The sequence below is a fragment of the Salarias fasciatus genome (assembly GCF_902148845.1).
Source record: "Salarias fasciatus chromosome 23 unlocalized genomic scaffold, fSalaFa1.1 super_scaffold_20, whole genome shotgun sequence".
Taxonomy (NCBI): Eukaryota; Metazoa; Chordata; class Actinopteri; order Blenniiformes; family Blenniidae; genus Salarias; species Salarias fasciatus.
In genome coordinates this window covers 8,089,546-8,233,724 of record NW_021941230.1, presented here as the reverse complement: position 1 = coordinate 8,233,724, position 144,179 = coordinate 8,089,546, and the positions used below count along the sequence as shown (strand labels likewise).

The 144,179-nt window shown below is 46.4% G+C and overlaps 3 protein-coding genes across 5 annotated transcripts; 1 reads left to right on the top strand and 2 right to left on the bottom strand.

Annotated features, from left to right (window-relative positions):
• Positions 1-42,248: 42,248 nt before the first annotated feature.
• Positions 42,249-46,562, bottom strand: LOC115384206 (retinol dehydrogenase 7-like). 2 transcript variants are annotated; one of them, XM_030086511.1, is made up of 5 exons: positions 46,500-46,562; positions 44,412-44,732; positions 43,536-43,794; positions 43,294-43,457; positions 42,249-43,163 (listed from the first exon to the last, which is right to left on the bottom strand). In XM_030086511.1, the coding sequence occupies exons 2-5, from the start codon at positions 44,722-44,724 to the stop codon at positions 42,940-42,942; spliced, it is 960 nt and encodes a 319-aa protein (XP_029942371.1). In that variant the 5' UTR covers positions 44,725-44,732; positions 46,500-46,562; the 3' UTR covers positions 42,249-42,939. The 2 variants fall into 2 exon arrangements, with proteins under 2 accessions (XP_029942371.1, XP_029942373.1); XM_030086513.1 differs by having other exon boundaries at positions 44,412-44,735; positions 46,500-46,515.
• Positions 46,563-56,298: 9,736 nt separating this feature from the next.
• On the top strand, positions 56,299-68,696 carry LOC115383914 (bile salt export pump-like). 2 transcript variants are annotated; one of them, XM_030086118.1, is made up of 29 exons: positions 56,299-56,377; positions 56,456-56,474; positions 56,600-56,629; positions 57,166-57,217; positions 57,304-57,608; positions 57,767-57,854; positions 58,412-58,545; positions 58,636-58,807; positions 58,888-59,012; positions 59,152-59,326; positions 59,426-59,539; positions 59,656-59,766; positions 59,842-59,967; positions 60,957-61,160; positions 61,250-61,420; positions 61,509-61,710; positions 61,785-61,854; positions 62,065-62,118; positions 62,152-62,185; positions 62,274-62,444; positions 62,615-62,719; positions 62,868-63,029; positions 63,879-64,082; positions 64,315-64,556; positions 65,506-65,662; positions 65,738-65,935; positions 66,694-66,900; positions 68,043-68,189; positions 68,496-68,696. In XM_030086118.1, the coding sequence occupies exons 1-29, from the start codon at positions 56,299-56,301 to the stop codon at positions 68,694-68,696; spliced, it is 4,059 nt and encodes a 1,352-aa protein (XP_029941978.1). The 2 variants fall into 2 exon arrangements, with proteins under 2 accessions (XP_029941978.1, XP_029941977.1); XM_030086117.1 differs by having other exon boundaries at positions 62,065-62,185.
• Positions 68,697-84,962: 16,266 nt separating this feature from the next.
• Positions 84,963-86,021, bottom strand: LOC115383966 (beta-1,3-galactosyltransferase 1-like). Its single transcript, XM_030086199.1, has one exon. The coding sequence runs from the start codon at positions 85,947-85,949 to the stop codon at positions 84,963-84,965; it is 987 nt and encodes a 328-aa protein (XP_029942059.1). The 5' UTR covers positions 85,950-86,021.
• Between the last annotated feature and the right edge of the window lie 58,158 nt (positions 86,022-144,179).

Here is a 144,179-nt window from a genome sequence, read left to right as displayed (position 1 = left end):
AATAAATTATATTTAAAATGTTAAGTAGTGCTGTCAGTTTTTGTCGCATTATTTCGTGATTAATTCATGGAGAGTTGTCAACAATGTTTTAAATTGCGATTGCAGAATTCGCATTAGGGTTAGCAATTGGCTAAACTAGAAGAAAGAAGAGAGAAAACTCATTTTTCATTGTTTTTCCTCTCTGTTCAGTCCAGCTGAATTATGAGGATTAGATTCTTCATCTGAAGATTCAAATGTAACAGGAATCCTCCTGTGGCATCGACGTTCTGGACTGTCCAGCGCTGAAAGGTTAAATGGGACTGGAGTTCCCTTGAGCAACTCGGCTTTAACGTGTTGGATGGTTGAAATTCCTCATTACTGAGTGTTTTCTGATGTGAAACTGCTCCATTTAAGTTAAAACATTCAGATAAAGTGATTTTTGTGCATTACATTGATTTTGTGTGTTGATTTCAATTTCACAAAGGATGTGATTCATCACGATTAAGTGTTCAGATCTGCGATTAATCAGTTAAACTTTTTTGATCGATTGACAACACTAATTTTAAAATTACCGTTAAATACAATTAAACTAGATCCAACTGATAAGAAGTAAAGTTTTCCTGAACCCTGAAGTCATTTAACAAAAAAAATATAATGAATAAATGGACAAATTGAACTTTTCAAAGTGAAATGTCAAATACCATCGAATTGAATCAACGATGAAATAATTACTTCATTATTAAAACTTAAAAAAATTTGATACAAATAGTCAAGAAAGGTAAAAATTGAAAAAAAAATCAAAATTTATGTTTTCAAATTTAATGTTACATTTAATCAATGGATTGAAAATAATGAATATTGATGAATGTTAATTCATATTTGAAGATATAATTAGAAATTATTAAAACGTAAATCCAGAAAATGATAGAATGAAAATGTTATAATTTGATTTTGAGTCGACGGCTGAGTCGACGACGGTTTATGTGAACGTCCTGCTCGTCCTCTGAACCCCTGGTCCTCCTGGTCTGGGTGGTGCTGCTGGGCGGTGTCCCCGAGGCTCCGCCCCGCCGGTGGGGTGGGTCCCCAGCTCCCGGGGTCCAGGTGGGGTCTGGGCGGAGCGCCCCGGCCCCGCCCGGTCCTGCCTTCGCCTCCCTGTGATCTCCTGGGTTCACGGAGCCACGTCTGACCCGCCGCCGTCAACTTTCCCAGCGGCCGGGAGCAGGTGTTCCCGCCGCCGCTGATCACTGTGATTACAGACCCAAAGCGGCCGCCCCTCCTCTTTAGGCATGTAAAGGCACACGGCCCGACCTTTGACCTCCGCCCATAAACACATGCTGCTCCAGATCAGACACGAAGCGTGCAGACAGCCAGAGTCAGACAAACTCGATTGTGTCGGCCGACAAGTTCACGCAGACTTATTTCATTAGCCCGGCCGCCATGTGTGCCGGGACCGCCGCCGCAAAACAGAAAGGCAGGAAGCGGCCGCCGCAATTGGGTTAGAGCCCAGTCCTGGTGGTTTCCCCCTCCGTCGCAGCACGAAGGCTGTGAAGGACGGCGAAGGCGCCAACTAAACCGTCGCCGCCATGAATGGCGGCCTTGTCTCCGCCGGAGGTTCTCACAGGGGAATGTCCGTCGGCTCTAACGCGGTTATCGCCTTCACGAGCTCTGCTGTCTGGGTGGAGATCAGCTGCTTCCCTCCACCCTCCTCCATCAGGATCTCCACCCGGACACCGGTTCAACTCATCCAGATCCCAGCCGTCTCTCCTCCGGTGTCCCTCAGGGTTCTGTCCTCGGCCCCATTCTCTTTGTCGTCTTCATATTTTTTTTTTTAGATAAAATCAGTTTCATCATGTGACCTTGAGCGTCCTGAAAGGTCGCGATGAGTAAAGCGTGGCGCCGTTGGCAGTTCTTCCAGCGCGGCGGCTTGTTTTTCGGCTCGTATCATCAGGTGCGTGGCGCTCCCGGGGTCACGCTCGCTGTCTTTCTTTCGTGCGCGGCTCTTCGTTAAGGTGTGCAGCAGGACACGCTCGAGACGCTCTCTCTGTGGGAGAGCGGCGGCCTCATTAAAAAAAAAAAAAAAAAAAAAAAAAAAAGTCTCCCCGGATCTGATCATCAGCTCTAATTAAAGCGGCGTTTTGTGGCGCGATGGGTCGAGCCTCATCAGGAGGCTTTCCGAACGCGAGTCTCCCTGAAAAGAGCTGTGACAGATCGCTGGCTGAGCGTCAGGCGGCACTTAGTTCTGCCCCATTGTGTCAGGTAAGAGGCTGTAATGAGAGCGGAGCGAGACGGGGGAGACGGCGCGGATCTCACACCGAGGCGCGCACGTCCTGCGTTTGTTTGTCGTCGGGAGACGAAGCGGCGAGGCCGTCGGGATCATGGCTGCTCGCTCGGCTCAGGCATTTAAAATGACATGAGGTTGAAAATCGCCTGAAAGTACAAATGAATAGTGATCAATTCCCATCACAACCATCTCACAGTAAGATCCGATGGCAGCTTGAAAAAAATGACACAAGTGATTGAAAAACAGGAATTGAAATAATAAAAAGACCTACAAAGGAATGGAATGAACAAAATTGACTAAAATGAAGGAAAAAAAATGCTAATGTGACAAAAGATAAATGTTTGAAGTGTACTACAGCTTCATTAAAATAAGATTATATCAGGAAAAAGAAGTGTGAAACACTGAAAAAAATTTGAAAAATGACCTAAATCCATGTGAAACATCTTGAAAGAGATGAGAATGACTTCAAAAAGTCTTTAAATGGTTAAACATCAACTTTAAGCTATTAGAAACATCCTAAATCAATGAAGAAACCGTTAAACATCTACAAGAAGATTCAAGTTTTTTTTTTTTCAATTTTTGAAATACCAAAGAATTTAAACACAAACAAGCAAAATTTAACCTGAGTCATCCAGAAAAATTCACGTGTATTGAAAAATGTGATCTGAAATACATAAAGCGTCTTAACATACACTGGAGTAGCTTTGAAATTTTAACTTTAAAGAGATGATTAATAAATAAAATTCAGGGAAAACCACTAAAAACAGACTGAAGGTGTCAGAGTTGTTATAATCGCTGTGGAGAAGTCAAGATGGCGGCGGATCTGCAGTCAGACTGCGTGAGCTCTGCGGAGCGCCGTTCGGTAGGTTGCGGGTTGTAGAACCCCAGACACGTGAACTTGGCGATAATGAGGCGGCGGCGGCGGCGGCGGCGGCGCTCGGTCTTCAGAAGACGCAGCAGACAGAGGAGTCAACAGCCACGTTAACCCCGGGATGTTCGCACCTTTGATGGAGCGGCGAGCGCCGGCCTCCCCCGCGCCGCGGATCCAACATCATTATCCGGGGAGAGAGACAGTATGTTTCGGCCCTCGCCGGCGGTAATGAGCCCTCGCCGATCATCCCTCACGCCGTAATTAGTGCCGGGGCCCGCCACTCGGGTCCCCCGCTCGCCGCTAATGGAGTGAACAAGGCAGAAAACGAGCGCCATTAAAAGGCCGGAACGTGAATCCAGGCCCGCCACGTGAAACTCTCGAAACATAATCGTCTTCATCATTCAGCCGCACGAGTCCGCCGGCCTCCCCGGGACCGCCGACGGATGGATCGGCACGGCGGCGGCGGCGGCGCTTTAAACGTTAGCTTTAGCGTCCGACGGCTCTTGAAGCGTTTAGTTTAGTGTTTAGTGCCTAAAATGGAAAACGTTGAGTTTTCAGATGCAGTAATCAATGTAAGAATGTAAGAATAAATATATTGGTCGACTAGTTGAGGTTGGTTCTGTTCTCGCCGCCAATCTGCAGGAGGCAATGAAGCCACATTCATCCTGTTTCATCCCACACCTGTAGAAAGGTCAAAGGTCAAAGCCTTGGCGCCCAGATGTTGGAATCGGCGAGGTGCCTGATTGGCCCGTGAGCGCGGGCCAGATGAGATGAGCCGGAGGGGGCGGGGCGTGCGACGCCCCACAAGGTCGGGGATGGTCAGAGGCGTGCGGGGTGACGGGGGCGGGGTCAAGGTCTGAGCTGAGGATGATGATGAAGATGACGAAGAGGAGGAGGGGGCCGTCGTCCATATCTCCTTGTTCTGTCTGATTCCACCGCGGAGCCTCGCCGCCGCCCCGATTACAGATCAATTAGAGGAACAGAGAACAATTAGCCAGCTGGCTTTCATGAAACAAAGCAATTAATGCAACACTAATAAGTCAGATTTTGAGCAATTCAACATCAGCCGCTAATCATTCGCTAATTACTCTGATGACTCTTTAGTGCGCCGCATAACGAGCGATTAATCGGACAGATTTGGATCTTCAGCAAACTCCTGTGAGCTGCTGCTGCTGCTGCTGCTGCAGCTGCTGGGACGTCAACATCTGGACCACATGTCGCCCCGACACCACTTCTGATGTCGCTCCGGATCGCGGATCGAGCCGGCAGGAAACTAGAAGTAGCATAAAAACTTGTTTAAAGATTCAGAGAAGGGCGCTAAATGACAGACGGGTGAAGAGGAAGCGGCAGTTTGGCTCTCAGCTCTGAGGAATGTAAAACAGTGGATCCTGGTTGTTGTCAGTCGAATTACCGTCACTGGAAATGAGCTCCGGGGGTCAGCCTGGGGGTCATGTTGAAATTCAGATGAGTCCTCCACCCTGCAGCCCTCCTCCGCCTCTCCGCCCTACCCTCCATCCCCCCAACAGCAACAGTAACAGTCATGTCTGAAACATGAAAACATGAAGGAGCGAGAAGAATTATTTAAAAAAGCGTTTGGAAAGAGACGAAAATGAAGCATCCAAAATAATAAAATCACACTGAAGCAATTTGGAGACTGAAACTTTTAGCTACACTAAAAAAAAAAAAAAAACCTTTGAATGGGAAATATTTTTAAAAAATTCACCATGACTCAATGCACCATCTGGTGGTGAGAAATTGTATTGCACGGCTAAACAGAATGAGAAAATTTGGCGCAAACTTTTGCGTTACGTGTTTTACTTGTTGCATGATTGAAGCATATTTTAAATCTAAAATCTAAGCGGTTCTCGGTGACTTCATGGGAAATGTATTTATACTTTTTTTTTTAAAAATTCCAGTTCACCTTCAGAGTCTATCGCTGGAAAGGGACACGTTTTAACTTGTGTTTTGTTAAAAACAGTACTTCTCAGGCTTAATGTAGGAGGATAGATTTGAATGATAAAACACCAAAATCACTCATAAATAAATGAATAATTGTGGGTTTTTTTCTGAACTGACATGTAGAAACACAGATGGGACCATCGGGGGAATCTGCAGGGGGAGCGGCGGCTGAGCTGGAGCTCGGGTGGAGCAGCGCCGCTCAAACCAGGTGAAGGCCCATTAAAAGGCAGCTGTTCCCCCCCTCAATTACAGCCCCGCGCTCGGGGTAAGTGGCGTCCTGGCCGGCGAAGGTCAGGGCAGCTGGGAGGGTTAATCACAGAGCGGGACGGCCTGTTTATGGCCCTGTGTGTGTGTGTGTGTGTATATGTGTGTGTGTGTGTGTGTGCTGCAGAAACTCTCAGTTTTCACCCTACCCGCAGCAGTTCCCATCAGACCCGGTGAAACAAGAGCAGTTTAGACACAGCCAGACTCACTGAAGCCACTTTATTTCACCTTTTATTGTCATTTAGTGAGGTTTTCTGAGAATCTTCCTGCCTTTTCTTTCGAGAATCGTTCTTCCAGCTTTGTGTTTTTCTCTGTCTGCGGTGGTGTTTGTTCAGTTCAGTGAAGACAGGAGCGGTCTGGCCGCAGGAGGGGTCCTCACGTTGCGGCTGTGACAGAATTCAAATGTTGGAGCTGATGCTGGGACTGCGGTCGTCACCCAGAGGATCCCTTCAGGGATCAATAATCATTCCTAAGTCACTGACACAGATACATACATGTATATATGTATTTATGCAGCAGATAGACAAAAGGTCTCTGCTATGTGTGTGTGCATGTGAGTGAGGGTGTGCACGCTGCCCCGTGGGGCCACAACTGGAGCGCACACGGCGGCGGCGGCGTTGTCTTCCCACTGGCGGCCCTCTCTCTCCTGGCGTTCAGGGAGTAATTGCATTAAGAAGGTGACGCCGTTTGTTCTGCTCGCTGAGCCCACCTGGGCCGAAGACACAGGGCCCCACACACACACACACACACACACACACACACACACACACACACACACACACACACACACACACACACACACACACACGCGCACACACACACACACACACACACACACACACACACACACACACACACACACACACACACACACACACACACACACACTCCCAGCTCTCCTTGCCTCTTCACTGAGTTCTTCTGTGTGTTCATCAGCAGTCGGTTCTCCCTGTCTGCAGTCCTGGGGGACCCTCTTTGGGAAGTGGGTCAACAGCTCGATAGCAGCCAGAGTAAACACACACACACACACACACACACACACACACACACACATACACACACACACACACTCAGAACCCCTCCGGCCACAATCAGCAACAATGCCAATTACACACAGGCTCATTAGCAGCTCCTTCAAACCCTCAGTGTTTCTGCTAAATTAACCCAAGTTAAGATATTCCAGAGTGAGCAGATAAACTGTGAGCTGCTGTCTGTGTCGACAGGCCCGTGGAGGACAGGACGATGTGTGTATGTGTGGAGCCAGCAGGGGGCGCCGCAGCCTGCTGACTGAAGGGTGGAGGCCAGAGATTCACTCTGAAAGTGAAAATTAAAAAAAAAAAAAAAAAATCAAACCCAGCCACCTTTTCCCAGTGAAAACAAGCTGTTGCGTTGAAAAGAGAGTAAAATGCTGCAGCGGAGGATCAGATCAGTGGATCAGTCACCGAGGAGCTGAATCTCTGGGACAGCCGCATTCCTGAAAACACTCTTTGCCCTCACATCTCTGATATTTCCATTCGCTTGTGTCCCAGACCATCAAACGTGGTGTGATGCTTGGTGTGAGCCTGTGGCGCCCTCTGGCGGCTGAAGCCCGCAAGCTCTGCTCCAAAATCCAGTTTTAACTTGGATTGATAATAATCCTGTTTGACCAAAAACACCTTTCATAATAACAATAATATATATTTTGCATGACAATTTCTTTTACATTTTCTCAAAGAGCATCCCTAAACGCTTTATGAGAGAAATGGAGGAAGATTCAGATGTTCCAGAGACCAAAGTGGAGCCGTTCCTGAGTCGGAAAGATCTGGAAAAGACTATTCATGCTTTTATCAGCTGAAGGCTGCTGTAACGCCCTCTATGTTGGCCTCAGCCAGTCTTCAGTCTTCACGTCTCCAGCTTGTGCAGACCGCCGCTGCTGATGTTCAACAGGCGCATCCAGATGTGAACACGTTACTCCTGTGCTCCTGTACTTATTTTTGCCTGTTGTGATTTATTTATTTATGTAATTTTCTAGAGGGCTTTGTAGCATGACATCACCTTCCACAGCCCAAACCTAAAAGTTCTTTTAGAGCAATAAAAATTCTACACTTTAAATTAACTATTTGAAAACTATCATCGACACAATTCAGTTCAACTTCAAATTTATTCTTCCAACAGAAAAAACCCCCCACAAAACAACGGTAATCTAAAGAGTTTGAGCTTTGTTCTAAGCAAAGAGCTGTATTTTGATTAGTCATTGTAAAGGAAACAATCAGAAGAGGCTCATTGGTTCGTCATAATTTAATCAATACCAGTGCTATTTTAAAGTCTTTCAATTTGTTGAAAGCAAGAAGCCAAACGCTGATTTATTCCACTGAAAATACACCGGAAGTCCACACATTTACCTCGTCATCCGAGACATTTTACTTTGAAGACGCTAACAGGAAATGTCACACTGATTTTAACTTTCTAACTTTACTTGTTGTAGTTTCCACTTGTGGCCAATAGAGGGCGACCGTCCACTCATCCAGAACACAGCGGCGGTCAGGACGGTGAATGGAGGAGATTTTAGCTAATTGTTTCTTTGTTGAATTATTTAAAGTCAATACTAAATCTTTGACGAGGCATCCGCGTGAAGAAAAGAGTAAGTTTAATCCAGGAAGTTTGATTGTAATCTATTTCTTTCAAATGGTGGTGGTAGTCCCTACTTTTGACCAAAGTTTTAAATACACTCAATAAACATTCAGCAGACATTCAGACTATAACTGGAACTGGAACTGTAATTAAAATGAAAATGAAAACATTTTAATTATGTGTTTTATTTACTTTACTTCCCCAAATGTTTTTTTTTTTTTTTTTTTTTTTTTTTTTTTTTTTACGAGTTTTATGAACCGCCCCCCTCCAGACAGACAGTGGACTGCTCCATCGCCTGTCCTATAGCTCCGCCCCAGTGTTGCCAACTTAGCGACTTTGTCGCTATATGTAGCGACTTTTCAGACCCCTCTAGCGACTTTTTTTTAAAAAAGCGACTAGCGACAAATTTAGTGACTTTCCCTGGTGCTCTGGAGACGTGACAGGACTTCTCGTTGCTGTCCTCAATGAGCAGCGGGTGCTGCCGTGAGCCCCTCCCCCGTCCCAAAGCACTCACAAGCGGTCAGTCTCACGCGCTCAGTGCTGTGGTCAGAGCAGAGAGGAGACCCACGCCACTCCGCCTCCACACTTCAAATTAATCGAGTGTGCGCAAATCCGCCGCTGCTCCCGTCTTGGGTCACAGAGCGGGATGGACATGTTAAATGTTTCTTCACTGTCACACTTTTGTCAGTTCATTTGTAGTTCTAAACATATTTAGGGTGTTTTTAGCTCACTTTTTGCTTCTCCCACGACGTCATTCCTCTCTCCTACAGCGTCCATTACATTAGGTGCGTTTGACATGAGAAAGCCAGAGGCAGACCTTTAAGACTTTTGAGCCGCCCCACCCAGATTTGGCCCAGCGTCACCGATACGTAGGACCTACGTAGGGCATCGAAAACTCGCGAGACCCAAACGAGATCGGTCACAGAGGTAGCCGCGGTGAGTTGCTCTCCAGCAGCTCACGCGGCTACCTGGCCCACCTCTCTGTTTCATACAGGCAGGGGATTGGACCCGAGCCCACTCGTCATCAGTTTGATGACAACACGCTTTATTTGCATAAATAAACATCCAGTCCCGGCTCCAGCCCAGTGTGTGTGTGTGTGTGTGTGTGTGTGTGGTGTGTGTGTGTGGGGGGGGGGGGGGGGGGGGGGGGGGGGGGGGGCGCATTGGTGGCAAAAAAGTAACGAGCAACACAAAAACAGCATCCACAGATCAGAGGCCTGTTCTACCATGTCCAACAACTTATGATCATTAACCACATTGCTAAAAAGCACAAATAGTAAAAAACAAATGATAAAATAAGCAGCTCTCACCTTCAGCAGAGCTGCAGTCTCCTCTTTTTTTTGAATTTTGAATAGCACAACACTTCATATTGATTTGACCCAACCAGCCGAGTTCGCTGTTGTTTTTTAAGGACATAATAGACTGAAAACTTAATTTTTTTTAATGAAATCGAAAGTTACGTAGGTAACTACGGTTCTATGAATCCCGGATGACCGCCAGAGGCGGTGCATAAAGCACTGAATGATCATCCTTTCGCATACGCAGGTCGAGAATTAATGACAACAAAGTCACACGTGACCTCCCGGTGGCTGACGTGAGTCTATATAGCCACGTCACACCGGAAGCTCAGTCCCTTCCACTTCTCGCAAGCAGAAGATTCCGAGGGACCGAACGCTCTGGCGGTCATCCGGGATTCATAGAACCGTAGTTACCTACGTAACTTTCGTTCTATTTCATCCCTACTGACCGCCAGAGGTGGTGCATAAAGCACTGGATGACATATACCAGCGAAGTCACGAGGAATCGCCGAACAACAATGACCACCAACCCCACTCACCTCACAGCGTTGATGAGTGCTGTCGGAGAATCCCGTCAAGGGGGTGGGATGTTGCCACATTGACCCTGTAGAACCGTGCGAACGTTGACGCTGATGTCCATGAAGCCGCTTCACAAATAACGTCCAAAGGAACGCCGGTCATCGCGGCCCAGGAGGTGGTCAGACCCCTGGTCGAATGGCACCGCACCCCGTCCGGTGGTGAACGACCCTGGGAGAGATATGCCTGTTTGATAGTATCCACCACCCAGTGGGCCAGTCGCTGTTTTGACAGGGCCTGGCCCATGCGAGGCCCGGCGTGGCAGACAAACAGGCGTTCAGACTGACGGACACCCGTCGTAGCCCGTATGTACACTTCAAGTGCCCGAACTGGACACAGCGGTTCGTTTGAAGTCGGAGACCCGAAACGCGCCAGTCGGAGGGGGCGCGTAACCGTTGTAGAACCAAGCACTTTGGGGATGAAAGAGGCGTCAGGCCAGAGTGTCACCCCAGAGCCATCGGCATTCCACCTGCAGCCCGCTTCGTCAACCGACAGCGCCTGCAGTTCCCCCACTCGCCTACCCGAGGCCATCGCTAAGAGGAACGCAGTTTTCAGCGACAGCCATTTCAACCCTGCCTGATCCAGGGGCTCGAATGGAGGGGCCCGCAGGGACTCGAGCACCAAAGACAGGTCCCACGTCGGCACCCTTCGTTGACTGAGGGGGCGGAGACGACGCGCACCCTTTCAAAAAGATGAGACCGTCCTGTCACTGCCCACAGAACGGCCATCAAAACCCTGGTGCCAGCAGGAAATCGCAGCCGTATACACCTTAAGTGTAGATGGCGAGCGACCCAGGTTGAACAGCTCCTGCAAGAAGTCCAATATGGACGGTACCGGGCATTGAACCGCAGTCAGACCTCTTTCCTGACACCACCTGTCGAAGAACCTCCACCTGCTGGCGTACAGCTGTCGTGTGGAAGGAGCCCGGGCATTGGCGATGGTGTGGCCTATGTCCCCACTGAACTCGGAGAACGAGACCCCCGGCCCTCCAGCAGCCACACCCATAGCTGGAGGCGGTCTGGACTGGGGTGCAGGATCCTCCCCCCGAACTGGGACAGAAGATCCCTCCTGGATGGCAGGCGCCTCGGCGAGCTGCAGCAGAGTCTGCGCAGCAGAGGAAACCAGGTCCTCGCCGGCCAAAAAGGGGCTATCAGGATCAGTTGATGCCCCTCTCGAGAGACCCTGAGTATTGTAGGAAATATCAGGGGAAAAGGTGGGAAGGCGTATAGCAGCGTTTGGGGCCAGTCGTGCGCCAGCGCATCCAGGCCCAGAGAACCCGCGTCGTCCGTTATACTGAACCAGCGGGGACAGTGGGTGGACTCCCTGGACGCGAACAGGTCCACCTCCGCCCTGCCGAAGGTCTGCCAGACCTGGTCCACGACCTCTGGGTGAAGGCGCCACTCCCCTGGTAGCGGTGACTGCCGGGACAGGAAATCCGCTGATGTGTTCAACACTCCTGGAATGTGCAGTGCTCTCAGGCTGGCCAGATGTGGAGCCGCCCAAGTCAGGATTTGAGTGGCCAGCCTTGTCAAAGCCACGGACCGAGTGCCCCCCTGGTGGTTGATGTGAAAAACCACGCTGGTGTTGTCGGTCCTGACCAGCACATGTCGGCCTCGTAGATGCGGGAGAAACTGCTGCAGCGCCAAAAGCACAGCCCTCAATTCGAGGACATTGATGTGCTGCCCTTGTTGCCATGGCAACCATGTCCCCTGCACCATGCGCCCCTGCCATGTTGCTCCCCAACCCCGGAGAGATGCATCCGTATGAACGATCTCCCGACGGCTCGGTAGGGAACCCATAGGAACCCCTTGTGTGATGAAGCGCCTCTCCCGCCACTGCGAGAGAGACGTCAGGCACTGAGTCGACACGCGTAGGCGCCTGCGCCTGTGGCTGTGTCGCTCGGGGCTCAGGTGTAGACTGTTCAGCCACATCTGAAGTGGACGAAGAGATAGAAGACCCAGGGGAACCACCGCAGACGCCGCCACCAACTTGCCGAGAAGGCGGAGGTAGAGAACATACGGCGGGGCTCTGCCGCGCCGGAAGTGTGGGAGCATGTCCAAAATGTCCTGAACCCGCCGAGGTGAGGGGCATGCCATCATGGTCCGAGAATTCAGGACCATCCCCAGAAAAGTGGTCACCTGTGTGGGGAGCAGGTTGCTCTTGGCCGTGTTGACATGCAAGCCGAGAGCGGCAGTGTGCTCGAGCACCGCCTGCGTGTCCCGAACGGCGTCCTCGCGAGACGGGGCACAGATCAGCCAATCGTCCAGGTAGGGCAAGATCGTCAAGCCCCGAGTCTGCAGGGGGGACAGAGCTGCAGCCACGCACCTGGAAAACACCCGAGGAGACAGGGAAAGCCCGAACGGGAGGACCCTGAACTGATAGTGCCTAACTTGAAATGCAAACCGAAGGAACCGCCAGTGTGACGGCGCAACAGGGACATGAAAGTAAGCGTCCCCCAAATCGATCACTGTGAACCAGTCCCCCGGCGATATTGTGTGGAGAACCTGAGGGATGCGCAGCATCTTGAATGGAATAACTTTTAAAAAGTCGTTGAGACCCCGAAGATCCAGAACGGGGCGCCAGTCGCCTGTCTTCTTCGGTACGAGGAAATACCTTGAATAAAATCCCCCCGGGTCCCGCAGGGGATCGACAGGAACCACAGCACCTTTGGCCAGCAAGGTGTGAATTTCCTCGGACAGTGCTCGTGCCCTGGCCCGGTCGTGGATTACAGTCATTATGACCTGGCCATGCACGGGAGGCCGGCGGCGGAACTGAATGCGATAACCCCGGGACAGTGTGGCCAGCACCCAAGCATCTGGAGCGTGGGTAGCCCAGTGTCTGAGTTGACCCGGGGTAAAAAAACCGACCGCCGGCCGTGGAGTCTCATCTGCGTGCCCCCTGCCCTCTGGAGGGCTTGGGGGGGCGCTGGTGTGGCTGCCCCATCCGTGATGAGTGGGGGGGCAGAGATCCAGGCTGTGGCCTCCGGTCCGGAACCGTTCTGTAATCTTGGCGGCGAGTTTCCGGAAGAGGGTGCGATGGCCCAGCAGAGTACCTCCGTGAAGATGATGAGGCAGACCCTGGACCCACCCGAGGGGGGGGACGTCTCTGGAGACCCACCAATTGCTGCCGAGTACGGTTTGCCTGCGCGGTGCGCTCCAGGGCCTCCAGTGCCGCGGACCCAAATAACTCCCCAGGCACCACCGGCACGCTCCGCAGCGTCCCCCTACTGGACTCTGAAAGTGGTGACTGTGCCAACCAAACCTGGCGTCGAGTCTGCACGAGCGTAGACATCAGGCGACCAAGCTCCCTTGACATTAGGGCGAAAGCTTGTAGGGACACGTCCATTAGGCCCTGCGTAGATGGATCGACAGAAACCTCCTCCAATGTCGACGACAGACCCAGCAGGAGGTGGGAGAGGGAGTTACCAATGCGGCCCATGCGCGCACCGGTGTCATAGGCTTTACAGAGTAGATCATCCGTGATCCTACACTGCGGTCGCGGGCACCTGGCGTTCGTTCGTAGCGTCTCCTCCGGATGCACAATGAGGGACGCGATGGCCGATTCCACAGCCGGCATGCGTCCCAGGCCAAACTTATCGGCATCCTGCATCGCTGCTAAGGCCCGCCCATCCGTGGTGGGCCTGGAAAATGCCTTGTTATCCGTCCAACACGCATGCAGCTCCTTAACGTATTCCTCTGATGGCGGGACCGCAAAGGACTCAGCTGCCGTCTGGCGTCGGAAGAACGCGCTGGAGCGGACTTGGTTTGACGTGGGGACATCCAACTGCAGGCGGGTGAGAGCCGTCCGAAATGCCACGGCCACAGACACATCTCCAGTGCCCCGGGAGCCCGCAGAGGTGTGGGACCCGGACTCAGAAACTCGGGAGCTCAGCTCATCGAAATCACTCCTAAATTGAGTGTCCGACGCCGCCACCGAGATCACGTCCTCGTGCGATGCCAGATCATGGTCCTGCTGAACCGTCGCATGGCGTCCTGTGTCGGCCTGAAGGTCCTGGAGCATCGCCTTCATCTGCGCCAATTCCGATGAAAGGTTTTCCACTCTACCAGACAACCCGTCCCCGGGGTCCTCCTTCCTGCGCCTCTTCCTCGGACGCGCTAGTGCCTCTGAAGAAGAGTGCGTCCGCGTCCGTGACTGTCCAGCAGGCAACACCATAGACGTGGGATCCCCCTCCGGGCGACCCTCAAACTCAGCTAACCGTGCAACCTTCACGGCATGTGGCATAATGAAGCAACTCGGGCAGTCTGTGCCCTGGAGGGCCTCCCGTAGGTGGTCCACACCCAGGCAGGGGGGACACAAATCATGGCCATCCTCAGGTTGGAGTGCTGCCAAGCAGAGTCTGCAACACAGCTGCTCCAACATGGCGTCAAAAAGAAAAACCTTCAGCTGTCCTACCCACTAAGAAACTCAGTGTTCAGAAAAGCAACTACAGAGTCAGGTCGAGCAGAGAACGCCACTAGTGACTCCTGAATGTCCGAGCGCGGGGTCACAAACCGGGTCGAGCAGAGAACGCCACGTGCGATTTGCAACAGGCTCACAATGAGGGAAAACAATCCTGCAGTTGGTTTTCCTTCTTGTTTTTTTTTTTTTTTTGTGTTTTTAATTCAATTATTATTATCAACTTCCTTCCTTCAACAACTGAAGACAGTATATGAATCACAATCAGACAGAAAACACGAGCTGACAGACAGCCGTCTTCAATAACAACGGGGCGAAGTAACGCCTCCTAATCAACAAATTAACAATTAAGCCGCACAGGCAATAATCAGAGCAGCGCGCACCACACTGTGGGCTGTTACAACAGAAAACAACCGTCTAAAAGACACGGTGATAAACGATACCCGGTTTACGGGAACGAAGAAAAAGAGGAGATGGAGCGCTGCTTGTGCAGCCCTTAGAAGGCGAGCAAGCTCGCAGCTCTGACTTACCCAGTCGCAGGGCTATCAGTCACAAACAGCACATCAATCGTAAGTGGAGTCAAATGCTCACCACCAGACCCAACCAACCTGCGCGCGAGAAGGTTTAAAGGGACTGAGCTTCCGGTGTGACGTGGCTATATAGACTCACGTCAGCCACCGGGAGGTCACGTGTGACTTTGTTGTCATTAATTCTCGACCTGCGTATGCGAAAGGATGATCATTCAGTGCTTTATGCACCGCCTCTGGCGGTCAGTAGGGATGAAATAGAAGCTATATTTTGACTGAGGGGGCGAGGCAGTCTGCCCCCCCTTGACGCCTGGTCTGCACTTGCAGCAGCACGAACGCGTCACATGACAGAAGTCGAAACGTAACTTAAAATTATTTTGGTTTTTTTACATTTTATTTATTTCAGTTAAACCTACACTAAGGAACTTTTCAACCTTAATAAAACATTTCAATATCTTTTGTGATGATACTTCGACTTACAACTAGTTGAATGACCCCTCTGTCACAGGCTGAGGGCGTCAGTATTGCTTTCACTTGGACTGAGCAGCTGTGAGGAGGGTGGTAGGAACCCTGCACACTAACAAGCTCCAAATGTGCGAACTGCTTTACGGCATGCGTCACATCACGATATAACATTGTTTAGCCACCGTTAGATTCATATAGATTCATTACCTCGTCGCTATCCGTCCTTCACACAGCCACTGGAAACAAATGTAGGCGAGTTTAGTCCGACAGCATGCCACCGGGAGCAGCAATTTACAACACCACGTGCTAGGCCTCATGGGAACTGTAGTATTCGGTCAGACAAAACACTACCGCTTTTGTCCACTGGCGCCGCCAAAATCAACGAAAACTGAAAGTTCCTTAGTGTTGCTAAAAAAAAAAAAAAAAAAAAAAAAAAAATTCAGTTAAATTTTTTTTTTTTTTTTTTTTTTTTTTTTTTCCCTTGTCCTGTTCGGCAGCTGGGGCGTGCAATATTGTATGATTGTAGCCTTTTACTATCCGAACAGATTTTAATGTTAGCAGCAGGACGAGACTGAGTCTCCTCCTGCTGCTGCCTTTATTTAAAGCTGGCATCCGGCATGGCTGCCGGACAGGACCGGGACGGAAATGCTCAGAGAGCAGGAACAGAAAGAGAGAAAGATAAAGAGAGGGAGAACGGAAGGGGGGGGGGCACAACCTATGTACAAAGTCACAATACAAAACAGTGTTGTCGACGCACCACACACAACCTAGAACAATCCCAAACCCCCAATCTAAACAACACCAAAACAGAGCCGACAACCAACACAGAAAATTACAGAACCATACATACATTTTTTTTTTTTTTTTTTTTCCGAACCATATTAGTGAACAGACCAGGCCACAAAAATAAAAGGAGGTGTAGGGGAGGAAGGAAATGCAAGGACACCACAAACCCTTTCTTTTTTTTTTTTTTTTTTTTGAATATAGCTAGTCGTAACTAGTAGTAAACTCGGGGCGTGCATCAAGAGAGGTCTACTACAGATCACCATGAGTCTAACCACCACAAGAAGACAAGGTAACCCAGTATGTGAAGAGTGATTAAAGATCAACGTGATCATGTAAATATGATGGTGACAGTGATGGTGATAGTGATCATGCATATATGACCTCTGACCTCTGAGAAGGCCAGAAGCAGGCCAGAGAGGCCCTCAGAGCCCAGACAGCCGGCGGACATCACAGAGCCCGGATCCAAGCCGCCCCCCCAGGCAGACGCCCACGCTCCAGTCCAGAAACGGGGCAGAGGAAAGCCCCGGCCGGGGACCCCGGCAGTCCCGGGGCCTGGGCCCCGCGGAGCCACGACCGGCAGGAGCCGGTCCACCCCGGGCGCCGGACTCCCGGGGCGGGCAGGGCCGAGAGCCCAAGGCCCAAGAGCCCAGGAGCCAACCCCCCACACAGGCGGAGGGCCATGACCCACCCGGGAGAACCAGCCCACACGGGCGGCTACCCACCCCAGGCCAGTACACCCCCAGCGCTCCGGCCACGCACCCCGAGATCCAGGGCATCACCACCCCCCCCCCCCCCCCCCCCCCCCCCCCCCCCCCCACGACCCCCACCCGGAAGCCACCTCCCCGTCCACCGCCCGGCCCACCCCTCCCACCCCCTGTCCTCTCCCGCCTCACTCCCCCCCGCCCCAACCCAACACTCATACCCACTCACTCATACTGACACACACACATGCACACACGCACACACACAACCACTCATCCCTAAACCAAACGCACACACACACACTCACATTCCAACACACTCACACACTCTCACGCACACGCTAACAAGCACGCACACATACACACACACACACACACACACACACACACACACACACACACACACACACACACACACACACACACACACGCACATACACACACATACACACACACACACACACACACACACACACATACACACACATACACATACACACACACATACACACATACACACACACACACACACACACACACACACACACACACACACACACACACGCACACACACACACACACACACACAGTTCATCCTACCCCAAACACACTCACATTCCCGCGTCATCCAACTGTCACATCCTGTGGGAGACACCCCCGGAAGGCAAGGGAACACCGAACCCCACATCCAGGACCCCCCGCCACCCACAACTGCCGCCCCCACCCCCCCACCCCACCGCCGCAGACAGGTATGCACCCCCCAGATATTCAGTTAACTGAATATGAATTAACACAATGTGACACACGGAAGAAATTATGAATTCTTTTGTTTTTAATAAGAAAAATAAATTACCCTCTGACAGCCAGTGGGGGGCAAGGAGGCACAGGCGGGGGGGCATTGCCCCCCTAATTGACACCCCGGACACCCCCCACTGTGGGAGTCATGAGAAACACGAACATGGAGAACATAGCTTTGTCCGAGTTGGAGGCAGACTTATAACTCCGCCCCACGGCTGCGCCGTCTGCTTCGTCTAGCTCCGTCTACCTCTGGCTTTGCCATCGGGAACGCACCTAATTACATTAGGTGCGTTCATTAGGTGGAGTGGCGTTATTTCTCTGAGTGACACCAGAAAACGAACTTGGAATCAGGTTTGAGAGACGTTTCTTGGCCCCTGAGAGGGAAGCCTCCAGTAGAACCTGCACTCCGGCACAGCACCAAACCTGGGTCATCCAGCCAGTCAGGAACACTCACTCTGGTTTTCTACCAGCTGGGAACGTTCCAAACTTCAAGCAGTACTTTGTGAAATCATCTGGTTTCTGTGAGCAAAGTCAATGTGAGCATCCAAAACCAACAATGAAAAAAACCTTCAGTTTCACAGGATTCTGACATCAACCTCATCATTCTTCACATAGATCTTTGTTCCAGAACTACTTGCGAGCATTTTGTGTGTCTGCAGGTGGAGTTAAACTTTGGGGAAATAAAAAAAGTGTTTACTCCTGTTTTTAAGCCTGGCTGACTGAAAGACAGTTGACTCTGTCTCCATCCTGTGGCAGAGTTGTGTCACTGCACTTATTGACCCTCATCCAGATTTTTTTTCTTCTCTTTTGAAGGAATTATGAACGGAAACACTTCAGTCCACATTTCCAGATGTATTGTATCCAGATGGAGGAGTGGAGACAGAAGACAGTCCAGAGACTCTTTTCACTCTTTCACTCTCTCAGCTTGGACTTTCTCAGGGAGCAGCTGATCACAACATCCGCTTCAACTAATTTCCAGTACATTTCCAGCTGCAACTTGAGAAAGTAGAAGTTGACAGACGTGGTGTGAAAAGAGTCTTTTACCAGAGACGAGCTGCAGCTCTGAAGAGGGGGATAGTATTTATTTGTTCATAAATGTATCCAGCATAACCCCCTCCTCCGCCTGGGAGAGGCTGGACAGGAACTGCTCCGCCCACCCGTGGATTTTTCCAACCCTCCTTTCCGTCAGACAGGTGAAACATGGCCACTCTGGCCCCGCCCCCGCCCTAAGCAGCCCTTTGACCTTCCTTTGCTCGGTTTCTCCACTTTTCAGACAGAAGCTGGGTTTAACCCTCTCGGTGATGGTGACATCCAACTTGTGTCTCAGTCGTCCATAACCCAAATTGTCCACCTTTTGAAAGAGTTCGCACAGACGGTCAGTCTCAGCTTTTGCCCGTTGATTTGAAAATACCGTCATCCCTTGGACGTCTTCTGGGCAGTCTTCTTAATCCTCCAGAGGATCAGGTCGCAGCACAAGCTAATCAGCAGCAGGCCGATCATCATGAATCCGAAAATGTAAACATCCACAATGACCTTGATGGACAGGGGTCCCGGGCGTCTGACACCCCTCCACGTCTCCCGGGCGTCCATCACATACCCAGCATGCCGAGTCCCATCCGGACAGGCAGGATCCCCCGCTCCTGTGCTCTTCGTTGAAAAAAAAAAACGTATCAATCAATCAATCAATCAATCAATCAATCAATCAATCAATCAATCAATCAATCAATTTATTTTTGTATAGCCCAGTATCACAACAACAGTTGCCTCAGAGGGCTTCAAGATGTTACATTTGTCGGTAAAAGTAAAAACAGTGAATAAGCATAATGGTAATATGTCAATATTTACAGTAACGAGACAGAACGAAGCAACCACCGCCTTCGACCCTCACATCCGGCAAGAAAAAACTCCAAAAACCCAGTGGGAAAAGAAGAAATCTTGGGGAGAACCACAGTATGGAGGGATCCCTCTCCCAGGGACGGACAGCTTTGGCAACAGCTAGCATGAGACAATAAGAAGTAAAGCCTAGGACTATGTTGAGGACAGTCCGTTGGACGGTCCAGCACAAGAACCACGGATCCCAGCAGTAGAACCGAAGCCAGTCCACGGGCAGGACCGACAGGGGTGTCCTCCCGGTCCGGACGGAGCTTGTTCATAGGCCTTCGTAATAGTGGAGTCAGCAACTGAAACTGGAGAAGACTCCCCCTCGAAGGGGGGGACAACAGGTGAAAAGCAATGAACGGACTAAAGGGAATAACATTCAGACATTAGAGGAGGACAGGGCTCAGTGCACCGTACTTCCCACAGCATTCTAGCTCCTGGGGCAGCTTTGTGGATACTTAACTGTTTAAACTAGTATTTAGTTAGTATAGTTTAGTTTAGTTTAATTTAGTTTGGTTTAGTTTAATTTTGTTTAGTGTAATTTGGTTTGGTTTGGTTTGGTTTAGTTTAATTTAATTTAATTTAATTTAATTTAATTTAATTTAGTTTAGTTTAGTTTAGTTTAGTTTAGTTTAGTTTAGTTTAGTTTGGTTTGGTTTACTTTAGTTTGGTTTGGTTTAGTTTAGTTTAGTTTAGTTTAGTTTAGTTTAGTTTAGTTTAGTTTGGTTTACTTTAGTTTGGTTTGGTTTGTTTTACTTTAGTTTAGTTTAGTTTAGTTTAGTTTAGTTTAGAATCCCTAGCTGACCTGATCATAGGCTGCATCGAAGAGAAACGTCTTGAGCCTAACCTTAAATGTGGAGACTGTGTCTGCCTCTTTGACACCACTTGGAAGCTGGTTCCATAAAAATGGTGCCTGATAGCTAAAGGCTCTTCCACCTAGTGTCCATTTAGAGACTCTAGGAGTCACCAGTAACCCTGCATTTTGAGAGCGAAGTGCTCTGATTGGTTGATAAGGCGTTAAAGCATCTTGGAGATAGGTTGGAGCCATCCCATTTAGGATTTTGTAAGTGAGGAGAAGGATTTTAAATCTAACTCTAAACTCGACTGGAAGCCAGTGAAGAGATTTTAGAACGGGAGTAATGTGTTCACGTCTTCTAGTTCCAGTTAATAATCTGGCGGCTGCATTTTGAACCAACTGAAAGTTTTTTAATACACTTTTTGGGCAGGCTGCGAGAAGGGAGTTGCAGTAGTCCAATCTCGCAGAAACAAATGCATGGATGAGTTTTTCTGCATCGCTTCTAGGTAAAATGTTTCTTATTTTAGCTATGTTGCGCAAGTGGAAATATGCTGTTTTACAAGCCAGGTTGATGTGTGCTTTAAATGAGATATCCTGATCAAATAAGACCCCGAGGTTCCTCACAGTAGAGGAGGAGGATACACTGACGTTATCTAAGGTAATAATCTGTTTGGATAGACACTCTCTCAGTTTATGGGGGCCTAGTATAATGACCTCTGTTTTGCCAGGATTCAGACGGAGATAGTTCGTAGTCATCCAGGTTTTAATTTCTCTGATACAGTCACTGAGTCTGTCTATTTGATTAGTTTGATCAGGTTTCATAGATAAATACAGTTGTGTGTCATCTGCATAGCAATGAAAATTGATATCGTGACTTCTAATTATGTTCCCTAAAGGAAGCATATATAACAGAAATAAAATTGGCCCGAGCACGGACCCTTGAGGAACCCCATAACTGACCTGGGAGCACGGTGAGGACTGTTGGTTAACGTGAACAAATTGGTACCTATTAGATAAATAGGATTTGAACCAGCAGAAGGCTTTTCCTCTGATGCCAACCTCACATTCTAACCTCTGCAGGAGAATATTGTGGTCGATTGTATCAAAAGCTGCACTGAGGTCTAGGAGAACCAGGATTGAGACTAGACCTGCGTCAGCCGCCAATAGCAAGTCATTAGTGACTTTAACTAACGCAGTCTCAGTGCTGTGATAAGCTCTATATCCTGACTGAAATTTCTCAAATAAACTATTGTCCTGTAGGTGGCGGTAAAGCTGTTTAACCACAACTTTTTCCAGGACTTTTGAAATAAAAGGCAGATTTGATATCGGTCTGTAGTTAGCTAGAATATCAGGATCGAGATTAGGTTTTTTCAGCAGTGGTTTGATTACTGCGAATTTAAATGACTGTGGCACATAGCCATTTTCTAGAGAGGTATTTATTATAGTTATGATCGTATTTAAGATAACTGGAAGGATATCTTTGAAAAGCTTAGTTGGAATTGGATCTAGGAGACAGGTTGAGGTTTTAGAAGACATTACAATTGAAGTAATCTCAGCCCCATTTACTAATGAGAAACTATCTAGTATTTCAGGTATTTCAGGTGGAGGCAGTGGCTGGATTCCCTGAGCTTGATCTGAGGAAAGCGCTTCACTGATTTTACCTCTAATGGTTATGATTTTATCATTAAAGAATTTAAGAAAGTCATGGCAGTTTAAAGATTCTGGGATTACTGGTTCCACTACAGTATGACTGGTTGTCAGTCTGGCTACAGTGTTGAATAGAAACCGAGGGTTATTTTTGTTTATTTCTATTAAACGAGAGTAATATAATGTCTTGGCTTTAAAGAGAATTTGTTTATAGCTTAGCAAGCTACATTTCCAGGCCTTCAGAGATTGTTCTGATTTAGATTTACGCCACAGTCTTTCTAATTGCCGAGTTTTTTGTTTGAGAACACGGGTTTCAGAATTAAACCATGGAGCAACGCGCCTGGGTCGATTGGTTTTCAGCTGCAACGGGGCCACTACGTCAAGGGCAGATTTTAGTGAGTGCATAGCACTGTCAACAAACTGATCACTATTATCACCACTGGCCAATAAGCTCATTTCTGTGAGTTCACAAGATAATGCAGCAAATGCAGGCTGGATCAATTCTTTGTACCGAGCCACAGATTTTTCAGATAATGTCCGTTTCAGCTGAATTTTATCTTTTTGAGCACAGTAGTCTTCAATCAAAACCTGAAAAGTAATTAAAAAATGGTCTGAGAGAATAGGGTTCTGAGGGAGAACATTTAGGTCACTGACTTCTATCCCATATGTTAAGACCAGATCCAGGGTGTGCTTGTGACTATGAGTGGATTCATCAACATTTTGAGTGAAACCGATACTATCTAATACTGCAATAAACGCATTACTCAAACTATCACCAGAATCATCCACATGGATGTTAAAGTCACCTATTATAAGGATCTTGTTATGAGTCAATACTATATTGCTTAAAAACTCTGAGAACTCAGTTAAAAAGTCAGAGTAAGGACCAGGAGGTCGATACACAATAATTAATAGCACAGCTTTTTGATTCTTCCAATTTGGACAAGTAAGCGTTAGTATTAAGCTTTCAAAAGAGTTGAATTTAACATTAGTTTTGGGTTTAAGAAGAAGACTGGAGTGGGAAATCACTGCCACACCTCCACCTCGACCTGTTGATCTAGCTGTTTGGAAATTAACATAGGTTGGAGGGGTACATTCATTGAGCCTCACATAATCATCTTGCTGGAGCCAAGTTTCTGTTAGAGCAAGGAGATCAATGTTATTGTCACCGATAAGGTCATTAACTAACAGAGATTTAGTGGAGATTGCTCTAATGTTTAGTAGACCACATTTTATGTATTTCCTACTGGAAAAGTTATTCTGTCTTGTACAGATGTTAAGCTTTTTACCCATTGACTTTTTTTTAATGCTTTGAGCACTTTGGACAGACTCAGTCTCTGTTAGCCTAGGTAAACCTCCATGCTTGACTTGTAAAAATCCGGGAGCAGGATTAGTGACGGGATCAACAAGATCAACAGAGGAGTGTTCTACACGACTGCTCTGCGCCCGGGGCTCATAGCTGGATTGTCAATTTAGAGTTCGAAGCCGATCAGCCATATTGTGAGCTAAAAGGGCTGCACCATCCAAAGTTGGGTGGATGCCGTCCCTGCGGATGAGCCCAGGCTTTCCCCAGAAGGTGTACCAGTTGTTTAGAAAAATAACTCCGTTTTCCTCACTCCATCTAGACAACCAGCGATTGAATGATGAAAGTCGGCTATACATTTCATCATTGACCAAATTGGGCAGGGGACCAGAGAATATTACGGCATCAGACATCGACTTAGCCAATTCACACACCGAGGCTACTTGTAATTTGAGCACCTCTGATTGTCTCCGCCGGGCATCATTACTGCCTGCGTGAATCACGACTCGACGGAATCTCCTACCTTCCTGTTTTAAAAGCCTAAGGTTCCCCTCGATGTCCCCCACTCTGGCCCCCGGGTAACACCTAACCTTCACCGCTGGCAGCTTCACGTCTCTAACTATAGAGCTGCCAATCACCAGCGTGTCCAGTTCAGCCGGCGTGTCGTCGCTGAGGGGAGAGAACCTATTGCAGACGTGAAGCGGTTCTTGGAGTGCTACGTGGCGGTGCTTAGCACTAGCCTTCCTCCGGACTGTCACAAACCGGTCCTGGTCTTGTCCCGGCTGCTCGGGACACGCTGCGGGGCTAGGCTTGCTAACACTCCTCTCACTGCGGGAACGGGCTGCGAGCCCTGCCGCTACCTCGCTATAGCTAGCGCTGCCCTGCCCCTCACATCTGCGCAGCCGCTCCTCTAACTCGGTTACCCTGGCCTCCAGCGCTGTCAATACACTGCACTTTACGCAAATACCCCTATCGTCAAGGGAGGCAGGGTTCTGACTCAACATACGGCACACTGAGCAGGAAAGAAAAGAAGACAGAGGGGAGGACGCCATAGCGGTCCCGGCGGACCAAGCTAGTTAGCACGCTAAGCTAGTTAGCACGCCGGTGGCGCTAACGGCGGAGAAGAAATGTAATTCACGAGAGATCGCTTGGTCAATCGGGGGCGAAGTAACCCCGGGGGCGTAAATAACCCCGATTTTTGATTGCTTCGTGAATTAACAGTAATAGCAAGAGAGAGACAGCAAGCACTTCAGTCGCTCGCAGGCTTCAGCAAGCTTCACCAACACGGAAAACACTCACCGGAGTGACGTCAGACGCTCAGGCTGCGCAGAATCCAGAAACAGAGAGAGGTTCTCCCTCTCGTAGAGAGACCAGCCGATCAATTCCGTGGTTGATATTTGGTTTGTCCAAAAAACCAAGTCAAGTGATTCCTCCAGTCAAACAGACGAGACAAGAGTGTAGCAGGAACTTTCCCTCTGAGGTAACTCACCGCCACACAACAGCACTGACTTTATTCACACATTTATCACTATTTCTTCAATGAAACTGAATTTATCCAACTGGACGTCTTGAGTAGAAACCACCTGCTCCAGGACTTGAACCCAAGTCCACTGCACCGGGAGCGGTGCTGCTCCTCACCGAGCTAACCAGCATGGAGGCCTGGGTCTGGACCATCTGGCCTTTGTGGCTGGGGTTAGAGCTGTGATCCTTATCTAGAACATCTAGCTCTAGATCTACGTCTATTTTCTGGATCTATTATTCATATATCTATAGAAATAGAAGAGTAGATCTTAAAATCCCAGATTTTACCTAGAGCTTTGTAAATAGACGGTGGTGCGACACAAGAGGGCGCCAGTACCACAGGACATCGCTCACAAGCATCAAAGCAACGCAACAACAAAGTATTAATTGGAAGTAAGGCAGAAATTAAGAAAGGACTGTACTGAAAGAAAAAATAAGAGTGGTCAAAGTCAAGTTGAAAGGTCCACTATAAGTTTCTAGAGTACTTTGTCAAAAGATAATTGATTTCTGTTCAACCTTAAAGTGATGCATTGTTGTTTCATTGTAAAGGGTTTCGTGCATTTTGCTTAAGATCATAACTGCATGTGAAGTGTGCATAACTTACTTAAAGGTCAATTTATTTTGTTTAAGAGTAATATTTGTCACAGCTAAAGTATACAATGACAGTAATACAAAAGTAATACTCCAAGACATAATGATGCACTCATTTTTCGGAGAATACTGAAGTTTAAGCACAACTCACAAGATGACTGACAAAGACAATGAAAAGCTCGATGTTGAGCCATTTACTGAAGTTGAAGAAGTTGGTCCTGAGCAAGCTGTAGAAGCACAAACTGTCCGTAAAAGTGAAAGAGTAAGAACGTTGACTGAAAAGGGTAAAGAACTTCAAGAAGAGAAACTTAAAGGACTCCAGCACAGATACGCTGTTGTTTTTGAAAAATGGAGATATGAAGCAAGATTGAGCAAAGTAATGTTAAGAAAAGAAGCTTCAGAAAGTGAACTAAACGAACTGATCAACAATGTAAATGACACCTGCAATGATGTGCAAACAGTTTATGATCAGATACGTCAAATACAAAGTCCTGAAGCAGACATAAGGCGCAAAGCAGACGCGTGTGCATCATTATCTGCATTTATTGTCAAAAGAGCTGCAAAACAGCTGAAGGGCGACAAAGTTGATGAAGAACCATGGCCAGATGTTGGGTCATGTTTAGGATCTGAAGGCTCCAAGTCAAGGTCTAAATCACGTCGGTCTGGTAGCAGTAGTTCACACCAGTCATGCTTGCAAACAATCAAAAGAGTGGAAGCAGAAGCTGAAGCAGCTGCATCTCAAGAAATTCTCGCAGTAATGGAGGAGCAAGAAAAAGAAACAGTTGAACTACAAAAACTACAGGTAGAGAACTTAACAAGGCAGCAAGCAATAGAAGAGCAGCGCAGGAAAATTGAACGCTTGGAGGAAGTCAAAAAGTTGAATGCTGCCAAAGCTCGAGTTAAGGTTTATGATGAGGCTGAAAATATTTCTGAAAGACAAAGTTCATTGCACGGCATTAAACCAGCGAGTGACTTCCAAACAATCCCAATCATACCACTTACTACCTTTCAAATTCCAAATTCAACTCCGGCATTCGTTTCAGAAGCTCCTGCATCCATGCACCAAGCTCAAAATCCTGGAGTACAATCGAAGACCACCACAAACCAAACCCTCAAAGCTTCAAGTCCACCATTCATTCCACAAGCTGTACCAGTTCCCGTGGCTCATCCACAGCCAAATTCTGATCTTGTTGGTATTCTGGCAGAAGCAATCAGTGCTAATCGTCTTCCTACTCCAGAACCTGCAGTGTTCATTGGAGATCCTTTAAAGTTCAAAGACTGGCAGTTATCTTTTGAAACCTTGATTGAAAGAAAAAACATTCCAAAAAATGAAAGACTTTACTATCTCAGGAAGTACCTCGGAGGATCTGCAAAAAGAGCAGTTGAAGGATTTCTCCTCATTGGCACAGATGAAGCATATGATTCAGCTTGGAAATTATTGGAGAAGCGGTTTGGAGATCTATTCACAATAGGAAAATGCTTCAGAGACAAGCTTCACAGTTGGCCTAAAATAAGCTCTAAAGATGGAAATGAGTTGAGAGAGTTCGCTGATTTCCTTGGGAGTTGCAACGCTGCAATACCACTCATAAGATCCTTAGAAGTTCTTAATGACTGTATGGAAATTCAGAAACTTTTGTTGAAACTTCCAGATTGGTTAACCACAAGATGGAACCGCACTGCTATGAAGATGCGACAAACAAATAATGGAGAGTATCCATCATTTCACACATTTGTGGAATTTGTGTCTACTGAAGCTGATTTAGCTTGCGATCCTATAGCATCAATGCAAGCACTCAAAGGTTTGGAAGCAAGTAAACCCAAACACACACGCAGCCAAGTCATTCAGGCAAAAACGCTCACTACAAACTCAAGTCACTCAACAACTTCAGGTCATACAAGTACGGTGACCTGTCTCTTCTGTAAAAGAAATGGTCACATACTCGACAAATGTTTCAAGTTCACAGAAAAGACACTCCAAGATCGCATCAAGTTTGTACAGACAGAAAAGCTGTGTTTTGGATGTTTAAAAACTGGACATCATTCAAAGAAGTGTGACAAAAGGAGTACATGCGAAAAATGTCAAAAAGGACATCCAACATGTCTACACAATGACAAGTTCATAGAGCGTAAGAAGGCAACATCTACAAAGAATGAGGACAACTCTCAAGACAAGGACAAAGCAGACAATAAAGAAGACAAACCAGAAGCTGCAATATCTAACAGAGTCACTCAAGAGACTTCAAGCACAATGACATCCTCTATAATACCCGTTTGGGTCTCGTCTACAAACCACCCAGACAAAGAAGTCTTGGTGTATGCGCTCCTCGACTCACAGAGCAATACATCCTTCATCTTGGATGAAGTAGCCCAGGATCTCAACACAGATAAAAGTAAAGCCAGTTTGAGACTATCCACTATGTCTGCGAAGTCAACCATTATACCATGTGAGAAGCTGGTAAACCTTCAAGTCAGAGGATATAAGCATGAAAAAAGAATCACATTACCACCCGTCTTTACAAGAGAGTTTATTCCAGTTAACAGATCACATATTCCAACATCCGAGACCGCCTTGAAATGGCCCCATCTTGAAAGGCTGGCAGATAAGTTACCTCCACTGCTCAAATGTGAAGTTGGTCTGCTTATCGGCTATAACTGTCAACAAGCCCTTCTACCAAGAGAAGTACTCACAGGCAAAGAGAACCAACCTTTCGCACAGCTAACTGATCTGGGCTGGAGCATAGTTGGTTGCTCATATCAAGTTCAAAATGACAATGATGCTATTGGCACAAGTCACAGAATCATTGTTTGTGAAGTAAGTCCTGTCTTACAACCACAGGTTGAACTCAAACAAGAAGTGCACTTTGTGTGTAGAACTCAAGTGAAAGAAGTCAGTCCAGTCGATGTGATAAAAGCTTTGGAATCTGATTTTTCTGATCATGCAACAGACGACAATCCAGTCTCTCAGGAGGACATTTTGTTCATGTCAAAGGTGACCACAGGCATAAAACAAAAAGAAGATGGTCACTTCGAGCTCCCACTACCATTCAAGACAGACAATCCAAAGCTTCCAAACAACAAACAATATGCTCAGCACAGATTGTCTTCATTAGAGCGTCGATTGAGAAAAGATGAAAAATATTACAAAGATTATGTCAAGTTTATGGATGACATCATAACCCGCGGAGATGCAGAAAAGGTCCCAGAAGAAGAAGTGGACAACGAAGCAGCATGGTACATCCCACACCATGGGGTTTACCACCCCCACAAACCTGAAAAGATCCGTGTGGTTTTTGATTGTTCGGCCCGCTTCCAAAACACATCTCTCAACGACCACCTTCTGACCGGGCCAGATCTTACCAATGCGCTGGTCGGAGTGTTATGCCGATTCAGGAAGGGTCCCATTGCCTTTATGTGTGATGTGGAGAGAATGTTCCACCAATTCCATGTGGTCAAAGAACATCAAGACTACCTAAGATTTCTCTGGTGGGATAAATGCGACCTCGACTCCAAGCCCTCAGTGTACAGGATGAAGGTGCACCTTTTCGGAGCAGCTTCATCTCCAGGGTGTTGCAACTTTGGACTTAAACATCTCGCATCGCAAGGCAAAAACAAGTTCAGCAAAGAGACTGTGAAATTCATTCAAAGAAGCTTCTATGTTGATGATGGACTCGCTAGTGTGAACTCAACAGTGGAAGCTATACAGTTAGTTGAAGAATCAAGAGCACTTTGCAGAACAGGCAACCTACATTTACATAAATTTGTGTCAAACAATAAAGAGGTGCTTGCAGCAATTCCACAAGAAGAACAGGCGTCAGCCAAAGATCAAGATATGGCTCTTGGAGAAGTTCACATCGAACGTGCACTCGGTGTGCAATGGTGTGTCGAGGCTGACGAATTCCAGTTTAGAGTACAAGTGAAAGCAAACCCATTAACAAGAAGAGGGGTGCTTTCGACAGTCGCTTCAGTTTATGACCCCCTTGGGTTCGTTGCTCCGTTCATACTGATTGAAAAGCAAATACTACAAACGTTGTGCAAAGACAAAGTGAACTGGGATGATGATCTTCCTGACCATGTTCTACCACGGTGGGAAGCTTGGTTGAGAGATCTGCCCAAATTGGCAGCTCTAAAGATCCCTCGAAGCTACTCACAAGACCATGATGTCACACAATATGAGTTGCATAACTTCTCAGATGCAAGCCTCGAAGGGTATGGTGCATGTGCATACCTCAGAACAATAAGCAAGGAAGGACAGATCACCTGTTCTCTTGTCATGGGTAAAGCAAGAGTCACGCCCACTAAACAGATGACCATCCCAAGGCTCGAACTGTCATCAGCTGTGACTTCAGTTCGAAATGCAGATCAGATCAAACGAGAACTTGAAATCGAGAATCTCAAAGAATTCTATTGGACAGATTCCCAAGTCGTACTGGCGTACATAAACAATGATGCAAAAAGATTCCACACATTTGTCGCCAATCGAATCCAACGGATAAGACAAAGCACCAGTCCTGAACAGTGGCAGCACGTCAGCTCAGCAAACAACCCGGCTGATCATGCTTCAAGAGGTTTAAGTGCAAGTCAACTAAAGGAGTCAAACTGGTTAAAGGGCCCTGATTTCCTTTGGAAACAAGATCTTCCAGTGAAAGAGGAAACGGTGGGAGAAATCGAAGAAACAGATCCTGAACTTCGTAAAAGTCATACACACACCATTCATTCAAAGGAATCAAATCCACTACTGGAACGTTTGAAGAAGTTTTCAGATTGGTCAAGAGCAATAAAGGCAATCGCCAGACTCAAAAGATTCATCAAGGAGTATAAGGGTGTCCTACAAAGAACAAACAAAGAGACAGATCTTGAAGAGAGAAAGGATGCAGAAGTTTTCATCTTCCAGCTTGTGCAAAGAGAAGCTTTCTCTGAGGAAATAAAGAAAATCAGATCTGGAAAGGAAAATATCTTACACAAGCACGACAGACTGAGACAGCTAAATGCTTTCCTGGACAAGTCAGATGTTCTCAGGGTGGGAGGAAGATTATCTCAATCAGCCCTGCATCATGATGTTAAACACCCTGCAATTCTCCCAAAAGAATCACACGTATCAGCCTTACTTGTGAAACATCATCACGAACGTGTACATCATCAAGGAAGAGGCATGACTATGAATCAATTGCGTGCAAGTGGAATTTGGATCTTAGGATGTGGAAATGTTGTTTCTTCACACATCTACCGTTGTGTAAAGTGTAGAAGATACAGAAAGACAACAAACGTCCAACAGATGGCAGATCTGCCTGAAGTGAGAACAGAAACATCTCCTCCTTTTACATATTGTGGCGTCGATTGTTTCGGTCCATTTATTGTAAGGGAAGGAAGAAAGGAAGTCAAAAGATATGGGTTATTGTTTACGTGCCTATGTTCACGAGCTGTACACATTGAAACACTCGACGACTTATCGACAGATGCTTTCATGAACGCCCTTCGAACTCTGATAGCCATAAGAGGTCCTGTCCGACAATTAAGGTGCGACCAAGGTACTAACTTCATGGGTGCCAAGAGAGAGTTTTTGGAGTTAATGAAAGATATGGATCAAGAACCACAAAGAGCTATCGGCTGTGAGTTTGTGATGAACGTTCCATCAGCTAGCCACATGGGAGGCATTTGGGAACGCCAAATTCGAACAGTGCGAAGCATACTAACGGCAATGCTGGACAAATCTTCCCATAGACTTGACACAACTAGTCTCAGAACATTTCTTTATGAGACCATGGCAATCATCAATAGTCGACCCTTAAGTGTTGAACATCTAAATGATCCCACGGGTCCAGAACCACTAACTCCTAACCATATATTGACAATGAAATCTTCAGTTATTCTACCGCCCCCTGGACAATTTTGCAAGGATGATTTGTATTTGAATAAAAGATGGAGAAAAGTCCAGTTGCTAGCAAATGAATTTTGGGAAAGATGGCGGCGAGAATATTTGTTAAATCTCCAACAGCGACAGAAATGGCAAAAGGTTTCAAAAAACCTGCAAGTGAATGACATCGTGATACTACAGGATGACAACATTCCCAGATGTAAATGGAAGCTCGCCAGAGTGACAGAGACTCTTAAAAGTCAAGATGGCAAAGTTCGAAAGGTGAAGTTGAAGACAAGTGAAACCACCTTTGACAAAGGAAAACCATTGACGAGATTAATACACTTAGAACGACCTATTCACAAAGTCGTGACTTTACTTGAGACTGACACAGAAAACAAACTCGGACTCAAACTTGACACTTCTTAGAAAATCACATTGAGAGACAATTGGTGATTTTGGTGGGAGTGTAAGTGTCATCTAAATGATGTAAACATGAAGAAGTTTATATAGTTGCAAGTTAAATGAAATTCGTATTTTTGTACAAATGAAGAAATGTCTTTTGTTTAAAGTTCATTATTGTTAATGTAAAGATGAGTTTATTTGATATTGTGGGTTTTTTTTTGTTCCTTTCTTAAATGTTTCATTGTGATACCGCATGTTATCGCGAGGTTTGGCTCAGAGTGTGAGAGGCTGCGAGAGCTGTGTGTGTTCAGATGCGCAGAGAGCTGACTGAGCCACGTTTGTAGCAGCTGTACCAAGTAGCTAGCGACATAAGGTATTTGTCATGATGTAATGTAATGTAAGACACGATTAATGCTGTAAATATCTTGTTCTGATATGATACTGTGATTGTTTAGACTGCACGAAGCCGCAGATGTAACCGTTTCAGACCTCCAAGATGGCAGGCGGCCACGAGGTAGCATTCTTTTCAACATTTGTAAATCAATGGTGATTGTTTAAGGTGCCTGAAACTACTGTTTTTATGCTTTGTAGTTTTCACGGCGTTGCTAAGCCACAATAAAGCGCCCGTTTGAAAGAAGCCGTGCCTGTGATGTCGTCTTGGAGCCACAGTTCCTGTGTTTGTGTGACAGAGAGGTAGCTCAGTGGGAAGAACTGCTGTCAGTGACATTGAGGTCAAGGGTTCAAACCCTGACTCTGCATTTAGAGTGTGCGTCAGAAAATTATGTGTTGTGTCTAAAGAAGTGAGTATAAAGTTGAGTCTGAGGTGTGAGGCTGAGCGGCCGGACAGCTCCCATGGTAAACCAGTCAGTGAGCCATGTTGGTGGACATAAGTTCAATTCCTGGTTGGGGAAAAAGGAGCCTTGACATCAGCTCACTCCATCATCCACTATGTGATGATTAATTCCAGGCGATTCAGCTGACAGGAGGGGTAGGTCCCCTTTAGACGGTTAAGTCAGGGCCAACTGCGCTCCACCTTGAGGGGACAGATAAATAAGTCAAGGCGGAGTTACAACAGGCTTAGCCCAAAAATCATCCAGGTGTGTGTGGTGGAGCAGGTGGTGTCAGGGGGCAGGAAGAGACAAGTAGGGAGGTTAGGAGCGGTCTGGCTGGTTTTATTGAAAAATATCACAAAAAATGACATAAAATTTCAATATATAAGTCTTTATTTCACTTGATGAACCTTTGAAGGCCACTCTGTGTTTCACACACTCTGCCTGGGACTCAAACCCAGGTCTCCCACTTGAAAGGCGGTGCTCTACCACACTGAGCCAAACAGCCACACTCTCCCCACTCCTCAGGTTACATTCATACTTAGAATTGTTAGAAACTATTAGAAAAAAAAAAAACAATCAAGCTGCAACGGCTGAGAGACGTGGAGTGAAAAGAGTCTCTGGACCGTCGTCTTCTGTCTTCGCTGCTCCGCCTCTTCCACCTGCTGCTCTGGAGGAAACAAAGGAAACTATTAGTACATTTCTCTCATCAGGATGTTCTGGAAAAGGGTCAATCAATGCAGTGACACAATCCTGCCACCAGATGGAGACAGAGTCAACTGTCTTTCAGTCCCAGGAATAAAAACTGGATTAAAACACTTTAAAATGATCAAATCAGGAGGATTCATGTTGAAGTTTTCAAAAAGAGGAAACATTTTCACAGACAACAATCTTTAACATGAGATCTTTCCTCTTTGCAAGAGCATCTTTATTCTTTATGTTTATTCTTCACCTTCAATCATTTTCTTCTCCTGGTTGACCTCAACACTGTTTGGTGGATTTTCCACTAAATTCAGACTTGATATTAAACTAGTTTCAGGCTGGATTTGACACTGGATTCGGGTTGGATTTTAAAATCGTATCATTCTGGATATTAGATGGGTTTTAACCTGGAATCTAAACTAGTTTCAAGCTGGATTTTAGACTAGTTTCATGTTGGATTTCACACTAGATCAGACTTGGTTTCTCATTAGATTTCCACTCCTAACAGTGTGTAAAGATTCACCTCCAGGTCTCAGAATGAGACTCTTACTTACTTTGTCAGCTCAGCACAGATGAACAGTACAAGGTTTTCCATCAGGGGATGTTTGAGTTCCTGCAATGAAAAAAAAAAAGAAGAGAAATAAATACTACAGATTCAGTTATCTTTACCAATAATTACTGTCCAGTACAACAGTTTGAAACATTCACTTTCTTCAGTCCAGCTCCAGACTTGGTTTTTGTTGGATTTACACTCTAACAGTGTGGAAAGATTCACCCCCAGGTCTCTGATTTTGACTCTGAATGACTTCCGAGTCATCATTAATGATCACCTGGAGCAGAGAAATCACTTTAATCAATTATTTGTTTTATTTTTAATGATCACAGGTTTTTTTGTTCAGCGATATAATTTTGACAGAAGATGCAGTGTCCACTGTCTTTCATTCTGAGAGGATTAAAAACTGATTGAAAAGCACTTTAAAAAGGTCAAATGTGGAGCATTGGTGTTGTAATTTATATGTCAGTATTTTTTCACTGGTGTTTTACTCTTCATACAATTCAAAAAGCAGAGGGGTTGCAATCCTCCTGCATCGTTCTCTGCCATTCACTCTTGATAAAACAATATCAGACGAAGAAGGACGCTACATACTTCTGTCTGGCTATCTTTACGGAGAACATTTAACTTTTGGTAATATATATGCTCCAACGGTATATGAAGCTTCTTTTATACCTCAACTCATTTCAGACCTGGCAGCATTTCCCTCCTCATTTCTGCTTCTGGGAGGAGACTTTAACTGTACATTAAACCCGAGTGTGGATGCGTCTCCCCCTCGACCTATTTTCTCCAGGAAAAGTGCAAAAATAGGCGAATTTATCAAAGACTCAGATTTATATGATGTGTGGAGGGTTTTACACCCCTCAGATAAAGATTACACATTTTTCTCAATTCCACATCAAGTCTTTTCCCAGATTAGACTATTTCTTATCTTCAAGGACTGTTTTGAGTAGGGTATTAAGTTGTACAATTGGTACTAAGTTTCTCTCTGATCACTGTCCCATCAGTATAACTATTCCCCCCCCCCCCACTATAAAGACCCAGCTTGCAGATACTGGAGACTTGACCCTACCCTGCTAAGTAACAATTCCTTCATTGATTATATTAAACTAGAATGGCAGCAATTTATTTCTATTAATAAAACCCCAGATATCAGCCCCTCCACACTGTGGGAAGCTGGAAAGGCATATATACGTGGGGTTATTGTATCTTATACATTAGCGCAGAGGAAAGAATCCCTTAAAAAACAGCTGGATTTAGAGAAGACAATTGATGATCTGCAAGCTCAACTTCAAAGAAGTCATAGCAGCCATTTGGAAAAACAGTTAGATGCAGCGCGCTCTGCCTTAAATCAGCTCTTAACCAGGAAGGCAGAAATACAGCTTTTCTATGCCAAACATAGACTATTTGAATCGGGTAATAAACCAGGCTGGTTACTGGCTCGCCTTGCTCGTGGCAAAACTGAACCCAACTCTTATAGATAGAAATGGCATAAGGCATTTTAAATTATCTGATATAAATAAAGTATAGAAGTTGTTTTATCAAGATCTCTATAGCTCTGAATGCACACCTTCCTCAAATAATAGAACAAAATTTCTTAACGATATAAAATTGCCATCTCTATCAGATGAACAGAAAGCAGATCTATGTAAACCAATTAGTAAAGAGGAAGTCTCACATGTTATACGCACTCTTAAGGGAGGTAAAGCTCCAGGACCAGATGGTTTTGGCCCTGAATTTTATAAAACTTTTATTCAGGAACTAGTTGGCCCCCTTACAGAAATGTATCTAGATTCTTTTGCAAAGGGTTGTCTCCCCCCTTCATTAAGGACTGCTAATATTTCAGTTATCTTGAAGAAAGACAAGCCTGCGGACATGTGTGGATCTTACAGACCCATCAGCCTGATCTCTGTTGACAGTAAACTGCTGTCAAAACTGTTAGCTATGCGCCTGGAGAAATTACTCCCCATACTTATAAATTCAGATCAAACTGGCTTTGTTTATGGACGCTATTCATCTACCAATGTAAGGAGGCTTTTGAACATTATAAAATTTACCTCACAATACAAAGAGAAGGCACTGGCTGTTTCATTGGACGCAGAGAAGGCTTTTGACAGGGTTGAGTGGGGCTATTTATTCAATGTTTTAGCGATACTTGGTTTAGGGGGGAGCTTTCTTGATTGAATTAAAACTATATATTACTCACCTGCAGCTGTTGTTATAACCAATGGGCAGCGCTCTGAACCTTTCTCATATCACGAGGTTACATACTTATGTAAAGGGAATAACAATAGGAGAAAAGGAACATAAAACTGCCCTATATGCAGATGATTTTCTCTTGTTCTTATCCTCCCCTCAGCAATCAATTTCTGTAATCATGGATATTCTTAATGAATTCAGTACTTTTTCTGGCTATAAAATAAATTTTTCTAAATCTGAGGCAATGCCACTGGGAGCCCTAAATGTTCCAGACTCTCAGGAGAAGTTTCCATTCAGATGGTCGAGTTCTGGCTTTACTTATCTAGGAATAAAGATGTCCTCAGACCTTACAGATCTGCAAAAATTAAACTTTACTCCAATCTGCTCATCAGTTAAACGAGATTTGGAACGATGGCAGAGCCTGCCCCTGTCTCTGTTTGGCCGAATTAGCCTCATCAAGATGAATGATGTACTTCCGCGGCTCTTATACCCGCTGCAAATGCTTCCTTTATATTTAACAAAGAAAATTATCACAGAATTAGAGATGGATTTTTCCAAGTTTATCTGGCAAGGTAAAAAACCAAAGCAGAGGCTTAAGACACTACAATTACCCGCTGGCATGGGTGGTCTTTCTATGCCTAATATACTATTTTATAATTGGGCATGTCATGCACGCTACCACTGGCTTTGGTTACAAGCATATGTTAAGAAAGAGACCTGCATTGACTCATGGGCTTGTCACCCTCATTCTCTATGGAGCTTGGTTACATGTGAGGCAAAAAAGATTAATCCAGAAGTGAAACATAATGTCATTATTTAAAATAGCATAAGGATTTGGCATGACATAGCTAAATATCTCGGACAGAGAAATGTGAAGTCCCTTCTTTCCCCTATAACCCAAAATCCTGACTTTCCTGCAGGTGTTGGTTCATCCATATTCCTCTTTTGGAGGGACAAGGGAATTCACTTAATTAACGATTTACTGAAAGACAACACTCTACTGTCCTTACAGCAACTGCGGAATACATTTAATATCCCTAAAGCTCACTTTTTTGGGTATTTACAGATTAGACATTTTGTATTTTCACAGATCACCTCTTCCCCTGTCGATGCCTCTCACAGTGAGGTGGAGAGATTCTTTCTGAAGTGTAAAAACAGAAAACAGTTTATATCATCATTTTATGCAATCCTTGGTTCTTCTGCTATCTGCCAGATTCTAGATATTTCTAATAAATGGGGAAAAGACTTGAATAATCGATATACTGAGGATGACTGGCAAATATCTGTATGCCTGGTTAGATCTGTAACCACTTGCAATCGACTGAGAGAAACTCAGTACAAGATTCTTCACAGATTACATGTTACTCCTGTTATTCTAAATAAGATCGATCACTCTGTTTCACCTTTATGCACAAGGTGCAATCTGGAGAGGGGGACATATTTCCACTATTTTTGGGAATGTAAATTAGTTTCTAAATTTTGGTCTCTTATCTCAAAAGAAATCAGTGAGATATTTAAAAACGAGATCAAGAAAGACCCTGGTGTTTTCCTCCTAGGCCTCCCATCCAGAGAATTACACCTTTCTACAACACACTATAAGCTATTACAAAAACTCCTCATTGCTCGTAAGTGCATACTGCAGAATTGGGTCAAGGTATTTCCACCTAGTATCACTTTTTGGTACAGGGAAATATTTAATATCCTTCCTCACGAGAGGTTACAAGCTGCCGTAAAAGGCAAAGACCAACTATTTTTAACCATTTGGTCACCTTTCCTAAACTATATCCCTCCAGATCTGAGAGACCTGTTACTGAGGGGTGGACAATTTTCTGAATGGAGGAGAGCCTCACCCTGTAACACTCAAACTCAGGGATAATGAGTTTGCTGGCTTCTGACGATTGGTTGTTCTTTACTTTCTTTTTTTTAAAATATATTTTGTGGACTGGAGACAAAGTAGAACTTTTTTTTTTGTTAATTTGATTTAACTTTTTTTTTCTTCTCTTCTTTTTTTCTCCTTTGCTTCTTTCTTTCTTGTAAAGGAAAAAAAAGGATAAGAGGCTGTCTATTGGGATTATGAGGGTGTGGGGTTGTTTTGTGTGATTATCTTGTGTTTGTGTATAAAAATAATAAAATGTCTGGGAAAGACTCCTAAAAAAAAAAAAAAAAAAAAAGAAAGAGAAAAAGTATTTTTTCACTGATTAACTGCAGAATGTTTTTCTCTCAGGTTCCAAAGGAGCGGGCAGGGTTGAGAGAGAGAGAGAGAGAGAGAGAGAGAGAGAGAGAGAGAGAGAGAAAGAGGGAGAGAGGGAGGTAATTTTTACCTCCAGAAGGCATACTTCCATATCTCAATGAACAGCGCCTCCTGTTTTGTCGCCCTCTTGTGGACAGATGTAGGAATTACAACAATAGTCCAGATTTCCTCCAGTTTGATGAACAGTCTTTTGGTTCACTGAGAAAAATAAACAATGAACATTCTCACAGTGACGGAAAAACAATTCAGACATTTTAATAGTGCATATACATAAAATAGTAATAATCCCACCTCCCATATCTGTCTCAGAATGATCACTGCCTCAACAACTACAACTAAACTTTTCTATATAACTAACAGATATAAATGTATACTTGTTCGATTATATTTGTTAATTATACGTGTCTTAAATTTGCATTTAAATTATATCTAATTATACATAATTTAATTGTACTTAATATTTAATAATGTCGGTCAGTTAATCAGTTATTTAATTACACTCATCCTAAATTTATATTCAAATTATATTTAACTTTTCTATGTAAGGTTGGGCTTTGTAATTTTTTACATTTCTTTTCTACACTGTGCTGCTTTAACTCTGCAATTTCCACCTGTGGGACAAATAAAGGACTTTCAGTTCAATAAACTGGTCATGTGTATTTTGTGCATTTTATAGTCTTGGAGCAGAAACACATTCAGTTGTGAAGCAAGTCCACACATTTGACATAGAAAATAAACGCAGGCCATTTGTGAAAAAAACAAAAAACAAAAAAACGTATTAATACACCTGCTGACAAGATTAAATGTTCTTAAGACTTCAAAATAACATTTTGTCCTTTACAGAGAAATAATTCTGCAACAATATGGAGACAGAGTCGACTGTCTCTCATTATGAGAGGATTAAAATAAGAAAAAAAAAAACTATTTAAGAAGGTCACACACACCTGCAGACATTCACACGTCTTCTTTTGAAATGGACTCAAAGTGAAGCTGCTGGTGTTTAAACGTTTAAACTTGGTGTTTCGAAATGTTTGTGGACACTGGGAGGCTGTGGCTGGTTGGGTGGAGTTAGCAGCGCTGCTCGGAGCGTTTTGCTACATAAACAGTCTCAAATCATCTGTCAGCACTTCTGAGAGCGTCTGATAACATCCTGGACATGTTAGTGCTGCTCCCCACTGCTCTCTGCTTCATTTCCAGCCTGTTTGGTCTGAACTGTTCATCAAACTCCGACAACTCACCCACCCAGTCCCGGCTCCAGCCCAGTGTAGAGGCTACAGGGGGGGGGGGGGGGGCAGCGGCGGCGGAAAAGTAACGGAGCAACACAAAGACAGAATCCACAGATCAGAGGCCTGTTCTACTGTGTCCAACAACATATGATCATTAATCACATTGGTAAAAAGCACAAATAGTAATAAAACAAATGATAAAATAACCAGCCCTCACCTTTAGTAGAGCTGGAGTCTCCACTTTTTTTTTTTTTTTTTTTAATTTTGAATAGCGCAACACTTCATATTGATTTGACCAAGCCAGTGGAGTTTGCTGTTGTTTTTTAAGCACAAAATAGACTGAAAACTTTATTAATTTTTTGGACTGAGGGGGCGAGGCAGTCTGCCCCCCTTGATGCCTGGTTGCACTTGCAGCAGCAGGCACGCTTCACATGACAGAAGCCAAAACGTAACTTAAAATTATTTTGTTTTTTTAAAATTGTATTCATTTCAGTTCACTGAATATGAATTAACACAATGTGACACACAAAAGAAATTATGAATTCTTTTGTTTTTAATAAGAAAAACAAAATTACCCCTCTGACAGCCAGGGGGGGCAAGGAGGCACAGGCGGGGGGGCATTGCCACCCCGGACGACGGGCCTGTAAACACCCCCCACAGTGGAGTCATGAGAAACACCAACATGGAGAACATAGGGTTGTCCGACTTGGAGGCAGACTTATAACTCCGCCCCACGGCTGCGCCGTCTGCTTCGTCTAGCTCCGTCTACCTCTGGCTTTGCCATCGTGAACGCACCTAGTGTGAGGAATAAGCAACGGAAACCCATCAGTCGCCATATTGGATATCCTCAGAGTGAGGGAGAGACGTCTGGATGTTTTTATCTGATAAAAAAATGGATTATTATCGGACGCACACGCGGAGAGATGCGCCGCGTGCGCGCGCGGTGGCGCGTCTAATTCTGGATTATTTGCTTATTTCAAGACATGTTTTGGACAAAATGCTATACTGTCTAGCTTTCCCTGGATGCATACGCTTGTACTGTGGCAGTTTTTGCTGGATTATCTGGATTATGGATCGTCTGTGATCAGTTATGAGCCTCCAAAGGTGAGTTGCGCTGTTTACTTAATTTGCTGTATGTTGGACAAATGTGTTTATATTACCCGCTGTGGTAATCACATCTGAAAGTGGTTTATACCAGCGGATTCATGAGAATATCAGCTTTCTAACGGTATATAGTACGTCTGTGGAATATGCAAAATAATTAATAAATGCATCGGGAGAAGTTGACCGGCCCGCCGGCGGGCCGGTCTGATCTTAAGGGGTTTTAACAGCTGTTTTTCTGATACACATTACATTGCGGCTGACCGTGCACGTTGTCCCCAGAAAAGAGCTTCAAAATGCTGCTACATGTCCTTTAACTAAGCATTTTTTGCTGTGTGTGCGCGCATGCGTGCGTGTTCCATTACTAAAACCTTTATAAAGCCGTGAATACGGTGTTTCAAATTAACTGGTGTCCTTGTTACCTGGTGACCGACTTCCTTTAGCATTTCCTGCTGCTGCTGCTAGTAGCCGCAGATGTTGAAATCAGACTAATAAAAGGTCTGACACGACTTTTTGTCAGGTTTTTTATATCTATCAGCAACAAGGGACGTGAAAGAAACCCAGTCGCCAGTTAAAAGGGACTCAGTTATTCCAAAACACCGGCTCCGCTCCGGTTTCGCGACACTCCTCCTCCGCTAGTTAGCTGCTGCGTTCAGGTGACTGGAGCTGCTGCGGAAAAGTGAAACTCGGTCGTTAACACGAAAGCAGCGGAGACAGCTGGACTCAGGAGACACTCAGGAGACACGTGAAGGAAGCGTGGACAATTTGCACAAAGGAACGGCTCTCAGACAGCTGAGAACCGGCTCTCGTCGTTCACTTGAAAGAGCCGTTCAAACGAACGACTCGTTCATTGAACGTCGCAGCACTACGAGGGCAGCACATGTGTTTCCTCCCAGTTCCATAGCTGCGGCGCACCAGCCTAATTTACCGGTATTTTTTTTCAGCGTGACAAATACAATGTGTGCCGTGAATGTGTGACAACACACCAAAATGCGTGACACTTCAGAGCCCTGCTGCTGCATCGTGTTGTCAGACATGAGAACGTCCACGGTCCGCATTTATAACAGCGCTCACAGACGTCTGCAGCTTTTTGCGTAGTTTAATGAGGCGGAGCGTACCAGCGTATTTTGATGTCAAATTGCGTACCTGCTACGCAAAATGCGTACAGGTTGGCAGGTCTGGGGAAGATTAAATACAGACAATGAACAACGTTCAGGCAAATATTTTAAGTCTTTTTAAAATTGTCATCAATTTTGTTCAGCGCGTTATTGAATGATTGATTCCCTCCAGAATGGTCACTACTGCAGCCAATAAAAGAGATTTCTGTTTGCCTTTAAAACCCTTTGAGGAATCCTATGTGTCTCTTGCGCCAGTAAATTTCTCCTCTGTGAGATTAATAAAGTCTTCTATTCTATTCTATTGATGCCCAACATGGGTCCAGTCGACACAAATTAGTTTCCATGTTCCAGATCTTTTCAATAATTCAGTTACATCATTCAGTATTCCAGGTATTCCACGATTAACTTGTTTTTTTTTCTTTATCATAATTCATTTTTTTTAAAAAGAAAATTCATCTTACTTTTTGAATAAAAACACTTTTATCACTTACTCTTTGTATGTGCAACATGGCTCACCTGTATTTCCTATGGTATTTCATACAGTGGACAGCTATTCCATTCATGTTACTTTTCAGTATTTTTGAAAAACTGAGAAATAATAGTTGGAAGGAAACCCTGTTACAGCGGGAACTCTTCGCCAGAACAAGGCGGAGACATCATAAGTTATGTATCCATCCCAATTAAATTCATTTATAGCTCTGAATGTAGGTAGATTCAATGGAAACCATTGATTCCATCAATTGTTTTTTTTTATTCTGGATCGTCACATTACAATGTAGTCTAGATACAGTTCAATAACTGGGTTTGCTCTTCTCAAAGGGATGTTTATGTGAGAAAATAACAAATGAAGATACTTCAAATACAAATTGGAGGATTGTTTGGCCCAAACCAGTGATAGTTATTTTCAGTACAATATTGTTACAGGGGAGGGAATCAATTTCAAACTAAAAACTTTCTCTATTTGCTAAGACCCCTGCGCCTGACCTCAGTGGGCGGGGCTTCTGAACCACGTTTATGACGGCCGCTGTCAGCTGCCGAACTTATCAACACCCGATCATTTTTAACGCCGAGATCGGTCAGATACGAACACTTCATAAATCTCAGGTGGGTCCTGCCGTACGGTGAATCCTGCGCTCAGATCTGCAGAAAGCCATTTAAATGAGGGCCAAACTGTGTGTGTGTGTGTTCCTGGTGGTTGTGTGTGTGTGTTTGAGTTTCCATCAAAGAGAGAACAAACAGATCGAGCCTGATCACTGCAGACAAGCGGCACCGGTCAGAGTTGTGTGCTCTTCCACATGTGGTGTGTTATCAACAAAGCACACACACACACACACACACACACACACACACACACACACACACACACACACACACACACAGTTTTGGATCATTTAATGAGACAGTACAAACAGTGCGTGCAGAGCAGGGTTATAAAATCACTGATTCGTGTCCCGGATCGGGATGGCCTCCTTCAGAAGGATGTAGTCGGCGATGCAGGACGGCATGTAGGACAGCGGCAGCCAGAAGAACTTGGCGTCCCAGCCCGGGGAGTAGCGCGTGCGCGGCCGGACGGCGGCCACGGCGTGCTCCATGCACAGCACCACCTTCATCAGGTCCCCGTCCGATATCTTGGCCACCGTGCCCGAGATCACTTCCAGAGCTTGAAGGGTCGACCGGCGAGGAATCAGAGGACAGACCAGAAAAGTTGAGTCAGGCGCCCGCATGTGGCGAGGAGCGGTTTGCCGACACCGGTGCTCTCAGAGGAGAAAAGTGGCGATGTGCATACGAACCTTTGGGCAGATACTGGGGTCCGTACTCGTCTCTGACCTGCTGCGGCAGTCTGTCCCACAGCATCTGGACATTCCTGCTCAGGATGTCGGCGTTGGTCACGTTGGTTTTGAAGAAGCCCGGCTCGATGCAGAGCACCTTCACGCCGAAGGGCGCCATGTTCAACCTGAGCGGGGAGGTGCGAGACCCACCGTCAGCGATCGGCTGCTGAGCTTGAAACCGGAAATGCGCCGAGGCGCCTCACCTCAAGCTGTCGTTGAAGCCCTCCACGCCGTACTTGGAGACGGTGTAGGGACCCCCGGTGGGGCTGATCCTCCCGAACACGCTGGCCACGTTCACCACCCTCCCCTTGGCCTTCTTGATGAGCGGCAGGACGCTGAGCGTGACGGCGATCACGCCGGTCAGGTTCACGTCCAGCATGCCCTTGTAGTCCTTGATGGTCATCCAGTCGCACGGGCCGGAGGGAACGGACACGCCGGCGTTGTTCACAACGGCCCAGAGACCTGAGGGGGAAGGAAACCACTCAGGCCTCAACGAAAACAAACGTCACGCTCTGTGAGGAACAAGTCAGTGATTAGGCCTGGTTAATCACTGACTTGGTTAATTGCATCAGTTACACCTGCCAACAACTGGCTAAACCTACTTGACAACCAAATTTCCAAACAAACAAACAAACGAAACAAAAAAAAATAGTGAAAGTGCCTCATCAGCTTCATATCCTTCACTGTTTAGCCGTTTCAGCCTTTTGCTAACAACCCAACGTGCCACAAACGGCTGAAAACAGCACGAGTAGCTAAAGCTGCTAAAACAGCAAATGATACAAACATAAAAAGTCGTTAAGAAGGCGAGAGCTCTTAAAACCTGCTAAAAATTGTGGTTTGATGAAAAATTTCATCAAATGGAATAATTAAACCCTTTGCTGCCAGGACCGTGCATGGTCGTAACCATGGGTAACAGTTTCGGGCAACCATATTGATATATAGTGACATATAATGACATTTACTAGCAAAACGCCACTGGCGCGTGACCCTCATGACCCCCCCATGACCATATATGGAAGTTTGAGGTGTTTTAGCAGGTGCTAACAACAGCGACTACAGTGAATCAATAAGAACTCAACCTCGCGCTCCCACTTTGTCCTTGATCATGGCGGCCACTCGGTCCACGCTGTCCTCGGACGAGACGTCCAGGTGAGCCGTGGTCAGGTTCCCGGAGCAGGACTTCCTCAGGTCCTCCTCGCCCTTCTCGCTGTAGCAGCCGGCGATCACCCTGAAGCCCTCCTTGTCCAGGTGGCGGGCCAGCAGGTTGCCGAAGCCGGTGTCGCAGCCCGTGACGTAGACGTACTTCTGGCCCTTGTCGGAGACCCTGGGAAGCTCCCGGATCCAGCGGTACAGGTAGTACAGGGCCACCAGGCCCAGCAGGTACACAAACATGACTGCAGCTGCTCGGAGGAGACGGACATCAGCAAATCTTCAACTTGAAATATTTAGAAAACATCATTTTATTTTATCTTTCAAATGTGAAACCTCTCCTCAAAAATCCCAAAATGATCTTCCCACAGCCTCAGATAGAGGACTGGTCTCTGTTCTGGTGCTGTTAGATCTCAGCGCTGCATTTGATACTGTTTATCATGATATTCCACTACAGAGACTAGAATATATTATTGGGATTAAAGGTTCAGTGTTAAACTGGTTTCAATCATATTTAGCGGACGGGTTCCACTTCATTAATGTTAATGATGATTCTTCAGCTCGGATCAAAGTTAAACATGGAGTTCCACAGGGTTCTGTTTTAGGATCTATACTCTTCACATATACATGCTTCCTGTAGGGAACATCATCAGGAAACACGCCATTAACTTCCACTGTTATGCAGATGATACACAGATCTACCTATCCCTGAAACCAGATGACACCGATCAACCTGTCAAACTTGAAGTTTGTCTTAAAGACATAAAAAAACCTGGATGAGTCGTAATTTTCTCCTCCTAAATTCAGATAAAACAGAAGTTATTATATTTGGCCGAAAACACCTGAGAGAAAAATTAAACAGATAAATGGTGTTACTTTAACTTCCGGTAACACCGTGAGGAACCTGGGAGTCATTTGAAACCAGAACTTATCTTTCAACTCCCACATTAAACATATCTGCAGGACCTCCTTCTTTCACCTGCGTAATATTTCTAAAATTAGGAACTTATCGACCAAAAGCGATGCTGAGAAATTAATCCATGCATTTGTCACCTCCAGAGCAGATTACTGTTTTTGGGCAATGTCAAAATACAAGCAGTTAAAAATGTTGCTGCTGTGTAAAAGTCTCATTCTTCATAGTCAAATGATCTGAGACCAAATAATAACAAATTAAAAAAAATGCTTAAAAAAAACTACAAAAAACAGTTTTGTAACGTGGGAAAAAAAGGAAAAAAGGCAGAAGATATTTTCAACAACCAAAAAAAAAAAAAAAATTGTCAGAAATAATTATTTTGGAACAAAGTGTATCTTTAATTAAAGTTGATTGAGCTCATTTTTATACTGCCAACAGAAAAATAGCAAAATGATGTTTCTAGATAAAAAACAACAACAACAGCAACTGAGTCAAATAAAATAATTTTTTTAAAAAAACGTAAAGACAAATGATTCTTATATTTCAAACATGTAGATGACAACACACGGCCGTGAACCTTCACTCACTTTTAAAAAAAAAAAGTGACTTTGTGTCTGTTCAGGGTGTTTTTTGTGTGTTTAAGATCAGAGCGGATTCTGGCATGCAAACAGAACAACTTTGGTCTCGTGCATGGAGCAAATTCCTTCTGTGCATGTTGCAATCCTCCCCCGGGACAGCTCCCACGCCTCTCTCTCATTTCCTTTGATAAAGCTGTTTTTTTTTCCTTCTTCTTCTTCTCAACAGTGGCAGACAAGCAAGTGAATGTTTGAACGAAAACGCATCATGTCCCTATTGAACCCCCGCAAAATGTCTAAAGACAGAGGAGTTGAGATATTTTTATGTTTCTGAAATCACACTGCGTTCTAATTTAATCATTTACCTCCAATCTGTCAGGACACTCGCTGCGTTCCCCGCACGAGAGAACACTTTTTAAAACTGTTTTTTCTTCCATTTGTGACTCCGAGCGGCGGAGCAGCAGCCAAAGCGAACTTATTAAGCTGTAAGAAGCAGAGAGAAAGGAGGGGAGAGCGCGGCTGTGTCTTACCTGGGGAGAGAAGAGAGACGCGCCGAGCCAGTCCTCCACCGGCAGCTTTATTCTGCTGCTCCGAAGCGCCGAAAGGGCTAAAGTCCAACTGCACGTGAAGGCACCACGGCGGCACGCCGCGCCCTCTGCCGGCCACAGGCAGGCACTGCAGGTGGACTGCAGTGTAACTATTAATATATTGATTGTTCTGAATGCTTCGTGGGGTTTGTTTGCACAAGATTTATAAATTCCATGTTGTCAATAAAACATGTTTATTTATGGAAAGCCCAAAGTGCCACTTTGTTCTGTCCAGTCCTCCACAGTAAGTCCAAACTAATCACAAGCTGAGTCGTCCTGACCGTCGTTCCGTCCACGTAAACACATTAGCACTATCTTTTCTACTTTTGTTTGCGTTATTTTGATTTAAATTTTTAAATGTTTTTATCCTGTGTGTTCTACATGTTAAAGAATACATTTCAAATCACCCCCCTTCCTTCAATACCCAGTTGTCCCCTTGTCTTTCTCTATTTTGTCTATTTTTTCATATGAAAACTTCCACCTCAGTTGGAGACACAAGAAACAAAGAGTGAATAAAGCAGATCCAAACAATGTGTAATACTCATAAACTGGGACGATAACTGCAGCAGGAACAAAGTCTGAAACACTGAGATTGAGCGGGAGATAACCCTAAATAGCAGGACTGAAGTCCACACCGGACAGACGCTCAGGAGATACAGCTGTATTGAAATGCAGCATTTAAAATGATACAAACACAAACAGGAGATGAAACAAATGGAAATAAAAAAAAATCTGGACAAGAAAATATCATTAACTCAAAATAATACAAAACAACATTCCCCCCCATCAAAAAAACATGTTGTAAATATTCCTATACGAACAGGAAACTTCAAGAGATTAAACAATAACAATAACAATAATGATAATGCAGAAGAAAATAGTGCAATTATAGTTAATAGAGATCAGCAACATTTCAAAATATACGACTTCAGCATAAATCTATGTAAAGCAAATAGATCAAATATCAACACTGAAGAAAGAAATATAAAAACAAGAAGTACAGGAAGAATAAAATGGCCTCTGAGGAAATGAACAACCCTGAAGGTCAGAGACCAAGACGTGAGACGAAACAGACTTCACGTTCTTACCGCAAGATGGAAACAAAATCCAGACATGGTGGGAACAAACACATTCTTCAGAAGAAAGCACAAAAAACTATCACAAAAAAAAAAAAACATTTAAGTGCACGAACTAAAAGAATCCACACAAGGAGGAAATTTGAGAGAAAGATAATATAAAAAAAATAAAAATGATGAAAACAAAACACAACAAACAAGAGGCAAAAAACTGAACAAAAAAATAAAAGCAAGAAAGTAAAATGAAAAAAGAAAAATACATTAAGTTGAACTAATATATATATATATATATATATATATATATATATATATATATATATATATATATATATATATATATATATAAATAAATCAAAGGATAGAAGAAAAATATAAAAAAAATAATAACACAATTCAATAATGCAGTAAAGAATTATTAAATTATTTCTATTTCCTATGACATTACAGGCATGAGTATTGAAAAGACAGAACACCGTCTGTCTCTTTTTGCAGATGATATTACTTTGTTTTTAACACTGCTAAGATCCTCGCTAACGGCCCTGTTGTGGAAATTAATGTTCATGTCTTTAACACGTCTCAGAGGCTCCGCTCAGTCAGGAAGAACACATATTTAAACATATGACGTGACAAAGGAACAGAAACTCCCACAACCCAACCCACTTCAACCCCCTGTGGCTGCCGGTGCATCTTAGAAGAACAGCATTCAGACCATAGATACCTTCTGGAGGTTACGCCTGGTCAGGGGGAGACACATCTGTTTAACTTATAACAGGAAACCTCCATGTTTTGGAACTCTTTCCACTGACATCCTGTGACCGTCCGTCCCCATTGGAGATGAAGCCTTGCTGAACTGCAGCCACGGGATCTGAAAAGGAAGAAGAGAAACAGGGACAGACCTCCCTACCCTAACTTTGATCTAACCCAAATCTTTAAAGTTTAAACACATAAACACAATAACCGTTTAATCTAATGCTCCCTATAATAACAAGACCATGAAGAATCCTATGAAAACCTAGAAGTCAGTTACTGCTTTACTGTATTGCTCAAAGAGATGCCGGTATCAACTTGAAACTGCTCTTCTGCAGGTGAGCAGAACAGACGAGTTTCTACATAAATAACCTTGGCACAGCCGTGTGACGGTGTTGGTTTCCCTTGGGATTCAAATACAGACCAGGGGCTTTACCTATAAAACTCTGCAGGAAAATCTGACGATAATTGTGCGTGGGAACGTGGGAACGCAACGCAAAAAAAAAATTCGGGAGCCAAAAAAAAAAAAAGAAAAAAAAAAAGAAGGCCTCAGCACAGCTGTACGCAATTTCCAAGTAACGGTTCCAAATCCTACGGAGGACATGACGGTGGCCCGGGCGGTGGGCTCGGACCCAGTCCCCGTCTTGTTCAACAAATGCGGTGGGCCTGCAGTAATTGGTTCACTCGTGGGATCCTGCCGACGACGCCAAACTGTTGTGGAAATTCTACTAATAAATGCACCAACGATGAGTTCCTCAGCAATCAGTGGGCTCCTTAGCAGACGGGTTCCTGGGGGCTCCTGGCACCGAGCAAACCCACGGGGGGGGGGGGTTATTTTCTGTTATTCCTGTTTCATTTTAAACAGATGTGTCTCTCCCTGACCGGGCGTAACCTCCAGAAGGTATCTATGGTCTGAATGCTCTTCTTCTAAGATGCATTGGCAGCCACAGGGGGGTGAAGTGGGTTGTGTTGTTGGAGTTTCTGTTCCTTTGTCACGTCATATGTTAAATATGTGTTCTTCCTGACTGAGGGCAGCCTCTAACTAGGAGCGGGATGGGACGGGCGGAGCGGAAATTCTACGACCTCTGCCAAATCATCGATGGACATTCTGCCCCGGCCAACACTGTGATGCTGTCCAGCTCCATGCTGGCGCCTGCAACCCCCCGCGTCGTCCTCAGGTTGGAGCGGCCCGGCTGCCTACAACGGAGACGCCGGTTCGGAGAGGGACACGGAACACACGCCGTCCGCCCAGGAAGAGGACGCGGCAGGTTCGAGGCCAGCAGATGCGGCAACACACACAGAAAGTGTGCTTGACCAAAAATGATGTGCTCCATCCTATGGGTGGCCGTTTGTGCCATACATCGCCTGGTACAAAACGCCGTTCAGAACGGCGCTTTTAACGCCGAACGCCGCCAGGCGCTTTTATTTTGAAACGCCTTCCGGCGTCTCAAACGCCGAGCGCCGCCAGGCGCTTTTAAAGCGCCACCAGGCGCTTGAAAACTGAGTGAGGAACTTTTTTCTATAAATGTTTTCTTGTCCACATGACGTTTGATATATTAAATGTATTAAAATATATTTTTTCCTTTCTAATAAATTTTTCAAAACTGAAATGTTTAAAAACAAAAAAATAAATACTTTTGATCAGGGGTGAGCTTAATGAGGAGACTTACAGGGTTATAGGGTGGAAAATGTTCAAAAAATTACTTATCTGACATGTTTTCAGAGCAGCTAAAGTTTGCGAATAGTCAGAACAGGACAAAAGGATTGTAAATGTTCCCAAAGGGAATTTTTTTACTTTTGAAAAAGTTAGATCACATTTTCAAAATTTATGTAGAATCAGATTCCTTCACCGAAAATGTTTTAACTCTCATAAATACAATAAATAAATCCCACCTTGTGATAGAAAAAACCCCCACAAAGGAGTCTTGTGTAAACAAAGAAATCTTGAATAGTTGAGCCTATATTTCTTTCCTTCTCTCCTTCTATTTTGTAATAACAGATTGTAATAACACCTACACATTGCGCAATAAATTATCTTTTTGACCCCAGGCTTGTGACTTTGGAAGAGGATTACATGAAGCCCACTGGTGTGAGGATCCAGGAAAAGCAGTGTTCCTCTCTGACAGCAGCCTGCTTGGTGGCTCCCCAGATGTCATGGTGTCCAATGACTGCATCACTGAGATGAAATGTCCCTGCAGCCAGAAATAACATGTTTATAAGTGAAATAATTATCTGTGCCTTCGTACCAGTTAAACTGTTGTTTTATGTTGTGTGATTTATTATTAAAAATATAAGCAGTAACAAAATAAAACAAATTATGTCATAATAAATTAAGTGGGAGCCACATAACCAGTGTGAAGATTTGTGTTTAAGTAGTTCAGCATCCCTGACACTTACTGCAAAAGAATGTTCAAATACTTCTTCTAATCATGCATTCAGATATTATTTGAAAAAACTGAATTGTACTGGGAATGTAATGTTGTAACAGACAAACATAGATCCTAAAGAGAGAATCTCAGATTTATTTTTAAACATTTCAGTTTTGAAAAATTGATTAGAAAGGAAAAAATATATTTTAATACATTTAATATATCAAACGTCATGTGGACAATAAAACATATATGGAAAAAAGTTCCTCTAAAAAGAAGACCGATACCTTTTACTGGCTGGTGAAACTTCAGGGGAGGAGAATATTAGCATGTTATGGAGCGCGTGGCGGCGCTAGGCGTCCAAAAGCGCCTGGCGGCGCTCGGCGTTTGAGACGCCGGGAGGCGTTTCAAAATAAAAGCGCCTGGCGGCGCTCGGCGTTAAAAGCGCCGTTCTTAACGGCGTTTTGTACCAGGCGATGTATGGCACAAACGGCCACCCATACCATCCCGGACCCACACACGACGAACAGTCGGAGCAGCAGTGTCAACAATAACCATGATGGAGCAGCATGCCGGCGGGCACTTAAAACACCGGGTCTACAGGCAGTGTCAAAGGGTGCCCCCTGGCTGCAGGGGTTCAGGACAGCAGGACAGGGTAGAGAGTATTTGCAAGCTGACGTCACCCACCGGCGTCACAATGCATGCCGGGATGTCGCCGCCATGTTGGAGTGAAAACAAACCCGGACTGCCACGGTGTTTCTGGTGTGTTCTGGATCTCTGCACTTGGACTTGCTGGTGGGGAACACACAACCGAAGCAGTGGCGACCAGCAAGAACCAGCGGAACGTTTTGTTGGAGGTGTGTGTGCTTTTATATATTTGCCCTCTTCCTCTGTTTAACTGATGACTGATGTTAATGTTGATTTTCTTTTTCCCCTGTTTCTAAATTATTTCAGGACCTGTCAGCAGCGATCCTGTCTCTCCTGCATACAAACCGTCGCTCTTCCAACACGTGCCATCCCCCCCAAAAACAACGAGGACGGCGAGATTTTCAAAGCTACGTGCACAGAGAGGATGCAAAAAGAAAAAGAAGGGCGATTCAAACACACACCGAAGCCGCCAGAGTGTTGTTAATCCCGCATGCAACTTGTCAGGACGTCCCCAGCCAGAAGACACAGCAGCAGAGACAGTGGTGGACCCGGAAGTGGAAGCTGATGGGAAAAACTGTGTGCTTTTCTAGTTACTGTTTACATGGCTAAATGCTTACTTGTGGAATCCAGACATAAGGAACAATATAGAACAGGTGAGAAATGATGGGTCAGACTTGGAAGTACAGATGTTTTTTTTTCTTGTTTTTTTTTTATTGTTTTGACATTTAACCCCAAAGAATGTCTTTCTTGAGCCTGTACAAACAAATGAAATACTCAGTATTGTTCGTAAATTTCCAAATAAAAATTCCAATGACTATACAGACATGAATATGTCACTGATAAAACAAATAATAGATGTCCTGATCGAACCCTTTAAATACATCTGTAACTTGTCATTTACCACAGGAACATTTCCAGAGAGTATGAAAATAGCCAAAGTAATTCCACTTTTCAAAAAAGGAAATAAAAATGATGTCTCCAATTACAGGCCTATATCGTTACTTCCTCAGCTCTCAAAAATTTTAGAAAAATTATTTGTGATCAGATTAAATAAATTTATTGTTAAACACAACATTTTAAGTAACAATCAATATGGATTTCGCTAACACTAACCCAATATTTATAAAATTGAAATCCTTAAAAATGAAAGAATTGGTAGAACTCAACCTTCTTAAAACAATTTATAAAGCTCACTGGAAAAAATTACCATTTAATTTACAGAATAGATTTGCAAAGCGAGACAGTCAATATAGATTAAGAGGCACTGAAGTTTTCAAACGACCGGAATCAAGAACCAAATTGAAAGAAAGATGCATCACAACAAAAGGAATCAGTTTATGGAATAAACTTGACAGTGAAATTAAGAGGTCTCAGTCCATTCACATCTTCAAGAAATGTTTAAAAGCACAGTTATTGGGAGGGTACGACTCTGTTTTAAAGAATGGTCAAACTTAGAATGATTGTTTCTTTTGAAAATATTTCATTAAGGTTTTTTTTTTTTCTTTTGTATTTACACTTGGGAAATGGTTGTATTTGATCTGCAATTATTTGTGAAATTTTCGTATTTATATTTTGATTAAGTGAAATGGTTGTATTGAATTTTGCTTTTTTTTTGTGATATGTTAACAAATCTTGACAAATTGTCATTTATTTTATGTTGATAGGGGCAGACATCATAAGTCTCACTTCTTTCTGTTCCTTTTCATTTCTTTCTTTTAAAAAAGAATAAAACAAATAAAATCAATCAATCAATCAATCAATGTAAAGACTGACATGACAAACACTGCAATAAATGTCCGTGTTGGCAACACTTTACTTGAAGCACCCCTGTATAACATATTACTGTATCACCATCCTTTATGATCTACTATTAGCAGCTTCTAAAGAAACCTCTCTTTCCTTTTGATCTGCATGGAAAAATGAGCTACAGTCAGTTATCAGCGTGGAGGACTGGGAGAAGACTTGCCTTCTAGCTCAAAGTCAAACAATAAATAAAAGATCCAAACTCTTACAGTATAAATGGCTACTTAGGACCTATAGCACACCCATTAAACTACATCACTTTAATCCAAATATTCCTGACTACAGCATGTGGAGCTGTCAAAAACTGCAGATACTCTGGAGAGAGGTTCCCGATTTAACCTCTACACTTACAGGAAGGAATGTTCCAGCTGAAGCTAAAGTATGCTTATTGCAGGTATACCCTGAGAATCTTCCAGCGACTATAAAGGAACGCAAACTAATTAATTTTTGTTTGTTAGAAGCGAAAACTGTAATTGCCTTAAAATGGGAGGAGATTCAGAGACCTACGTTTGGCCAGCGGATTACATTATGTTGAACATGATATGGACATACTGATTTAATCAATATTTTATTTATTTACCACAGATCTTAGTGAGAGTGGGGTTTTTTTTTTTTGTTTGTTTTTTTGTTTTTTTTTGTTGCTTCGTGCGTTATTTGTGCTGTGCCTAAAATTCATTTTTCTTAAAATTGAAAATTAATAAACTAATTGTGGAAAAAAATTAATACAGTAAAGAAAAAAACTATTAAATAAGATTTCGAGATCGATTTCTGAAGAGAAAATGTAACGAATTAACCGAAACTGTAGAAAAACATGACAATAATTTACATACAGAAGTATACAAAAACAACAGTTGGAATAAAAAAAAAAAAAAAAAAATCAGGATTAAAAATAAGATAAAGGAAGCAGAGGAGCAAAAGTGTCATTATCACCACCAGATGGCAGCAGGACGATGTGGAAGCTTCACACAATGGAAACACACAATATCAGTTCATAGCTGGGCTTTTTACCAGAGGTTTTGCACCCCCACCCCCACCAAACACTGTTTGAAAAATAAATAAATAAATAACACCATCACAGACAAAACTGCCCAGATATGAAGAAACAACCTCATCCTGCACATAACTGCAAAGATATAACTCCCACTTCCTTTCAGCACTCTGCTTTGTAAAGTGTAAATACGTGCAGTGAAGAATCCGACTTCATGGAACGAAGCAAATATTTGTTGTGTCGGTGGAACCGAGAATGTTGGTTTTTCCTTTCAGCAAAAGAAGCTGAGAATGTCATTAAAGTTTGAACGGAAGGTTTTTGACCTTGAGCGCGCACAGACACACACACACACGCACGCACACAAACACACACACACACACACGAACACACAAACACACATAGTTCCTCCACCTTAATGCGTGGACACATCAGCATCTCAAGACCCCCGAAGTACAAGAACTCAAGAAAAGTCAACAGGATCGCGCATCATCATACAAAAACAAAACAAAAACCACACAACCGGCTATAAATAACCACAACGGAACACAAAAACCCCACAGGTGATGCAAATTTACCAAAGGTGAAGCTAAACTCCCACAAAATAAACTAAAAGCACCGGAAAGTGATGTACAGATACCACAAAATGATGTAGGATTACAAAAACGTGATGTAAAAACATCACTAATTGATGCATAACTCCCGCATGGTAAATTAAAACTACCACAAAATGAGGCAAAAAGTATCATGGTGACGTAAAAGCACGACAAAGTGATGTTAAAATAATCAGAAAGTGGCGCAAAAGTATTACAGACTGATGCAAAACTACTGCAAGGTGAAGCAAAATGATTACAAAGTGAAGTGAAAGTACCACAAAGTGATGCAAAATTGGCATATAGTGATGGAAAACAATTATAAAATGGTGCAAAAAGGACCACAAGCTGCAAAAGCACCACTAAGTGATGTAAAAACATCACAAATTGATGCAAATTTAACAAAAACTGATGCAAAACAATTACAAACTAATGCAAAAGTACCACAAAGTGATGCAAAACTATCAGAAATTGCTGAAAAAAAATACCACAAAAAGCTTGAAAAAAGGGATGAAAATTAAAAGCAAATCGATGCAAAAGAACTAAATGATATAAAACACACAAAGTGGGGCAAAATTACCACAAAGTGTTTCAAAAGTACAACAAAATGTGACAAAAATACCAAAAAATAATGCTTAACACATGCACCAGGTGACAGAGACATCAAAAAAACCAAACGGCCAAAGCAGCCTGACCTCAAAGAGCCGCTGATTGGAATTCATCGACTGAACGTGCGTGTGTGAGCATGAAAACAAGAGGAGACACCAGCCTGCCGGTCGTTCACCTCCGCGCTCTCGTGCTCCCAGGAAATCAAACTTGGCACCGGCAGGACGACGCTCTCTGCACACACTAAGCTGGACGGGCAAGAAATCGCAGAGAAATACACAACTAGCAAGTGCTGGGATGATGTTTCAGTTAAATGAAACTACGATCAGAAGGCCAGGAAACACTGCAGGACCATCATGCAGTCTGGTTTTCATCGGTCTGTGTTCATCTGGTGAGATCTGTCTGTTGTGTCGAAGGTTCCCCCAAACCCAAAATCCCCCCAGTTTCAAGGATTCTTTGACACAGAGACATCACACAATATGAAAGAAAGACGAGGCAGGCCTGCTGCTGAGGTGGCACTCTTTGGTTTATTTGAATATTGAGTATCTGCTCATGAGGATGAATGATAATCCGAAGTGTTTCAGTGTTAAAAATGTGGCGGATTGCGTCACCTGTGCCAGTCGCAGGAATGCCTGGACGCCTTTCACGGATCTGTTTGCTCTTCGGAGTTCAGCGACCTCTTCAGCAGCAGGAACCGACAGGCCACTTACCTCCAGACAAAACGGCACGCCGCCGCTCAAAAACAGCAGGTGAACCCCCGCCGGGCCACAGTGTGACACCCCTCCACCGAGGGAGCCAGCCCGGAACGCCGCCGCCGCCGCCGCGCAAATCACAAGTTCCTGCTGGAGGCTCCGGAAACTTCACCTCACCTGTGGATTTTTTTAATTTGGATTTTTTAATTTTTCTCGGTGAAACATGCCGACGGGATCGGTGAGGCTGCAGAGCATCAAGAGGCTGGGGCAGGACAACCACAGCTACGATGTGTCGGACGACGGTACAGACGTCCCCTGAGCCACATTCACAATGCACTTCAATGTCACGTGTTTAAAAACTTGTCCTGTTCTGTTTGCAGAACCGTCCGGCTCCTACATGTAAGTGTCGCCTTTAAAGTACTTACTTTTAATTAAGGGAGCAATTTTTGCTGAACTCTTGAAAGAATCAGTGCGAGGTAAACATGAAGAAATCAACTCCACGTGGCGTCTTCTCTTCCACACAGGACGATGACGAACTCCAACAAGGGCAGCAAGTGAGTATCGTCCACAACTCAGTCAGACAGAACAGCTAAAACCTGTTCAAGCGAGACGCAGGGAGCCGCTGGCGTCTTCCCCGAGGTTATCTGGGGACCGCCACGTTCCTGACAGAGTAACTCAACAGCCAAGTCAATAATTAAAGACCAGGGGTATCATTTATAAAACATCACTGAGGAAAAGCCAAAAATGGCGTAAGCCAAAAAAAAATAAAAAAATAAATAAAACCGTCTGGCATCAATTCTTCACCTCGCCATCTGTGCAATCGGCTTCTCCTGTGTCCAAAACCTCCAGACATCAGGGTTTGATGCGCTCATTCTTCGGTCAAGTCATATTTTAGAATTTAAATGCCGAGCTTGGCGCAGAAACTTTTAGGGCCTGTTTTGAGCGTAAGCAACATTGATAAATGAGGACTTCTTCCAGCTGTCTTGCGTCTGGTGCATCGTCGTCCACCTTCCTCATAATCCCTCAAAGCCACAGACAGTGTTCTGTTTTGTGTGTAAACATGAAATGAGCAGGTTTCTCCATCAAACAGAACTCCGGAGGATTCGGAGAAACCGGCGATCAGAGTGGGCTTCTTCCAGCTGGTAAACGCCTTCCTCCAGCACTCGCTCGTTCTCCCTCTCCGGGGGCTTTTCTCGGCGCTGACGCCGGCGTGCGCTCTGTGCTCCAGTTCCGCTTCGCGACCTGCAAAGACGTGGCGATGATGGTGGTGGGCGGCGTGTGCGCCATGCTGCACGGCTCGGCCCAGCCGCTCATGCTGCTGGTGTTCGGCATGCTGACCGACACCTTCATCGAGTACGACGTGGAGCTGAACGAGCTGCGCGACGACCGCAAGGAGTGCGTCAACAACACCATCGTGTGGAAGAGGAACTACACGGAGGCGTACGACCCCGCGGCGCCGCCGCCCACGGGCTGGGGCCTCATCAACAACTCGACGTGGGAGATGCTGACGCCGCTCCGGCCCCTGAGGTGTGGGTAAGTAGGCTCTGAGAAAAGCATCAGGCGTCTCACACCCAGCATCAAACATCATGTAAGGTATGTGTGGTTTTCTAGTCTTCATTCATCATTTATTCACTGCTCTGTGTGTGTGTGTGTGTGTGTGTGTGTGTGTGTGTGTGTGTGGTGATCTCCAGGATTCTTGACATCGAACATGAGATGACCTTGTTCGCCTTCTACTACGTGGGGATCGGAGTCGCAGTTTTCTTGCTTGGCTACCTTCAGGTTCGGCTTCAGGAGAGTCAGACCCGAGATCTTCACACAGGATTTATCTGGATACTTTCAGTGTTTGTTTATTTTAGCTGTTTTCTATTATTTTTGCAATTTTATCGATTTTACCTTAAAACTTAAAAAACAAAACAAAACAACTACTTTACCTGTTTTTTTTAATTGTTTATTTTCACACATTGCAACCACATGTATCAATTTTCACTATTTTAGCAGCTCTACACATCGTTGCCATTTAGTCTGTTTTTCCTTTTTAGCTGATTTTATCAATTTAAGCTGTGCTCGCCAATTTTATGAGTTTCTTCTGTTTTTAGCCACAAAATAAAGATACAGATAAAATAGAAATAAGACAAAACCAAACTGTATTTCTGAGTAATCTCAAGAAACCTTGGAGGAAAAAAAACTGCGTAGCTCCTGCCTGTTTAATAATCCGGCCTTCAAAGGTTTAAAACCTGGAACTTGTCTCTTTAAGCCTTCAAAAGGTCAGAAAACAGGAGACAGATTTGGCCTTTGCGCCGAGCAGCGACTGAGTGTGAGCCTCCCCTCTGGTTCAGATCTCGCTGTGGGTGAGGTCCGCCGCCAAGCAGGTCCAGCTCATCAGGAAGCTCTACTTCAGCAAGGTGATGAGGATGGAGATCGGCTGGTTCGACTGCACCTCTGTGGGGGAGCTCAACACGCGGCTGTCGGAGTGAGTGGGGAAAGTGAAATTTTCAGCGGCGGGGAGGGATCGGCGGCGGCGGCGGCGGCGGCTTCACTGTGGCTCTGTCTGTTTTCACAGCGACATTAACAAGATCAACGACGCCATCGCCGACCAAGTCTCCATATTCATCCAGCGCTTCACCACTTTCATCTGTGGCTTCTGCATTGGGTTCGTGAAGGGGTGGAAGCTGACGCTGGTGATCGTGGCAGTGAGCCCGCTGATCGGTCTCGGCGCCGGTCTTATGGCCTGGGTACAACTCGGCTCGTCTTCGTTTGACCTGACTTGGATCCCCGCCGGTCAGTTTTTCAGTTTCCCCTGCTTTCCCTCCAGTTTGTGGCGAAGCTGACGGGAATGGAGCTGCAGGCGTACGCTAAAGCCGGCGCCGTGGCCGACGAGGTCCTCTCCTCCATCAGGACCGTGGCTGCTTTTGGCGGAGAGCAAAAAGAAGTGCAAAGGTGCTCAAGGCTCAGAACAAAGCAGCGCCAATCATCTAATTTGTAGTTGCATAAGTCTAAAATACAAAAAAAAAAATCAAATGAGAGGAAGCATTTTTCATTTTTTGGATCTGAAGCTGGCCGTTCCGGTCTCGTGCAGGTACGACAGGAACCTGGTGTCGGCCCAGCAGTGGGGCATCAGGAGGGGTCTGATCATGGGTTTTTTCACCGGGTACCTGTGGCTGATCATCTTTCTCTGCTACGCTCTGGCCTTCTGGTACGGTTCCACTCTGGTGGTGGGCGCTCAGGAATACACCCCGGGAACGCTGCTGCAGGTAAAAATGCTCAGAAGCTCTCTTCCCCGCTCTTGATTACTTGATGCTGAAGAGTACAGATAGAGGAAGCTCTGCTGACTGATTGCCGGGATTTCTCAGGTGTTCTTTGGGGTCCTGGTAGCAGCCATGAATTTGGGGCAGGCCTCGCCATGCCTGGAGGCGTTCGCAGCCGGCCGCGGAGCCGCCACCATGATCTTTGAGACCATTGACAGAGTAAGATGACTTCCACCGGAAAGGATAACGCCACTTTGGACCCGCAGAAGGAAAATGTGTTTCTTACAGCAGGTGTGTCATTTACAAGTGTCACTTTTCACACGTGTTCCCTCCAGGAGCCGGAGATCGACTGTTTGTCCGAGGCCGGGTACAAGCTGGACCGAGTCAAAGGGGACATTGAGTTTCACAACGTGACCTTCCACTACCCGTCCAGACCTGAAGTCAAGGTCCTCATCGGACTCGGATTACATTCTTACTGAGAATCCAGACGTTTCTTGTCAATGGTTTTCTACTTTCCTCAGATATTGGACCAGCTCAACGTCGCAGTGAAGTCCGGGGAGACCACGGCCTTCGTGGGACCGAGCGGGGCCGGGAAGAGCACCGCGATCCAGCTCATCCAGCGCTTCTACGATCCCAAAGAGGGCATGGTGGGCGGGAAACTCTCATCTTAGGAATATAGTATCATTTAAGAATGTCATGCAAAATAACTATTTCAAACTATAAGCCCGCTTTCCTTTCACAAGACTCATTTTGAATACATTTAATTTGGTTCGAGCAATTTTCATAGCGGAATCCTCCGCTGATGGTTGAATTTGCCTCAATCTGTCTCAATGAAAAGACCAATTTGGGGTTTCATTTGGTTCTAATCACTTTAATAGTGAAAAATCTGAAGGCGCTTCTTTTATTGGAGCTGCTTTTCTATCTCTGGTCCAGGAAGTTTGCAGTATCTCAGAGTTCTAATCACTTCAGAAGCGAAGGCGCTGCTCTCGTCACTCGTAATGGAGGTGATATTTCACCCCTGATAATGGATTCAGTTTTAACGTGGGAAGCCATGAATCCTGACAGATATGCTGATATATTCAAATGTAAAGCAGGTAAAATCCAGATGAAATGTGAAATACTCCCACCAGATACATTTCACCATCTTTGAAGTTTTATTCTCTTACAGCAACTTACATTGGACCAAGCCGGTTGATTTACACTCGCTTCTAAAGATAATCCCAGGTGTGGAGGACTGTGTTCCTCTATCAGATGTCCGATCTGACAAACCCTGAGCCTGAAGATTTCCTCGACACACTCTCTTCTACCTCCTTCCTTTTAAGCTTTACTTTGGTAGTTTCAAAAATAACCATCCCCGAGGGTGATAGCAGAACATGATAATCTCTTTCATTATTCAGCCAGTGGTTCCTAACAGCCTCATTTTTCACTTTTACTGGGATTATGGGCTCTTACACACCTTTCTTTATTCTCCCTTTCAGCTCTTCGAGAAGGAAATAGGCTCTTGTTGTGCAATGAAGGTTATCCACAAGACTAACACCCTTCCCATCTGAGTGCAAAAAGAAAAAAAAAAGAAGAGCGTTGCGGGCAGATTTAATAGCGTCATCCATCATTTTTCATGAAAGCGCTGTGCTCTCAGGTGACTCTGGACGGCCATGACATCAGGGGCCTGAACATCCAGTGGCTGCGATCGCTGATGGGCATCGTGGAGCAGGAGCCGGTGCTGTTCGCCACCACCATCGCGGAGAACATCCGCTACGGCCGGCCGGGCGTCACCATGGAGGACATCATCACTGCCACCAAGGAGGCCAACGCCTACAACTTCATCATGGACCTGCCGCAGGTAGCCGGCGGGGCAGCGGGCCGCAGATGGGTGGGAAACTCGTCGCCACGGGCTGACTTGTTTTCCCCGTGCGTTGAAAAACCTGGCAGAAATTCGAAACGCTGGTGGGGGAGGGTGGAGGCCAGATGAGCGGCGGACAGAAGCAGAGGATCGCCATCGCGCGAGCTCTGGTCCGGAACCCCCGCATCCTGCTGCTGGACATGGCCACCTCCGCTCTGGACAACGAGAGCGAGGCCGTCGTGCAGGAAGCTTTAGATAAAGTACGTCTGCGGTTTGGCTACGCATTCAGGGAATGACTGTCCTCAAACAGGTCAAGATGCCAAGATACTGAATATTCTTTCCTCTCAGGTACGCATGGGTCGCACCACCATCTCCATCGCTCACAGGCTGTCCACCATTAAGAACGCCGACGTGATCGTCGGATTCGAGCACGGCCGGGCGGTGGAACGAGGCAAACACGCCGAGCTGCTGGAGAGGAAGGGCGTCTACTTCACCCTTGTCACCCTGCAGAGCCAAGGAGACAAAGCTCTGAACGAGAAGACCCAGAAGAGTAAGTTTCTCATTCTGTCAAACTTACCTGGAGTCTGGAACCTTCCTTACCCTCTGTTGGATCTGTTCCATTAGAGTCTGACGGTGAAGACCACCCGGAGAAGCTGAACCTATCCAGAGCCGGCAGCTACCGAAGCAGTCTCAGGTATCGGCACATCCTGCCCTGACCATGCAGCCATCATTTCATCAGCATTAGTTTACAAATGGCACCAAATCAGAGGTTCTCTGTCTTGTCCGGGACACGAAGCCTGGAGTGAATGTGACCAAAAAGTGTGATCAGACATAACAGCTTGGTTGGGATAAGACATGCTTTAACCACCAAGAGAAAATAGATACAAGTATGTTTCTCTTGCAGAGCTTCTGTCCGCCAGCGATCCCGATCCCAGCTGTCAAACCTGATCCCAGAATCGTCGGTCAACATGGCGGGAGAGATCGGCCCCAGGACCTACTCTCTTTCCAAACCCGAAGTATCCAAGGTATTGGCACACGTGTGGACACCACCGACTGAACTCGCCCTGCACCACCGCTGAACCGTGTTGTTTCGTTTCTTTTCCCGGAGATCAGAATACCACCCTGGATGAGGAAGAGGAGGAGGCGGTGGAACCTGCTCCGGTCGCTCGGATCCTGAAGTACAACGCCCCCGAGTGGCCTTACATGCTGTTCGGATCCTTCGGGGCCGCCATCAATGGAGGCGTCAACCCCGTCTACGCCCTGCTGTTCAGTCAGATCCTGGCGGTGAGCTCCAAGTCCCACTGAAAATTTTGGAGAAAAAAAAATAAACTGTTTACTTTAAAAGTACCATTTCATTAAAAGCAGCAGGCTCAGTGTGGCCTAAAGACCGCCACCGCGTGGAAACAATGATGCTAATCCCCAGGGTTTTGTGATTTTCTTGTCTCTCTGTGCAGACATTCTCCATAACGGACCCCGACGTTCAGACGCGGGAGATCAATAACATCTGCACCTTCTTCGTCATGGTCGGCGTCGTCTCCTTCTTCACTCAGATGCTGCAGGTAGAGTTCAGCCGTGGCGAGACGGATCGCTTCGGCTTTCACAACAGGGCCGCTTTGATTCTCTTCAAATAATACCATCACCTGGTATGTCACGAGACCGAGCGCGACGGCGCCACCGGTGGACTAACGGTCGCTCCCATGTGTCCAGGGTTACGCCTTCTCCAAGTCAGGGGAGCTGCTGACCCGCAGGCTGCGGCGCCTGGGCTTCCACGCCATGCTGGGCCAGGAGATCGGCTGGTTCGACGACCACAGGAACAGCCCCGGGGCGCTGACCACGCGGCTCGCCACCGACGCCTCGCAAGTGCAGGGGGTGAGCCGCCGCTGCCAAATGCCAAGAACCAACTGGTCTGGGGGGGGGCGGAAGGGCGTCACGTGGGGCAAATCAATCTTTTATTCACTGAGTGAAGTTTGTTTGCAATTATCTCATTTTCTGAAAACTGCAGAAGCAGCGACGGTTCTCAGATGAGTAAACACACAAACGCCTTGATGTGATCCAAATTATTACTCTACTTCAATCACACAATTCCATTTTATTGCCCTGCAAATTTTCTGTTAGTTTCCCCCATTCCATTTCAACTCAATTATAATCACTGTTATTATTATTATGGACACAGTCATTGGGAACACTGCTATGAATGAATAACCACAGAAAAGTAATGAAACACCAAAGACAACAATTAATCATTCAAAAGTCATTATATATTGAATATATTATAGAAAAAAAGTATATCAAAAGGTGGTTCATATGTATAAAACTAATATTTCTCTTTTAAAAATACATTCCAGAAATATATGAGTGAAATTCCATATTCTTTTAGTCTATTAAATTAATGAAATGTTTTTTTAAACGCAGTTTCTCCCATATTTTTCAAACCTCAAGACAAAAACAGCTATATCTGACACACATTACAATCACTTTAGACAGAGAATTTTCTCAATTATAGTGTGATTTTACTATGAGAAATGCATTTTCTTTTTAAAATCCAATAACTGAAATTAAATAAAAAGAAAAAAGATCTTTTCTACAACCAAAAATTGCCAGATACTAATGATACTTTTTAAAGCAGCACGTAATATTTTTGGTGAAATCTCAGTAATCATCTTATTGACATCCATTCTGTAAAAGTCCGTAAGTCGCTCTCTTCCTGGTTCCCGTCAGGCCACGGGCTCGCAGATCGGCATGATCGTCAACTCCCTGACCAACATCGGCGTGGCCGTCATCATGTCCTTCTGCTTCAGCTGGAAGCTCACGCTGCTCATCCTCTGCTTCCTGCCCTTCATCGGGCTGTCGGGCGCCTTCCAGGCCAGGATGCTGACGGGCTTCGCCAAGCAGGACAAAGTGGCCATGGAATCCGCCGGACGGGTCAGACGCAAGAGAATTCCGACGCTTTTGTCCTCCTCAAGTTCACATATCAAAGAGAAAGTCGATTTCCTGTGAAGCTTCTCTCCGTTATCTTAATGATCCCAGAGCAGAAGGCTCCGCCCATTCAAGTGAAGTGGATTAGATGAAAAATTAATAATTCCTTTACTGCAGGAGAACAGATAAGAGAAGAGCTTCATCTTCATCGCACATCAAAAGTCTTTTCCATCGGCAGATTTCCGGCGAGGCTCTGAACAACATCCGCACCATCGCCGGCCTGGGGAAGGAGAGGAGCTTCGTGGAGATGTACAACGCCCAGCTGGACATGCCCTACCAGGCGGCGCTCAAGAAGGCCAACGTCTACGGGGCGTGCTACGGCTTCGCCCAGTGCGTCGTCTTCTTCACCAACTCTGCCTCCTACAAGTTCGGCGGCTACCTGGTGCGACAGGAGGGGCTCCATTTCAGCCTGGTGTTCAGGTAAAACGACGCCGTTCCGACTCCGAGGCATCAACGTCGATTTATCTGCCCGGCACTTCTGGAAAACTCTCCGAGGACACCAAATATTATCATGTTTTCTGCTCTGGCATCTCAAAAAAAAATCATGATTAAAATGTGAACTAGTCCACGAGAGAGGAAAAATGCTGACTAAAAAGTGAAAATGTAGAGCGAGGAGTCATAAAACCTAATAGAAAAATGAAGAAAAAGTCCAAATACAATAAAGTACAGAAGCCAAATTGTGTCTGGAGGGTGAAGAAAATCAGGGGATTATTGCCATCATTTTAACTTTATTCGTTAGGGAGGAGGAATTAGAAGTGAAATGATGGCTTCTGTCCTCAGTGCTGTCATAATGCTGCAGAAATGTTCATTTTTATGTGTCTGGGCCGGCGGCTCTGCGGTTCACGGCTCCTCTGTCGCATCCCTCCCCTCCCCTCTCCGGGATAACAGTCGCCGTCGCGAACACCTCCAGGAAACGTCTTCAGACCGAGCAGACTTGATTCGGTTTTCTCAGAGATGATGCGGTTAAATTACGCTCGCTTAGATTCCGCTGTTATTGCTGCAAAATGTTCCAGACAAAAATGGGGAGGGATTAAAGAGGCGACAGCTCGGATTGCCAGTATTCTGCACTGCAGCAGCTTTGTTGACCGTTCTATTCTACTTCACTCTTTTAATGTGATATTATCATTCTGAAGGGACAAAGTGTCCAAGACAAGGCTGTCCAGTCAGAGATATCTTCAAAGAAAAAGAAAAAAAAAAACCTCACTTGAACCAGAAAATCCTGAACTCCTCAGCTTGAACGAAACTCTGTTTGACACCCGAGCTCCGTCTCCTGGGAGGAAAGAATCTCCTGAACTGTCAGCCGGAGTTGTCGTTGTCACATCGGCGTTCCTCGTCGGGAGGAGTGACGGTGCGTGGCTGTCTCCGCCAGGGTCATCTCGGCCATCGTGACCAGCGGCACGGCCCTCGGGAGGGCCTCCTCCTACACCCCCGACTACGCCAAGGCCAAGATCTCGGCGGCGCGCTTCTTCCAGCTGCTGGACCGCGTGCCTCAGATCAGCGTCTACAGCGGCAAGGGCGACAAATGGGTACGTGCAAACCGTCCGTTTCTGGACCGCGGTCGGCGGGCGGGCTGACCCCACTACCTGGACTCTCGTTTCCAGGACAACTTCAAAGGAAACCTGGACTTCATCGACTGTAAGTTCACGTACCCGACCAGGCCGGACATCCAGGTCCTGAACGGCCTCAACGTGTCGGTGAAGCCCGGAGAGACGCTGGCCTTCGTGGGCAGCAGCGGCTGCGGGAAGAGCACCAGCATCCAGCTGCTGGAGCGCTTCTACGACCCGGACCACGGCAAAGTGGTGAGGAGAGGGGGCGGGGGGAATTCGCGAGCTTTGTTATTATTGACCGGTTGGATGCTATTCAATATGTCGCCTTACTGCGCGTTAAGATAAGGAATTCAATGTGACATTTTCCTGCAGTTAAACAGTTTCATAAGAAGTATATAATCAAGTTCCCAAAAATGTGACTCAATTTTTTTTTTTTTTTTTTTTGCCTATTCGAGGCAGTCTAATGTGTGGGAAAAGACGTCGGGCCTTAAAGCAGTCAAAGCCGCGGCGTCACGGCTGATGCTGACCTTTTTTAAAATGCCAGACGTCTCATTCATAACGCAGCGAGTCGCTCTCATACGGTCCGCTCTCAGCTCCCACCTGAGCGCCACAGTTAAAGTGAAACCTGCAATTTGTCACAGTCAAAGAATAATTGCTGGACGTCCAGTGATGGAAGTATTTCTCGTCACTTCGATTCATCCATCAGTTGGGCGTTTGTGCTGACGCCAGGCTGTTTTTTTTTTTTTTTTTTTTTTGGAAGCTGGCGACGGTGCCAGGGAAGGGATCGCTGCCAGGACTCAAACGGCCTTAATTGAGTTGGAAGTGGTTTGGAAAGCCATCGTCCTGAATCTCTGTCTGAGATTTAAAAAGGACGGAATCACCTCTGCATAGTTAGGAGAGAAATTACAGTAGCGATAGTCGTATGATAGCTCATTAAGTAGATTGTATTTCCAGTCCCTGGTTGTTATACTGCTTTTGACTAATGGGGAGAATCAATGTCCTTCCTGCAGCTGATCGACGGCCACGACTCCACGCACGTCAACGTGTCCTTCCTGCGCTCCAAGATCGGCATCGTGTCCCAGGAGCCCATCCTGTTCGACTGCAGCATCGCTGAGAACATCAAGTACGGCGACAACTCCCGGGAGATCGGCATGGACGAGGTCACGGCGGCCGCCAAGAAGGCCCAGCTCCACGACTTCGTCATGTCGCTCCCCGAGGTACCGGTCAATTGGGCAATTGGTAAACAGAGAGAAGGGGGGGGACGGACAAACATCATGAACGGAAGCAGAAGGTCATCCGCCAACTGAAAGAGGTCGTGAACCGATCAGTCAGCACGTTCTGCCCAAATACAAGTGTTGATGTTCCCCGATTCATCGAACGAGGTTTTCTGGCCGCTTTCTCTCCACTTGGATTTCACCATTTTCACGGTCTCAGGTTAGTTTTCTGGTGGATTCTTGAGTGTGTTTCCTCTCATTTCAAACAAAGACTGAAGATCTCTGGTGTCCCCTATAGCTCAGGGAACCGCTGCCAACATAATGTAATTGTGGCATGTACAAAAAGTCAGATCTTCAAAAACTCATTAGACCTTAATTGGTTCATTGGATCGTGTGCGGCGACTGGAGAGCCGTCTTTAGGGAATCGGCAGCCGGTGACAGTTCCTTGGCTAATAAAATGAGGAAGCGGCTGACTGAGCTAACCGACGCTACAAAGCAGGGAGAGGCTATAAAAAGCCATCAAAGCGTCCTTTCTCACTGTCATCAGAAAATGGCAGACGTGGAGAAGTGGGGATGTAAAGAGAAGATAGGAAATATCTCTCGACTGACTTCAAAGGAGCCGCCGCGGTTCAGGATCTCCGCGCAGGAGCCCGTCCGAGCGTTATCGACCACCTCAAGCCTGCTAACAAGTGCTCGGGCCTCAAACAAGCAGCTGCACCTGCTGAGGTCTTGGGCGCGAAGCTGAAGACTGGGGTTGTGGAGCGGCCGGGTCAACGGAGACGTTGGGTTCAACCACATGTCGGCAGAGCTTCAGCGGAGGTGGACGCGCATATTTAAACCAGAAGGACCCAACGGGTGAAAAATGAAGCTAGTTTTTCGATTCAGTCTGATCTTGAAATACTTTTAAATATTTGATTTTCTTTTTTCTCAAGAAGTTGAAAGGCTCTTTGAGAGTATTATATCTCTAGGGAGGGCTCTATTTTTCATAGAAATTAACAAAAGCATGATTTAAATTCATACAGATACAGACGTAATGAGGAAGAAACCTCCCCGACCCCTCTGCGTTGTCCCTGTCATTTCATCCTCGGCCACTAGAGGGAGCCAACTGCACTGGACTTGATGTTCTCCATCTTTCTCCGCCGCAGAAATACGAGACCAACGTGGGCGCGCAGGGTTCCCAGCTGTCCCGCGGTCAGAAGCAGCGCATCGCCATCGCCAGGGCCATCATCCGCGACCCCCGCATCCTGCTGCTGGACGAGGCCACATCCGCCCTGGACACGGAGAGCGAGAAGGTAGCTCGGCGAGCGGAGGCAGCGAATGAGTATTACCATTAGCGCCATTGTCGTTCATCATTGCTGTTATTATCGGAGCAGCAGCAGCAGAAGAACCTCCAGCAGGGCCTCTTAAAGTCTTAAAGGCGAACGCGCCGTTGAATCACGCCGAGCGGGGAAAAGGCCTGATCCGCTGAAGCACCCTAATGATAGTAATCAGCGCCTGGTTGTGAAATTGCCGTTATTGTGTGTTTTCGCCGTGGGGGAGAAGTGTCGGTGACGAGCGCCACTGGTGTGTGTGCGTTTCTGTGTGTGTGTTCCATCCAGACGGTGCAGGACGCCCTGGACAAAGCCAGGGAGGGCCGGACGTGCATCGTCATCGCGCACCGCCTCTCCACCATACAGAACTCCAACATCATCGCCGTCATGTCGCGGGGCATCGTGATCGAGAAGGGCACGCACAGCCAGCTCATGGACCTGAACGGAGCGTACCACAAGCTGGTCACCACGGGGGCGCCAATCAGCTAATTGCGAGCTGCAGCCGGAGCGTTGTCATTATCGCGCCGAGCGGCCCGAGCGCACGGCGGAGCGGCTCAGGCGTCTTCAGGCTCCTTCACTGAGTATTTATTCCCGTGACGAGGAGAAAGTTCGGCCTGGCTGCTCGGTGTCTGTCTTGAGTTTTGGCCGTTTATTTTTCACCTCCTGGAAACTTATTCTGTTCTGAATCACATACGTCAAACGCTTCTTTTAGTGGCTTTAAAAAAACAAACTAAAATGGCTAAAACGATTTAATTTCATGAAGATTTCATTGAATGCATCAGTGTTCATATATATATATATATATATATATATATATATATATATATATATATATATATATATATATATATATATCGTTTATTTGCTGTGCTTTCAGCCTGAAGCATTCTGATTAAGCTTGAAAAAAATCCAACATAACATTGATCTGGCTGGTGTAAAAATCTTCAATTCAATAAAAACGCGAAGTTGTATAAATAACATGAAACCAATGAAGATTTGATTAACACGATTAATATTTAAGATGAAACATTCCTGCTTATACTGTGAAACTGTGGAACAAAATGTCATGATGATATGTTTTTTTTTTTTTTTTTGTTCGGCTGAAATACATTTTCTTATTCTGGAGTGAAGTTGTTGTTTATAGAGAAAAAAATTAGTTTTATATTTTGTGAAGTGATTACATGACGGAGAAAGAACCTATAAGAAAAGATCAATAAACTTGTACTACTCTTGGTGGTTTTCTTCACAGTTTTTGTGATACAGAGTGGAATAGAGTCGGTCTAATTTGGTCTCGGTGTGTTCGGCGTATCATTTGAAGTCTGTAACCTTCTCCAGGACTGAATCCGGCCGAGTTTTCAATCTCCAGAGGAGCTGCTCGCATTTTCTCCCCGGGCCCTCGATGGTGGAGTGGATCAGTCCAGCGCTTTCATTAAGGGCCGTGTCCACTCGGCGGCCTTTCACAGCGGAAAGGTTTCCGAGTAATTTCTGTCACTTAATTGTCACTTTGGCTCCAGACGCAGGTGAAGCCGAGGCGTCTGAGGAAAGGAGCGGAGACGACCGACTCCGCCGAGGCGTCGTTTCTGGATCCGATGCGGGTTAATCCGAAGTCGTGCCAGGCTAAGATCATGATTGTCATGTTTATTTTTGACCCAGACGAGGTGAAAGCTGCGAGCTGAAAACTAGGACAGCCAAAACCTTCGCCACACGACACAGAATCCTCAAACCGAAGTCCAACGAGGCACATCAGAAATCTCCAACCAGGTTTAAAAAAACAAGTGGCATCTGCAGTCAGCCGGGCGCCGCTGTCAGTCTTCCAAGGAGCAAAAAATATTCAGCGTGCTCTCACAGAAAAGCCGTCTTATCGCTGCGACAGCCAGCAGACACATCGCATCACTCAGCCTGTGGCCTGTTTTCATCAATCAGAATGGCATCGACGTTACGTGGCACAAAGTCAAACAGCGTCCTCTCGCCGGGCGAAATTCGCGCTAGATTAGATTCCGTCTGAGGAATGCTAATTCACCCAGTCCGGGTTCGGAGATGTGTTGTGATTAAAGACTCAATTTCCCAGAGGTCAGTGTGGTGTGATCACATATTACCACTAACTGATGGAGTGTCTGTGACATCTGCACTCCGACGGGCTCGCCGCCGGATCTGGCATTCCAGTCAGACTCGCGTTTTCATCCAGTCACAGACTTCTTAAGGAGCTTTGTTATTCCGTCGCGCTGCTTATTCACGGCGGAGTTTATGCGGGAGCGGCGAGAGGGGGCCCCGCGGCGTCTCGGCGCCGCGAACGGCTAAAGCCCCAAAACTCTCCCATCCGGCATTATCTCGGCGGAGCAGGAGGCCGCACGCCGTGCATTATCCCGACATGCGTCTCGGCGGAAAGCGCCCGAGCTTCTGAGTGACAGCGACAACGCTCCTCTGTCTTCATTACAAGCAAAGCATCCGGCCGACACACACACACACACACACTGCTTTTACCTGCTTAAGAAAAAAGTCATTTTGAGGTAAATTCCTGCAGTAGCTCCCGGGCAGGCGCGCCATTTGTATTCATTTCAGTCGACTAAAACCGGCTTTGAGACCCGTAATCCATCACAGCAGCCCTTGTTTCTCATCAGAGTTATTTTATCATCACGCGGTAATACAGATGAAAGCAGGAGCCCCTTTCCTTTCATCTGCCAGTGCATTAGAGCGGAATTCGGCGCAAGTGTCAAACATCAACCCGCTGGAAATGGCAAAGAGAGACGACACCTGCGGTTTTTAAGATAGAAGCCCCACTGTTTTAGTCAGACCTGAGAACTGACTCTGTCGGGGAGAGTCTGTGAATACAAGGGTGCAAAAAAACCATCCAGCCATGGTGGCAAAAAAGGCGACGTGTTTTAGTCCCAGGTGATCGCGCTGTTTGCACAACAGATGAAGAGAGAATTCAGTTTCCTCATGTTCCATCAGCTCTGTAACAACCAGCCAACACATATTTTGGCTCCTTTTCGGAAACAGACGCAAAGAAAAAAAAAAGTAAAAAACAATTAATTGTCTCATATTCGGTTTGATCACTGCAAACGACTTTAATTTCCCCGAAGGATGGTTTGCTTTACTGCCGTCCTGCCCGAGGCATCACCTGCTGCCGGACAGCGGCCCTCCAAAGGATTTAATGCGCTGACAGTCCAGAAGCCATTACAGCTCGCCGGGAGGACGGCCGGCAAATTGGTCGGCTCGCAGGGGCAGTAAATAAGATGGAGCGTCCCCATGTTTTCTCGCCTTGTCGATAGTCGTCCTCGGAGCTTTAAAGTCGCGAGGAGGAGAGCAGAGCCCGACCGGATGCTGGGGGGGGTGGGGGGTTCGGGTTGCAGCTGGAGGCTGGATTCCGCTGATGAATCATCACTCAAAGCTAAATCACACTTAATGGTTTTCATGCACTCAGTGAAAATGCAGAAGAGTTTCTCTAATGGAAATATTCGCAGAGAAATCAGTATTTTTTTTTCTTGCTCTACCAGTTGAATCCGGTTGCGTCGACACAGTTGATAGTAGATACAAATGTAAAAATGCAGAATGACTTTTTACTATGACTGTGGTGAACAAAATCAGTAGCAGCATGTAAAAAAAAAAAAAAAAAAAAAAAAAAGTAATTTCCCCCCCCCGTTTCCATGGAGATGGAATCAGAACACGTAAACACAGAATATCTCCTCATGATGTTCACAGTCAAAAGTCACGGCGGGCCAGGTGAAGAAATGCCTCTCATCTGATTTACAAAGACTTTTCATTGAAAATCATTTAAAGTTTCACTCATCTTTTTTGAAGATGCCTTTAGAAGCTGTTTTCCAGTCAGTGAATATTTTAAGCGTTTAACAATAACTTTTTTTTAAGCCTTTGATTGGTCATTTACGAGTCCTTTCAAATGTCACACAGTAAAGACGACGATATGTGCCTGTTGCGCCGGCACATTTCAATAAAAATATGTATTAAAATCTCAACATTTTCCAGCAAATCGTACAATCTAACCCTTTTGTTTTCTCTATAATTTGTTTTTTGTCCTTGCATGAAGTCATTTAAGTGTCACGCTGATAACAATTTGACGAAGCGCTGAGCTCTCACCCCCTGCCCCTCGCCGCCAGTCTCCATCATAAAAGTGAAATTACAGCAATCACGGTGGGATAAATCTGAGCTTGAAGAAATATCATTAACCCACGGGGAAGAGAAAAGGACTCACAATATAAGACCAGCCTAATTTCATCTCCTAATGATGACACTCATTACCGTTAAAGCTTTTCATTATCATAATCATTATTACAGCAGCAATAACAGGCCACAGGGACGCTGAGCGCAGGGATCCCGATAGCATGGAGCACAGCACTGAATCAGAACAAAGAACTGCCTTTGGACGTTAAAACAACTGTAGCATGTTGCATTGTGTAATAACCTACCAGGAATATTCTTTCAACCACAGAAACTCATGTATTTTAAAATAACCTTCAGTTTATGCATTCCAGTATAAACAACAACCCTCACATGTTAAAAAGTCATTTAGATTGTACCAAAGGAGTCAATGCATTGTCAAATATAGATGGTTGGGTTTTGCCATAGACTTAATGTAAAACTAACAACAAAATACCGGGTAAGTTCTTTAGCTCATCATGTTTGTAGAGTGGCTACAAACAGTAAACAGCTAAATAAAATAAAACAGCCAAGATGCATGAAAAGACTAAAGCCAGAAAATTCATTTGAAAAAAAAAATCTATAAAATTATTCACAGCTGAAAAAGTAATAAAATATATCTAAATTGAAGGTGTGGGAAAAACTTAAGTGCTGAACCATTTGGATGTCATGAGAGTCTCAGGGGAGACAAATGTCCAGATGTTATGAGAAACTGGAACATCTGGAAAAGTGCAGCAGCCGAAGCTCACCTGGAAAACGTTCTGGCTCTGAGAATCTTCTTCTTTTTTTTTTCTTTCTTTCTGCGCGAAAAGACGGACCCTGAAAGCCAAGAGCTACGAGGCTGAAGCGCTGAAGGGTTTCTCAGATGTTCCGGTGGAACATAATAATTTACTGTGTGTGAAACAACGTCAGCGCGGGTGGAATGAGACGTTGCCGTGGTTATGGCCCACAGCGACCTCAGGTAGCGGTTACTCTGGCGAAGTCGCCTTCTGGACGCTACAGTACTTTAAGCTTTCAGAAGGGAACCACATGTTTCACCACATTCCTCTACGTGGCTCTTGGCCTTATTTGACAGAGTTTTACTCAGAATAATCCTGAATAGGACTCTGATGCTTTGTCCTGACTCTGGTTGCCATGTTAGTTTTTTTTTTTTGTTCGTTTTCAGTAATTAATATAACCTTGGTACTGAGTCAAATCGATGTGCCAGTAGTACTTTATCAGTCTTTTCATGGGACTGTCTGAACAACCATGTTGGTACCACATCAGCACAGGTCTCATACTGGTATTCTACAGGTATTATATTGGTATTTCTTCGACATCTTGTCAGTGATGGTTTTTATCATTGCCCATGAACAGAAACAGACTCCTTCAAGTCGTCCATGTTTATTAAACCGCAATTTCAAGGAAACCAAGATTTTAATGTTCGGAGAGAGGATTTGTACCTTGAAAATTAATTTTCAAGGCTCATGAGACCCATAAAATATCCTGTACTTGTCGTGACACCACATCTTGATTCCAGTAAAAGCAAATCATTCAAACAAACCCAGTCAGAAAAGTCGTGATTAAAAAAATTAAAAAAAGAATCGGACTCTACTAATGTGTCAAGCGGCTGCGACTTACAGTGTAACTAGCCACTAGGGGGCGATCACACTTTCATTTGAAAATAGCAGCCCAAGGTGCCCTTCAGTCAATCCCACTGCGACTGCGTCCGACCGCAGCAACGAATACGTGACACAGCCATTCAAGCCAAATTCAATTTCCTCTTTATCTCAACTGCTACATTCTCCACGAATGCTCCTGATAAGAATCACAATTATTAAAGAGAGTCATAAATGATTACCAGCGAGCATTGTCAGGTCCCAAGCATCGCGGCCGGCCCCCCGAGTGAGTATTTCTATTACAGAGACATTCAAATGTTAATTTCTGCAGGAGCAGACCTTTGGTGCACTGGATAACCAGGATGTGGCTGTCAAGATCTATTGGATTCTTCCTTCGAACGACTTCTCGTTAACATTTCAGTACGTCTTTCTGCAGTCAAAGGAACGTCCTCTTTCTGAACCACAAGATGTTTGACCTTGGATGCATGAAGCAATTCATTTAATTTCTTAATTTATTGTAGAAGCAGAGAGATAGCGAGCCTCGGGGGGGGGGGGGGGGGGGGGAACCGGTGACGGGCTCCAGGAAATCTTTGCCTCGCTGACCATCATGCTGGGAGAATGTTCCCGCTGGGAAGAATAAAAATAGAGCTCGGGCAGCATATTAAACTCCACCGTCGTGTCATGCGATTCGTCACACCTCCGACCTCCTTTGTTCAATCCCCCCCCTGACACAACCGGAGATAACGCTAATGTGCCGCAGCCTCACCAGCGCGCCGTCTGGGAGCAAAATTCCCAATCAGATACAGTCGCTGAGCAGCGCCCATTAGCCAGATTAGCAAATAGCTTCTCGGCAAACGAGGCAGTGATTGACCTTGCGGTGATAGTTACCCGGACGACCCGAGAGCTCTGCCGAAGTCCCATCGAGCAAAACAGTCAGAATACACTCAGGCGACGGTGTGTTACGGCGCCGCTGATCACGAAACACGGAGGAACGCCATCTGTGTGCAGAGGCACTTTTGTTTATGCACTTGACACACATAATTTGCTAAAATGAGGAGCAAATCAGTACAGTCTTTAGCAGGGATGCTGCTGTTATTGTGCTGAGAGACATTTCCTCAACTGGCCCCCCGTGACTTTTATTTCAAGACTTAACATATCTTCTGTATGATCCCTCCATCCAGCCGAGGAATTTCCACTCACCACAATAATTTTAGCATTTCTGCTAATAACTGAGCTGGTTTGTCACTCCTTTTATAACACAAATGTAATCATAATGTTTCAAATGTCATGTTTGTGCTTGTTTTCTTTTTATGCGACCCATGTTAGCATTCTTCCATAAGTAAAACTGGCAACATGAAACTGCTACGCGAGATAAAAGACCAGAGAGCAGGAATTGTATTACATTTATTCTGGTTTCACCTACATGTTTAACCTCACAGCTGAAGGCAACAAGTTCTCACCTGCTCTGCTGTTCCCGAGCCCGGCGAGCTCACACAAGTCATCAGAGAAAGTAGACGCTCCCAACATGCTCTCTGCTCGAGAAATGTTTCCAGTTCAATGTCGACAGACAGGCAGAAAGTGCATTAAACCACTTGGAATGAAACAGAAACCCCACGGTGAGATTGAAGGACTCCTAAACCAATCAATATGTTGACAAAAACTCACCACTTCCACTCCCATGAAGGTGAAGTTGGAAACAACGAGACACGCATGGGTGTACTGGGTCAGGTTAAACCGGATTTTTACGCAGTCGATACAGCCGAGACCTTTCTGAAATGCCGCTGACTGCGTGATGGACAAGTCGAGGTCAACGGTCAACCGGGGATGTGCCGCAGCGCGGATCATTAACATGAGGATGACTTGCAGGAGGAAGGGCAGTTGGCTACTATGGACATCATTTTGATGCTATAGCTAGCTGAGGGATGCTGACGGTTAGCTCAGAGTGGCCCAGGGATGCTGATCATCACTAACATCTCCATTTCTGTAAGCCTCCATTGTCTTATCATCAGCAGTATGATACTAATTATCACACTGAGACGTATCACTCATTAGATCGACGTCACGTTTTGTGTCCTGATTGAAAAAGACGGCTCACACATGGACGCTACATCTGGCGAGCTCACGCCAGTCGCTGTCGGAGCGTTCTGGGCCAGATAACCACGACGGCTCTCATTTGTTCGCCGGTGCAGCTTTCCCTTTGTAAGAACAACATGTTGGTTTACCTCGCAGAGACTGGAACAACAGTAGCTTCTCTGTGCTCGGCTGTTGGCACGCTGTAATTACCGCGCTGGGCCTATTTGAATAAGTAATTAGCTCTGACACACACTGGTCTTTTTCCTGTTTAGTCAGCCTGTTAAATACTGAAAGAGAGTGTTGGCTGTCGCCCTAATTCGTGGCGAAAAAAAAAAAAATCAAATGGTTGAAATTCTTGCTCAACCGAGGGATGGGAAAGATGAAAGCGTGCAGAGATTCGGGTCGACGAGGCCTCGGAGTGACGTGACGGAATGAAGCAGCTGGATAACATGAGAGTGAGAGTGAGAGTGTGTTCAGAGACATCAGGTGTGTGAACCGTCTCTCTCTCTCTCCTCATGTTATTGAGGAAGCTCGGCGATAAGCAAACGCTCGCGTGCGATCATCGGCGCCAGACAAGGTTAACGTTATCACGACCATAAAAAAGCCTGGAGCGCTTCTCCTGGCAGCCGTTATTGCAAACCACAAACCCCCCCCCCCCCCCCCCCGCCACCACCACTGCACAGCACAACACAATCTGATTGTCGGGGATTTTTCCAGAGTGTGGCGAGGAACATCTGTCCTCCCGAGTTTTAACCGATCGGAAGTGAAAACGACCACCGTGTCTCACCAGAAACCTGAGTGTCGAGCCAGGCCGACGCCAAAAAAACTCGTCTTCTTCCTCTTATCTCACAAGCTCTTGAGGGTTTGATAGAATCTGAAGTTAGCCTTGAAACGGCACCACATTTCACACCGATTGTCGGCCGGGCTTCATTCTCTCTGTGTGCTCGGTTTGAATCTGTGTTATAATCTATTTAATCTCTGATTTTGTGGGGATGCCATGTCTGTAGCTTTAATTAGAAGTTGAGATCATAAACTCATACAGTTAAAAATTTGATAATGCTAAGAGATCAGCTAGCACAGCTTGATGCTAGTTGCTAGAACTTGCTAAAGGACCTTAGTAAGCACCTTTCAGTGGCTCTGAGCACTGTCGTCGTCTAAAAAGACACCAAAAACAAAACAAAAAGGCCTTCTTAGTAAATCTGGAAGATGAGTTTTCATCCCTTTATTTCCTATCAGACAGTATTTTGACCTTCTGCAGCGTCTTTGAGCCTCCGAGCTGACGTCTTCCTTAGAAAACAAGCTCGCCGTCCAATCAGCATTCAGCCTTCAAGCACATCCAGGTGCGGCCGATTCCAGCTAATGAGAAGAGACGACGAGAAGGGAACTCGGCGACTCCGGAGAAAAAAACAGAGGGAAGGACGGAAAGTGACAATAATTGGGATTCTTGGTGGTATTCGGCCTGATTAGGTTGCTTTGGGAATTTCAGTCAGCTAATTGCTGTTTTGTGAAGGTGATTATCGAGCTGCTGCTGACTGGAATATTAACTGAGCTGCAGGTTTTTTTTTTTTTTTTTTTTGTGTGTTTCAGTGTTTCATGATTAAGAATTTGTAAGAGATGACAGCTGTGAAACACGCAGATCGATGGAATTTGATCTGAGTGCAGCAGATCCGGATGGAAGGCCTCGTCCTGTCAGACGACGGACGGTCTGATGAAGTGATTTGAGGATTTTTTTTTTTTTTTTTTTTTAACCTTAATGTCTGAATCTTGATGTTTTTCCTCTAAATAGTTCATAATCTTGACTTGGTTTTCTAAATTCTGGCTTTAATTTTGCCTTTTTTCCCTTATATCTTTGGATTTTTTTTAGAATTTTATTTTTTTACATTTTTCACAAAATTGTAACACTTTTCTAAGAATTTTAACCTTTTTTTTTCAGATTTCATCTTGAAAAAAACATCTAAGAATCCTAAAATTAACTTTAGTCTCAGACATGTTGTTTCGTTCCCCTGATTTCTGAGATGAAAGCGAGAACGGTGCCAGCTGTGGAAGCTGGATCAGTGGAAGCGGACGTGTTCCCGACGTGTATCAATGCACGGCGTCTCGCGATTAAAGGCCTCGTCCTGACAGACACAAAATGTTTACATTTTCCTCCCTGTTGTCTCACAAAGCATTCTGTGTTGACAAGTTCGGAGGAAAAATGTCAAACAAGAGCGAGGAGGAGGAGGGTTTTTATTTTTTTCCCCCCCTCTTCGTCTTCTCTCTGGGCTCGGTCTAAAAATTCACGCTTTCCCGACTCAAACAACAGCCTTGTTTTCTCGTCTGAAGCCGCCGCGCTGTCTGTCAACAGCCGAGCAGCCGCTCAGGCGTCTGCCGAGGATTTCCCCAGTTCGATGGAGGTTTGAGCCTGGCGGGGATTTTTCCCGAACGGGGCCAGAACGTGAACAGCAGGTGGAACAAATGGAGAAACCGGACTAAATATCCAGCTGAAGCCAAAACAAAGCGGCCGACGCCGCTTCATCCGTCTTCCTGGAGCGACCGCTCCTCCGGGGCTTCGTCGTGGCCTTCGGGCGTCGTCCTGCGGTTTTATGCAAAAAAAAAACACGCAGGACTGATGTGGTTTTAATGGAGATTAATTACACCCCAAATGAGTAAGTGAACACGGGAGTGGATCCTGAATGAAGACTAAAGAAAAGAAGTCCTTGTACTTCCCACAGTGCAAAAAAGAGAAAATAAATTAACATTAAGTGTTTTTTTTTATACCTGTCAGATATCAAAATTTTAATACAATATTTAAACAGTTTTTTAAATAAATAGCCTGCCAAGCAGAGTATATAAAAAATATTGCGTTCTCTTTAGTGCTGTCAGCTTTAATCGCATTGATCGCAATTTAATCGCATTGATCGCAATTAATCGTGATTAATTCATGGAGAACTGTCAACAATTAACTTTTTTAAAGTTGAGATTAATTGCAATGAAGAATCTAATCCTCATAAATCAGTCCCAATGTCAGGAAAAAAAACACTATTATCCTCTAGTTCTTTTCTTTGACCCAATTGGCAGACCTCAATGGATTAATCGCGATTAAAATTGACAGCACTAGTTCTCTTTAAAAGAAACGGCCATCGCAAATACAGCGAGAGAGGGAAAAGTCAACAAACCCTGGACGCAGAAATGCTTCTCCACTTAAGAGGCGGACGTATTTCCAGGGTGTTTCATTTTTCATCAACCCAGTTTGCAATAAGGTCCAATATTTGGAGCTAAAAACATGTCCAAGGACACGGCGAGCCGGCGTCAGTGGGACGGAGTCAGACAATTCACATTTAGTGTTTCTAAACAGCAGCGGCTTCACTTCTGTGCAACAATAACTAATTAACTAATTTTCCCCCAAGAATCTCAAAGTACCTTCAAGGCTCAGCGGCTTCCCTCCGTTCAGCTCTAATTAAGACGAGGAGGATTTCATCTCCTCCGTCACGTCAGCTGGGAGACACATCTGAAGTGGCAAAAAAAAAAAAAAAAAAAAAAAAAAGAAGTCTGTCTCTGGAGTTTGGGGAGTAAATATAACCAGGATGGCGTTTACTGCTTTTGTATTTTTTAAAGGCTGTGTGCAAGCTTATGTATATTTCAGCGTGAAGTGTTGTTAAAGCGGGGAAGTTGCACCGCGAGCCTGTTTCACGCCGAGTAATGGAGCTCCTGGACTGCAGCGGGCGTCGCGGCGGCACTCTGTTAACATCCATGATTCATCAGGACGACGTGAGGAAGCCGAGCCGAACACGGCAGAGGAGACTTGTCAAAACTGCGAAAGGTTACAGGGAAACGGCCTGAAATACACAAAGCTCGATTCCCATTGAAGAAGTCAAGAAGTTACAACTGACACGTTGATTTACTGGCATGAAAACATTCAATATTTAATAATATTGATATTTTAGAGGGAAAAATGGAGGCATTTAACACTTACAACTGTCTAATAGAAACATTTAACATGGGGGGGGGTGTGCAGTGGTCGGCGCTCTTCCCTCACTGCGAGGAGGTCATGAGTTCAGATCACACGGATGGGTGAACGGCGTAATGGAGACATTTTCTACGGTGTGACATAAACAGTGTGGGAGGTGCTGTCATGTAAATACAGCTGTTATAATACTGTGGAAAAACGTCTACGGTACAGTGATGGGCGTGTGTGTGTGTGTGTGATCAACGCTCAGAACACGTCCAGATATAAACAAGGCACGATTGCGGCCGCAGGTTCAGACGAACTCGGCCCTCCTCGTCGTTCATCCTCCAGAAGGACGACGGGCCGATTAGGATTGATGCCGTTTGAGAGTCGGCCGCCTCGCCGCTCCCCGGGCCGGCGCTCCAGAGCGTCGACGCGAAGACTCGGGAGTCCACGGATGGTCTCTATTCATCAAACAGACACTCGGGCCGATCCGCCACGGCGGACGGAAAAAAAACGAGCGGCGTTCCTTCCCCAAGGTTCCCTGAATTATGAAGCGTGCCGACATCAAACAGACGGGAAGCCTGTTACGGCTTCCTTTCACCTGCTTTCCGACCGCAGAGTTCCTGGCAGCCGCGGCCCATCAGGTATTTATGAGACGCCGCTCTCATGCAGATATGCAAATATTCTGCTGAAACTGGCAGCTGGCCGTTAAACGCGGAGCCGCCTGCCTTCAGAAGGAGGTGAGACGGAGCTGCCGCTGCCATCCCGGCACACTGAGAGTTAATTTACCGCTCGCAGAATTTCGGATTCAGCCCGGCTGTCACACACTCGTCCCCGTCAGGAGCCTGGTGGCGCCCCGCGCTGCCCTGCCTCACGCCCTGGTGTATGCTCCCTATTTAAATCCCATCTATCAGCTCCGGATGACAGGAAATAATTCATGCGGCCGGAACGCCGCCAGATATCAATATTAATGCTGAATATCAATATTTAGCCTTGTCCTACACACCTGAGTGGCTGCTGCTGCAGCAGGGGTTAACTCGCTGCAGGATCCCGCCGCTCCGCCGCCATCGATTTGTTTTGGCCGGGAGTGATTTCAGGAGCGAGCGTTTCGGACTCGCGGGCGGCTCGGGATCGACTTGTGTTTGATGCGTATTTATCAAATGTTTAAAACCTGGCAGACAGCGCCGAGATTAATGGAGGAAGCGGAGCACTTTCCTCCAGGTGGAACGACGGCTCGCCGAGAGGTCAACCGGGAGGAGCGGCGCCTTTTCGGTTTAATTAGATATTATCTGCCTGCTTTTTATTTTGCCGTTTTCACTCAAGAAACTCCACCCGCTGCTCCACTCGCTGTTTGTCATCATGAATGTTCTCTGGAGCCGTGAAGTCCTTTTCCTTTATTCGTTTGTACAACGTTGGAGCTTCTCCGCAGCAGGTTCTAGGTTCGACTGGCAAACAGCAGGAAGGAGCTCCTCACTGATTTTATGGGGAAGTGAGTGGGCCGTACCAAGCATGAAGAAATTGGGGGGGGGGAGGACGGATCTATAAGGAGCGGTGGTTCATCCTGGGGAGAGAGAGTTCAAGTTTTCTGCAGTCCTTGGGCTTGGTATTAATTACCGACTGTTGTTTGGGGCTAAATTCCCTTTTGGGAGAAGAATCACTTGATATTTTTGTCCTCTTCATTATTTTCCTTCTTGTAGCACACCCTGAATTGTTTGTGTGACCTCTGGAGAGCGCTGTATATAAAGAGAGAGAGAGAATACTCCTGCCTCGTTCTGCTTCCTCGCGTCAGATCTTCAACATTTTCAACCACCTTAGTTCATTCATTCATTCATTTCAGGATTAAAGGGGTTGATATGATTGAAACTGGAGTGTGTGTGTGTGTGTGTGTGTGTGTGTGTGTGTGTGTGTGTGTGTGTGTGTGTGTTGGCTTTTCAGTGATTTGACTGAGAAAGCAAACAAAACAGATTTCACAAAAGCCGATTCCCACCAGCTGACCGCTTCAGGTGTTTCCAGCGTTTCTCCCTTCGAGGTCACTTCCTCCGTCGGAGTCCGGTCGGTCGGAGCGCCGGCTGCTCTTGGCAGCCCCCCCCCCCCCCTTTAACCTTGCTGCGTCTCTGAGAACACAGATGGCAGATTGCTCCACGCCTTATTTGCTCCTAAAACACACGCCGCCGCCGCCGCCGCCTCCTCCCGGGTGGCGACGGGGTCACGGCGAGCCGGCCGGGGAGAGTGTGTGCGTTCGGGCATCAGAATATGAATATGCATGACGGGCTCAGGGAAACGCAGTGTTTTCATGAGATGTTCTCTGCCGCGCTGAGAAATCCGCCTGCGGTCGTCGTTGCAGCACAACACCAGACAAAGGTCCTCTCTGCGGCCCCGGCAGGGTCTCATTCCAACTCGGCGATGCTTTGTTTTGAAATCTGAGCGTCCCCGGTCGTCTCGCACTCCGCCTCGCTCGTTATGAGCTTCATTTGCCCACAAGCCTCTGAATAATCACTCGCTTTTCATTTTCCCCGAGCTTTAGCCCTTTAAACACTCCACCGCTGGGTTGTTTGGCCAATTACAGAGCCGCCTTTCTATTACTCAGCATATTGGATCAAATTGCGAATGCCACGGGGGGTGATCAGAGGAATGCAAAACGCAGCACTGTGGAGAAGACGCTGCGAGGAACAATCGTTCCACATGTGTAGTACAAATGACGCCGCCGCATTTTCCTGCAAGAGAATAAAGTCATTAACTGATAGCGTCCCGCCGCCGCCGCCGGGGGAATGAACTCGCCCTCCGTCACGCGATAAACCTGGACGCCGACCAATCGGCTCGCGTTCCAAATCGCTCCAATTACACAGTTGGTTAGAAACTGTTGCGGAAAGTGGTGAGGAAGGGCGCGAAGGGGAAGGCGCCGCGCGGGGTGTAGTCGGTGAAGAATAGCAGCATGGGAGCGCCGGCGCGCGCTCGCTGCCCACGAGCTCTCGCAAGGTTTGCCAATAAAGCCGTCGGAGTGAGCGAGGCGCCTCGCCACGAGCGCTGCCCACGTCTCCCCCCCCCCCCGCCCCCCGCCGTCGCTTTCCGCACTTTTCATTTCTCCCGCAGGAGCGCCGCCGACACTTCGGACGTCAGCGACGGTAACGACGATGACGGCGGCGGCGCCAGCAACAAAGGCTTTCGCTCTCTACCTGGAGGAATCACGAGGGCTACGGCGGCACAGTAATCCGGTCTATTTGTCCACGCTCGCCAACACACTCCTACACATCAACAGGCTCGGCGCTGAAGAGGCCCGGCTCTTGACCTCTGGGGAGAACAAAAGGAACAGATCAATACTTCATTTCTATTCTTCGTGTCTCTGCGAAGCTTTGAAAACGACCGTGCTACTGCTCTTCTTCCCGACCTGGTTAATTTCAAGCACAACCAGCGGCTCTAATGACGTCCTCTCAGGCTTATGTTGTCAATATGGATCAAGGCGTTTCTTATTAGGTAATAATACAGGACTGAATATTCTGGATTGAACAGATTTCAATAGGTTATGACATCCTCAAATCAGATATTGCTCGTGTCAGATATAACTCAGTGTGTTTTGTTGAGGGTTTTATTCATGACGACAGCTTTGGATTGTTTGCGGATTATTGTTCTCACTGGTCGGAGACCTCGAGGTCGACCCAGGAATCTCCGGAGAGATAATATGAGAGGCCGGAGGAAGCTTGGGAGGGCAGAACCGTCTCTTCGCTCTTTCCTCCGACTACCGCTGCAACTCCACCTCCACCGTGAAGGAAATGAAATGAACCGAGAGACTCCAGGCTGCAGACACTTTCACCACCCTCCATTCACAAGTGACAGCGAGTGTAAAAAAAAAGACTGCTTGGATGTACTTTGCATTTTGCGGTCCTGCCGGTCAGCTTTCTATTTATTCAATCATCCACTTCTTGGTGAAAACAGCCAGTTTCATCTTCGACGCTCTCAAAAATAATGATTGTTTTTATTTTCCCCGGACTGACAGAGAGGATTCTGCGAACGGGAGAGAAATATGGCAGAACTCCCCCGCCGAAAACACTCACAAAAAATACTTTGCGTTGACACACAGAAATCGATTTGCATCCCCTCGTGCGCTCGAAATCGTTCATTCGGTCGCCAGTCAAACCGCGCTCAGTTAATTCACGGCCGTCGTGGAAGAAGCTGTTTGCAGAGTCACGTTGAAACGAGGGAGAAGTAAAAAAAAAAGAAAATCAACTTTAACTCAAGTGGAGTAAAACTTTTATGGTGTTTTCTGTAATAAATACAAAATCAAATCTTAAAAAAAAAAGTGCTTTATTTAATCTCAAGTAATCGAAAAGAAGAAAGCACTGGAAAATCTTGTATTTGTCCTCAGAATACACTCGGACTGCTCTTACAGTGCATCTGCTCTCATGTTCAAGTAATAGAAAATATAATAGTCTGCGGCCCGCTCACAGCACTGCAAACACTTGCATGTTACACATCAACAGAGGTTACATTCACCTGGGAATGCAAACAGCAGCGATACGTTTTTTTTTTTTTTTTCGCCCTTGCTGCACAAAGACAAAGATCTGCTGTAAGAAAATACGACTGTTTTCTGCGAAGAGTGTCAGAATGCGTCAGAATCCCGACACGGTGTTTGAATCGAGTCCTCACTGCGACGTCCGGACGGTACGTCCAACCGCGACACCGTGTTTGGAAAGGACAACAACTGAAAATGCACAGAGCACATTCATAATTAGAGCATCTGGTTTCCGAGGAGTGTGTTGGCCTTTTCTTTCGGGTAATTGGGGACGGCCTGTGGCCTTCTGGAAGTCGACAACAAACGACCTTTATCAGGTGTTCTTTCATGGAAAATGTTTCCCAATTTTGTGCCTAGTTTGTGAATCAGTGAGCTGTAATCCGACACCTTGAGCCGCAAATTCACTTGCGATGGAATCAGCACCCAGATGCTTGAATTCCACGAATCCCGGCGGTTTCTGAAGCCAGAGGACCATTTCCTCCTCCTGCGTCGTCCTGCTAACACTTGAGATGTTTCTTGCTCGTCATGTCGTTCCAGATCCGGTGCATCTCCTCGGGGGAGATCTGGTGCACGGTGACCACGCGGCGGTAGCGGCAGAGGCTGTACGCCATCTTCCAGTGGTTGAAACCGCTGTTTTGGAACGGGTGGATTCCCAGCTTGCGGAGGCACACGCCGACGTACACGTCCTCCAGGTGCAGCAGCCTGGTGTGCAGCGACGTCTTGTATATGAGCTCGGCCACGTCGGCCGAGAAGACGTACCCGGTGCCGGAGCAGAACGGCGGGTACTTGCTCTCCGGGTACAGATCCCGAGGCATGTACCACTTGCTGCGCATGTCTCTGATGGGGCCGCCGTTGATGACGTACCCGGTGAAGTACCTCCTCCTGGGCTTGGTGGTGGGCTTCAGGAGGGTGTAGATCAGGTTCTCCATGTTGACGAAGATGTCGCTGTCCGTTTTGAGGACGTACTGCGCCTTGCCGCAGAAGGTGGCCACCCAGCGCATTCCCATCAGCGTCTTGAGCGTCAGGTTGTGGTACGAGTCGATGAAGTCCTCCACCACGATGTCGTGGAAAATCTGGCTCTCCTGCTCCACCATCTGGTTGAGGACGGCGTCGGTGCTGCGGCCCAGCAGGAAGAGCGTGACCACGCGCACGTCAGCGAAGGTGCTCTCGTCTCCCCACGTCTCCCTGATGGCCTGCCGGGCGTCGAACTCCTTGTGGGTGGTGCTGATGAGGATGACGAGGAACGGGGGCTCGGCCTCGCACTTCTTGGCCTCGTTGATGAGGTAGCCGAAGTCGTGCGGGTTGAGCGAGCGCGTCCGGATGTTGCCGAACGTGCCGTTCTTGCCGGGCTTGATCGCCTTGCGGACGGGGATGTTCATCTGGCCCACGTAGGAGGTGGAGGGCCGGGACACGCTCAGGTACCACAGAGCGCTCGCCCAGCAAACCACCGTCAGCAGGTACAAGCAGGAAACCTTAGAAGGCATTGCTGGTCACTTGGTGGGCCTCACCGGGGTCAGTGCGGTTGGAAAAGCGGGGGCGTGCCTCCATGGGTCGATCGGCGCCGCAGCGTGAGGCTGCCTCCGCACCACGGCCAACATCAATCTCAGATAATAGACTCCTCCGTCGTCTGGCGTCGGGTTTCAGATCAAGAGGGAGCTTTCATCACGTCCACAGCCGTCCCATCTCAGCTCACGGGGGGCGACAGCAACTAAAAAAAGATGACAACAAACAAGCGTAAATCACACACGTCCTGAAACAGAAACTGGGAGATCAGTACGTGACTCGTACCATGAGGTTTCAGATATTTCTTAACCAGCCCGCATAGCAGCGCAGCATGTGACACACGTTACAGCGCTTTCAACACCCGATTCATTACAGCCCATAACGTCAGCGCAGGCAGCGGCGTGCCACTTCCCGCCCTCCCATCACTCCATCACCGCCTCTGATCAGAGCTGCTGCGGACGAGGGGGAAGAAAAACTCAACGTTTCACCGCTTCTGTTTCCAAACGCTGTTCGTCTTGGTCTCTTCCCCGCCGGAACGAACGCAATCTGGCAAGTAGAACCACATTCATATCTTCTTCTACCAAACTGGCCTCCCACCATTAACCGCCCTTACCTCAACCTTTATACACCTTGATGTTATCACACAGCCATTAAACCCAGATGACATCTCTGTAGGAACATTTTCCTGCCTACGCAGAGTCGAAAAAAACAAGGCTCAAACGATCTTGTCTGAATAATTTCTTTGTTGTGAATGACAAAAAAGTCTGGCATAATTTTTTTTTTTTTTTTGCGCCTCTCTTGTTTATAATGTCGGATTTATAGCAAGTGAGAAACACACATCATGTTTCTGTTTCTCTCCACCAGAAGGTTTGAGCAAATTTCCCTCCTCTGAATCATCCTGCAGCTGTGACACAAAGAAACGAGCAGACAGAAACCGACAAAGTCGGCAAAGACAAACAGAAGCTGCCAAAACGTGACAGAACCGCTACAATTAGCTGAAAAGCACTGAGGAAAAAATAAGATGAATATTAAATTAGACAATCAATGCAAGAAAGGAACACGAAAATCATCCTTTATATTCCAAAGGCCAAATGTTCTTTATTATAAAAAGAGTAACTGAATGTGTACAATCTTTCATTAGTTCATCCATTTTCAGAAGATTCTGCGGCTATTAGCAGCACTGATATGAACTCTGAATCTTGGCGGAGGAGTTATTCTTATTCAGACTCGCTGTGTTGCCTCGGGAGCAGTTCATCGAGCCGGAGTTTTAAGCAGGAAGACAATCTTTCCACAGGATGATTTTTTTCATTCCAAAAGAAAAAATCCCTAGAAACAAATGGTTCTGGAAGGAGGTTTTCAAGGAAAATTCTCTCAATTCCCTCATTTAGATTGTGAACTGTCAAAGTCAATCGAAAATATCAAAGTTGCAGGCAATCAATTCTGGGAAATTACACACAAAAAAAAAAGTCTCTTTCTTGTTCTTTAGCTGGTTTACTGACTATTACTGAAGGCTAAAGAGAATCAAGGACTTCATAAAAGGCTAAAAGGTTCTTTAAGGTTCTTTTTTTAAAGGGGACATCTTTTTGAAAATTCCCAGCATACAGGGAAATAAAAGAGATCCACATTCAACCAACCAACCAACCAACCAACCAACCAGCCAGCCAGCCCACCAACCATTCAACTGACCAGAAAACCAACCAGAGAACCAACTAAACAGCCAGCCAACCAATCAACCAACCAGCCAGCCTGGCAGCCAGTCAACAAACCAACCAACCAACCAACCAACCAAACAACCAGCTAGGCAAACACCCAAAAAAACAGTCGGCCAGCCAGCCAACCAACCAACCAACCAACCAACCAGCGAACCAACCAACCAACCAACCAACCAGCGAACCAACTAAACGGCCAGCCAGCCAGCCAACGAACCAACCAAACAGCCAAATAGCCAGCTAGCCAGCTAATGAACTAACCAACCAACCAACCAACCAACCAACCAACCAACCAGCCAACCAGCCAAATAGCCAGCTCGCCAGCCAACGAACCAACCAACCAAACCAAACAGCCAGCCAAATAGCCAGCCCACCAACCATTCAACTGACCAGAGGACCAAATAAACAGCCAGCCAACCAATCAACCAACCAGCCAGCCTGGCAGCCAGTCAACAAACCAACCAACCAACCAACCAACCAACCAACCAGCGAACCAACTAAACAGCCAGCCAGCCAAACACCCAAAAAACCAGTCGGCCAGCCAGCCAACCAATCAACCAACCAACCAGCCAGCCAGGCAGCCACTCAACCAACCAACCAACCAACCAACCAGACAAACAGCCAGCCAACCATTCAACCAACCAACCAAACCATCCAGCCAACCAACCAACCAACAGTCAACCAACCACCCAGCCAACCAACCAATGCTGCAAAAGACCCTGAAGGTGCAGCAGGGGAAGACCAGACCATCGTCAGTAAATCACATGGAGAGAGAAGAAAAACGTCACAGACACATCTTTGGACTGTTGAAGGCAAGAGTGTAAGAACCGGTCTGGCATTAAGGCTGGACACAATCTGTCCGGTCCGAACAGCAGTGTTAAATTAGAGCAAGTTACTTCAGGACTTTATAACGAATGGAGTAATAAACGTCAGTGGTCTCCTCTAGTCCTCTAATCTTCAGAACTGAAGATTTTTCCAGTATCTGTCCCAGTAGTTGGAGGAATCTCAAGTACCAGGGCAAACCGAAGAGGATGCGGTTGTACTTCCCACAGCTAAATATTTAATTTGTTCCTGTTCTTGTCAAGAAAATGATTGTGAACATATTTTTTTGCGTGTGTCCTTCAATAACTTTACTTGAAAACCAGTTTCTTGGGTTTCTTCTTGATTCCTCTCAGAACTTTCACAGCAACGGTCTAATTGGACTCCCTGACTCGGGCCACGAGGACACATTTAAACCCTCAGCGTGGGGTATTAATAGAATAGATTTAGATGTCAGTGAGCATTCCGAGGCGGTGATGGAGAACCGAATCACAGGATTTTGGGCGCCTGAAAGCCAAGCCCAGCCTAATCCGTGCTTACAAACAGACTTTTATTTGCTCACGACGTAATCTCTGCTGATGCGGCGGCAGACCTTCTTTTTTCTGAGGCTAATGCCGCTTTTTCTTCATGATCGTGCATAACTGATGACAAAGTGGAAAAAAAAAAGTGCTACAGATTCTATTAAAGATAGAGAAATTGTGCAAAGATTCTTCCCCTTGTGGAGCCATGTTTGAAGATGGAGTTGCCCTGATAAGAGCGACTCACTCTTTTATCGGCCTTCGGATTTTTTTCCTTGCGACGGCGCCTTTTCATCAGGTCTTTTCTCTTATTCCTCAAACAGACCGCTCTCTTCCCCCTCGCCGATATCTCCTCCCCTCTCTTTCTGAACCAGGAGTCATCAATCTCACGGTCCAGCAGAATCCATCTCATCATGGCTGCTTTTCCACACCTCCTCCCTCTCTATCCTCTCAATCACTCTCCCCTTCTCCACTCCAGCCAGCGCCTGATCCATCTTTATATGTCTCGCTGCCTCACTCCTCCTTCCTAATCCTTTCCCTGGCATTTTTTTTGAGATTGTTTTTCTCGGTTTTGTCTTCGCGTCGCCGCGGCCCACCTCCACCCGGTCGTTATTCCTCGGTTCGGTTTGTCGACGCTTCGCTGGTCCACTCCAACTTATTGACAGCTCCTGCCATGATAGATCTCTGGGAAAGTGTTCGATCCCTGCCGGCTCCTTTCCTCCTCCTGCTCCCACTCGTTCCGACAAACATCGCAAAAATCGTCATATCCATCCCTCCTTCCCTGACCTCCACCCTCGCACGTTGGCTTGTTTTTTTTTCTTCTTTTTTTTTTTCGCCTATTGGGCCCCGTAATCCTCTGAAACTACTTTGCGCTGAGCCCCTCCCGAGGCTGGAATAGCCGATATCCTTCCTTGGCGATGCACCTCACGGAGTCCCGAGACTTAACTTCCCCCCTCCGAGTAAATTGAAAGACGGCTATATCGTTTCATGCTGCCGTGTCGCTTCGAATTAGATTAGTGCTCAGAAGCAACGGTGAATATCAGCGCTCGAGATCAGGGATTTTTTTTTTTTTTTTTCTAATTGTGGTGATAAAGCTCCTGCAGCAGCAGCAGCAGCAGCAGCAATACGACGACTCCAGCGTTAATCTGTGGTTCGGAGAAGACGGACCACACTGACGACGGATCGCTCTCCTAGTTTGTTCAACACAAATAAGTCTGGATCTTTCTGTTTTGACGACATGTCAGGAGGAACTGGAGTCAATTTCAGTGTAAAGGGTGAAGCACGGACAAGAAACAGGGACACACACACACATCTCTGGATGAGTTCGTCTGCAGAAAACCTTCTCATGCATGATACAGAGAGAAGCCTGACACGTAAATGCATGAAGCTGCATCAACTTCATGTATGATTTTCACCTTTGAGTAACTTCTAACACTTAAATAACAACTTAAAATTAAAAATAAACCGTGTTGGGTGGTACATGAGTGAAAAACAAATGACACTGCAGGAGTTTTGTTATTGTAGCATCAATTAGTAACAGAAAAGCTAAAGTTTTAAGTGAGGGGGTGTAAAATACCATAAATATCTCCTGGAGAAATGCGATGTAAATCCAATCAGATCTGTAATTACCATCAGATGAAGCGCTTTCCTGAATTAGTTTAGCAGAACAAATCAATTTATTGCAGGACTTTGGCTGCATTAGCTACGGTTTAATGTTCCTAATGAACTGGCAACTGAGTTTAGGGCTCAATTAAAATCACATTTCATATGTTATCGCTCAGCAAAGTCACAGTTTCACGATCTAAACAGATTAGAAGAGGGAAAAAAAGTGTTTAAATGCGAGAAAGAAAGTTAGTTTCAACGGGTTTAGCGTGAAAATTACATTTTCAAACACATTTCAGAATAGAAAACTGGAAATTTCTTTGAGTTTTCGCTTAGAGAAGTGAAACGTTGCCTGGAAAAATGGTGCATTTCATCGCTGAGAGCATGTTTGCAGTATGTAAGGATTCATTTAATCGCTTCCTGTTGCTGAAACACAGATTAGTTGGACAACCTGGAGAAAAAAAAGGCACCATCAGACGTCTGATATCAGATGGCTAACGTTGTTGGAGTAGTATTGATACTTTGGTAGTGTGGTAAAGTTATCAGAGAAGTGACTGGATGCACAAAAAGAAGTCTAATAGCGTGGAGTACATCAGCTCGAAACCTTTAGATCAGGCCACTAAAGTATCTTTCGTCAAAGTCAAAAAGTGCATAAAGTCATTGATTTAACTGGAAAATATCTTCTCGATGTTTTCTTGTCATTGATCCCCAATTGAGAGCCGCCCCTCGTGGAAACCGCTGTTCAGTCTGTCTGTACCTTCGACTAATGGAAACGGAGCGCCGGGTTTCGCTGACTGATTGATACGCCGAGTGTGGAAATCAGACATGGCGAGCCCATTGTGCCGCCGAGCACCAGAGGCTGAGCGCGCAACCGCTTGACAGCCGCCGCGTCTCTCTCTCTTTGACTGACTCTGAAAAGACGACGAGCGTTAGCGGGGGGAAAAAAAATATCCAATTAACTGCTTGCCATGTTAATATCATAAAGCAAACGTCTAAGAATAGGACTGAAGAGCTGCGGTGGCTTTGTGCGGCGCACAATGACTGCCCCGCTGATTAAAACGCGCCGATGGAAAAAAGGCCTGAAATACCAGACGGCAGCAAAAACAGGCATTAACGTGTGAAAAGCAAGAGGGGGGGTAAAAAGTGTAATAATTACAGTTATTATTCCCCTCCCATTCACAGGGCGTATTGCTAACGATCTACTAATCTGAAGCGGTTGTCATGACAGCGCATCGGCGGACCACAGGGAGGGCGGGCGGCTGGCGGAGGAGCGCCGAGTTGAGGGAATGTTGCGGGGCTGCAGAGAAGCGCTAAATGTTTCTGAGCGTCTTCCCCCCGGCGGGGAAGTCAATTTAGCGAGCTTCTGCCGCCGCTCCATTACACCGCACTGCCATTTCCAAGACTTCGCATTATGGTCACCTGTGTGTGGCGGCGATGGCGGCGGCGGCGGAGGCTCCAAAGCCATCTGACATTTTATCCCCTCCTGGAGCCCGAAGCCAGAAGCCACAGGTCGATTGACACCAAATCAATATTTCAGGGGAGTCCAGAAAAGACTCCCGGTTTATCACTTTTTGGGGTTTTTCGGTAAGAGAGAAAACAATTCCCGAAGAGACGGCAGTGATGGCGATGCTCGAAACTCTGAATCTCAACAGAACAGCTCGATTCTGGTCGGATTTATTGATATATTGAACAGATGTCCAGAGCCAGCGTGGACAACTGGCAGTTCTTTACATCAAGAGAGCCAGTTTCCATCACCGTCTACATTACTGGTTTCTCTAATGACGGCAATAAATCAAGGGTTAATTCGACTTTTTTCATAAAATTAGTTGAAATAACTCCAATATACTCTTGTGGTCCTCAGTTTCTCTATGAAAGCTTTATTGAGATCGATCTGTGTGTCGTCTTCAGACTGAAAATAAGTGGAAGACTGGCTGTAAAACTTCTTCCACAGTGTGCAGAAAGTGCGTTCCCACACAGGTTTGATGCACCAAGTCCAAACTGTTTTGCTGAAAACCTCCAGAGGAAGATTCGAGAGCAGTTTGGAGCCTTTAAATGTTGATTTATTGACGTTTTTTGCAGCAGATTCAGAGCCTATACGCCGACTGTTTTGAAGCAGGCCAGCCAATTTCCACGGACGACTGCGTTATTGGTTCCTCTAATGACAGTAATAAATCAGAATTTAATTAAAAAAAAAAATTGAGAAAAAAAAAAAAATGATTGAAATCTTTCCAATACAGTTCTGCGTGGTCAGAATTTGGCCGACTGGATGTGAAGTTTGACTTCTGGATGTAAAATATGTTAAAGATTCCGTTCTGCGTGACAACTGAAGGGCCGTCTGTTGCACATGTGAATATTGAAAGCTGAAAGAGAGATAAAGTGTCTGTGTTGTTCCACCGGCGGCAGCCTGAACCCACGAAGATGTGAAACGTTCGTTAAAAGGTTCGGGCTTCCCTCCGACCTCAGCACTTCACTTCCTGAAGGTCCTCACGCAGAACCAGGAAGTTGAACATCTTGAAATATTGATTGGGATTAAAGATTTATTTTGAGGCTCTTTCCTGAATCTGACCTGACGCGGTCAGCAGAATACAAGTCACTTCTGGGTTCTTCGTCGTAGGGCTGGGCGATACGGAAAAAAAATGATCACGATTTTTTTTTTTTTCATATCATTCAATCTCGATTATAATCACGATATGTAATATTGTTTTTAAACCAGTTTTAAAGCATCTGCACTGAAAACTAGAACTATAGAATAGTTTAACATTTGATTAACAAACCAAGTAAATCGCAATGCAAATTAAATAATATAAACAGAAAAATATAAGAACAATCTCACTTAAAGGTGCTATAGGCAGGATTCCGCATCTCTGCCATCTTGCTTAGGTTTACCTAAGCAAGATGGCGATTTGACCCATCTAAGATGGCGATTTGAAACCCAGCACAGCCTGTCCTGTTTTCTCTGACATCAAGCCCTTATGCAAATTAAGCCCCTCCCACAAGAACGTGTGACGAATGCCCCTTGACCAATCATGGTTAGAGCCTCATGGGCTCTTCTGATTGGTCAAAGATACCTGGAGCTGTCGAGATTCCTTTTCAGCTCAGAACAGAGACAGATGGAAACGCTGCGCCTTCGCGGTAGTGCAATTATGCTACACTCCTAAAGGATTATCAATGGATACTCTAACATTTAATCCAAAGAAAACACAGAAAAATTTGCAATGACTAACAAAATCCTGCCTAAAGCACCTTTAACAGTGCAGTAAATGGAAAAAAAAAAAATCTAGCACCAAGATAAAATCCTGCGATGCATCGTTTTTTTTTCAGTAAAAGAGAAGAACTGAACCATCGTTAGTTAAAGTGTGACAGTTTCCAGCCCTGAGGATTTTTGTTGCTATAAAAGATTAAAAAAACTAAAGAAACCGCCTGTGGATAATGAAGGTGCTTTAGAATGTAAACATTATTTTCAAGTTATGACGCTAAATATGCTGCTGCCGTCATTTATGCTTGCATCAAATGTACAAAATTTAAATAATCTAGATTGGACAGATGAGACTTAAAATGTAACTCAAAAGTACTCAAAAGAGCAGATTCCTTGCGGATCGGTGTGCTAGCAGCGGTGTGCTAGCAGCGGTGTGCTAGCAGCGGTGTGCTAGCAGCGGTGCGGCGTGGAGCAGCCTTTCCTGTCACCAGCAGCCTCATCTTCAGAGGATAACGCCGAGCCATGGCTGACTTCCTCTGCTTCGCTGCCCTCGGCTCCATGTTCGGCTCCATCTCTGTTTACTTCTCAGACAACTTACAGGCAGAAGTTGAGCAGGAAAAAGTCGACTGTGATTGGCTGTGGTCACGCACATTCCTGCCATGTCTGATCGAGTGCTCACAGCTGATCACCGTGATCGACTGGAAATTAATCGCGATCACCAATCACGATCATATAATCGCCCAGGCCTACTTCGTCGTCAAAATCGCGTGGCGGCGAAACGAGACGACGACCCGCCGTGAAAAAACCGGATCAGGAAACCGTGAAGCCAGTTTCGAAAACCGATTGAAGGCTGGGAGTTCTCAGCTGGAACCTCCCCGCGTTCACCGTCCGGCTGAAAAATGAGCCGTCCGGAAGGTCGAGCGGGGCCGGCTCAGCGAGCGCCGCCATGTCAGCGGGGTCGTTCCCTCCGGACGCCGGGAGAGACGCAGGTTATGCAACCATGTGTCTGATGCTGGGAGGGTAAACTGGACGTTCTGCCACAGCGAGTCTGAAGAGAGGTTTCATTCCGGCATCACTCTGCTCCTCTGAGCACAGAAATCCATTATATATGGATATTTCCTTCATGTTAAAGTGATTAAAATGTTTTTCCCCGGCAACTCCCGGCTCGCCGCCACACCTGATGTCACCCATCCTCATCTCGCCGCCTCAATTTGCTCCGATTTCCCCGTCACCTTGAGGAAGCGGCCGCCGGCTCGCCGGCATTCAGGCGGCGGCGCGGCGGAGTGGGCGGCCGGTGGCGGGGGGAGGGGTCACGGCAAGGATCAAAGACGTGACTCACCGGCTCTTCGCGGCGCGGCGACCCCCCTGCGGAGGAGAGGACGTGGGAGTTCCGCCGCCGTTTAATGCCGCGCCCCGTAATTGATTGCAGTCATTAGCGCGGCGTGGGCTAACCTTGCCGGAGGGGGTGGCGCCGAAAGGAGGAAAACAAAGACCGCGTCGCGTTCATGACATAAGCGGAGGTAAATAAATCAAACGGCGGCTGCAGGTTTGACACCCTCTCGGGAAACACGCTCGGTGATTGGCAGAGGGAAACAGCCTCGGGCCTCCGGAGCGTCTCCACGCCGCTGATTCCAGCAAAACGCTGTCAAAACGGGTAATTCTTTACATCGCCGCGGTAATAGCATTTGAAAACGGGGCCTGACCTGTAAATATCACTCAGCGGTGGGGGGAAGGATACGGAAAAATAATTGCTTTTCATGTCGGCGGGTGAGCGGGGGGGAGGGGGGGAGGGGAGGGAGCGGGGGGGGGGGAAAACAACTTGGGAGCAAATTATATTTATCAAACACAAGTGTGACTCCAGAGCAAGTCAGATTGTCTCTGATGTACTTTAGAATTACTGAACAAACAAAGAGGCGGCGAGGAGAGAGGAGGATTCTAAACACGCAGCAAAACGGGAAAATTCAGATTGGAAAAGGAGAAATTCCATCAATTGAAGAGAGAGAGAGAGAGAGATCTAGTGTTTTCTCTCATTTATATTCCAAAGAACTGCTGACTTTCACTATTATTCATTGTTTATTTTCTGATTTCAAATTAAAACATCAAAGTCAAATCAGATGCGGAAAATTATTAGTGGTTTTACTGGTGCTAAATGATCATTTTCTATTTAAAGGAACAAAAAAAATGATGAAACTGTATCTATCTTTGGGAACGTTCACTGTCAGTATGTAAATATTGTTTCGCCCGGCTGGTATTTGTTTGTGAAATCCAGTTTGTGTGAGCTTTCGCACACAAACACACACCTTTCGTAAATCAGGATTTTTGGCATTCGCGGCTCTAAACTGCCAGTCGAAGCGGACCGTGCTCGAGCACGCGCTCCCTCGCCGCCCGCCCGCATCCTCCGACTCCACACCTTATCTGGAGCGGCTGCTGCTCAGCGGGCGATAAGCTCAACAGGAGGTTTATTCTCGTCGGGAAGTAAAACTCTTCTGTCCGGCGTTTGATCCTCTTTCCCCCTCCGATCGTCCGCCAGCTCTAAACCCCATTATGTCGCCTTCGAAACATTCAAAGGAGGAATTAATGCGCCGGGAATTTAGACGGCAACGGCCAAATTGGTTTGCATCCCGCCTAATATGAAAGAGGCACAATTAGACTGTCAGAGATGAACGGGCCTACGCCGCGGAGCTCGCCGCGGCTTTTGTTTCTGCGGCGGCGGCGTTACAGGCCACGGGCCGGACGCCGCGGGCTTAAGCGGGAAAGCTGCTGAATGCCAAAGCGGCTTAGAGGCGACAGAGGAAACGGGATATCGATAGCAGGCCAGCAGGATTTGGCGCCCGATGCTTCGGCGACTCTTTCTTCGTGGAGTCCGGGACAAACGGCGCCGGGCTGCGAAGGCGTTCGGCGGCCAAGGCCGGCTTTGCACAAAAAAAAAAAAAAAAAAACAAAAACTCTCAGAGTTTGCTTTTAACTTGCTCTATTTAAGGGACTCTAAAGTCGATCTGGGGAAATGAAAATTGCCACTTCATGCGTATTCGCATCTCCCGCCCACAGATGGTGAAGGAAGCCAGGTGCTTGGGGTTCGTCTCGCCGCGCTGCGAGTCGAAGCCGAGGTTTCCCCGCGCCGCTCGCCGCGCTCTGAATGCCAAGCCGCCTCATAAATTGTAAATGACAGCTTGATTCATGCAGGTAATACATTCCTCCGTCCGACTGGGTGACATTGCGGCGGTGCGATATTCAGGCCGCATCAGGAGGCGGCGCGGCGCTCCGGGAGGACACTGGAATTATGCTAATACCGCCGGGGCGCATTCGGCACCCCCAAATTAAACATTTCCGGAGAGCAGCTGGCGAGGACAAAACGGCCCGCCAGCAGAGAAACACGGCCGGGTGTTTGGGATTGATAGATACGGTGTTTAAAAAAAAAAGAAGCAGCAATAACCTTCAGATCGGGCTGCAGATGTCAAACCTTTATAGTATTGACGGAATGCATCAGCTGGAGCGCCGCGGCGCCCGGGGCAAGGCGCTGCTCGGGGGTTTTTTTTTCTTCTTTTTTTTAGCCCTTCGACATGATCCAGGGCACAGTTTTGCTGAACACACACTCTGGTCCTCAGCATCGGCGGCGGGGCAATTCAGGGCAACTGTTCACCGGCGACCGCGGGTCGTTCGTGGGTCGATCTTCCTCGCGGACTGTCGCTTCACGCGGTGGAGGACCGATTCCCGCAGAGAGCAGGCTAACGTACGTTCCGTGCTTCGCGACAGTTTGTCTGCACCATGCGGCGACACGTATTTTCTTGTTCTTCATCTTAACTCAGATGGATTTTGATAGTTCCTTCAGATTTAGTGCCTTGTTTTTGAAAACGCAGCCCTCAGAAGAATAATGATTTGTTTCTATTGACTGTACGGCTCACGATGCGAGTCGTAAATCTTTCAGATTCTTATATATATATATATATATATATTTTTTTTTTTTCCCCCTCACACTCAAGGGACTCATGGGAGTTAAGAGTTATGGGAGTGTTACCTGCTCTCTCCTGCTGATCCGATCGGCACAGGCACAAATTGTAAAGGCGTCTTTCTCCAAAGCCTCAAATCAGACGAAGAATCGGCAAGGCCTTTTCATTTAAAGTCTATTTTTTTTTTTATAGTCAGCTTGATTTATTTGTTTTTCATAACCCAGAGCTGAAATCAAACAAAGTGTACAGGTACCACATCCTCGTCATCCGGCGTTTTGAAGTATGAAGCTTCCAACCAAGAAATATCAATATGTCTGTGTAGAAATCAGCATTAATGGAGTTGAGTGACTCTGAATTGAAGGAGAAAACAGGATATGGGGAGGTTGTTGGCTGGACGGCGGTCTGCACTGTTGGCCAATGTTCTTCTACGTTTATTTTTTGGTTGTAGACCTTGATGCCTGCGTCACAAATCCTCCAAACACCAACTCCTCGTTTTTAACAAAGTATTTTTTCATCACGCTGGTTCTTCTAGGACTAAATCGAGTCGTCCAAGGTCCTGATGGTTGTTTTATCAGACCAACATCAGTGAGAAATTCCTCAAAATCATTCTCTACTGAAGCTCAGCTGAGCCGTCGGACAACAGCGTCTACAAAAACTCTAAGAATTCGCAACATCCCCCCATTCAAGACATCTGGCCGGTCGGCACCATAATAAATCCCAGCGAGCTTTACGTTCAAAGTCCTCGTCAGGGGCTAACGACCAAATATAACAGTCCATTTGCTTTAATTTAGGCGGCCCACCCCCCAGAGCACGCAGGGATGTTACAGGGCGACTTGTCAGAGCCTGTAATGGAGATTTCTCTGGACGGAGAAGTTCTGAAGCCACTGGAGAGGAAACAGCAGAGCGGCAGGAAGAGCGTCCCTCGCAGGTCATTTTGCATGTGCGCTAAAGCAAATCGCCATACTTCAAAGCTAATCAGCTGGCGCCCGATTATAATATTTAACTCAACTTTAAAACTGAATGAGCAGATTCAGCAGCTGAAATAGGTCGGCCCTGGTGTTCCATCAACTTCTCTCACAGTTCAGTCCCAGGATTATGTAAGATGGAGTCGGAGGAGTGTGTTCCTGTGAGGGAAACGACGCCGCTGAGTCAATCCAGCACCTGCTGCAGACTGCAGGGCTGCTTTGTTTTGCGAGACAAACGCAGGTTTGATTTTCCTGCGACTTCCTGTTTCATGATCAAATGCAGCATTTGTTGCTCTTTGTCTTATATTTTCTATTTTTTTTTTTTTTTATTTATCAGTTTTACCAGTCATTAATGAAATGACCCACTCAGCAGCTTCACCACTTTAGTAGTTTTTGCCATTTAGATGCATTTAGGCATTTTCTTTTGCAGTTTTGGCCGTTTATTTATTAGATCTGGAATTCGTTTGTGTTTCTTTAAACATCCTCTGACAGAAATGTGACGGCATTTCCTGAAACATATGGAAGGAGGAAGTATTTTTGCTTCTTTTCTTTTCAGGCAAGGAGATTTTTTTCACCATATCTTTGAGATATAGCCATATTTCTAATTTTCATGACAAATGTCATCAAGACGTCAAACAAATGGAAGGTTAAGCCATTGTTTTAAACCCTTTTTGAACAGTTTGTCCATTATATTTGGCAGTTTTAACCAACTATTGGACCCCTTTAAGCTGTTTCACCATTTTTTGTGTGGTGGTGTTTTCGGATTTGAAGATTTCTACGTGAACGTGTGCGAAGCGAGTACCTGATATCAGATAAAAGTGCTTCTTTTTTTCCGAAAGCTGCAGGAAGCCACTTCAGAGGAGCTGAAAGAGCCACGTGTGGAAAATCGCTCCTGTTTGAGATCTCCTGCTCCTGCTCGTTTCTGATCCGAGGGGGTTTGCAGCTGTTCAGCCACTTGATCCCGCTCACGGAAACCGCTCGCCGGTGAATCCGCCCCATCACAATTCAGCTTATTGATCGCTGCGCGTGAACTCCTTCAAAGGAGTCCATTCTCAGGCGTATCGGCTAATCTGTAAATTGCGCGTCTCCGCTGAGGAAACCTTTTGTGAGAGGCGGAAAAAACAAGCGATCGATCCGCCGCTGGAGGACGGGCAGACGTTCAGGCGGACCCCGCTCTTCAGTCCTTTAAACACAACTGCCTCCGCGCCGTCCTGGAAACACCCGCCATCGCCGGGATGATGTTTCCAGATAAATTTTCCTTCCGCTGCCTGCTCCAGAGGTCTGCAACTCATCGACTCTGCCGTGAGATTCACGAGGAGAGCTTCAGAATGAGGCTGGCGTCACTTAGAAAGGGGAAAAAAAAAGAAAGTGGCACTCCAGCTGCTGATGGATAGAAATCCACATGAGCGACGTCCCGTCCGGTCACAAAGCGGCAATTTCAGCACTCGACTGATAAAATTAGATGGCTTTTAAGCGCGCCGTCCTCGTAACGAGCAGCCCATCGGAGGTGAGCGTTATTTCCCAAAGATGAGCTCAAATTACGCTCGAGTGCTCGGCTTCATCTATTAATTAGAAAAACCTCGTTTCTCCTGACTGACTGCGGCTTTGTGCTTCTTTGTATTATTGACATGTTTTGAAGCAAAAATGAAATGTTGACACTTCGTCCTTGAGGAAAGACGCGCTGCTAAAAATACGCAGAGCTTCCAGGAGCAGGAAGTCATTTCCCTTTTTCTTCACGTGGACTTAAAGATCTGGAATAATAATAAAAAAAAAAAACCTCGTCGTTGACAGTCAATAGTACGACTGTGATGGAACAAGGTCACAAGAAAGAGTCAGTGTCAGTTTTGTTGCAGCTGCTGCAGCTCAACACTCCCCTGCTGCTTCTTTATTTTTATTTTTTTTGTCTTTTCACATAACGCAATCGTAAATGATTACGATTGCTGGCCACCGTTTTTTTACGAGGCAACAATTCGTCTAATTGCTGGTGATTACTGGCCGCTGAGCTCCGACGCCGGCACACAAAGCTCCAATTTGGAATCGGGTAATTATCACTGCAGCTAACCGCCGTTGCTACCAGCACGTGCAGGCTACTGGACCACCACGGCGCTTAAAGACCGACTCCGGGCTAATCCCAGCCCCATTTACCAAAATCACCTAAAACCAACTCCTTCAGGTTCAAACACTTGGATCCAGGTAATGGTTTTGTGCATCGGACCTGTTTGTATGCGATCCATCGGCCTGAAGAACGCAGTGGCAGGGGCCACGGCACAGGAAATGTCTTTATTAAAGTCTAGGAATAAAAGTCCTGGAGGGGCAGCTGAGAAACGTCTCCACCCCGTTTTCCCCGCTTTGCCGAGCTGTGAAATCACTCATTAACTCCTGGACTCCCAGACGGATCTCTGACACATCCTACAACAAGCAGCCCAGTGAACCGAGGCAAACATCTGGAGCCAGCTGTGTGTGTGTGTGTGTGTGGCGTTCCGCCGCTCGCCGTCTATCGGGGACTTATCAAGACACAACATGGAGGCGGAGGTTCTCCAACCGCCTGCACACGTCCCATGATGCAGCACCTGTCCAGACGGCGCGCGCAGAGACAATGCGCAGTGTGCACGTGCGCATGCACGTGCACATGCACGTGTGCCCTCTGCTGTCGCTTCGCTTTAAGAGGAGGAAGCCTTCGCGCTTTAAAGCAGGTGTGCAGCTGCCGCCGCCCTCAGCTGACAGAGCTCCTGTTCGACGCGGACGCCGCGTGAAGGGTCCTCTGGTAATTATCTTGTCTCTGCGCCTGTCTGCGACACACACACACGCACACACACACACACACACTGGTGCCACTGCTGATGGCAGCACCTGCTGAGGACATGCAGCTTCAGCACTCCTTCCGGTAAATAACACTGCTGAGAGAGAGAGAGACAGAGAGAGAGAGACACACACACACACACACACACACACACACGGAACCATATTTATTTGTGGGACCCTCAGCTCTTCACTAAATTATATTTGAATTAATAAATATTTCACATTGTTGGGTTTTTTTTATGTTGCTTTTTTGGCAATTTGCGGAGACAAATGTGATTTTTTTAAAAATCACCATGTGCGAACACCAAAAAAACACAACACTGCTAAAAAAACCAACAAATCACAAAGCTACTAAATGGTGAATAATTAAAACAGCTAAAAGAAACAAAAAAAAAAAAAAAAACCCAAATGGTCACATAAATAAATAAAACAGTCACAATAAAAAGGCTAAAACAAGTAAAATTGCAATCACTTTCGACAAATCGTCACTTTACTCCCATGGTGAATCTAAACCCAGTTACTCAGCAGGTGGACGGACGGCTGAACACCACTGTGTTAGCTCCAACTGCTGAACACTGCAAAAAACTCAAGACGTTGTCCACAGGATCCGTGTGGATTCTACTCAAAACCGATAGATTTTTAGATGTGTTCAACTTTCCTCCAACTTTGTGAGAACTGGTTATGGAGTAAAAGCAGGAAGAGCGCTGCTTTAACACTTTGCAGTGTCACATACCTGTAGATTTAATCAGCGTCTCTCTCTCTCTCTCTCTCTCTCTCTCTCTCTCTCTCTCTCTCTCTCTCTCTGTCTCTCCCTCCCTCTCTCGCCCCGGCTTTTAGCTGCTGGATGCCGACGTTAATTAAGGCTGCCGGCAAAACCCTGCCGACAACACCGCCTGATTATACGTGTCAGTTTATCCATTTTCAGGTTCAGGTAATTATAACCGCGGTCACTTAAACGCGGGAGATGTTGATCCTCGTGCGATCGCGTTGCAGGTACGCGGGTATCCAGAGAGCTCATTATTTTTGAGGCAGAAGTCTTTTCCGACGGGCTCCATCAACGCTTGTGCCGCCACACCTTCGCGCCGACGGATTTCGAGCTTCGCCACATTACTGAGGTGTTCAACTGGACTCGTGTTGACGAAGGCTGCCGGATCAGGCGGCGAGGCTCCGACGTGACCATGAAACGGCCAAATATTCACCCCCGTCATCCCCGATGAGGGAAATCAATAAGTATGAGAGGAAGAGAGCGCTGCACTCAGAAACACGTCTTCATTGGAGACTTCTGCAGTAATTAAACGCAAAATTCGAGTACTGTCAGAAACACACTGATTGATACTGAAAGATTAAGTTATCTGGGGAAAAAACAAACTTATTGCCCAATTTTCCTACAACTGGAAACCCCTCCAGTCCGAACAGCCGGTTATTCTAATGGTCTTCTCAGACGAACACGTTCCAGCTATCATTGCTCTGAGCTCCCATGTGGTTTTTTTTAAAGATTATAACCTTTAAATCCATCTGCTCATTTCAAATCTGTCATATTATTAAAAATCATCAGTGTCGACCTTCAAAGCTGCAGTTATAGAAATGACACGTGTGTTTGGTGTTCGGCGTTATTAGATTTGAATAAAACGGGATTTTTGCTCCCGTCTGCTGAGACCTCCATCCTCTGCATGCTGAAATGGAAATATTAAAATGCACACATACATGCTGTGCGTCCGCCACCCTGCTGAGAGCGCAGCGGGGGCTCTCATATGAGTGTGTGTGTGTGTGTGTGTGTGTGTGAGTGAGCCAGCGTGATAACCCACCATCCGGCTGCCTTGGGCACATGGGAGGTGAGGCGGCGATCTGCAGCCGGCATGAGGTCCGGTCAGAGGTCACGCTGCTCAGCGCGCCCCCAGTAAATAAATGATTCCACCTGTCAGAGCCGCTCAGCTTCAGCTGCAGGAAATCTATGTCCTCCAGTCAATTCTTCACTGTGTGTGTGTGTGTGTGAGTGTGTGTTCCCTGACTTTGGCTTCCACATGAACCCGGACAGAAAACAGGTTCGCAATGTTGCGTTACGAAGCTAGTTTGCCTAGAATAACATGGAACACCGGGTGCGTGTTTTCGATTGTGCGCGATATTTTGAAGACGCTACGCTGACGGATTCGCGGCAGGATTTCCAACATCTGAAAATGTTTAGGAAAATGAAGCCCAGCTTTGATCAGACAAGCTGTTAATATGAGAGACGTTTCCCCAGCTGGCCCCCCACGACTTCTATTGGAAGATCTTCTCCCCTTTCTAAGCTCTTTCTCCCTTCGGCTTTGAATTGGTGACAGATCGTCTAAGATATTCATTTTTTTTCCTGCAAACTTCTGAATTATTTGCTGCCAACTTGCTGGGGGTGCGATTTTACGTGACGTCTATGTCTCAAATGCAACAAAATATGCGAGCGTTGGGACAAATGAACTCCTCTTGAAATCATATCAAACGTGTAACGCCTGCACCTGTGTTGTTTTGAGACAGAGTAATGCGATATATATATATGCAAATTAGCAGAGAAAATTAACCACAGAAAAACAACAGTTGTAACAGAACTGGCGGCAGCCTGAAGGTTTCCACCGTCATTTACTGTCCTGTGAAGAGGCGTTCAGGTGCGAGGCGCGTTGCGCAGTTAGCCGTGTTCGCACCCGTTTCGGCGTCTTCTGTAAGGACGCCGGGGCGAAGGCACGGAAGCAAAGTCACGCATATTGAAACCGGAGCGGCAGAGCGCACGCAAGCGGCTCTTTGAACCGCAAAACCTTCGGAGAACTTTATCGGCGCTGAGCGCCTCAGAGTGAGCTTTTGTGTGGCAGCCCTGAGGAGACAAATGGTGGGAGGTGTGTGTGTGTGTGTGTGTGCGTGTGTGGAATTGTATTTATTTACATGCTGCCCGCTCCACGGTCACACACAAGAAAGAGAGCGCGGCGATGCCAAAATGCACCCGGTGACAGTGTTGCCATGGCGACTGCATCGCGGCCGGCGCCGGGAAACAAAAGCATGCGGCGGAACCGAAGCTCGAAGCTGAGCCGCGCATATGCGGCTGCCGTGAAAGCGCCGGACAGGCCGACCGTACCTCCAGCGGAACCGAACGCTGCTCTAATGAGGGACTTTCAAACGGTGGAGAGGAGCCAGGAAGTAATCCATACACACAAATCTGGGAGGAAAAAAATAGAAACAAAATTAAGAAAATGGAGCAAAAGTGTCACAAGTCCTGAGGTGACTCCCGACATGATTTTTCCAATGGCGCGTAACGACCTTAACTACATCTGCAGGGACTGTTGATCAATACCGGTGACTCAACCGCTATCCTGCCAAGTGCTGAGGCAGCAACTTTCAAACCTTGTAAATAAAACACCCATTAGATGTCTTAACACCCCTTTAAAGTATTCCTGTAATGGAGGATTAGGGGGACATGAAAGTTGGAGCCATTTAAAAATAAGCATTAATGTAAGTGAATGAAGTCAGACGAAGGTTTGCCGCCGTCTCGATGAACGGCGTCGACATTTATGGAGGACTTTCTGGAATGAGTCGTGAGTAATTCAGATTTTTTTTATGACTTATGCTGCGGATGTAGTCTGCAGAAGTTTCCAGAGCGTCCGCATCAGTCCCTCCTCCGGCGCCCGTTCGTCAGTCCCGCCGCCGTGCGACGGAGGCGGTGACAGACGGCGATCCAGCGGCGCTTCTCATCGCCGGTGACGGCTGTCTGGCAGCGGATCCGTCTGCGAGACGGGCTTGCAGAGGCCGGCCGACGTCCGTCACATCGATCGGCTCCAAAATCCTCGCCCTCGGATGAACAAGACGGCGCACACACTGTGGATTTTCTGCAGCTTTCTGAGACATTCCAGGCTCCTGTTTTATTCAGTTTGTGAGATACGACGCCTTTAAATAATAATCGCTGCAGTTATTACTTCTGAGCTGTTCATGCTATAGACGCTTCAAACTTTCGGAGCTTCTTTAACGCGATTCGACGGATTAAATTTAGAAAAGATTTGGCGATCGGCCGAATGCATAAAACGCTACGGCGAGCTGAAGGTGGCTTTAAAGATTTAAAAAAATGAAGAATTGGCAGCTGAAATGTCAAAAAGAAGAAAGAAAACTGAGATAGAATGAAGGCACTTCAATTAAGTTTAATACATATGGAAATATAGGAAGGAAGGGTTGTGGTAATTATTGAAGCACATCTTACTCCAGTATTTCTTATAATAGCATGAGCACGACAGTGTTTTATGCAAAACTGCTCCCTTTCCTACTAAGTGCGCATAATTGATGCATTTTTTTTCCTTATTCCTCTGAAAAATGTGAAAAAACTGCACTTGCAAACCAGCACAGTTGACAGAAAACTGCTGCAAACGAGAGGCTCTATATTTAAACCCAGTCCAGGAAGGTGTTTTCACTTTACTTTTTCATCTCTTTTTTTTTTGTCACGGGGTTTTTGTTGTTGGACAGTTTATTGAGCTGTTCTCCTTCTAAAGAAGTCTTTAAGGCTGCACAAAGCAGAAATTGGGAAGTCTGTGTGGGATTTCGGTCAGTTTTAAACCACATTTCCCGAGTTTTAATTGAATAACTGAGTAAATACGCACATGGAGAATTAACTCAAGGCAGCTAATGGCCAGCCTTATTTTGGTTAATGGTTTAATTTTAAATCGCCAGATGGAAGAGTTCCACTGTAATCCTGATGCTCCGCATGTCGGCAAATCAGAGAAGCTTCGATATTTGTCGCCACGTACAGAAGAGTGACTCTGATGTTAGTTTTCCTAGAGTGAGGCCTGAGTCGACCCCGAGTCCTTCCAGCAAACCAGACCTGCCCACGCCAGGGTTATTTTGTCCATTTTCATCAAAATAAAGCCAATAATGGCACAAAGTAGTTGAAAAAAAAAAAAAAGTACAAACATAATTGAGAGAGAGTGCAGCATCGTGTTCATCCTCGCTGAGTGAATGTGACGGCTGTGACGTCCAGCGCGGTTATTTTTAATAGGCAGACACCATCAGGAGGTTTTTTTTTTTCTAATCGGCTTTATTCCATTAGTGTAACCAAGGGGAAGTGAAACTGAAATTAGGAGTGGTACTGTCACTTTAAGAGCACCGCAGGGCTGGTCTCGCGAGAGCTGACTTCAAGTGAGATTTTAAAAAAAAACTCACGGAGAACAGGAGGGAAAACATACACACGGAAGTATCTGGAGAAAGGTGGTGATTGAGGCGTGGTGGTTGGGCTATTTCACCACCACGCTGAGAGAGATTGAGCTACAGAACAGCGTGAGTGATTTTTATCAGTGTGTGAAGTTGATATCATTGGTTCTGTATACTCTGAGTATAATGGTTTTCAATTGTGTTCTGTGAATTCAGAGGGGAGATTTGCTGTGTTCCAGGTGTGTGTGTGTTCATGCACAGGTCAACCACAGGAGTGGAAGTAAGTTTATAATATTTTGTGTGTGAACTATGTTTGAAGGCATGTTAATATGAGTGTACTGTAAAGTTTGTGTTGTTTAAAGTTCCATTTCATGCATTTACTGAAATTGGTGAATAGTTTTGTTTGAAGAAACTCCTTCTGATGCATGATATCTGTGTTGTCTCTGTTTAGGAGCGAGAGCTAGTACTGTTGTCTATATCACTACCATATTTGTACGTATTGATTTTGTTTCACAACATTTCTGCTTCTTCTGTGAACTACCAACTTCAATCCTGTCACATTAATGCTGAGTCTAATGCCGTTAACTCAGTCGGGGAATAAAGTCCCACTTAAAATTTATATTGTGTCCAGTCCAGTCATTGCATGACCTGGCTACATTAGTATGTGTGGCCTTGCCTCCACGTGTGCGTCTGATTGCGGGTCGTCCTGGAGCTTCGTGGTCGCCGTATGTTCTTAAAAAGTAGAGGAAACTAAAACGTCAACGTGGCACGCCGCCAAATCTGAGATACCTTGCTGTTGAGTTCAGTTTCATTTCCTCCGTTTGGGAAAAGGCAACCAGAACCCTAGAAAGCCAAGTCATAGAAATCTACAGCAACGCCAAAATTGGGCAGAATGTGGAGAAACTAATTCATGGAAACGGGGAGTCGAACTGGAGCAGGACGGGGGCAGTGAGTCAATTTCTTTAAACGATGAAAACGTTTCGCAGAGAAAGCGAGAGAGAAGAAGAAAAAAAAAAACACCCTGAAAGATGTTCTCTGGAGGTGATTTTTTGACAGTACTTGGAACTGACTCAGAGACCAGGGCCGCTCCTCTCGGCTTCCTTCAGGTACGTTGCCATGACAACAAACCCACTCGATGCTGCGAAAACAGGCTCATTTAAAACACGTCAATTACTCCGTAATCCCGAGCGCCGTCGTCTCTCCTGCCGGTGTTGGGGTGGGGGAGTTGGGGGGGGGGGGGGGGGACTCTCCTGTCCCTTCTTCTCCTCCGCTCTCACCACAAACTCGATGCTTCTGTCCGTCCTTGAACAGAAGGATGTCTGAGAGCCGTCAGGATCAGAACTCCTCCGCTACGTCAGAGCGTGTCCGACCTCAACCGGCCACTTTATCTGATTGATTTTCTCCATGTGAACAAACCCGAGCTGGCTTTATACCAGGAGTCTGCTTTTTTTTTCCTCCCTTTTTTCATTTGATTTAACACAGAGTCGACAGTTGCAGGTCCAGCTCCTCTGTAAATACACACAGTGCTAATTGAATTAGCTGTAATTAGCGTAACCTTCTCCTGAGCATCGACTGCTGTCACGATCCTCTAAGCTGAGCTCCGTTCGCCCAAAGTGCTAATTACCACGCCCACAGTCGGTCTTTGCAAATTTGCAGATCATCTTTCCATCAGATCAATTCGGCTAATTGCCGTTTGCGACAGTGTTCACTGTAATTCGAATCAATGAAGCCCCGACGAGAACCTTGAAGGTTGAGAAATGCCGATGGATGGATGGATTCTCCATCTGACTTCAAATTTACTTTATTTCATTATTTCACTCAGCTGTCGTAAGAGTGAAAATACAGCTGAAGAGCATTCCTCGCTGACGGCATACAGGCGCTGATCAATTAACGGTTTTTCCACACAACCATCTGTTCTTGATAAAATTTACATTAAGTGGCTTTACAGCGACTGCAGACGCGAAAACATCCCAGATGCCAACCATGCAGTGCTGCGACACAATTCAAGGAAATAATGCAACAGTATTTAGTTCAGTTCCGCCAGTGGAGAGCAGCTTTCTGAGCTTTAGCATTAGCGTTAGCATTAGCTCACTTCACAGATTCGATTGATCAGAGGACGACGACGGCGCCACGGAGGAGAAGAACTGGCGTCTAAGTCATGAGTTTGCAACCTTTAGGAACAAAAGAGCCATTTTGGTGACTTCTGTGGCACCACATGAAGTCGGACTGGAGCCGTAAACATGTGTAACCTTACAAAGAAAAAAAAGAGGAAAACGCAAAGTTTCTCGATTTTGAAACGCATACAAAAACTGTATCTGATGTCATGTTGATGATTTTAGCAGTTTCACTCTTTTTCAGCATTTTTTTGTTGACAATTTAGTCAGTTTAACTATTTTTTTCTAACCATTTTTAATTTTGTTTCTTTCATAAAGTCTCATCATTTCAGTTGTTTCAGGCCATTTTATCATTTTCCCTTTTAATTTCTCACTGTTTTTGCCCTTTTTAAATCCCTTTTCAGCCAAGAGTTAATAGTGTTTTTTTTTTAATACTACACTGATGTGTAACTATAACAAACACAAGTTGATGTTTATTCATCAAAAATGTTGAGAAAGTTTGATGAAGCCACTGCAGACAAGCAGAAAAGCCACATGTGGCTGCAGAGCTGCAGCTTCCAGACGTCCCTCTATGCTGACGATTCTGTCTTTTATGTCATTCTCTATTAAGAGGTTGACTCGAAAAAAATTCAACCTTTTCATTGATATTTGGAGTTCAGTTTTAAAATCTCAGCCTGACGCCTTCCAGGAGGTTTAGCAGGTCGGAGAAACAGACGATTAACGTGTCTGATATCCACGGCCACTTCTGGCCTTCTTCTCTCTGTCCCCCGGATTTCAAGATTTAAGATAAGAAGAGCGTTTAATGGACCCGGGGGAATTAGGTTCACGGTAAACAAACAGAAAGGAGGAGCAGGAAGAGACGGGAGAAAGACTGAGGAGCGGAGACTGAAAACCAACGCCAGAGGAAACAGTAATCGCTACGTATCAAGAAGGAATTAAGAAAAGAAATGAAGCTCCTGTTCTACAGAAGATGTCGGCTCACATCTCCGAGTGTTTGAGCAAGAGGTATTTATGACTTTGCGCCGCCAGCGACGGTTTCATTGACTGCCGACGCATTTATTTTTCATCAAAGGCTCATCAGCAGGGGTCGGACCCGAGACCTCCAGGTGTTGTTTTCAAACGCACACTCGGAAAACACAAAGAGGTGGAGGTTAGTCAGCTGAACTGACGAGCCAAAACATTACGACCACCGGGGTTCTCGATTCAGCGTCATTTTGCACATTTGAAACGTAATAAGAAGTCGATAATGTAATAAAGTAGTCAAAGTTTTCAAAACCATAATGTAGAATGCAGCTTATTAAGTGTCATCCTCAACTGCATTTTGAATAAGTTGTCCAGACCTTTTAAAACACTTTTGCAGAGGAAAAACGAAGATACAACCAAGTGAGTTAACTTCAGTTTAAAATACCTGCTGTGTGATTCTTTCACTTGGGGATAAAGTACTACTTTTTTTACCAACTGCCAAAAAATGAATGTTCTGAAAAGTAAGAAGGTTTCTTCCAGAGTACAGAGAGTCACCGCGATTTGATTGTCTCCACATCAGAATAGCTGCAATGTTTCTACGCGGTTTAAAAAAAAAAAAAAAAAAAGCAGTTTCTCCATCCGTGGTGATGTTTAGGAGAGCAGCAGAAGTGGGAGGTGGAGGTCAGATTTGAGAGCACATTCAGTGGGAGGAGAAATGTTCTCTGATCACAGCGAGGTTACCACGAGATGTGCGCTCCTCACTAAAACCACTGAAAATCAGCACAAAGCCTTAAGAAGGCTGGGGATGGCTCGGCGGCGGCGGCGGCGGCGGCAGTTCGGGGTCCGGGGTTCGTCTTTTAGAAACGGTTTTGATCAGCCCGTACAGCTCCCCGGATAAATCAGCCATTTATTACAGTTCACAAGTGGATTCATGCAAATGCAGAGTGATTATTATTCATGTATTTAAATGAAAGCAGGGATGATTACTGGGAGCATTCTGTGGTTCCACCTTCGGAAATGACAAGATTTGGGCTTTTTTTCTCCGTCGTGTGCCGAACCAAACCAAACAAATGTGTTTCCACGTCATGCTTTGACACGGAGAAAATAACTTCTAAAACCTGGATCCAGATTCGAGGTGGAGGAAAGGCCTCGGCCGTGAGAGACCTCGACTTCATCTGCATAAAGACTTAAAGAGAGAGAGAGCGGCGGGAGGTGGAGACCATTAACCCCGCCCGCCCCCCCGCTCCCGTTCAGGGGACGGCTACGGCGACGAAACGGCCGCTTCACGTCTGAATCCCGTCTGTTTTCATGCAAACCGAAGACCACTTCCAGCAGGCCGTCTCATCTCAACGCCCGCTCTTCATCATCCGACGCTGGAAAACCGAAAAAAACACAATCTGTGTGTTCAACCCAGCCTCTTGTTACAGAACCGAGAGCGCCTTGTGCGTCAGCGCCGAGCGGTATTGTGACATTGTTGTGGAAACACAGCAGTAACAAAGCAGCGGCGCCACTGCGAGTCGATTGTGAAATCAAAAGACGACAAAGTTAAAAAAAAAAAACTCACATAATTCCGAGCGCGTCTGGTGGCAGAAAGAAAGAAAGAAACAAACAGACTGGAACCCGCAGAGCTTTTACCAACTTTTCCACGCTTTGTCTGCAACACAAAGCTCCCCCGTTCTTTATTGGTTCTGCGCCTGTGCAGCCATCAACTCACCCTTTCACAACACGCACAGGGAGAACATGCAAACTACACTCCTCTGGATTTCCAACTCCGTGAAGTTTTCCCTCCCAGCTGCGGTCCGGCGAGGACGACCCCCTCCGATTTCCACTTCCCCTGCACACACCTGAAATTAAATCTGATATCCGCTTCGCGGAGGTTCGCCGCAGAAGTGACAGGACCAATTAGGAGGGAGGCGGCAGCAGCGGCGCTCGGCTCCTTCCTGTGATCACAATCGCTGCAGAAACGTTCTCCTCTTTCCTCTGAAAGCGGCGCCGCCGAGCGCTTCGACCGCGGGCTGAAAGTCACGACTCCTCACAGAAAACCGAGAAAAAAAAAAAAGAGCTTAAAAGAGCTCCAATAACCAGAAAAGCAAAAATATGAAAAACACTTTGTGGGTAATATAATAAATCAAGAGTTTCAGTCAATTTCAACACATCGGTGGAGAGAAACTAAACCTAAAAAAAACTGCTAAAACAGCTGGAAATGGCCTAAATTTAGAGCTGAAAAAGTCGGTGAAGCAGTGAAACTTTTCAGTAAGTTTGACCTTCATGTGTTTTTAAATTTGCAATTCTTATTCAAGCTGAAGTTAAAATGTGCTTAAACCGCCAGATTCAGCCCCGGAAAACACAAAAAAAAAAAAAAAAAAGAAAAAAAAAGTTGTAAATAGGAGAAGAGAAGCTTGTGAATAATGCATCAGAGAGGAGCGGGCGGACCGGAGGACGGCTTCCAGCCACATGAATGTGTTTCTGCATCGTATCCGGATAACGAGGCCGTCGCGAGCAGACGTGTTGTGTCGCTAAGCCGCGCGGCGCCGCGGCGGTTCCTGGTGAGCGACGGCGAGCCGTCTCAACTTCTCCGCGTTTGCTCTCTGCTCAATTAATCCCACTTTGTCGCCACCATGCTAATAGCATTAGCGCACACTTCCTGGTTTACACGGCCGTCTGGCTACAATTAGAATTAATTCTGCCATTTTTTTTAGCAATTTTTAGCCATTTTAACGTCTTTATCTTGAGCTAACAGACTTTTGTTAGGTGGAGAATGGAGAATATCCTCCATTAGAGACTCCTGCTGTTGCCGAACGGCGTCCAGTCGTAAGAAAGTAAAAACAAAAACATTTAATTCCGACTTCCTCGTCACCACTGGGAGATCTCTGGATCGTTTGCACTGTGGGGGAGTTTATTAAAGCACTAAACATTTCTGCCGTTTCATGATTTTTTTGCCTGACGTGGGGCGATCTGAGGGCTTCGTTTGCACTGTGGGGGGGCCGTCTGCCGGAGAAACTGCTGCGAAAGCTCCGTTTCTCATGGTTATGAGGATATTTTTAGGCTTTTAGCTGCTAAACGGTGTTTCAGTCTTGTAGCGTTTTATTAGAATTGGACTCCGAGTTGATGGAAAGTAACAGCGTTCGACCCATTTCCCAGTTAGTCTTTAAAAATCCTATCACAGAGTCTTGAAAATGGTCAAATGGAGCAAAAATGACACCATATTTCTTATCATTGAACAAAAGCTGAAGTTCTCATGGTCTGTCTTCAACATGCTAACGGCATCCAGGAAAAACGGAGCGGGGACCAGATACCGGTGAGTCTGAACGAGTCAATAAAAGCGAGCGCCGGTACCTCGCCGCCTCGCTTTATCAATATTTACCTCTCCGAGTTTGATCTCGGCCCCCAATTCCCAGTTTGTCTCCCTGCTTAATGAGATTTGTTCTGCTGATTCTTCGTCTTCTCTGCTGATCACCGGGAGCCGTATGGGGAGGGGGGGGGGGGGGCCTGGATCTGAACCCGGGCGCCATAATGAGCCCAATTTCACGGGCGCCGCTGCAGGAGTGCCTAATGCCCCGTCAGTAACCTGCTGTGTAGTAATGAGCGTTGCGAGGCTCTCGCCGATGCCGCTTCCTCACAGACACGGACGCTCATCTGCAAACAAACAACAGACTCTTTAAAAAAAAAAACAAAAAAAACAACAACATTTTATGCTCTTTTTAGCCTTGATGCGCTAATAGCCAATTATTTCAAGCCAGCCGGAGCGTGCGGCTGCAAACAGCCGGCGGACTCGGCCCGGCGAGCCGCCGAGGCGACGAGGTTCGTCTGAAGCCGCCCGGCTGACATTTACAGGAGCCAATAAAAGGATGAAACGCCGTTTCTCTTCCCTCTGAACGGGGGAGGCGGCTCTCATCCCGGCTCGTTGCCCGGAAGTTTCTTCATATCCGCAGCGTTTTTAATTTTCATCCCAACACCGAACGGGGGGATGGGAAACGCAGCTCCGCCCAAAATCCAATAAAGCTGGGACTGCCGGAGGTCGCGTGCAGGTCAAGGGAACAAACGGAGGTTTTCAGACGGGAGGTGGAGGAGCGAGGGAAGATCCGTGGTCGCGTGCAGGCCGCAGTTGCAGAATTTGCTAAATATTTGATCGACGAGTGACAAAATCTGTCTTCTGCGTTCAGGTGACGTCGTCCAGGTTCTTAGTCGGGGACACCTCTAACACACACACACACAATTGATTTAACTGAACATTTGTGCAGGGACACGCAAAACATCTGTGTTACATAAGGTCTTAGTCAATTACGCCACATTAAACTGAGATCATTGCTCCTGAGCTGGACGCTGCAGAAGCGCTCTGCCTGGTGAATCCTCCGCTACTTTTTTTTGTTGCCGCATCGAGCGAGCCGCCTGGCAACACGCAAACAAGCCCCTTCTTTAACTTCCACCTTTATTTTTCCCCCCTCAGAAGACGCGCTCACATTTACATGCAAACCAGGCGGCGACACGTCGGGCAGAAACATTACGTTTCTTTTTAGCGCGCGTCAGTTTTAATCACACACCGGCTCCTTTGCTGTGACTGTAGCTACTGACTGATTTCCAAACCGCCGAACCAAGGCATATATTCTTTTGGTGTGCAAATTTATAATTCATGGCATTATTTATTTATTTTTTTTAATATTTGCATATTTTACCATGAAAGAAAAAGTTGGGGCCTTTGTCCCGGGTTCTGGAGGGGAGCCAGCTGCTGTGTGTTTGTGCAGCGACTCTGACAGAATAAATGCATTTCGCTGATTTCTGGCGTGGCCGGTTCTTCTTCTGCCCGGCAGCAGCCGTCCCCGCGCCCGTCCGGGGGCTTAAATCGACTTCATTTATTGATACATCTGTGCCAAACAAGGACATATGATCCCGCTCTAGCACAGGATAACGTAATACTTAAATCATACAGCTGGAATCTCCACTTCAAAAGCCGAAAACCTTCATCTGGAATCCAGAACCAAGCGGGCAGGTTTCAGGTAAACAAGCTGGACGAACAGACAAATAAACGGGGAGCGTGATCAGAGCCGCGAACCGTCAAAGCGAACAGCGTTCCTGAAAAAGACAGGTGATATCTGGAGCGCGTCTGGCTCATTAGCAGCTGATGCCTGACTGCTCTTTGAACGCGTGGCGGCGGCGGCGGCGGCGGCGGCGGCGCAGCCTGGACATATTGGTGTCATCAAAGAGAATGAGTGAGAGGCTGGTGCTACGCTACACCTCACACACACACACACACACACACACACACACCGCTGCCATCAAAGTGTGGAGAAAACATCTGACATTTCGCACGCGTTCTTGTGTCTTTTTCCTCACCTGTCAGAGCTCAGCAGCTGTTTTTTTTTATTTTTTATTTTTTTACAGTTATTGCGATTCTAAACTTTCGGCTAAACGAGAAGCATCAGTGACGCTTCCTGCGAAACCGACATGAAAGAAGTTTGGAACAACGGCCTCCATTTAGGCGAGGAGCTGCGTCAACACGACTTCCTGGATGCGTTTGTGTTTTTTAACAGACTTGGACAGATGTGAGAACGCCAGTCATGTGTCGGGTTTCGGGGATGACATTTTGTTGATTCTTACATCCGTCTGCAGAAAGACAACGAGCTGCTGCCACATGTCAGAGCACATCATCCGGAAATGCTCAATCGCAACATGTTTTGCGTGGATTTTGTTGTGGAGAATGTGCAGAACAGTCCCAGAGTGCTTCTGGGAAAAACAAAAAAAACAAGCAGAAGCAAACAGCGAACCAAACAAGAGGTAAAAGAAGCAAATGGCGGGAATATATCAGACTCTGTTCCAGAGAGAAGAAGCGCCGGTGGATTTGTCGGTGTCACGGGGGGATTGAAGGACCGCGCCAGCGTGTGACCTCGGCCAATCAAAATTCATGGAGCGAAGCCAGCTTTTCCCCGGCGACTCCCGGTTCTCCTGTGATGCCCCGGCGGTGCGGAGCGGCCGCCTCCACGTCCGGACGTCACCGCTGCCCGTTCCCTCGGGAAAACAAACCGCGGCCCGTCCGCCGCCTCCGACAGGGAGGCGTTGCAGGGTGGGGGGGGACTCTTCCACGTAAACACCGAGGTGTGTGTTGTAGCATTGTCATGTTCCCAGCAGTGTGTATGCGACCGACAGCGGCTCGCCAATTAGCGGGGGCGCTGCTGAATCCCGGCTTCGTCTGGGAGCAATTTGTCGCAGCTTTGTTCCGTCTGACTCGGAGAATCAGCAGAATCTTTAAAAAGCAGCCGGTGTGACCCGCGGCGGCTTGTTTCAGCTCTGGAATGGCGACAACGGCGGCCCCGAGACGGGAAATGAAGAAAGCCGCCGCGTTTTAATGACTGATAACGATCCGATCGGCGCTCGCGTCGGACAGTAATCCCTAAAATCACGAGTCAGAACGCAGAACGTACAGTAGAACTGCCGCCTTTCTTCCTCACTCTTAGTATTTGTAAGACAACAGATGTAGAACTCCTTCAATCCTTCAGCACAGAGGCTGTAACTGAACTGCTTCGATCCGGTTCCTCACTTCATCTCCGTTCCAGGACAACCTGCAAACCTTCCTGCAGGTAGGCAACTTCGCGCCCACACAGCAATCTGTTCCTGAAAAAGGTCCTGTGAAAATGTCTCCAACCGCAGAGCTGCTGCGCCAAAAACTTGTTATTTCATCAAAGTCTGACCTTTATTTTTTTTCTCACTTCCTTCCTCACTTCCTGCGCTCTGGGACAAAACACATTTCTTTCCCCCCGACTTGGTGGTGATCAACACTCCCATCCTGTGAAATCTCCAATCCGGTTAAACCGCCTTGCACCTGCAGCGCTAACCTGGGTCGCAGATGTATTACCGAGCATCAGCTGCAGGCTCTGCTTCTAAAAAAAGCTCAGTTATTCTTCATGAGAAGCGATGCCCCTCTTCTTCTTCTTCTTCTTCATCTCCTTCTTCCTCCGCCTCGACCCGCAGAGTCTCGGGAACCGATTCTTACTTTTAATGAACATTCAGCACCTTCACTTCAAGCTTCGAGGTCGTCAATTTGACATTTGCAAATAAAAAAAAGACTACAAACTTTTGAAGACTGTTAGATTTTGGATGGGGAAAATAAGGCTGGGAAGCGCTGGTTTTAGTTGATGCGGCAGGTTTTTCACGCACCATAAAGCCCTTGAGCAGCTGCGGACGGAAAGCAGTGAGTCATCGACGAAGAGGATGGGTGTTTCCCCCCTCGAGAAAAATTAATTACTTTTCAAATCCTCATCAGCGCCTGTCTCATTAGGAGCTTACAGCAGGCAGCATGTAAAAACCGCTGTACGTCCGCACAGCCGCGGAGTGTGTCCTGCGGAGCCGGCGTTAAATTACGCGGGCGTGGGAAGGCGAGCAGGTCATTACGGCGTGCGGCAGATCATTTTCTGTTCCACTCAGTCGGCCTTGTTTTACTCCCTCCTCTCATTTCATGCACAATAACCCTCTGAGATGAAGGGCTTATAGGAGCAGCGGTACGACGCGTCGACTGTTACTGAATATTTCATAGCGATTTCATATTAAATTTTTAATTACATTTTAAATGGGCTGATATTTTCCAGATTCTTCTCACATCTGACGATACTAATATGATCAGTGATTCGAATTTATCCCAGTTATTTTTGTGCAAACATCCTTTACCAGAAGCCTCTCGGCAGATTTGTTCACGACACAGATTTAAGCACATGTTTGCACTGCTTTGAGGCTGTTGTCGGAGTTCAAAGATGTGCTAAAGGATTTTCAGGGCTCTGTTAGCGAGAGAAAATAAGCGCGTGGGCGTTAATTATGCTAAAGTAGCTAAACGCTTCGCCGGGGATGATGCGCCGGTCTTTAAAACCCGGCCAATTCCACTTCCAGGACCCGTCGTGAAAACAACCAATCAAGCGAGGGGGAGGGTAAATATTTTGTTATCGCCTTCTTTTCACAGCTTTGTCCCGAGCTTCACGATCGCTATCGCACCTCCGGCAAAGGATCCTCTGCAAACATCCAGGAGCGCGGCGGTATCAGCAGCCCTCGCAGACAACTGGCCGTCCAGCGAGACAACACGCACACACACACACACACACAGACCCACTCAGCCCCCACCACCGCCGCCGGTTCTCAGCTCATAACCGTTATCTGGCCGCCGCCGCGTCGGGTCGGGTCGGGCTGCGCTCTCACCGCCGCAAAAAAGTAAACAGCAGTCCGAGTCCAAATTAAAGTTGAGAGGACTGACGGCTTCCAGACACGTGTCGAAGACGATACCCACAACAACCGCCTCATCAGACGTCACGAAATCAGTCACACTGACAGAAGGAGTTTTGTTTTTGCGCTGCGGGGGTATCTTCCATTTCCATTTTGAATTTGAACTCATTTTTTCATTGTTTTGGCCCCACATTGAGAAGTCTTGACTGAATAAAAGCTGAAGATAAAAACATGACGGGAATAAATAAATGGTGCAATTTGCATGTTTATCCGTTTTGACATCATTAATCAACAGAAGCCTTTTCCACGTATCGAACTGAACTTGCGCGAAAACTGGTGTCAAGTCAGAGCTGCCTCTGATCCAATCCATGTCCCCATTAATTACTCAGGCGGGATGCCGTCTAACTTCCCGTTTATCGACCTCTGATAACCTCTTAACAGGGGGGTGAAAAGAGTCTATTTGGAGCAGCTGGATCTGCTATTTTTTTCCCCCCCATTTGAAACCTGCTGTAATCCTGTCAGTCATGACCTTTTCAATTCTCCGTGCAGCTTTTCAGCGTTCAGTTTTGGTTGCCGGATCATTTCATCATCGTAATTTTTCTGAGCTGCAGTGTGACAAAAAAAAAAGAAAAAAAAGAAGGAGTTAACGATACATTCGGGGCTGCGTTCAGATCACAGCGCAATAAGTTCAGCTGTTTGAGGGCTGTTAAGAGTCAATCGCAAACAACTGCTGACGAAAATATTCATCAGTGAACAATCTTCACTTCAACCAGCAAATGAAGCCCAAAAAATTAAAGAAACCAAAAGAAACGAAGTTCTTTCTTTACTGTTTTTGTGAATAAATGTGAAACGTTGGTACTGGACCAAAATTCACTTTCTCTGATGTGTGTGTTGTACATTGATTTCTGGAAAACAAAGGTAATTATTGAACTCCAGATACACAAACCATGCAGCTCAAACCCTCAGACTGTGAAAACATTTCACACCGCGCATCGCTGTCTCCCTTTCCGAAGACATCACACAAAGTTGTGAAGGATGGCGAGGCTTTCAGGAGGCGCCGATGGGACCCAGAACGGCATAATTTGTTGTATAAAGCTATATGAGGCGGCGCGATACAGATCTGCGTGACAAACGCCTGAGAGCTGAAGGTCGTCGGCGCGTGCATCAATCACACTCGGGAGGAGTGAGAAGTGTGGAGGGAGGCGGAACAACAATCCCGGTCGAAGGAGAGGAAAGAAAGGCAAGGCGAGAAGAGAGGATGTGGAGAGGTGGGGGGACCCGCAGCCTTCTCCTCGCTCTTTCATACGGGCTTTTGTCCTTGAGCGAGCTGCCAGCGCTCCGGTCCCGTGGCGGCTCGCTGCAGGAAACCAGAAGCCGGGAAGCGACACCCCGAGCGTCCGCCGTCCTGCAACTGACTGGGCGACGCTCCTGTTGCTGCACACGCCCGCCAGATGCAAGCGACGCCGGCGGCACGCGTCCCGGCCGCCCACGCGCCCGGCGTGAAACGCCACCTTCGACAATCCACAGCCTCTCTGATCTCTCTAATCTGTGGATGTACGACATCAGTCTTCCTCCCGCAGGATTCATCTCAAAGCCGTCGAAATAATACGGAGGAGAAAGTTTTGCAGGGGAACTTTTCAAAGCTGCGGCGAGATTCTGCGCACATGCGGCGTCTGGCTGCGGCCCAAAGCTAATTTTGGTTCTTTTCTTTTTTGTTGTTGTTGTTGTCGTATGGAAATACGTAAAGCTCATCAACAAAGCTGCAGAGCTCAGCTCACACCTGCATCAATTTACCAGCAGTGAGCGTTTAACACTGCGCTGATGAGTGCTGCATTGTTTCACACATCCTCTGTGTGTGTGTGTGTGTGTGTGTGTGTGTGTGTGTGTGTGTGTGTGTGTGTGTGTGTGTGCATGCCCGACGACAAAGGCTGCAAAAGTGAAAAAAGCCTCTGAAAGGAAAATCTGCCAACATGTGCAAGGCTACTCTCTTTTGTGCTCCCTGTCAGGTGGAAACTTTTGTATTTGTAAAATGTCAACTTTTTCACCGAGACACACTTTTCTTTTCCGGCTCTGAGCAGCTTGTACTTCTGACTCAGCCAGCTGTGTCTGCACAGACCAGGGTTACATAAACGTCTTAGCGCTGCAGAGGCATGAAGGTCCGGGCTGAAATCTGCAAGTCTGGCCCCGATTGGAGGATTTCATGCAAATGCCAAGGCGAATGTGCCAGATTTGTGTGATCTCATATTTTTGCTATTTGCTAAAATAATTGCACTTTTCATTTGGTTACTAAATGTATTATCATTAGAATTGAAAATAATAGTATATTGCACGATCTGTGAAAAAGTCAAAAGTAGTGGGGAAAAAGAAGAGAAAGAGATGAGATTCAGGAAAAAAATTTAAAAGATCTACACGCTATAATCAAATCTGTAAATAAAAGTCACGGTGGGCCAGTGGAGGAAACGCTGAAGACGTAACTTATAGGTGAAACTTTAAGATGATTTCAATCACGTTGCAGATTAATCTTTAATCAGATTGATGTGGGAAACACTGCCTAATATTCCATATTTCTGAAGACACATTTGATAATGTGTCTTCCCTTTCACATCAGTCCTCAGTAAGTTAGTTCAGTTTCAACACAATATGTCGATCGGGCTTTGTCTGGTCGAGCTCCAGACAAAAAAAAAATCCTCAATAAAATGCGAACATGACCTCGACAGACTGCTGTTATCGTCCTGCAGAACCTTTGACAGTCTTTAAACCCTCCTCCTTTTCTCCCAGAAGCTTCTTTCTCCTGTCCGTCGGTGTTTTTTCATCCCCTCTGCCGGGATTAAGTTCATTTTTTCTGCAGTGTCAGATTTCAGGTATCTCTGTGGGTTTGTGATTGGATTCAGGTCAGGACTCATCTCTGGCCCTGTGCCGCTGGATGTGAGCTTTTGCTGCATTGTCCTGCAAGTGTTTCATCTCAAATGGAGTTTTCAGACTTATCTGAGGCAAAGTTCTCTCTTTTGTCTCGATTTCCTCCAATCCCTCCAAAACCATCACAGCCTTCAGACTCTGAAGCTCTGATATCAAAGGCGGCACTAGAACTCCACAAGGTGTTTAGTGAAACATTTTGTAGAAACAACATTAAGCACAAGATGACCCAAAGCAAAAAACACCTTGGGCGACATAAAACCTCTTCTAAAAGATCCACAAAAAACAGGTACCAGTACTTAAAGCATCGAACGAAGCTTCATCTGGACACTTCTGCCTCAGAAATGCTTCTTTGTTTGGAATCCAGCAGCAGAGGCGGCACAGTACTTATCGGCACAACAGAGCGTTTCTGGTGTGTCTCGTTTTTTTAAAAATCCAGACACAGCGTGGAGGAAATTAGGAGAATACATCAATACCAAAGGTTACAAAATGTACTTTTGTACGAGATGCAGCACAGTAGCTTCAATTCGCGGCAAGACGCAGCCTTCAGTGCCTTCTGAAGCAAAACAAAAAAACCCAACTCCAACGACGGGTTTCTGAAACGTGGACACGTCTGCCTTTCACTCTGGAAAAACTCTGGATTCCCTTCTGTCATTCCCACTCAGGTTTCTCATTCTGCACGCCGTCCCCCCCTCCCTGAAGACCACCCTGTGGGGGTTTTGGAGTCGATCAAACAGCCCCGCACCTTGCTGATCTCCTGCTGCCCCTGCCTCCAGTCCGCCTCTATCTTCCCGGACAGGCTGAGTAATGAGCGGCGGGTCGGAGCCAAGTCATTTGGCCGTGTAATCCTTTTCATAATGCCCTCCTTCGGCGAGTCGGGGGTCATAAATAAACAGGCCCGGGCTGCAGACTGGGACTTGGCGTTGATAGTGAATTGGTGTTTCCTCGGGGGGGGGGAGGGTCAGACGGTGCGACGGATTCACACACTTATTATGCTGAAGGTGTGACTGGTGGGAGAAGAGGAAGGGAGGCGTCTGGGGGCCGTTATGCCGTTACTGGACCTCGGATGATGGGGAGATGGAGCTGGAAGCGATACTCCCCCCCCCCCCCCCCCCCCCCCCCCCTGCTGCTGATGTTCCCTTTTAGTGTTTGCGAGTCGCCGCAAGGTCGGCCCGGGCCTCGTTGCTCAGTGTCAGGACAGAGGACAGGAAGCAGGCAGGTGGAGGAGGAGCGATCGCTGATTCTACCGTGGGGAGTGGGGGGGCGGGGACAAACGAGAACCCTCCAGGGATTCGAGACCTTCCCGAGACCTTGAATGCCTCTTACGAGAGAATAAACGCCTTCCTGAGCGACAGCTGGGACTTTAAAGTGGAGGATGCTGCGTGCTAAGCTAAGCTAATAGCTAGCACACCAGGAGACTTTCAGCGCTGATCTGTTTAAAAATGAGAAACCGTCAAGACGATGAGACGAAACCATGTGCCAGAAACATACGAATCAGACCAGCATCCACAACACTAACAGGCTCACGTGTCTTTTTTTGTTCCACCTGGATCCAGAAAGTCATTTCAAGGTTCTGCCGTTCTCCGTCCGCAGAGCGTTGAAACGCTCGCACGCTCTCCTGGGACCAGAAGGAAAACATGCAGCCGCGTTATTAACCTTCAGCCTGACCTAATGTCAAATGCAAATGTGTCCTGACGTTCATGCAATTTCCTGAAAGAGACGGGGACGGGTTCCATAACGTCGGTTCATGCTTTTATCGGGTCAATTTAACCGACTTGGAAACAGTTTAATAAAAATATCTCGACTGAACTTTAACATAAACCTGTCTCTGGTCCCAACTGCAGTCACATTAATTTGAATGTACAGCAAGAAACCAGGACTTTAACTTGTGTTTTCTATGGTTTTACCTTTAAAGACATAATCAGCATTTTAGCGAAGCGCCAAATTCCTCCTTCCCAACACGTCTGATTTCCTGATACAGCGTGTGTGTGTGTGTGTGTGTGTGTGTGTGCAGACCACTGCAGCCCACAGCTGTGCCCCGGCGCTGCCACTTTAAACTGAAATTAGCCCGAGAATCACTTTTACGTAACACACCACCGACACAAAGTACTTAGTATGCGATGCAGCTCACTTGAAGCCACCGGAGACGGCTCCAAAGGCTACACTCCCACAGATAGCGGCGCTGTGTCAGAGAGCTCACGTCCAGAAAAATAGGGTTTTTTTATTTTTTTTATTTTGGGGGGGCAGAACTTGGAAAGTCGAGTCAAAACGGCAGAGATCAGGAATGATGCTGGGTTTGCGGAGCATCAGGAGGAAAAGTGGAAACATGCACTCAATCCGTTGTTGATTCAATACTTTTTCTTTTCTTCTTCGCCTTTTTATCTCATTGCTGCTGCAGTCCGTTTCAATTCCGCGGCAGAGAAGACAAATGACCTCGCCCCACTTGATATACGAGCATCGAAAACTCTCTTCAACCTTGTTCTAATTTTACACGGTGTCACAAACGCCAGGGCCGAGGCTGCCGCGGTGAATAAAAGCGTCCTTATGAAGTGTGTTTTTTCAGGGGGGAGGGCTTATTCATCGACGCCGAGTTCAGCCTTTTCAAAGTCACGCCCGGTTAAGGGAACGCAATCGCTGGCTGAATGCACAAAAGATTGGAGGATTTTTGGGGGGGAAGGAGAAAGTGCTGCTCTGCTCATTTCCAACATCAAACATGGCTGTTCAAAGAGACGGGAAATGGAAAACACCTCCAGGAAATAGAAAGCGGTCAAAGCACAAGCGAGCAAAAGGGAGGTTTACAATCCAAGAGGGGAAGAGAACGGAAAACAAAAAAAAAAGCTTTGGTTATTCACTGACGGTCTCTGTTCGGAGCGGCATTTTCATCTGGAGTGTTTTCACCTCCAAATGAAAACGGCCACGGCATCCAACAAAGCACCCTGTGGATTCTCCTCGTCGCCGGCTCGCTTGTGCTTCAGTCGAAGCTCAATGAAAGGTCGCCGGGTCGTTTCACTCTGAGAGACTTGAGCGCGGGGATCGTTACGTCAGGGTTCATCCGCCGGGACCTCCAGAAGTTTCCCCCCCTTCTCTGGAACGACGTCTTCCTCAAGGAGGAGCGTCGGACTTGACAGAGGGTGTTTGAGGAAAGGTCGAGGGGGGGATCGACAGAACCATTAGGAGCCGTCCTCCGGGGACCTCCGTGATCAATAAGCAATTTAATGGCAATCTGGTGAGAAGCTGTGGAGGCGCCCGGCCAGTGACGGACATACCAGCCGCTCGACCAACAGCTTTTAAAGAGAACAACAGATTTCACACATTTTGGCCAAACCTTGGATCAATGTCTGCTTTCTTGGATTAACGCGACTCCGACTGGACGTCCTTTCAAAGTTGCTTCAGATTCAGTCGATGGACGTCAACCTTTCTGGTTTTTTCCGCCGAGAATTCACAGAATAAAGACCCAGAACTGACCTCGGTGAGTTGGGCAACGCTGACAGGATTTCCAGCTTCAAGTGCAACTGAATCGGGTTCAGCTGAACCGGCTCGTACGTCACCTGGCTTCTTATCCGAGCGGCTCCTCAGATAAGTCTTGTCTTGGAGAGGGATGTTTACAGGAGGTGATAAAGCACGTGGAGGTAGATGAAGGTGTGAACAGGCCACTGCTTTACTGAGCCATTGGTTGAAATGAAAAAAAAAACAAAACAGACCTTTAGATTACCATGAAAGACGGCGGGATTCAGCCTACCAGCTTCAAAAACAAAAACAGCTCGTGACCTTCGCTTCAGATGAAATCCTCATTTGTCAAGAGACGCTCTGACCGGAGGAGCCCTCCGCTCGAGTGGGTCTGAATCACCTCTCGCCACAAACGAGCAAAAAACACTGCAGCGCTCGGCGTTCGGCCCTCGGCTCGTCCAATCAGATCAGACCGCAGAGGTCAGTCACTGCGCTCCGACCTCTGGGGGGGCGCTCAGGGCGGGCCAAGCTGGGATCATGCTAGCGGCTCACGAAACGTCTTCCAAAGGCCGGGCGCGGTTCCCGCCCACGTATACAATTAATCACCGCGCGCATTAGCACGCCGCTTTCCGATTCCAGCTATAACAGCGCCTGTGTGTAATTGGATTGATCCAGTGCCGGTGTGGGCTGGATTTACAAGTACTTTCTAATATCGCTCCACTTTCGGCGCCCACGATTGCGACCGGGGCGGCGTGGACCGGCGCAAACAGCAGCCTCACCTGATTCACGCGAACGGCATCGTGAGCCGTTTATGAAAATCAAACCAGAAGAAGATTAACAAACCTGATTCGTTATACCTGAACTGACTGGTCTGAACACTTGCTGTGAAAAACGCAGCGGCGCGGTTTCCTCGGAGGCGACCTTGGTCTCTGCCAAGGACGACGCGGCGCAGCTCCTTCGCGGACGCACAACCGCGTCAAGAATCCCGTTAACGGAAACCTCCCGGACACAGATGACATTCGCTCCGCCGCCGATATCAACGACACAGCTTGAAATCCGCTCAGACTGGAGCGGCGCTCCGGGGATCGTTCCGCGGCGGCCTCCTGGTGCTGCCGCTCTGAAAAACCTTCAAATATGAAGAGCTCTTTTCTGCCGGGGAGCGTCTCAGGTGGACAAGACGTCTGAACACACACACACACAGATATCTGATGCATTCGGTGTATTTTAGCTCTTTTCATGAGGTTTTTCTCGATATATAATCAAACGGTTCCTCCAATTTGAAGCCTTTTCTTGCTTCATCCACAAAAACAACATTCAGGAAATCATTTTTTTGTGTCTTTTTTTTTTTGTAACAGAGTTGCAACCTCAAAATTCTTCAGTGGAGTTTTATAAACATGTGGATGCTTCCTGGTTACCATGGTAACACCATAAAATAGCCTGTCCGGTCGTGCAGAACGAGCCTCAGAAGCGCCGCAGGTTTCTGGCCTTTTCGCTTCGATTCGGTAACAAAGCTGAAAAATCACACATCCGCTGAAATCCGATTACACTAAAAAGGTGCAAAGCCTCCAGTTTAATCACCACACAATTTGAGTTACAAATTTAAATAACCGGCGGGGCTGTGTCCTGCTACTCAGCGATCTCTTTCCGGAGCGGCGGGATGTTTTCGTTCCAATCGGGAGCTTCTCGCCGCTCGCCAATTGAAACCCCGCCACCCTCTCATTTAATCTGACAAGTATAATCTTCAGAGATTGCCCGCTATCCCCGCTGTGATGTTTGGAAAAGCTTATAAAAGACTCACTTCATTGATCTGAAGACACTTTAAGAGGCCTCATTGTTGTTCGTGCGCCGTAATCACAAATAGAATGGAATCTCGCCGAACGGCGCCAGTCAGCGAGCCAGTCAGCCGCGCAGCCCGGGCTTTAATAGTGTTATCATCGTTGGAAATTGCGCGGTCCGTCTGCGTTGGGGCATTGTGGGGGTTTTTTTTGTCTGTAAATCAACCAGCAGTTCAAGTAGAGAAAGAGAAAGCGCCGTCGGCGATAAACGGACAATCATCTCATCAGAGCGGGCTGGACGGTCTGACCCCAGGAGTCCTGCTGCTGCCGCTGAGGGATTAGAGCATTAACTTCACTCTACAAATACAGAAATAAAAAAAATAAATCAGCATCGACACACTTATGTTTTAGATCCTGCCAATTGCGGATAAATGTTTTCACCATCATGATCATTGTGATTATTTAATTATTAAAAAAAAAAAAAAAAAAAAAAAAAATCTCCCAATGTCAGTCTGAATTAAGCAACGTTTTGCCTCACATACTGAGAAGTTCATAAAATAGGATGAATTAACTCACTAATTATTCCCCGTCTAATAACTCCCAGCCTTCATTGCTTCATTGTCTGGAACAGAAACATGCCGATATGTGGCGACGTGACTATGCTGCTTCGTGTAGGGTTGCGTGTCATTTGTTGCTGCGTAACTGTAGCCCTGGTTTTAATCTACACTTTTGATTGCTATTATACCATTTGAAGGCGTCAGACTTTGTATTTTTCAAAAGAAAAGGGCCAGATACTTGTGAACAGACTAAAGGCGTAACGTCATTGATGGTACCATTTGAAAGTTTCATAACGGTTTGACGTAAAGGTCATATTTATTGCAGTGTGCAACAACGCAGTAGCTGCAACACAGTGGAAGGCTTTTACTTAAAATGGAATATTAGAATTAAATTTTCATGCAGTGTGATGCTTTGTTCTGTTTAGCCATATCATTTAGCGTGTGCAGCGCATTGCTGCTCTCCCGTATTCACATATCGATACTACGTTCAGGCATTTAGAGTAATGCGTTCAACCAAACCCCCCCCCCCCTCCTGTACACATTCTTTCACCTCCCACTGCGGCAAAATGGATTTCCCCCCATGGCCGGCATTCAGGGTTTACATTCCTAATGGCTGGCTATAATTCAGCAGAGATTGATCAGCGGAATCGACTAATGACTCACTGCACCGAGGCGTTAATCCCACACACATTAAGCATTGTTCTTCCTGATATAACTTCGCCCGACCCGGGACGACGCCTCACGCTCTCGCTCGGCCCGCAAAGTGACAAACGGCTTCCTGCAGCCCTCATCGCGCCGCGGCGGCGGCGGCTCGGCGCTAAGGACGGCCGGGGGAAAATGTACGAGTCAATGGCGTAATGTATTCATGGAGAAAAAGGGTGGAGAAATTGGTCTTGAGACATGATAAAGCGCCTGCTGAGGTGACTTTAATAAATTATGATGAAGCTATGCAAATAGCGCTTGCAGCTGGATCTCTGGTTCAATTAGCCCGACGCCGCGGTGCCAGGAGAGAGTTTGGTTGGAGCGAGCGACGAGTCCATCCATCACTGAAACTCAGCCCAACGTTGTATTCACACATTATGATGAAATCAAGAGCAAGGGCATCGAACCGGGCGCGGATATAAACAAGAGATTAGCATTTTATGATACATAACACCCAGAAAACAGCATTGAGATGTGAGAGAGTGAGTACAGATGACTGTTTGAGACTATGGGGGACTGGTAAGTAAGTTTTTTTTATCCCCAAATTTCAAAGAACATCTGATCTTTCTTGAATTTTGTGATGCCTGTGGGGGGGGGGGGGGGGGGGGGCTGTTCAGGAGAGAGTCACAGATGAACTAAAGCCACAAAATGCGATACAGTATGAATGTAATATTAAAGTAAAGAAGCTTGTTTAAGTCAAACACTGAGCACAAGGGGCATGTGATGAAACATTTGCAGCTATGGGGGACTGCAGAGTGTATCACAAGGAACTGTTGTGCTTGTGTCTTTCTGCTGGACTCTAAAATCATAAAATCTGTGAGCTGCATTGCAAAAATCTCTTCTTCCTCATTACACTTTGCGCCCTGGGGGTATCTGCCCAGAATAAAAGCTGCACTATTTCTGAAAGAGGGGCAGTTTTTGTTTAATTCCAGGTTACTTGTTTTATTTTGGTTATGTTTCTGTTTTGGGCTTATTTTAGAAACGCTGCCTTGCGAAGAACAATTACTTGCTTCCATTTTGACAAACATGAAACTGATGTACAAATAAACCATTTCCTGTTTCAAGAGGAAAATCTTTTGTTTTTGGTTTTCTGTTGGACTTCCGCACCGTAACATCTGTCCGCTCTAAGGTGTGACTGCTTCCTCTCTCGAACTACTTGGCACTCTGGGGTTATCTGCTGAGGAAACAACCGAGGGACTGAGAGAACAATTATTTTTGAGAGGAGGACGACTGCTGTATTTTTCTCAATGTGGGGGTGTCGGCTACAGCACTCTAGGGGGCTGTTTTCATGGTTTGACATGTAGGTTGTTGGTATAGATTTAAAAATAGACATTGAAAATATAAATGCCAGAAATTGAGTGAGGAACAATGTGCACACGACAGATTATTTGAGACTATGGAGGACCGTTCAACATGCAATTAAGGAGATTCTTAACCTTTTTTTGATTGGACCAATCCAATATGTGCTTCTTCTTAATTCTGTTTTGTTTTTTTTTCTCCAAGATGGGGTTTAGCAGGTCACTGTGCAACAGCACTGTTTGCACTGTGAGGGAGTCCAACACCACATCTGGAATCTACAGAGGCTCTGTTGGAATTTTGCTGCTTCCTTTTTGATTGTTTTTGATGCCCTTTTCTCAACTTCTGCCTCAGATTAGCATAAATTAATAAGTGAGCCGGAAGATATAAACGCGAGTGATCGGAAGAACACACCAGCGGCTTTGCCGGGTGGATTTGTTTTGATTGAGATTATCGAGACGATTCCGACTCAAACATTCCACATCATGATGAAACCAAAAGCAAGAATTTTCAAGCTTGTAAACAAGACATAATTTGAAGCCAGCGATTCGCGTATAAAGTTTTCTTTTTTTTTTTCCCAGATACCAATTAACAAGAAACATTCAGAATTTGCATAAGAAAACTGCTTTATATTCCATCGCAGAATCCCGGAGCAGCGTCTCTTTTAATAACCAAATAAGAGCAGAGGAATCTTCAAGACTTGTCAGAGAAAAATTATCTCGAGGCTTGATTGAATTTTTCAAGAGTTTCGTGGATAAAGTGCAAGAAAAATGGACTTCCTTTTAACGCTTTGTGCGAATTGAGGGTGACTCCCGGCGGTCCTGCTCCGAGCGGTTCAAAGAAGTCTCTGAGAACGCAGACCGTTCCTCCCCCAAGGCCCCACATCACATTCAGTCCCTTTCCACTGAATATTTCACCACGGGGCTCGCCATCGGAGCAGCCATCCGTGCGCGGACTAACGTGCCACTTCCGACCGATCCTCGGTTTGTGTCCGATTAGACACGGCTTCCAATCTCTTGCCGGAAAACAACAAATTGACGTCTTCTGTATTTCAATTACTACGGCTTACTGCAAAGCGATAGAATGTTCAGAAAGTGGGATTTCAGAGCTTTGGGTATTATAATGCAGCTGGAAGCACAATGAATCTGACTACTGAGCCGCCGTTCATCACGTTAAAACACTTTCCATGGCTTGGAAAATGCTAATTATATGCAGATTAGTAACACGATTCATGTATTAATTTGGCGTGCTGAGCCGTGATTAGGTAAGTGGGAGTAAGCAGCAGCCGCTGGAGCTAAAAACAGTATCTCTGGTAAAGGGGAAGCGGAAAGCCAGCCAATTTTCTCCGAGTTACTCAGTGTGAGAAGTGACCTTTAGGCCCGGTACCTGCCTGTGGCGCTGAGGAAGTGCACATATGTAGGGGGGATTTGAACTTTTAGCTGGTGCGGAGCGTCTGACATATGTACGCTAACTGTTTGGAGTCTCTGCAGGCGGTTGCAGAGTCTGGCCGGATGCCACGGTGAGCAGAAAAGACGCCGAGGAAGAGCAAATACAGGCGCACTTGTGACTTGTTCAAGAATGAAAGTGTTTTTTCCTAAATCGCTTATTTCCTCAGACCTTGTTCGAATTCTAGATTTCAGGAAGTCTTTAATTTGATCAAAATTTCACGATTCTTGGTTCATTAGATGAGTTGATATTTGGCTTTCAGCAGTCAGAATTACATTCATTCTTGTGGGGGAGGATCAGACGAGCAGAATTCATGAAATCCTCGAGTATCGCTCATGAAGGCCTTCCAGAAGAAATCGCTTTAATGAAGCTGCCAGCCAACTTTGCTAATGCCGTGCACAAAGATGCTCGCTGCTCTGTGAAAACCATCAGATTAGCAGATTATATCAAGAAACCTGCTGCTACTCTGCGAAATACACTGAGCCTCAGTTTCCCATGTGGCTGTTCTACAAAAACCAGTTCATGCTTTGCTTATTATGGAACTGCTATGCTAAATATTTAGCTGAGCTGCTCTGCTGCTCGGCTAGACATGATGCTACACTGCTGAAATTGCTACCAAAATACATTCGGCTCAGCTGAGCTACCTACTGCTAAGCAAAACATTGTGCCACTCTGGAATCTTCGCTGAACTTGTCGTTTCACCGAACTTGTTGATGCCAGTGTAGCAGCTAAACATGCTAAACATAGATAAAGGAAACTTTAATTTTCTTCACGCAGAGGAAACGCAGCTGACATTTTACAGTAAAATCGACAGTGGGCCAGAAAGTCTTTGTGGACTTCCAACAACAATCCAGACAAATCTTGTGATTCATGAATTTAAAAGAAAACTCAATCGATCCAGAGGGAAAAGCAGCTAGCTCCGTGACGGGCTGGAAATTAAATTTGATAGATCGGGACGAAACCGCGGCAAGTCAGAGAAGAGAGATAATGAGGAGAAGATGCAGCTGACAAAAGTTGTTTATGTGGATCAAAACAAATGAAGTGATGGAGTGTTCACACTTTCGCTCAAGTATTGATCATGTGGCTTCCTTCAAAGTGAGCGGCTCTGTGAGGACCAGTGATCGAGTTCTCATCCACTTCCATCAACCTCTTTGTTTACTTCCAACCAAACAAACTTACAAAAACAGGCTTCACCTTCCATTCACTTAGGTGCTTTCGCTTTGTCATTAAGTGTTTTGGATTTCTTCTTTTCAGGTAAAACATTCGGCATGTTTCCAAGGTATCCTTCCATTTTTACCACAAACGTCCGAAAACGTCAAAACGTTTCTAGCACACCATCAAAACAAGTTCATGTTCCTCAAAAAGCACATGCATATCTGTAAAATCTGAGTTTCAGCTGGATTTCCGCCTTTCGGTTTGACGCATGGTGTTGGATTATCGTGCCGTGAAGAGATAAAAGACAGAGAAAGAAAGAAAAGGATCTCAACCACTGGGAAGTACCACACACCGCAGCTTCCCTTCAATAATTAATTTAGTAATTCCCTTTGAAGACAACGAGAACACAGGAGAGTTAAAACGCGGGCGAGGGCGATAAAGCTTCTGCTTCATTAAACGTTGAGATTGACGCGGTGAACCACGAACGCAACAATAACTTCTCACTCCGGGATTCTCTTTGGCTTCCGCAGCCTCCGTCGGGCTTTCACTCTCGCCTTCTGAGCAGCTCTGGACCGGCGTGTCGGCCTCTCGTAGCAGGGTTCAGGTTAATGAGGGACGTACCTCACTCGGCTGGGTCTCGTCCCTCGTCATGCGTCTTTTCACGCCATGTCTGGAAAAGAGAAACAGATGGCATGGTCGGTACCGCCGCAAGTTTTCATCCACCTCAGACGGATGAGGTGAAAATGATTTCTACTGAATGATAGCGTCAGTAAGAAAAGCAGGTTTTTTTTTTTTTTTTTTTAGCAATTTTAACTAAGTTAGTCAACAATTTTATCATTTCTGTTAATTAGTATTTTAGCGTATTTGGCCATTTTAGCTTATAAAGCTACAAAGGTGGCAGTTCGGTTTGCTTCGAAACCAATTTTCATTCAATCAGTTCTGGCTAATTTGTTTTTTGAAGCCCCTTTTATCCATTATTATCCTCTCGTATGGACTCTTATATAGGTTTTGTCATCTTAGCTGGTTTAAATTTCTCTTGCTGTTCCCGGTGCTTTTAGTCATTTTAGAGCTTTCAAGAAAGATCACAATAATGAAGACATGTCTACTATATACTGAACACCTTTTACTGTGCATGGATTTACAATGAGAGAGGATAAAAGCTTCACATGTTCCCGAACGCTTTCCCCTGCTTCTTTTGGTGGCTTTAACAGCTTCTCTCAATTCAATCGAGTCAGTTCATCAGTATGCTGCAACCAGCAGGCGGAGAAGGTGGAGCGGATCTATTGATGTTCGCTCTTTCATGAGAACTTATCATTCAAGACCCACTTACAGCCCAGGAAAAGGTCAAATGAAATCCGCGCGTATCAAATTGGGTTTTTCACTTGATTAATAAGCTCCTGCCGCAGAAACTCTAAACATTTCACAGGTTTTTTTTTTTTTTTCCGACCCCCGAAAGGACTCAGCGGCTCAGAGAGGTCGGAGATCTGTCTGCTCGCCTCAGCGCCGGATGGCGTCAGATTAAAGACGCTCCCCACTTGTAGCCTTCAGAAGAACAAACAAATGAGGACGACGCAACCTGCCAGCTCCAATCGACCGCGACACCGAGTCGGAAAAGCAGCGCGGCGGCGCCCTGCAGCGCTCGCCCAGACTACACGGAAACACACATGTGACAATCGTTCCGAGAAGATTCTTCTCTCGGGGAGGCCGATCTTTGACACATGAAGCGGAGGCAGAGCAGCGAACATGGCGACGTTTTCAAGTTCAAATGCGGAAAAAATGCCAATGAATTCTGGGGATCCTGGTGGTCGGAGCACATGCAGCTGATGAGCCTGCTCAGACTCCCTACCTTCTTCCCCCCCCCCCCCCCCCTGCCCCCTCACCACGCTAATCAGCATAATGTGAAATATTGCCGCCATTACGGTCGGCGGCTCCGCAGCAACAATAGGACTTAATGATTCAACAAGCGGCAATAATGAAAGCTCGACTCCGTGATGCCAACAGTCATTACAGTTTGGATCCGTCTCCTCTTCTGGTGGGGGGGGGGGGGGGGGGTCGCCGCGTGTCAGGGGAGGACTTCACCTCCACCTCCACCTGGAAACCCTTTACCAGGCCCATCAAACCATTTCGTTCCCAGAGTAATCGTTATCGTGCCAATTAAACGCTACTCGTTATTTTTCCATTATTCTTCAGACATTAAGTCACATAAAAAAAAAAAAAAACCTTTTTACTGCTTAAACACGATGAATTATCGACCAGGAGAGTCTGCAGACGTGCAGAACTTGAGATGCACTTTTGTTATCGACTGCTCAGGGAGAACATGCAAACCGAACCCAGACTCCTGAGCAGAAGGTGAACTGTCCTTTTGAGAGACGGAGAACTGAACACCAACAGACCACAAATCCTGCTTTTGAAGGTTTGAAGACGGTCATCTTCCACTGTTCTACTCCACAGTTGCACTTTGCCCTTAGTGGGAGAAAGCCTTAAAGCTGTGATTACCTGATTCAGAGCTATAAACCTGAGTCCTTCAAAGGAAAATGAGGCGACCTAATGAGTCGATAACAGCTCTGGAGAGGCGAAAACACGACAGCCATGATTCCACTGTTCCTCCGTGGATCTGCTTGTGTCTGTTCAGAATTCACTGACGGACATATTGAGCAGCTTTTCCATTGAAAGCTGCTGTTGTCAGATCAATTTTCAGCTTTTCAGCTCTGTTCACCCGAGAAAACAGATCGAAATCAAACAATCGGGGAGTGCTTGGAGCACAGATTTGCGGCTTTTTAAAAACATAAATCGACTAAACTGTTAGCTAGGTGGGTAGACAACTCAACAAAAGAAGCAAATCTAATTGCACCCTGTTTGAAAAAGGAGTAGAAATAATGAAACACTCCTATTATTGCCTCTTTTTCAGTTTTTACTATTATTCGTTTGGAGACGAACACAAGAGGTCCTGCATGTCGGCTTCACCTTTTTAAACCAACTTTCCTCAGTCATTGATTCCCTATCAAGTCTTGTTTGCTGATCTCCAGGATGTGAAACAAAGTTCGATGTTTGGCCCCTGAAAATAATTCCAGGGTCCAAAATTATTAATGAGCGAAGCTGGAGAGACGGATCCGTCTTGACGTCTCTCTGGCTCTTCAACAGTCTTAAACTGTGCCTGGCGCTGCTCGCCAGAGCGCGTCGGAGCAGAAACCTTCCCCCGTGGAGATTCCCACCAGGGCCAGCAACATAATTAGAATTCTGCTTGGCGACACCTCCAAGACTCGCCGTCAACTTCTCTGAAAGGATCTGATGCCAGATATGGAAATGACCTTTGATTTTTTTTTTTCTGTTCTTCCCTCCCTTATTTTTTTTTTTTTTTAAGAGTATTTCGATCATTTTGCAGGTGCTTCACGCTCCGTTGGCACCCGAAGCGCCCGTTCCGCCTGCGCTGCTGCTGCTGCTGCCGCCGCCGCTCGCTGTGCCAAGGGGACGGAAAAAAATCCAAGGTCACATTCCACTTTCCTGCTCACTGGATTCAGCTCAAATGGCGAAGCCGCCACACATCCAGCGCCGGCTTTACACAAATGCCTTGATTAGACGTCCGTCTGAAGGACGCTCTCTGATGGGGAGATAATCTACCAAACACGACCTTTACTGAACTCATCCCTGGATGTTGACTTTCGCAAACGACTGTTTCAAACGCCCAGATCGACCCCCTGCTGAGTCCGAGGCTGCAGGCTTCTTTCAGATTTAAAAAAAAAAAAAAAAACTGCTTTGGAAAGGTTTTTTTTTTTTTTTGGATGGCCAGCAGGTGAACACAGCTGCTGAATTCAAGCAACGATGCCCCCACAAAAACTGAATTTGGTTGCCTATTTAGCCTGTACTGTTTATAAGGCGTCCTCTGAACCTGTGTGGGACTGATGTCGTGTGTTAAACAGTCGGTCGACCCTTTGTCCTTTCATCCGATCGTCACCGTCTGTGTAATGAGGTATTCACAAGGTCACCAAGTCAAAGCATTTAGGCAAGGTCAGAGCTGAATGGACGGACTGGTTGGAGACGACACATAACCACCAACCTCTCTGAACGTGTCCAACAGGGTGAAGCTTGGTGAAGATCACACTGAAACTGACCAGATCTGGACCACAGAAGGTCTGACCCCTGATGCACTCTGGATGCCATCCGGCTGCGGAACAGACACCGCAGCTAATCCGTAGTCATTAAAATCGATGCTGTGGTGCACAGAGCCCTTGCGATCCTTTCCACAAGGATCCTATTTTTCCGCATGCCGGAGCCCTACCACGTCAATCCAGACAGAAGCAAGTCAGGTGCCGGAAGGAAACGCGATACGTGATCCATAATTTTTTTACTTCTTCTGGTAGAATAGAGAACAAACAACGTCCTGTAGTCATTATACGCTTTAGAAGAATGAACAGTTTTGTACTTCGTCACTGCAGGAAAGTCAAATGACACCAAAATGGCACAAAACAGCCTGAGCAGCTCCGTGTTGCCAGATTGGGCGGGTTTCTGCCAAATCAAGCTTCTTTTTTTTAACATGTCGGACGGGTTGATGAATGATTACGTGTTTATGACGTGTTTGTTATTATAAAAATACGGTTTTAACTTGCATTTTCATCCGAGACGGCGGTTTGGGCTGCTTTCTATTGAGTTAAACGGGTTTCGTGTTGTTTACGGTGAAGAGCGACAGATCTGGCAACCTCCTCCAGCGGACTGCAGTGACACCGCAGGCGGTGTGAAACACAGTGCTGCGGTGATTCCGGACCACATCCGGTGTGCATCGGGGGTGAGGAGTCTCCAGGTGTTTGGCTGTGCAGAGTTCAATACCTTGACGTCCAAGGCGTACATAACTACTTCTTAGCCGCTGCTTCCTTGCTTCCTCTTGGCTCGGCTATGAACACACCGAAAGGCCAAAAACTTTCCTGGACGTGACGGAAACCTCCATCATGTGGGGAACACCGTCCCTTTAAGAGCGTCGGCCCTCGGATGGTGCGCTGAGAAACGCTCCTGACTTTTTATTCTAATGAAAATGACCCAGATCTAATTGGAAATGGCCTAGATCGTGATTATTCTAATTATATACCTGAAGCAGACAACACAGAGTATACTTGTCTCCGCGCGAGGCCCGTCTAGATGTTTTTTAGCATAACCGCCTGCTTTAATTGGTTGACCTTTCCACTGGCCGCGGCATTATTAAAGCCCTAATTAAGGGTCCCATTACGCTCTGAGATGCCGCCAATTAGGCCCTTAAACACAAAGATTTAGGCCTCTCTGAAGCTCTCAGCAGCCGTCACGAAGGGGAAATGTCAGCCGATGACAGGTGGGGGCCGACGGCAGCGAAACAATGACTCAGAAAGAGCGGCGCTAAATCTTGCGGCGATTGAAATCTCGTTAAGGAAAAAGAAAAGGTATTTCAAACCTTAACTGACAAGTGTGCGCTCTTCCTCCAGGTCTCAGGTCCGGGAAATGTCAGGCCGGAGGGGGAACATTTTTCTCTGTCTGCTTCGGCCCGAATGAAGCCACGGAACAGAGATTTTTACACGGGAGACGACTCACTCGACATCCGTCGACGGGGATTCAGTGAACTTCCACTCTGCGCTCACGTTTCCAGCCGAGAGCCGGCGGACGGCGGAGATAGTCATCTCCGGGCTGAACATTTCTCGAGCTGCTGATGCATAGTGAATTACATTTCTGAATACATGGGAGAGAACTGCGACTGCGGCGGAGTCTGAAAGACTCCCCGAAGAAGAAAGAAAAGAAGGATTCCCAGACGTTCCTCTGTGGGAGGAAGGCTTGCCGACCCCCTCACTGATCTCTGATTAACTGCTGAATGGCTTCACCTCGCAAAACACACCTTCCTGCCCTGCAAAGGGGCTCGAGGTTCTGGGTTTTCTTGTCCCGAGAACCCTTCGGTGCATGAACAGGCTGACACGGGGAATTGAACTACCGGCAGAAGGAAAGCGAAAGCGGTGCTTCTGAGCCGTGCTCGCGCTTTGGACCGGAGAGAAGAAAGACACGGGAATGAAAAGTGACGAGGGAAACGGCTTTTAAAAAGTCTCTGACAAAATGTATCTGCGGTAGAAAAGTTTCTATTTCGGAGCACAAACCTCAGGAGTCGTAGGATTCAGTAATGAGTCACTTGAACCTGAAGGAAACTACTTCACTCATGAGAAGAATCAAAACTGAAAAAGGACGTTTCTTTAAAAAAAAAAAATGCAAACTTATGTAAATAGAAAAAAATATAATTTCAGTCTCCCGAAGTGAAATACACAGCAGTAAAAGAAACGACGCAGAAATTAAACTTTTTCACCGCCTAAAACGTCAGTGACACCAATATACTCTAAGAAAACCAATGAATGAAATACTTAAAATTACTTCTACATTTATTAGACATTGCGTTCACACCAGATGCGTCGCAAGCGTCACGGGCGGCGCCTTTCTATGCAAAGTCTACGGTGGACGAGCGTCGTGGAGCGGCGGGCGGCGCTTCAGGAGCGTCGCTTTTTGAGAGTTCGGAAAACTGAACTTTCGACGCGCTGCCGCTGGGTGTCAACCAAACAGAGACGATCCCTCCGGTGCTACGTCACTACGTTTCACGCCAGGACCAGGAGTCCGGAAAAGAAAGACAAGTTGATTGTGGCTGTGTGCGCCCGTCCTGAGCTTTATGACACGTCGTCAGACCGCTACAGAGACAAGAATAGAAAGGATAGGGTTAGCTAGCTAACCAATAAAGCCGAGCCACTCTCCTAATGCGATCCGCCACAGCTGGAAACAGAAATCACAGCCTCCCGCGCTGATGCGCGTCAAGAGTGTCGCGAGCGTCGTGAGCTTTGTGACCACCTGGTGTCAAGCGTCGTGCTTGAAGCTTCACAAGCGTCAGCTTCGAGGCGTCCCAAGCGTCGACAAAGCCTACGACGCGTCCGGTGTGAACGCAGCATTATCGTGAAAAAAAACACGCTTATATGGTATTTATATTGAATAAAAGATCAAAATGACACAATCAGCATTCTCAGATGGAAAAAAATCTTTCAACTGATGAACTTTCTGATTATATTCCGGGTACAGATTGTGCGTTTTTGTCTTCGAGGTTAACACACCTCAAAGAAAAAAGCCAAACACAGCAGCAACACTTTTCTGTGTGTTTAGAGGAGCTTTTCTATCAGGTTTTCTAAGGTTTTTCCGTCCTTACAATCATTATCTGGAAGAAAACCAGAATGAAGTTTGAAATTTGTTCACCTGCTTGACAGACAGTTTAACCAGAATTCAGGATTTTTGTTGTTTTTCTGTGGTGATCTCGGGTTTAAATGTTTGTTTTCTGGAAAAACGACATGAGGTGTGTCCAGAAGACTGAAACACTTTCTGTTGTCTGTTAAAAACACAGCAGGAATTTCGCCAAGCAGTGAATAATACAGTATGAATGCGACGGATAAAAATGGCGGGGCTGCAGCTGGGCGTGTCCGTCCTCGCTCTGCTTTCAGCTCTTCAGCTCCAGCAGCTGCACTCGGCAGGCAGATTTAGGTCACATCGTCTCGGATGGTTTCCGTAACCTCTCGCTTCACAGCCGTCACGTTTAATGAGCCAAGGATCCTGTGGAGTCCGTCATCTGGACTCGCTCCCCGCTCGCCGTCGTTCGGCAGGCCGCCGTCCCTCTGTCCTGCCGGCCGGCCGGCCGGCCAGCAGCCCGATCGGCGCCGCGCGGGGAGGCGTCCTCCACCTGAGGCCGGGCGGCGGCTCGCCGAGGCCGCGGCTCGTCCTCGCGTTCGCATTAGCGGAGGCTGACATGCTGCATGCTACACATGAATGAGCAAACAAACGGCATCAAACCTGAGCTCACTGTCTGTTCTCGTGTTCCGGCAAACACACAAAATTCCCCAGACTGTGAGAATCAGCAAGTCAGACTGTAAAACAAAATTCCACAAATGTGAAGAGGTTACCAAAATAAAGCTGATATTTCAACTTCAGAATTATTACTTTTAAATAACTTCTTCTGGAAGCTGAATGATCTGCATACAGATCTACAGAAACACTTTGCTGGTTCTGTTTGAACTGATGCTGCACATTAAAAAATTCTCTAATTTACCTAAAGTGATTATTTTAATGGTGTGAACACGTCCTTGAATGTCCTCATCCAATATGGCTGCCACACTGATCAATCTGCTGCAACGACCAGCAGAAGAATCTACTGATATATAAATCTGTGAGTCTATTTATCTCAATGGCAACAAAAGTCTTACTGTTCATTACTATTTGAGACATTTTTGGCTTAATTTTCTCAACTCAAGCAACACAAATCAGTGATTTTGTTTTGGTTGTAACGAGCCGGCCGAAAAAGGACTGAAAACAAGACGGTGAGTCGACAGGACGAGGGCGCTGGGCGAACCATCGATCCAAAATGAGAGAGACAGAAACGGGAAACATTTCTAGAAACATGATGCTCACAGGGAGAAAAAAAAAAAAAAAAAACAACAGCTTCTGGCCGGCCAAGCACGCCAATCACCGCTTTCTCCAAGGACGGCATGAAACAACGGCAGCATGGGAGGAGGAGGAAAACCTGACCTCTGCTTCCAGTCTCCAAGGTTTTTTATATAAACAGACTTCTCAGAATTGTAAATGAGTTTGTAAAGTTTTGCATTTTTGTGCATCTCTTGAGGGTTTTTTTTTTTCTTCTAATTGCTGTGTACAAAATACAGTGTTCGAGGCTTTTTTCTGCAGTTTCAGACAAACTGAAGAGTTACAACATGCATTCGGTCAACTGGAGAAGAAAACAGATTCTGGTGTGAGATCTGCAAACTTAAAAAAAAAAAAAATCCCCCTATTAAAGACCTCTGGGGTTAAATTAAACCCCTGACAGGAATGGACAGATTCTCAAGGAAGCAGCAGAAAGATCTGGAATGCTCGGCGGGAGAACGTCAGAGTCTGACCGTCTCGGAATGAGTCCGAAAGTGCAGCCAATTCGCCAACAGAGCGAGAGATGAAAGAGCACTTTTTATATCCACACCATTACCCCGCCGGGCCGGGCCGGGCCGGGATGCCCCCCCGCCCCCGCCCCTCCCCCGATCGACCCGACAGTCTGGGAGAATCCAGCAGCGGGCTCCGATCGCCGTCTGAGGATCTTAAAACCCTCCAAATGTCTTCAAACTTTAAAAAGCCACCATTGTGTGTTTTTCTTTATCGTCTTTCAAATGTGAATCGCTGCCGGTGAGCGCCGCATTAAAGCCGTTCCTCTCGGAGAGCCGTTACAGGAAGCCAACGCAGAGGCTTATAAAGTGCTGTGATGTATCCGTATGAGTCGATATCCGAGCTTTGAAACGGGCTGTTTTCGCCGGGGACGGACACGGCTCAATAAACTGATTTGGGTTTTATTATCAAATCTGCACTTAGCTGCAAATCGGGCCATCTGTAGCCGGAATGAGCTCCGGTCTTGACAAGTGAGGGGAAGAACGTAGAAAACAAGGCTGACGTTGAAGCTTTCAGTAAGTCAATTTTAGTGTAAATAAAGGATTTGGATCAGTGGAGAGAGACTCCCAAGGTTAGTGAGCATCAAAAGTGGGGAAACAAGTACAGCTAAACATGTTTCTCATGTCGTTTTTACCAACGTGCTAAAAAAAATACAAGATCCTGGGATGTCTTCGCGTTGACAGAAGGACATAACAGACCTCCAAAAAAAACCAAAAAAAAAAAACGGCACAAATCAAAGAGTGCAGCTTTAAATTATCTCCTTTTGAACGTTGGCTTCACACCATTTCGGTCTCTGATTGGATTTGTCCAATTCGCAGCTTCTCGGCTCCGTCTGCGAGCCGCGCCGTCTTCAGAGGAGAAAACAAGATGTGAATCTTAAATTGATTATGTTTCGACTCCTCAGCGCAGCACAAAAGAAGAAGGAGAAGAAAAGCAGCTTTTAGCCCGGACTAAAGCGTCGAGGCACTTGTTTGAATGCAGAAGCGGGGAAGTGGAAACGAATGATATGCGACGCTGCTGTTGTGTCTGAGCGGCGCCTCAGGTGGAGAGGATCACTCCATTCCTGCTCCACCTCTCCGGCCCCGTCAGAGTCGAGCAGAGACGAGGCCTTGAAGAGAGCACCTTTGATCTCAGCGAGGCGCCTCCTCCTCCTCCTCCTCCTCCTCCTCCTCCTCCTCCTCCAGAGCTGTCAGGAGCTGTGAAGTCTGGCTGCTTCGCTCCAGCCTCCCTCGGATTCTTTCATCCCTCCGGCAGCGACCAGAGTCCCCGATCCCGATCTCACACCTGGACTCAGTCCTCAGGCGCCGCCACTCCGACGGGGGAACGATGAGCATCGATCCCGTTTCACGCATTAAAAGTACGGCGCCGAGTTTGTTCGGTTTCGCCGGTGAAACGGCCAATCAATTCCAGGCCTTTCAGTCAGAGCCCCCGTCTTTATTTACACCCCGGACTCTTGTTTATCAGCGCCTCGCCTTCACAGGCGCTGGACCCCCGCCTCCCACTCCTTTCATGTGTCGGCTCTGCCTCGTCTCGCGGCGGCGGCGGCGACCCTTCGCACGCTTCGGCGGCGCAGCTCCACTTCAATTAAGCCCGCCGATGAATATGCAGGATGGTAATTTCTTTGTGTCACAGTCTCGCACGAAGGAGACGTCGGGGACGGCTTGACAAAGCGTGAGAGTTGATTGGGGCCCCTCCCTCCAACTCCCCCCCGCCGCCGCCACCGGGCAGACTGGTGGAGGTTAATGACTCGCGATGCAAGGACGGGGATTTTCGAGCGAGACGTGTTGCATCGCCGCCGCGGGCCTCGGTGAAATCACAGACGAGAAGCCGCAAAAACCGAGATAGATGCATTATGATGTAATTTAGAAAGGCAGCGCGAGGAACAAAGGGCCCGGCGGCGCCTGTGGCGCCCGAGCAGCAACACTGACGCACTGCGACCGCTCGGGAGAGAAAAACCCGATCCCGATCTGCTTCCAGTCCGACGCCAGGACGTCGTTCCGCTTCATCAGCGTCAAGCTGTCAAACGGCCCAGACGCTCAGAACCTCTCAAGCATGAAAGGTGTGGAACTTTCAGCTTCTGAAAGATCAAAACCTGCTGCCTCTGCAGTGGGTGAAGCGTCTGCTTAGGTTCTTCATACTAATACAGTCCACCGATCAGGAAATCAAGACCTCGTGTCGTCCGACTCGCCAAAAGAGTATCTCTTCCAAAAACGGTCAATCAGCCCGTCGTCGTTTTCTCCCCCCCCCCCCGGATTGGAATCTCCAAACAATGTGGAAACAGCCGGCCGACCGTGACTCACACCTCCGCAAACAAAGAGACGCCGCCGCTGCCGCCGGTTGCCGTAGGAACCCCAGAACAGCTCGCGTCCCACATGGAAAAGGATTTGCTCGCTCTTACTAAGTAAATCGCTTCTCCTCCCAGCGAAAGAGAGACTTCTGCGGCGACGAGCAGGTCTTTAACAAAAAAAAGAAGAAGCTGAGTAAATGAAGTTGTTAGCGGCTAATAAAGCGGAGCAGAAGACGGAGCACCGACCTGATGATGAATGAATCTGCTCCAAACGGCGGGTGGGGGGGGACGCCGCCCTGGATGCATCGCTGGGAGTTCCCAGTATCAACAGTTGGACAAGAGTTACAAAGGAATCGCTTGATTCCGAGCAGAGGTCACGCAGGCCTCATTACCTGGACAAAGGCAGGCGACGGCGACACTCGGAGCGCCGGGTCGGCTTTCGTCTCCGCAGCCCACCGGGGCCCACTCACAGCCACCTTTATATAGGTCGCTGAGATAATAAAACATTAAATCTGGATTAAATATCGTGCTTTTGCCTTTGGGCATCGTATTTTTACAATTTTATGATCCGGCAGAACGAGGCCGCTGATTCACAAAGAGGCGGAATTCGCCGTTTTTTTCCGTCTTTACAGACGGATTTAAAAAAAAAAAAAAAACTCAGCTTAAAAATGAGTATAAATAAACTTCCCGGGCATTTTCTGAATGTGACACAGGTGTTCTTTTTTCGTGAAAAGCGAAGATGGCGATTGCGTCCAGACTTCCCGCTTTGTTTAGCCTGCTCCACGGTCAGATGCCGACGCTTTACGGGCCGGCGAGCCGGAGCACGTGCGCTAAAGAGAGCGGGGATCATCCAGCTCGTTAAGAGCGGCTGAAACGCCCGCATCTCAGAGCGCGCGCGGCCGCATTAGCGCCCGTGGCGGGGGCAGATTACACATCTGGAAAAGCTCCATTGATGCTGAAAAGTAGATTCAGGTCTTAGAGCAACATCTGCTCCCACCCGGACGCCGTCGCTTCAGATTCATCAAAGAAAATGCTCAACTAACAAACAGATCTTTGGACGTATAAATGACTAATATGCTGATTTCAGTCTAAAAAGGTGCTTGAATGACTGTTTAAGATTGAAGCAGGTAATTACTTAAAAAGAAAAAATGGATGAACAGACATGCAAAAAAATTTAAAAAAATTCCTCAGAATCTTTGATGAACGCTACAGTTCCCTAATGTCCCTGAATGCCTCATTTTGCATTTTCCAATGAATCCCTGAAATTTTTTTACATGCATTACTGGGCGTTTGAATCTATCCAGTTCCCATGGTTCTCTAAACACCGTGCATGCACCGGCAGATCCACCGACGGCCCCATGTTCCCAACATATGCTGAAACAGTTTGCATGCATAATGGAGGGATCCCTAAACACTTAGCATGCTAACATCCAGCAATATACCAACATTCCCTGAACGCCTCACATACAGAGGTTCACTCCGGTACTGAATATCTATGCGAGTCTCTCACATATATTGAAACAATTCACTTCTCAAAAGGGAAAAAGTTACCGACTGGTTCTTTAATTTAGCCTCCATGCACAACGGCGCAGGTGGTGTTTGATAATTTCCCAGCCTGCCCCGGGAGGCCGCTCCAGGGACGACCAGACGGCGAAAGATAAGAAACGGGGTCAGAGTGCCGAGGCAAAAAAGGAAGGAG

Bases quoted from the DNA above. Each gene is read 5' to 3' on its own strand.
- LOC115383914 (XM_030086117.1), top strand. From the start codon at position 56,299: ATGCCGACGGGATCGGTGAGGCTGCAGAGCATCAAGAGGCTGGGGCAG. The intron at 61,711-61,784 runs GTAAGTTTCTCA...CTGTTCCATTAG, and splicing joins GAACGAGAAGACCCAGAAGA to AGTCTGACGGTGAAGACCAC. The intron at 62,720-62,867 runs GTAGAGTTCAGC...CCATGTGTCCAG, and splicing joins TCTTCACTCAGATGCTGCAG to GGTTACGCCTTCTCCAAGTC.
- LOC115383966 (XM_030086199.1), bottom strand. From the start codon at position 85,949: ATGCCTTCTAAGGTTTCCTGCTTGTACCTGCTGACGGTGGTTTGCTGG.
- LOC115384206 (XM_030086511.1), bottom strand. From the start codon at position 44,724: ATGTTTGTGTACCTGCTGGGCCTGGTGGCCCTGTACTACCTGTACCGC. The intron at 43,458-43,535 runs GTGAGGCGCCTC...CTCCCCGCTCAG, and splicing joins GGCTTCAACGACAGCTTGAG to GTTGAACATGGCGCCCTTCG. The intron at 43,164-43,293 runs GTTCGTATGCAC...CGACCCTTCAAG, and splicing joins ACCCCAGTATCTGCCCAAAG to CTCTGGAAGTGATCTCGGGC.